At 35.6% G+C, this 113,383-nt stretch overlaps 11 protein-coding genes and 1 non-coding gene across 14 annotated transcripts; 6 read left to right on the forward strand and 6 right to left on the reverse strand.

Moving 5' to 3' along the window:
- The first annotated feature begins 3,262 nt into the window (after nt 1–3,262).
- LOC125207813 (aquaporin PIP2-4-like) lies at nt 3,263–4,544 on the forward strand. The gene is made up of 3 exons (XM_048107312.2): nt 3,263–3,915; nt 4,008–4,148; nt 4,264–4,544. The coding sequence occupies exons 1-3, from the start codon at nt 3,328–3,330 to the stop codon at nt 4,381–4,383; spliced, it is 849 nt and encodes a 282-aa protein (XP_047963269.1). The 5' UTR covers nt 3,263–3,327; the 3' UTR covers nt 4,384–4,544.
- A 15,509-nt stretch (nt 4,545–20,053) lies between these two features.
- CCR1 (CRINKLY4 related 1) lies at nt 20,054–22,767 on the forward strand. The gene has a single exon (XM_048107677.2). The coding sequence runs from the start codon at nt 20,341–20,343 to the stop codon at nt 22,612–22,614; it is 2,274 nt and encodes a 757-aa protein (XP_047963634.1). The 5' UTR covers nt 20,054–20,340; the 3' UTR covers nt 22,615–22,767.
- Nucleotides 22,768–22,864: 97 nt separating this feature from the next.
- LOC125208121 (putative serine/threonine-protein kinase) lies at nt 22,865–24,734 on the reverse strand. Its single transcript, XM_048107678.2, has 6 exons — nt 24,543–24,734; nt 24,328–24,443; nt 24,000–24,216; nt 23,680–23,917; nt 23,382–23,532; nt 22,865–23,313 (listed from the first exon to the last, which is right to left on the reverse strand). The coding sequence occupies exons 1-6, from the start codon at nt 24,706–24,708 to the stop codon at nt 23,002–23,004; spliced, it is 1,200 nt and encodes a 399-aa protein (XP_047963635.1). The 5' UTR covers nt 24,709–24,734; the 3' UTR covers nt 22,865–23,001.
- A 23,014-nt stretch (nt 24,735–47,748) lies between these two features.
- Nucleotides 47,749–51,146, forward strand: LOC125205042 (uncharacterized). Of its 2 annotated transcripts, none has more exons than XM_048103840.2 (8): nt 47,749–48,082; nt 48,616–49,119; nt 49,349–49,526; nt 49,896–50,184; nt 50,279–50,351; nt 50,461–50,551; nt 50,637–50,716; nt 50,800–51,146. In XM_048103840.2, exons 1-8 carry the CDS (start codon nt 48,080–48,082, stop codon nt 51,004–51,006), a joined length of 1,425 nt encoding a protein of 474 aa, XP_047959797.1. In that variant the 5' UTR covers nt 47,749–48,079; the 3' UTR covers nt 51,007–51,146. The 2 variants fall into 2 exon arrangements, with proteins under 2 accessions (XP_047959797.1, XP_047959796.1); XM_048103839.2 differs by having other exon boundaries at nt 47,749–48,015.
- A 105-nt stretch (nt 51,147–51,251) lies between these two features.
- On the reverse strand, nt 51,252–57,536 carry LOC125205040 (uncharacterized). The gene is made up of 11 exons (XM_048103838.2): nt 57,172–57,536; nt 56,489–56,791; nt 56,298–56,406; nt 56,115–56,208; nt 54,607–54,694; nt 54,429–54,512; nt 53,384–53,477; nt 53,184–53,271; nt 52,904–53,009; nt 52,525–52,617; nt 51,252–51,987 (listed from the first exon to the last, which is right to left on the reverse strand). Exons 1-11 carry the CDS (start codon nt 57,349–57,351, stop codon nt 51,604–51,606), a joined length of 1,623 nt encoding a protein of 540 aa, XP_047959795.1. The 5' UTR covers nt 57,352–57,536; the 3' UTR covers nt 51,252–51,603.
- A 3,639-nt stretch (nt 57,537–61,175) lies between these two features.
- Nucleotides 61,176–65,961, reverse strand: LOC125203952 (dnaJ protein P58IPK homolog). Its single transcript, XM_048102479.2, has 9 exons — nt 65,807–65,961; nt 64,778–64,940; nt 64,140–64,341; nt 63,884–64,044; nt 63,707–63,800; nt 63,405–63,617; nt 62,591–62,671; nt 61,880–62,098; nt 61,176–61,497 (listed from the first exon to the last, which is right to left on the reverse strand). The coding sequence occupies exons 1-9, from the start codon at nt 65,919–65,921 to the stop codon at nt 61,330–61,332; spliced, it is 1,416 nt and encodes a 471-aa protein (XP_047958436.1). The 5' UTR covers nt 65,922–65,961; the 3' UTR covers nt 61,176–61,329.
- A 2,942-nt stretch (nt 65,962–68,903) lies between these two features.
- Nucleotides 68,904–70,727, reverse strand: LOC125203214 (zinc finger protein JACKDAW-like). The gene is made up of 3 exons (XM_048101522.2): nt 70,303–70,727; nt 69,823–70,222; nt 68,904–69,738 (listed from the first exon to the last, which is right to left on the reverse strand). Exons 1-3 carry the CDS (start codon nt 70,391–70,393, stop codon nt 69,048–69,050), a joined length of 1,182 nt encoding a protein of 393 aa, XP_047957479.1. The 5' UTR covers nt 70,394–70,727; the 3' UTR covers nt 68,904–69,047.
- Nucleotides 70,728–80,359: 9,632 nt separating this feature from the next.
- Nucleotides 80,360–83,174, reverse strand: LOC125204625 (laccase-7-like). Its single transcript, XM_048103332.2, has 6 exons — nt 82,971–83,174; nt 82,672–82,823; nt 81,963–82,207; nt 81,751–81,879; nt 80,710–81,666; nt 80,360–80,630 (listed from the first exon to the last, which is right to left on the reverse strand). Exons 1-6 carry the CDS (start codon nt 83,064–83,066, stop codon nt 80,500–80,502), a joined length of 1,710 nt encoding a protein of 569 aa, XP_047959289.1. The 5' UTR covers nt 83,067–83,174; the 3' UTR covers nt 80,360–80,499.
- A 5,762-nt stretch (nt 83,175–88,936) lies between these two features.
- LOC125207824 (ubiquitin-ribosomal protein eS31B fusion protein-like) lies at nt 88,937–89,708 on the forward strand. The gene has a single exon (XM_048107322.2). The coding sequence runs from the start codon at nt 88,961–88,963 to the stop codon at nt 89,474–89,476; it is 516 nt and encodes a 171-aa protein (XP_047963279.2). The 5' UTR covers nt 88,937–88,960; the 3' UTR covers nt 89,477–89,708.
- Nucleotides 89,709–91,360: 1,652 nt separating this feature from the next.
- On the reverse strand, nt 91,361–91,432 carry TRNAP-AGG (transfer RNA proline (anticodon AGG)). The gene has a single exon. It is a non-coding gene; the product is annotated as a tRNA-Pro (tRNA).
- Nucleotides 91,433–91,781: 349 nt separating this feature from the next.
- Nucleotides 91,782–95,329, forward strand: LOC125208018 (MLO-like protein 3). Of its 2 annotated transcripts, none has more exons than XM_089060319.1 (15): nt 91,782–92,252; nt 92,351–92,408; nt 92,495–92,826; nt 92,901–93,017; nt 93,093–93,153; nt 93,485–93,570; nt 93,648–93,722; nt 93,794–93,885; nt 93,971–94,020; nt 94,113–94,153; nt 94,224–94,397; nt 94,470–94,505; nt 94,597–94,635; nt 94,740–94,800; nt 94,890–95,048. In XM_089060319.1, exons 1-15 carry the CDS (start codon nt 92,127–92,129, stop codon nt 94,910–94,912), a joined length of 1,371 nt encoding a protein of 456 aa, XP_088916445.1. In that variant the 5' UTR covers nt 91,782–92,126; the 3' UTR covers nt 94,913–95,048. The 2 variants fall into 2 exon arrangements, with proteins under 2 accessions (XP_088916445.1, XP_088916444.1); XM_089060318.1 differs by having other exon boundaries at nt 91,828–92,252; nt 94,597–94,664; nt 94,890–95,329.
- Nucleotides 95,330–103,444: 8,115 nt separating this feature from the next.
- On the forward strand, nt 103,445–105,144 carry LOC125204121 (peroxidase 21-like). The gene is made up of 5 exons (XM_048102681.2): nt 103,445–103,594; nt 103,776–103,924; nt 104,006–104,194; nt 104,267–104,432; nt 104,675–105,144. Exons 1-5 carry the CDS (start codon nt 103,531–103,533, stop codon nt 105,079–105,081), a joined length of 975 nt encoding a protein of 324 aa, XP_047958638.1. The 5' UTR covers nt 103,445–103,530; the 3' UTR covers nt 105,082–105,144.
- Nucleotides 105,145–113,383: the final 8,239 nt, after the last annotated feature.

Below are 113,383 nucleotides of genomic sequence, written 5' to 3' on the forward strand. Positions count from 1 at the left end.
AAAAGTGATCAAATTCGAGTGAAGAAAACTAGCCTATCAATTAGTTTTAAAATATAATGTGAGTGGGAATGAGTTAGTGGAATGTGTGGTCTACTACCAAAAATGGTAAAAGTGAAAGGTGGCAAATTTTTAGGGACGAAGAAAATGGAAATAAGTGATAAATTTTCAGGGATGGAGAGAGTAATATTTATCATTCTCTGCATCGGTTCTCCCTCTTGGAGAAAGAGCCAGTTATCTCAAATTCACGCTATTTCATTTAATTTCTTCAGATAGGAATTAATTTCATATTAATTTCTATCCGATTGGTGCTTTCATTAGGTTCTCATCCTCCAATTGATTTCTTTTTTACCACCACATGTGTTTTGCTGTCAGACTCCCATCCTACTGCTCCTCGATTTCTGGTGTTAACCCTGTGAGATGAATTTTTGATATTCAAGAATATTTTGATTATCACTTGTTCTCTGATATTTATCGTCTGTTTTTTGTGAGGTTATTTTTTGACCATCCAGCATCTGTAAGGCTTCACGAGTATCGGCGCTCGAATCCTAATTCCTCATGGAAAGAATTTTTGGAAGCTGTTTATCATAACTTTGATGAGGATGTCATCTACTCCACTGAGACGAATAAATTTCTCAACAAAATTATGGAGGCAACATATTTAGCTAAAAAGGAGGCCACATCTGATTCTATCATCGAGCCTGTTGCAAAAAACGATGATGAGCCAACAACAAAGGTCAAGTCAGATCCCTTCATCAAAGAGACGGTAAAAAATGATGATGAATTGTCTGAAAAGCTAGATGAGCCAATGGATTTGGTGGAAACCAAATTTCCTCCAAAATCTCATAGCCCAAAAATCACTGTTGTCATCATTGGTTAAGTCATTGAAGTCCTTGAAGAGATTACATGCCCAAAGACAATTTCTCCATCACTCGTTGCGGTCCCAACCGATATATTTTTGTTTGGAAACGAAGACAAACAAAGATACTTAGATGAAAGATTATTTTTCTGGCTTCCACCTTGAGGGCAAGGTGGTTTTCAACCGTGGGGGAGTTAATAGGGATCTGATATTCTATTTTATTCCGGAAGAGAGCTGATATTCTCTCGTATATTTATTTAATTTATTTATGTTTTAGTACTCCCTCCGTCCCATAGTAGATGTCAGACTTGGGAGATGACACATGATTTTAGGAGATGTTATTTTGTGTGTTAAGTGGTGAGAGAAAATATAAGTTTATAATTGATGTGAGAGAGAATTTTTCCAAAAGAGGAAATATGACATCTTTTGTGTGACAAACTAAAAAGAAAAGTGTGACATCTACTGTGAGACGGAGGGAGATATTTTTTCCATAGTGGTTAGGATTTGATTTACTTTCCTAGTTTATAGGAGATATTTTTGTACCACACATATTATAATTATGTGTGGAGTTTTTATTATTATCAATCAAAATGAATTAAATTAATATTTTCTTGGAGAAATGCCAGTTATCTCAAATTCACGCTATTTCATTTAATTTATTCAGATAGGAATTAATATGATAAATTAATATGATATTAATTCCTATGTATCATACTCCCTCCGTACCATAATAGATGTCACACATTCTTTTTAGTTTGTCCCCAAAAGATGCCACATTTTTTTATATGAAAAAAAGTTCTATCTCACATTAATATAAATATATTATTTTCTCTCTCCATCAAATATAGAAAATAATACTCCCTCCGGCCGTGAATAGGAGTCCCGTTTTTCCATTTTAGTCCGTCCACGAATAAGAGTCCCGGTTCACTTTTACCATAAATGGGAATAAGGTCTCACCTTCCACTAACTCATTCCACTCACATTTAATTTAAAACTAATATATACAAGTGGAACCCCTATTCCACTAACTATTTTCCATCTACTTTTCTTAACATTTCTTAAAACCCGTGCCATTGAGAAATGAGACTCCTAATAGTGGACGGAGGGAGTATCTCGTAAAATCTTATGCCAATCCTCAAACATGTCATCTATTATGAAATGAAGGAAGTAATAAAATAGGACAACTTTTTAGCACGAGGGAGTAAGTTACAACGGGCATTTAGTTTCGAGAAAAATAAACATGGGGAAATCATGTGTGGCAGTAGAAGGTTCATCCTCCCAAAGTCGCAGGATAACCGATAATGGTTTTTTATTACTCTCGTCGACCGTCCAAATAAGCTAGTCCACAATTCCACATCCATAAATTAGTACAGTGAATATTTAGATATACCATTATTCTCACGACACGTGGCATGAGCAACAACATTATAAAAAGTGTACAGTCTAATTGATTAAATTAGTTTAGCACAAATGATTGTTGGAGTAAGGTGGCGGGAATCTAGAGGTTGAGATGATAGAGTGGGTCCAAGGGCGGTGGTGCTGACTCTCCTATGCCATATTTTCCCGGTCGGTTTTGTCACACTACCACCGTGATTTGATATGTCTCCATTTTTATACAGAAAATGTTCCGTTCATTTTTGCCTAGTTATTTTTACTCCGTACTAAGAATGAATTGCGCCCAAATGTGATACTTCATCCTTTCTCGCTATAAACGAGCCATTAAGTATAGAGTAAAATATAAGAAAGAAAAAAATAGATGAATGGAAAGAATAAAATAGATGGGAAAATAAATTAAGAAATTTTTTTTTACTTTAAAGAAAAATGACTCACTTATATATGTTACCGGAGTTAGAATAGTATCTATTCATACGAGAATGATTGTTGCAATTTATACTTGTGAATTATTTGTACTTAGGGAATTTTATACTCCCTCTATTTCAATATAATTAAGTTATAGTACTTCTTTATGAGTTTGAGCAAATATAGTTAAGTTATTTCCCTTTTGCAAACATTTCTTTACGTGAACATGAAAAAAAGATATAAATAAGATAGGTCCAGTTAACACACTAAAAAGTTAGGTGGAGAAAGAAGAGCATAACAATATTCCTGTGAAAAAGAAAGGGACGAATTAATGTAACAAAATCTCGAAGCTTCAACTCCAAAGTCACCACACAGAATAGTCCACAATTTAGTAGTGGTTATTCCATAATTAAGAGAGCATTAGCGTATAGTAAAGATTAAAGATTAAAGAATGAGTAAATGTTATTAAGTCATAAAAATATTAAGACGGGTTGGAATGAATGATTTACAATAGAAAAAAATTAGCTAAATGGGGCGGCGAAAATAAGTCCAATCAGACATTCCAGAAAGCAGTATCTCCTCATATAAATAGCAATGAGGCTCATCATATAGGTCACTCAACAAACCACAAATAATTCAAATAATTAAATTTCCTGATTCGATCAATCGAGATGACGAAAGATGTGGAGGTCGGCGGACATGACTATGGCGTGAAGGACTACCAAGATCCTCCACCGGCGCCGCTAATCGACATGGACGAGCTGGGCAAATGGTCATTATACAGAGCCGCCATCGCCGAATTCATCGCAACCCTCCTCTTCCTCTACGTCACCGTCCTCACCGTCATCGGCTACAAGTACCAGAGCGCCGCCGACCAGTGCGGCGGCGTCGGCATCCTCGGCATCGCCTGGGCCTTCGGCGGCATGATCTTCGTCCTCGTCTACTGCACCGCTGGCATTTCAGGGGGCCACATCAACCCGGCCGTCACTTTCGGGCTGCTCCTGGCCCGGAAGGTGTCCTTGGTTCGGGCCGTGCTCTACATTGTGGCGCAGTGCTTGGGAGCCATCTGCGGCTGCGGCCTCGTCAAGGCCTTCCAGAAGACATACTACCTCCAGTACGGCGGCGGCGCCAACGAGCTCAGCGACGGATACAGCGCCGGCACAGGAGTGGCAGCAGAGATCATTGGCACATTCGTTCTTGTCTACACCGTCTTCTCCGCCACTGACCCCAAGAGAAATGCCAGAGACTCCCACGTCCCTGTAAATGACTAATACTCCCTAATTAATTAATTATAAAATTAATATATAAAAATAGGAAGAATACTAATTGAATTATGTCACGGATGTTGTAGGTTTTGGCGCCACTTCCAATTGGATTTGCGGTGTTCATGGTTCACTTAGCCACAATCCCGATCACCGGCACCGGCATCAACCCAGCCCGGAGCTTTGGCGCCGCCGTCATTTACGGAAAAGATAAGGCATGGGATGACCAGGTACTAGATACATACTCACCTAATTCACCTAATTCTATTTTAGTAGTAACAGCTTCATTATTATGAGGAAATTAAGTGGATGGGGTTTTGTTTGATGTGTGAAATGTAACTACAGTGGATATTCTGGGTGGGACCAATTGTTGGAGCAGTGATTGCAGCGATCTACCACCAGTTTGTGTTGAGGGCAGGAGCAGTCAAAGCTCTGGGATCATTCCGGAGCTCTTCCTATAATTAAGGACTCTGTTTTTTTACTTGGCACTTATTTTTATAAATGTGCCAAAATATGCTCTTAATTTTTACTTTTGTTTATCGTTCCGGCTTAAGCACTAAATAAATATAGTGCTTTTTGTATCAAACTAGTAGTAATAAAGTTTATATTTCTCTGGTTTGTATTTACTTTCTTCTTTAAGAAAACAACTGTGGATCTTGTCAATGTTGAGTTGGACACACATGATAAATGCCAACATATAACATAAGGACTACTTTTACTCATGATCAGGTTATTGGGTCACAAGCACACTAAAAATCTACCAGAGTAACTCTTTTGCATTTCACAAATTCATAAATGTACATTAAAATAAATATATGTTCAACTTTCTTTTTTTTCACCGCATATTTTTGTCGTTATCACCTTCACATCTATGATCTGCGGAAGCATGCATATTAAGTAACCATGTTAAATTGTAAGGAGAATGGAGCGAATAAGTATATATACTCGTACTATAATATTGCTTTATTGGAATGGGCTGTAGTTAGAACTATAAAAATTAAGTCACATGCCTTTTAGGATTGATTACTACTATAAATTTGTAGAAGATGATAGGTTTTCTGGACAATAAGCCATATCAATCTATTGGACTTAAGCTGGAAATTATGGAGAAAAAAATCAAAATCGCAAGTGTTAATTGGGAGGGGAGTAGATTAAATTCTAATGCTATCAAATGGGCCATCCCGGATTATGATAGGCCTCTATATTTTGGTAGCCATTGTTCAGCCTGTGGGCCTACTTAGTATTAGATATATCATAGTACTAGAAATTGAAAATAATTAATTGGATCATGCAATTGGACAATATGGCCCTTTCTTTACGGGCATAATGTTCTCGGTATAATTCCAATGAAGTTGAACCAATTGTGTAATATTATATAATTATTAAAAAAATAATTTTCATTTAAATCATAATTTTTTCATTAATTTCTAGTCAGTTTCATAATTTTTAAAATTATGAGTATAATAATCATAAATTTTTAATTTTTCGCAATTGTCCTACAATATTAAGAAAATTGAAACAAATATGAAAAGATCAAATAATATGTGAATATTGTCCTACAATATTCATAAATTTCACATCAACTATGCAAGGAAGTTCATGTGTATTGTGCTAAACTAGCAAAGACTAAGGCCATGGTGAATGTTAAGCAAGATCAAGACAATTTATTGGATGAAGTCTACGTATTGAAGTCGAAAGGAGTTGTTATTGACGATGTCACTTGGTCAAAACCAAAACCTAGAAAGAGGGTGAAACGGAAAGCAAGTCAATTATAACTCGTGTGGTATGATAGTATTGAATTCGAAAAATATATGACAAATAGGTTGGAGAAACAATATGAAATATTGGAGGGCCGAAGATCTGGGTTCAAGATTCAAGGAGGCTAGATTGTCTGTACCAAAAATTGTTGAATCAAATCCATGTTTGGACCAACCTAGAGAAGAAACCATGTGCATTGAAAATGTATATACCTTTTGGATACTTAATTTGATACTTATGAATTGTATTAATACTTATTTTGAAATTATGTGCAAAAAGTGAAAAAGTGATTGACTGAAATGCCTTTCAGGGGGCCTTATGGTATTTTCAGGCAAGAAAAATATTCAAAAAATAAAAACTACTTCTAATGATAATAAATCGAAGTTCAAGGATCTCTAATGCTGTTTTTAAAGTTTTAATACATAATTTCATATAAATCCATAGTTGAAGACAAGGGAAAACTTAGTAATTTCATCCTACAATCTAGGTCTTACTCCCAAAACTGTTAGTGTAATCCACTGAAATGGTGAATTAATTTTCTAAGCTAAAACATGGGCTTTAAGACGGGCTTCCTCGAGCCATAAAAATCATATAATATAATACTATCCGTTTACTAAGACTAACATGCTCATCAAACGCACGATTGAGACCAGGTAAGAGATTTTATGTGCTAATACAGCTTCAAATGCCCTAATTACATAATTTTCTATTACCTAGGATTGTGATTGTAAATTTTTTTAACTTAGATGATATTTCAACTTGATTAGCTTGCATCCAATTACCCCGTAGCTCTACTAGAGATGACCTGAAATTCGCTGGGTGAGCACTATGTACATCTGGTGCCTATTCTTCAGTTTTTTTTGACAACTGATTTGACACTCCTATTAATAAATGATCATTTTGATATATGAATAACTAAAAAAATAAAACCACTCCACAAATTTACATTAATGTATTTATATATACTATTGCCTTTTTATTTATATAATACTAAATAAATAAATTAAAAATTATTTTTCAAAAAGAATATTTCGGAAATTTAAGGATGTTAGCATTATGTTTTAAATATGTCAAGATTCATCTAACCTATTTATATAAGTTAAATTGTTTAACAAATCAAGATTAATAAAATGTTATTCTTATTGATTATACTCTCTGTCCTTAGAAATAATGTTTCATTTTACCATTTCGGGATGTCCACGATTTAAAGTCCCATCTATCTTTTTATATTCTAAGTAAATGGATTCATCATTCACCTAACTCATTACATTCATATTCTATTATAAATTTAATATATAAAAATGGGTTCACATTCCATTAACTCATTGTTCTTTACAAAGTCAAACAATTTCTTAAAATTCGTGCCGAATTATGAGACTATAAATGACGGACGAAGGGAGTAATAGTTTTTATTTTTTTAAACTAATACCACTATATTTAATCATATTTGAGTGATGTATATATTTTAAAATTCTTTAAATTAAATATTTTACAATGTGCATATATGAGTAATTTTTCTTATCATAAATTTTGTATAAATCATGCATTTATTATTTATATAATTTAAACTTAAGATTCTTGAGAATAAAAATTGAAAATTTCAATAAGATTAATCCACATTCAATTAATTCAAAATTTAAATAGAGTTGATCCAAAACTCTGATTGACCAACGTGATTAATTTATTGACATAGATATATAATACTCACTCCATTTATTCCGCCATAAGTAAGACATTTTTTTAAGGTACAAAATTTAAGAAAATAAAGTTTAGAGAGTTAAATGGAAAGGGATAAAGTAAGAGATAAAGAATAAAGTATAAGAGTGAAGAGAGAATAAAACAAGAGACTCAAAATAAATTACTTATTTTGAATGACGTTCCAAAAACGAATACACGTCACTTATGACTGAATAGATGGGGCAGTACTTGAAAGCATGTGAAAATGTAAATCCTTAATTTATTAAATTCTCCATGCCGTTTGAATTCTATCTAGTGGCCATAGCACTCCCTTTGTAGCCAAATTGGTTACTGATTACCTTTGTTCACATTAATATGTGGCCAAACCCAACACGACATTTCGACCTGTCATAAATATATGATATACACATATCATATTATATACATACAAATATGCAATAGTATAGATAATCTAATCTGTTATTACTATGAAGTGTACATTCTTTATCCATGTAACCATTCTTTCTTGTATTAATTTCTAAGGATATTTTAATAGTTTAACATATATTTAAATACACCAGTGAAATGCACAACATTAATCACTAAAAGCTTAAGCCTGAAATAGGTAACAAGTTTATTAAAGCATTAGTAATGGAATCAAGCTCAATCTTTTGTTCCTGCATACTCCTTGTAATTAAGCAAAGATTTCACTCTTGAAAGTTACTTAAAAATAAAGCATGTCTCTCTCTCTCTCTCACTCTCATAATAGTTTAATAAGAGTACTAATGGTGTAGTATATAGTACAAATAGAGAAAGGGATTGCTAAATGATAGAAGAAGACAATATCTGCAGTTTTCCCCATCTCCATAAGATCTGTTTGCTTATCTGTCTTCTATATTATAATGCTCTGTTACTACTCATTGCTTTCCCATATGCCTTGTAGTTGTACCATACTCTCAACTTGCATCACCACTTACCTACATTTATTCATCATCCGCACTACAGTCATTTTTAATAATTGTGACTATTTAACTTTAAAAATTCAACTTAAATTGAGCATCACTCCTTAATTAATTTAGTGAAACATTCAGAATTAATTGACTTTGCCCTTCACATGATGGATCTGATATGCGTTTGCTTTTCTAATTGAAGCGGATCTTAACTTAACCTTAATTTTGTTTATTTAATTAGTTAATGGCCAATTGCGATGATGGAGTAGAAGTCAATATCATAGAAATATTTGACCAAGCTAGCGCATGCAATGCATACTTTAATGGCCCAATATATAATTAGAGAATAGTATTATGCATGTCCGTACGTAAATATGGTCTGAGTTTTTTATATTAGATTTTCCCATTACAAATGTAATCATTTTTCATTACTGTAGTACTTATTATTGGGTAATGATTTACTAGTCACCTGATGCACTTCACATTATACTTTCTTCTAAATGTATATAATAGTATCAAATTATTATGCACCAAAAAATTAAATTAAAAAACTTATTTATTCCAATTAGCTCATAAATGTTAATTGAAATCTCTTGGATATGTAATAAAAAAAACTGCAAACACACGTCAACAATATATAATTATAAACATATTCTCCTACAATTCAATATTGAAACGCCATCACCAAGAATTGAAAGAAATATAATTAAATAGAACTTTGAATGAAAATTAAAAAATAATAATTCATAAGTTTTTAGAAAATATATGTCCGAAGAGAAGCATATTTTAATTTCAGCTCGAAGTTGTATTTATATTTTTAAACATAAGTTCAATTTCAAAATATTAACATGAAATAATTATCACACAAATTATACTAAAAATATGTAAAAAAAAAATCATCAATGATATCAAAATATTATGAAGCCAATTGCCCAAATGTATGTTTTAAAAATGCAATTAAGTGATTTACGAACAACCCAACAAATTTAGACATCAAATAAACTCAAGAACTCTTCTCAATCTAAAATAAAATTAAATAAAAACTAGACTCCATTAGCAATTTATTAAAAATAGAACACATTATTATAATAGAACAACTGTAAGTCAAAACTCATTTGATTTTGGGCTCTAAAATTAAACTGAAGGTCCGAGAACCTTATTCAATCTTCCTGACGAATACAACCAATAATATTACTCCTAATATAAACAACAACAAATACAGCCAATAATATTACTCCTAATATATTGTTTGTGTTGAGGAGGAAGAATAAGGAGAAAGTGAGGTGACTAATATGGTGAAGAAGCAGTGGTGCGAATGTCTCTACAATCTTTGAGTGAGTAGTCTGTTTTTGTGTTGATGTTGATTTGTTTGTCCGCTTTTTTAGTTGTTAGGAACTTTTTCTTGGGCTGCCTTGTTTTTGTTTTTGGCTTGGTTTTGCTTTAGTTGCTTGGTTGTCTGTTTTTGTTTCACTTTGTTCTTTATTTTAGTATTAGGCTCGCCTCCCTTTCAGGGTTGAGCATTTTTATTTATTAAAAAAATAATATTAATACAATCTCATTTTAAGGTTAGTAGAATATAGACATCTGCATCATTGCTTCTTCACAATATTACTCAACTTTTATAGCCTTGTCCATACAATGTTTTGGCGTTAATATAAAGCTCACGTAAGTTCCTCTTTCGTATGTGGACTATGATCCCATTCCTCCGACATCTACAACACCGATTAATAAAGAAATTTTAAGTACTATCATTTACTAATAAATGTGTCACAATTTATAACAAATGTACCACAATTTATTGTTGAATATTGGCAGACAAAACTCAACAATGAAACTGCCACCATGAATTACATCTATATCTCATGTACAAATTCATTAATAAAAAACAATTTTAATGAAATTATAAATTTTCACCTAAAATAGTCATTTCTCTATTGCATATTTGTATGCATGCACATTACATATACATTAAATATGAAACTGCCGCCACTAATGACATTTACAAATTTATTAATACGAAATAATTTTATATAAATTATAAATTTTCACCTTATATGATATTATGATAAATAGGTTTGTGTTAAAATGACAATACCTCTTAAAGTGACACTGTGATACCACGTATCCAGCAATATAATAACGCTACACAACAATAGTATAAACGCTAGACAGCAATCTATAGATTGCTGTCTAGCGTATTGGATATTGCTGGCCGAAAAAATTTACCCTTGAGCATTTTTTTATGATTGCCACATGGCAGCTGATTATTCGTTGATGTATACAAATGATTGACTATGAATGGTGGTATGGTATTACTTTAAGAGGCGTTGTCATTTTAACGCATCACATGATAAATATCTTCAAAATTATCTTTGTCTATATGTATAAATAGATTTCATCAAATGTATTGTAGTTTAGCTTGAGACGTAAATTGCATTTATATACTCCCATATAATTATGAAATTCTTTTCTCCTTTATCTCTTATTTTATTATTCATGTGCCTTCACTGTACTTGAAAGGATAAATTCAAAATTATAATCACCTGACCTTAATACAATGTTTTAGTAAAAAAAGACATTATTATTACTACTACTAATTTTCAAATATTGTACTCCCTCCGTCCCACAAAGATAGTCTCACTTTGACCCGGCACGGGTTTTAAAAAATGTAATGAAAAGTGAGTTAAAAAAGTTAATGGAATGTGGGTCCTACTTTTATATATTAGTTTTATAATAAAGTGTGAGTAAGAATGAGTTAGTGGAATATGAGGTCCACTACAAAAAATGGTAAAAAGTGAAATGGGACAAACTTTGTGGGACGGACGGAAATGAAAAAGTAGGACAATCTTTGTGGGACGGAGGGAGTACTTCATTAACTTACTATTATATTCCCATGTTCCATAAAAATAAGGACACTTTCCTTTTTCGCCAGTCCCATAAAAATATCTCCTTTCAATTTATAGAAAGTTCTCCTAATCTCATTACTCATATACATCAATTTATTTACAATTTATACCACTAGAGTTCACCATTAAACACTAATAATAATGTGAGTTCCATTATCCACTATCACTATTTTAACTATCATTCTCTTCATCTCTCTTACTTTACCAATTATGCATTAATTCCCGTGTCATCTCAAATATCCTTATCTTTTGGGACGGAATCGTACTACTTCGTTAGCTTATTTTTGTTATTAGCAACATTATTTCTTATCATTATTATTGTAATTAATACGTTCGAAAAAATCATTTGAATCATAGTTTAACACAAGAAATAATATTTCAACACAACAAATATAGTTGTGTTAAAATAATTATTGAAAATGTATTTTAACAAATAAAAATGTGGGTCCCACTATCCACTAACACTATTATAACTATTCTCCTCATTTCTCTTATTTTTTCAATTATGCATTAATTTATGCGCCAAAAGCTGGGTCAGTACGGTGTATTGTACTGAAAATGTTGTACCGTATACCATTACAGTATTGAAAGTTTTGGTATGCAAAATTACGCACCAAACTTTCGGTATGAATGATATCACTACCGTTACCGTATCAATATTTCGGAATATCGTACCGAACTTCAGTATTCCTTACCGGGACGGTATACTGAACTTCAGTGCACTATACCGTTTGATATAATATACCGTTTGGTGCCTTATTATAAAAAAATCCAATACATCCTTTTAGTGAGATTCTAGCTTGTTGTTACAGTGACGATATTTGATGATGAGGTGGCTCGTGTTAGATCTTCAGTGCTAAAATCTATACAAGAGTTCATGGATTATGTCCACCTGTCTAGACGCCATAAACAAACAAATTTTAGCATACTATCACACTACAATATACAGAGCAAATACAGAGCGCATGTTTTAGTATGGATATTTCAAAGTAATTTGCAAAGTAAATGGCCAGAAAATTAATCATTAATGAATTTATAATAAAACAGGATTAATTAAGGGTAAATAAGTGAGAACAAACCTTGACAGTATTTCGAAAAGTAGGCTTGAGAGTGTGGCCCCAATCTCGCCAGATCCCACCTCTGAATGACAAGTGAGGTCCAAATAAACGAACTCCGTCGGCGAGAAGCGTGAAGACAATCTGCGTGTAGAAGGGTTCGAGGTGTTCCATGCTCTCTGATTTCAGATATTTGCGGCTGGGCGCGCGTGGAGCCGCCCGACGTGATGGCGCATTGGCACAGTGGGACATGGATAGAGGGAGGCGAGACGACGACATTTTTGGTTTGGTTGTCGTCGGAGGCGATCACGTGCTTTACAATAGTAAGGTAATCGTCTCTGGCTATCTTCGCCGATGGTGTTTGTTTGTTATGAGAAAGTGTCGCCAACCGCTTCAAGCCAATTTTGAGAGACATTGATGGCTTCGACTTCGATAACAAGGGAATGCGGCCAATTTGGAGAGACATTGAGCATCAAGATCCTATAGATAGATAGACAGATACAATCATCAATTTTATCAACATTATTATTAAAGAGGATTTGCGAAGCTAGGGTCTCATCGTCATTCTAAAATTAAAATTACAAGAATTATGAAAAAAGGAAAATGAGAAACAATATTGATCTTAATGAGAAAATTCGTTTAGCTGACTATGAAAAACTATACACCGAGGAGCAAGTTCTACATGCGCTAAACTGGTGCCATTTATAGATTGATAACTTTGAACAATGGAAAACTAAGGACATTTTGTTAGTTAGTGGCAAAATGGATGCATAACTTGATGCCTTCACTATCACTATCGTAGGCTATGGAAGTGAAGTAAAAAAGAATGTTCGTGAACGAGAAGAAAAAATGAATTACTACATCTGTCAGAACTCATACGACGATGAATGGGGATATAGGGGAGGTGTTGAGACATTTGGTTAAATCCCACTATATTCCTTTAGACACTCGTAGTCCTATAGATATTTAGAACGGATGTGGAAGAAACTATTATTATATAAGGAATTTTCTACCATAATATTAGATATATCAATTAGTATATATGTTGAATTGAAGTTATGTTTGAACAAGTTATAGTTATGTGTGGTTCTGTAAATATGGTTTAAAGTGGATGTCATAAATTGAAAATATATACCGGTAATATTTTAAAGTGGATATGTAACATATACCGGTAAAATTTTAAAGTGGATATGTAACTAACAAACTCATAGTTTAGAGAGTGCTTTTGATGATTTAAGGTGTTTAATATAGGTTTTTCACCACATATACACTAATTAGGTGAGTTAATGGGTTTGTCGTAGTTTTATGATGAAATCAGGTTGAAACGAGCTGAAGCTGAATTTTGAGGAGGATTCCAGAGAGAAAACCAGACTGGGTATTTCCTATTTCCCGGAAAACCTGGTCGGGTGTTTTGCAGAAACTGTGCGGGCTCCAGAAGAAAAACCCGACCGGGTGTTTCCCAATTTTCCGGAAAACCCGGTCGGGTGTTTTGAAGAAGAAGTCGAGCTTCAGGGAGAAAACCCGGTCGGGTGTTTCGTCACTTACAGATCACCCGACCGGGTGTTTTGAATAATTGCTCACTTAATCCTGATTTTCACTCCAAGTATAAAAGGGTTCTCACTCATTTTCGAATCCTAACTTCCCCCACTGCAAAATTGAGAGAGAGATCGAGAGATTCAAGAGGATTGAAGGCAAGAAGGCTTCCATCTTCAAGAGATTGAAGAAGAAGATTCTCCCCAACATCAAGTCCACCTTAGGTAGTTCTATTCTCCATACCTACTATGTTTTCCTTTGTTTTTCTCGTATTTACTTTTGTTTTAGCTTCCACTGTGAGTCGCTAAGACTTTATTAGGGATATTGGTGAAGTTTGTATGGAATCCATGGGTTAAACCTTGATTTTTGCTTATCTATCTCTTTTGTGATGGTTTTGTTGATTATTGGGCTTTTTCATTATCTAATTGCTTAGCTAACAATTAGATATGTCTTGTTCTAATTATTGTCATTGAGAAATGCTTGATTAGATTGTTAAATAATCAACAACTCCGTGCGTTTTATGTTATCGAGAGATGCATAGCTAGAGAGGGGGCTTGGGTCCGTAGGTCTTAGGAGTCGGTCTTGAAGTGTAGGGAGGAGACTCCGACATTAGAGATGCACCCGAGAGGGGATCTAACCAATTAATCCGACTTTCCTAGCCACACATGAGACCCAATAGATGAGCATGATCCCTAGGTGAACACCCGTGGTCCATACCAACGGATCCATATCCCTACCTTCCCAATTTGTGTGAAAACTACCTTTTATTTGCTTTACTTTCCTAATTTGATCTTATTTGCTTACTTGATCTTTGTTCTTAGCTCGTAGTTTAAGAAAAACCAAAAACCCGTTTTATTAGTCTAGATAGTGTTCAAAGTTGGATCGTAGTACTCAAGCCGCCATTTAGTCTTCGAGGATCGATAATTTCAACTTGCCACATGCTACATACCCCATACACTTGTGGGTGACATATTGATTGCAAATTTAGCATGAGTCAGTAACATATACTGGTAATATTCGTTATGCAATATATATCAGTAATATTTTAAAGTGGATATGTAACAGATACTAGTAATATTGGTTATGTGTGATTTTCGCCATCAAGATTATCGAAAATATACTTCAGGACATCTTTCAATTTATTTCAACACAATAATGAATTTAATTCTACCCAAAATAATTGAATGATATTTATTTTTTCGTTCGTCTGATAGTAGTTATCTCATTTACATTGGATTTCATATTCCACTAACTCTCATAATAATATTTTATTAAAATTAATACTATATATAAAAGTATGATTCAAATTCCACTAAATATTTCCATCCATTTTTTATACAGTTCCTTAAACCCCAAGCAGAATTAAAAGAGTAAAGATAATTAAAATAACGAATCATGGATGGATAAAATACTTAGTAGTACATATGAAAAAATATATTATGCAAAATATGAAAATTCTAGAAAATAAATTAAATTTTTATCTTGCAATAGTTGTAAAAGAGAGATATATTACTAATGAATACAACTTCAACTTATTCACCTGAACACATCAAAATTAGTAAACTCGCAAAACTTGAAACTATCACTTTATAAAAATAAACTTCCATTATATAATTGGGAGTACTATTTATTAGTACGTGTTTACTTTTTTTGGAATTGGGTCATCTTCGTCCCCAAAACCATGACGACCATTTATTTTTCTCCATTTGCGTCTGCAGATTTACAATGCCGAGCCCTTTTACCATTTAATTTTTAGGAATTTTGTCTTCAATAGCGTTAATTTAGGAAGGCTAAAGATTGTATTTTAAAAATTTAAAAATATTTAACAATTGACAAAAAGAAAAAAAAATTGAACGCATGAGCTTAAGCCCCTCTTCAACTCTACCTATGTCCGCCAATGAACATTACTGAGAAACATGTACGATATCTTTGAATCTGATTTGTGTGTTAAATTATTGAATTTATATATTAGATTCTAGGCCCACACATTGACACAATATCACACTTCCAAACGTCTCCAACCATTTATACTAATCTCAAACTCGTTTTAATGTAAATGTCACATCTAATAGTGATTTTACTCCGGTCATTTAGGGTTTACTCCGGTCATTTACATTAAACTCAAACTTAAAATAATATTCTCTAACCACTATCTATTTTTACTCACAAATTTTGAAAAATTAATTTGGATTTATTTTAGTGCATGCACAAATATATGTACTACTACTATTTTACTCAAAACTGAAAACTAAATTGGTTTTAGAGTATCATTAGAACTAATTATCTGCTCTAGTTTAGGTTTTAAAGCATCGAAAATGGTCTAACTTTCATCTTTCTCATCCAATAACTGAAATTAGACCTCGATCAAGTTATTATATCTATACATACATATATACCAAAATCTGAATCATTATTAGAATAACAAAATACTCCATTCGCCCGCCCACGAATAGCTGTCCCATTTTTCCATTTTAGTCCATCTACGAATAGGAGTCCCGGTTTATTTTAACTATAAATAGTAATGGGGTCTTACATTCCACCAATTCATTTCACTCACATACTCCATCAGTCCTACAAGAATATGCGCTCTTTCCTTTTTAGTCCATTCCACAAGAATATGCACTTTTTAATTTTAGACACTCTTTTCTCTTTATTGAGGTGAGACCAATGCTCCACTAAAAATATTTTAATTTCTTTTTCCTTCTACATCTCTCTTAATTTATCAATTGTGCGTGATAAACACGGATTTTGCATGTTTTTAAGGCCTAGATTTGACTTGTTTTAAATTTCAATCATGTAAATTATGTTTTAAAATTGCATATGTTATACATTTTGGTATTTTGATGTGTTTGTTGAGAAATGACATAAAATGATAGAAAATGTGCAAAAATGTCAAGGTGCAACAGTTATAGTTCAAGCCTATTCGGTCAGCAATTTTGATGTGCAATCAGTGCCTACTATATACCATTCTCTTCTTTTTCGAAAGTGCTTCGTGTGCGTACCTTGAACATTTGAATCGGAGTTATGTGGAGAAAGTTATGTCATCCTACGAACGTCGTGCAGTGCAGTAAAGAACTTATGGAAATTAGGCAGGAATTCAATGAAGGAAAGAAATTGTTGTCTTGTGAAGCCAAATCTCTCCTATTTTTTGAAGGACACGAAAATACCATATTTTCTATTACTTGGGGGACACTTTTTACCATGTCTAAACCTTTTTCAAGCATACTTCATAACCTAATTCATAATATTCATCTAAGAGCCTCCAATTCTTTTGCCTCTTTATACTTCTTCCATCTCATATTCCACACACAATTCATCCATCTTCCATCGTAACGGATATATCTGCAGATCCAGGCAAGAGAAGACTAAGGACTGCATAATTCAACCTTGGGTTTTGTTTTGTTTAATTTCATGTTTAGTACATTAATTGTTGTTTTTCCTACTTGTCTATGAGTAGGAAACGTCTTTTGTGGAAATTTTGGTAAACATGCTATGTTATGAGTTATTTATTCAATTGATTTTTCTCGTTAGCTCTTGTAGTTATTTCAATTTCTCTTGTGCTTATATGTTTGTTTGATTGACCATCTTATAAATACATGTAGATTCTACTACAATAATCGAGAGATGAGTAGTTTAATTTGAAAGAGGAGAAATTGACGTCTTTATTGCCAATAAAATTGAGAGATTGAGCCTTTGAATGAAGCAAATTATCTTGTGAGCTTGTAGGAGTTGTTACACTAATGCAACTTCGGTTTTAGGTAGCAATCTACAAATTGTGTACTTCGAGAGAAGATGTGATTTTACATCTGTGATAGCTTAATAACTCTCTAGAGATTGTAATTCAAGGAAGTTGAATGGATATTAGCTCGTGATTGTAGACCATAAAATTCTACATTCTTTAGTCTGCTTTGTATTATTTATTTTTATGCTTTCTATATTTGTTTATATATTTCTGTCTAGTTTATAAACCAAACCGAAAATTTCGTGTCTCTAAATAGTATATGACGTTTAGTACATAAATCAAACCGAAAATCCCGTGTCTCTAAATGGTATATGACGCTTAGTATATAATAGTCAGTTGCAATCTTATTTCTTGTATTCGATATCTCAGTACTGGCCTTTAGCTATACTAGATCTACCTTGTATATATGCAAGTATTTTTAGTGTTAACAAATAGTGTATCAGTGGATTAAAACTAGTGTCCAACTAAAAGTCCATATTCTTGTGAGACGGTTTTCCACTTACTTTTTTAACGGTTCTTAAAATTTGTATCATCAAGAAATGAGACTCGTAATAACGATGGAGTAGCTGGGAAATGCTTCCATATCATAAATGCGATAAAGAAGCATTAAATGTTTGAATGCATAATAAATTTCTACATGCATGACACATGAATATTCATTCGTGCAAATAGGTTTAATTGAATCGAGTCAAACATTACATACTCCATATTTTATCAACTGGAATTTCATTTGTTTATTTATATCGAGTGAGTTAAATTTACACATTTAAATCTTGCATAAGGCAAATCCATTCACATTGATTGCATTAATTTATGCGAGTCATAAATATTATTTTTAATTATAAGGCTTCACAAATATAAATTTAAATTGGATATACATCCTTTCATTGTTAAATTAATTTTACTACATTTATTTTTACATCTGTTTATGAATGATAAAGTATTGTCTTACTAGTATGAGACATTTTTTTAGCACAAAAATTAATAAATACTCCATATTTGATGAGCTAAGTGGGGTGAAAATAAAGTTAAAGGAAAAGTAAAATAAAAGAAAGAGAGAGAAAGAGAAAGAGAAATAATAGAGAGAATAATTATATTGTACTTTGATAAAAATTGAAATGAATCAATTGTAATAGGACGACCCAAAAGAAATATATATGATCTGACATTACTAGGGCGACGGGAGTATGAAACTACATACATTACATTATTTACATCACAAGCCATATATTTAGTGAGATCTCTCGTGAGTTATTTGATATCATCTGTTGCATTAGTACATGATCATTTATAAGTAAAGATCATATGCTACATCACCAGGTGGTCTAATTCATATTTTCATATTTTATCAATTACCTTAATTAATGAGGTACGAAACAACATGCAACTTGAGCTTGATTCAAATTTTCTTTTAAATTGAGTTTTATAAACCAATTGAAATTCTAGTATATAGTATTAATAGGTGGATTGATTTCACAACCTCCGAATCTAAAATCATGTTAATATGATCTCAAGATTCTAGTTTATATATTCAGAAAAATCTATGAGGAAATATGTCTGTCTTTTCTACGCAGACAAATCACATGACGCCTAAAATTAATTTAGCACAAGTGGGATATAATTATTAATATCCAAAAGGTGCCAATTGCAACAAAATTATTATACTCCATATAGATTAAAAAAAATCTGTGAGTATATATATGCATATTATGATGATAACGAAAATAATTGCAAAAGGGAATGGGGCCTCTTTCTCGAAATTCCGTTGATGCATTGAACCTTTTCATTTTGTGGTAATATGACTCAACGACATCTTGGACTACAACATGTAAAATTGTACATCTCTAATGATAGACTAGAAAATTTCATATTTCTCTATCTTTTGGACTGGTTTTTGGTTGATCTTTGACCAAGAATGATGCATACATTTTTACATACACGATCATCGATTGACCCATTAAACTTCTTCGCTTCTCTAGTCACATGGTCTTCAATATGTCCCTACTCGAACATTGACTATTTTTGTAAGTTGGGTTATTTTAAGTTACATTTGCAATTATTGACTGTTACTTTTGAAAGATGACTGGATTCGTTGATATTAAAAATAGAACAAATAAGTGCTGTTGCAAGAAAAGGACAAGTTCTTCATATGGAAAGTGTAAGGTCAAAAACTGGAAATTTATGGAGACAAAGTGAAATGCATGTGCGGAAAGGATGACAAGAATGTACTCGCACTGATCTTCTATGGTGTGTGTATACATCCCATCCCACCATCATTTTATTTTATTATTATTAGTAGTATTTGTTTAGTTTGCCAGCTACAAATCTATATAAATATTCATATATGCTAGATGGTAACTCCATCAACTAGCCCACTGCCCACATCAATTAAGCCTTCATCATTATACTAATATTTCATTATTGGTAGCTCTCAAATCTCAAAAAAAGAAAAAATTAGGTTTAAAATAATTGTGTCAAGTTCAAACCATTTTGCAAATTAATCACTGCATGTGAGCGGAATCTTAGAAAGAAAACAAACTATACATGTCATTAATCTTGTTAATAAATAAAATTATAGTGGTGATTATTAATAAATCATAGTACTAATTGGTAGTAATTTGGTAGATCTAGTAGCTTTTGATCCAGTTTTGAGTGTGTGAGTAAAAGAAAGAAAGGAAGAAAAGTGTAAATATGGGAAGAGCCGCAACACCCACGTTCTGTCCTCCTCATCATCAGTACTCACTCCATGTCCTCCATCCCAATCCTCTCTACTCTTCTTCTTCTTCTGGTGGATCACAATCATGAAAGTCCCTCTTCAACTCCTCTATCTCTTCATTCTCGCCGCCTCCGCATATGGCTTCGGCTCCATGGGCCCCATCTCTGCCTCCTTCGGAGATTACCCTCTCTTCTGCGCCATTGACGCCAGCGGCAAGCAGGCCGTCATTTGCTGGGACGCCAACAACAGCTCCTCATCCGCCTCCAGCTCCTCTCGCTTCTCCACCGCTCTGCCCCCCATGGCCGCCCTCTCCGGCGGCGATGGCTTTCTCTGCGGCATCATGGCGGACAATTCACAGCCACTATGCTGGGGATTCAACAAAACCTCCGATCTCGTTCCGGATGCCTTGAAACTCAATGCCTATTCCCACATTGCTTCCGGCAAGGATCACGTCTGCGCCATCCGGGGATCCTACTTCTCTGAGAACGTCTCCGGCAACGTGGATTGCTGGGATATTGTCAGAGTCTCCAACACCTCGCTTATCTCAAAACAGAGCATCCGTTTCTACGATCAGAACGCTAGCTCCCTCGTCTTCACTCGGCTTGTCTCCGGAGATGGCTTCAGCTGCGGCGTTGTTTTAGACGGAGGCATCGCCTGCTGGGGCCCTAACTCCTCTTCTCTCGCCGTCTCCGCTGAATCGGACAATTTTGTCGCGCTGGCTTCCAATGTGGACTCAATCTGCGGCGTCTCTCAGAGGTCCGGCGAGATTAAATGCTGGGGCAATACAGGCATTACTCCTCCATCCGGAATAAGACTAGTGGCGCTGGCGGCGGGGGCGCAGCATTTCTGCGGCATCAGGGAGGATAATCACGGGATCGAGTGCTGGGGGAGTTTCAACGCCTCCTTGATCCCCAAAGGCGCCGGATTCCTCTCCATCGCTTCTTCGGAGTGGCTCAACTGCGGAATCAGAGAGGGCGATCTGGTTCTGGATTGCTGGTTCGCTAATGTCTCCTCTCAAGTCAACTTCGATCCGCCGTTGCAGCTCTGCAGCCCGGGATTGTGCAGAGCCGGCGGCTGCGGCGAGGGGATGTTCGGCTTCAACGCCAGCCTTCTCAACGAGCCTGATTTGACGAGCTTGTGCGTCCGGAAGGATCTCAGCATTTGCTCCCCGTGTGGCTTCAACTGCACACAGGGCTTCTTCCCTTCGAGCCTCTGCAGTTCCAACGCGGATAGAGTCTGCACGCCGTGCTCTCTCTGCCAGAACAGCACCTGCGAGGATGTCTGCAAGCTCAAGTCATCACCTCAGTCGCAGTCGCAATCACACGGGGAACAGCTCCGTCAGCTGCTCCTCATCATCGGCTCCTCTGCTTCGGGATTCCTGCTCATCCTGATCGCCTGGTGCCTTCTCCCCCGTGTCGCGAGGGACGAGCAAGGGAAGAAGACGAGGCAGTGCCTTTCCTGCTTCGGGAAGCCTGATCTCGAAGCAGATGGAAGCGTGGATCAGCACGCTCCAGCTACAGTCGCCCCGTGCCCCGGGGTGGCTCAGGTTTTCCGCCTCTCTGAGCTGAAAGACGCAACCAACGGTTTCAAGGAGTTCAACGAGCTCGGAAGGGGAAGCTATGGCTTTGTCTACAAAGCAGTTCTCACAGATGGAAGACATTTAGCTGTGAAGAGAGCCAATGCGGCTACCATAATCCACAGCAATAGCAGAGACTTCGAGACTGAGCTCGAGATCCTCTGCAATCTCAGGCATGCCAACATAGTAAACTTGCTGGGCTATTGCGCGGAGATGGGAGAGCGACTTCTGGTCTACGAGTTCATGCCACACGGGACCCTCCACGACCACCTCCATGGCGGCCTCTCGACTTTGAACTGGACCCTCAGGCTCAAGATTGCAATGCAGGCAGCCAAAGGGCTCGAATACCTGCATAAGGAAGCCGTGCCTCCTATAGTCCATCGCGACATTAGGACCTCGAAGATCCTCTTGGATGCTGATTGGGGAGCCCGGATATCAGACTTCGGACTCCTCACACCCAAGGAAGTGGATTCGGAAGCAGAGATGAAAAAGGATGTTTATAGCTTCGGAGTTGTGCTTCTTGAGATACTGAGTGGGAGAAAAGCGTACGACGAGGAGTGTTCCCCTCCGGGCATAGTAGATTGGGCACTGCCTCAGATCAAACAGGGGAGAGCTGCTGCCATAATTGATCGCTACGTGGCTCTACCGAGAAACGTGGAGCCTCTGCTGAAACTTGCAGACATAGCAGAGCTTGCTTTGAGAGAAGATCCTAATCAGAGGGCGTCCATGTCGGATTTGGCTCTTTTACTCGACCAGTTAGGCAAGGAAGGATTGGTTTTGTAGTTTCGGATTCTGTTTTCTATCATTTTTTGGGTGTAATTCTTTTTTCTTCCTAAAAATGCTTTTGTGTAATAATAATCCTGCAATTGTACATTTTTTGTTGTAAATCTCATTCCTTACCAAGCTCAATCCAGATTATCTTCAGGTTTACAGAAATGAATTCCTACACATTCAGTTATTACTAATATCTCAAATTTGGTAATGAACAATTCTGTTTCTTTGGAACGTTAGAGATGTAACTTAGGGATTCTAATTAAAAAAAAAATTGAACTGTAATTTGTACTAAACCAGAGTAATACAAGCGAAGAGAAGACAAAAGTGATACACATCTCTTTCTGTACAAAAATGTACTGTATTTGCAACTGAATTCCTATTTTTCGATGACTTGTGTTATCGCGCTTGGAAACTGCTGTTACTGCTGGATGCCGGGGAAGAAGTAAAGTTTGATGAAACACGTCGTCGTATTTTAACTTCCATCAAATCAGAAACAAGGCCAGGCTGGGAAATGTCAACATCTTCTGTACTCATCTCACCCTTGAGCATTTTCAAGGCCGCAGACATAGCAGGACGGAGCCGGGCAATCTCCTGCACACACAGCAGCCCGACTCTCAAAAATCGAAGGGCTTCTTCTTCGGGGAAGTCTCCATTGAGCTGAGAATCCACCAACATCAAAAGGCTTTTGGCATTGTACAGTTCCCATGCCTGCCATGTCACTATCAAAAATATGGTCTCATAAATTTTTATCACACAAATATATTTATGCATATTACCTTGTCAACGAGGAACTGTTCTCCGTGTTGAACGTGGTACTCAACGACTTGGCGGCCGCTGACTATCTCTAGCAGCAGCACTCCGAAGCTGTAGACATCCGATTTGCGGGTGAGGTGGCCACTGTAGGCATATTCCGGAGACAGATAGCCTCTGAAAGTAAAAATGGGTTACAAGTTACAAACAGAATGAATAGTCTTCATTTGCCATTTTGGTCGGTCTCATAAAATTAGTCCACTTTTAATATTTTACTCTCTCTTTTTATCTCTGACATACTTTACCAATTTTGCATATGCTTACAGTGTTCCAGCAACGCGGGTGCTGATGTAGGAAACATTGTCCGTGAAGAGTTTGGCGAGGCCAAAGTCGGCCAGCTTGGGAGTGAAGTCGGCATCAAGAAGAATGTTGCTGGCCTTGATGTCGCGGTGGATGATGTGAGGATTGACTTGTTCATGGAGGTACCAAAGCCCCCTCGCGACGCCTAAAGCCACCCCCTTCCGCAGCTCCCAACTGAACCTCTCCCTCTTTTGCTCCGCCCCTGTTACAAAACCTCGTCAACAACAACAACAAAATCATTTACAAATGCACCAACATAAAGTTTTTGTATCTCAAATTAATACCTAGAAATGTTTGCGCGAGGCTGTTGTTTTCCATGTAATCGTAGACCAGAAGTCTTTGTGCTCCATCTACGCAGCAACCTTTGAGAGTCACGAGGTTGTCATGCTTGATGTCGGATAATGCTGCGATCTCAGATATGAACTCCCTCTCACCGCGCATCGATTCAACCTCCACAGATACAACTTTCACAGCTATGAATCTGTCACCAATCAGCCTCCCCTGTAATATTATTGATAGTTGACCAACAAAAATGTTTTTCAATAAAAAAAAAAAAAAAAGTGTCACCAAACAAAAAAAAAATAACAAGAAGAAAGTGGAGATTGGTGAAACCTTGTAAACAGTACCAAATCCACCCTCTCCGATCTTGTTCTTGAATCCTTGAGTCGCGACTCTGAGTTCGTCGTAGGAGAATACACGAAAATTTGGATGCGGAACGTTTGTCACACCTGATCGAAACATCCCACAAAAGATCATGTAATCATAATCATAATCATAATCATAATGAAGAAGCTGAAAAAAACAATTGTGAATATGATCATACGCACCTACTTCTTCTTCTTTAACATAGTCATTATCAGTTTCTTCAGTAAACTTAGGCGTGGAGGGATTGAAACATCCCAAAAAGGAAGGTGTAAATTTCATGTTTGAGTCAATAATGTTTTGGTTTCTGTAGTTGGACAAGTTGGGAGGGAGGAAAAGGAATTCACTCATAAGCGTGTTAGGCACCAAGTTTGATCACTATAAAAAGGATATATATAAATAATAGGAGTAATACTTAAAGGCAGCGCCCGTTGAAAGTTTAATACTAGTATATTAATAATGTCGATCTTTAATGTGAAAAGGACTGCTGCTAATTGATATTTTTAATAAACTGTAGTAATAGTAGAAAGCACACATTTAATCCATGGGTTGGTAATTCTTTCAAAGGAGCAGACATTCTACATGAAATTTTGGACCTGGTTAATATGCTAACACGCTAAAAAAAAATTCTAAAAATTCTAACAAAAAATTCCGACTTAACTTTGATAAATAAAAATAAATCACATATGCAGACATCATGCATGATTTTGAGGGTTATATATATTGATGAGAATCACATTTACATAGTTCCTGTATAAAGTACTATGTGATAGGATAAAAATAATTGATATAATATTAGTTGAATGTAAATCAATAGTAGAAGTAGAAAATGTAGAAAAGAATAGTGGGTTGTGTTATCCAATGAGGTGAAGAATTAACGTGACTTACAAAATGAAAAGAAGTGTGACTATTGAATGTGAACGGATGGAATATAAGGTTTAATTTATGTTTTAATGATTGGTATTCATTTAAGTATTTTAATTAGCAGGCATTCTTAATTATGGTTGTATACAACTTCTCTTTGTTTATTGTTAGAAGAAGAAAAAACGAATTCAAATGCTTCCATTTAAGCAATTAGAGCATTCTCAACCCAAAGGGAAAGAGTAGGCCGCGACGGAACCATGCTGTGGTTGGGGGCGCGATGCGCCGATGGAGACGAGCGAGCGTCGGAGGGGCGTTCGTCGCAGTTGCGGAATGGACGCTCGTGGCGCCCACTGCGGAGTCCGGCGACGCGACGAGAAAAGGGGTGGGGGTGGTTTTCGGGGGGTTGGGGCGAATGTTTTCTTTTTTAAAAAAATTGTGGAAATTGTAATGGGAATTTTTTTCATATATTTTTGCATGCATGAAATTGGTTAATGGGAATTTTTCATATATTTCCATATTTTCTTGCATTAAAATTGATTAATTGGAATTTTCCATATATTTCCATATTTTGAATTTGTCGTATTTTCCATATTTCAATACACGAATTTTCCATAATTTTCATATTTTCATACATGAAAATTGATTAATTGAAATTTTTCATAAATTTCCATATTTTAAAATTATCATATTTTCCATGCATGAAAATCGGGAATTATTGGAATTGACTCATAATTATTGGAATAATTGTGTTAATTATTTAATGAGATTATTGATTGGCTGTTGCTGTTGCTGTTGCTGTTGTTGTTGTTGTTATTATTATTATTATTATTATTATTATTATTATTTATTTGGATTGAATAGTGTAAATTAATGTGAGAATGTGGGGAGAGCATGGAGAGAAGCACCTTCATTATGAAAGTTGTGGTCTAACGCAGAAAATGGGGGGAATGATGATGTAGCGGGAGTCGTGTGCTGGGAATGCTCTTAACAAATGTCTAGTATTCCCTCCGTCTCACCTCAAGCAATCAAATTCTTTTCAGTATACGATTTAAGGAAATAATATTTATAGAGCTAAGTAAAGAGACAATGCAGTAGAAAAATAAAAAAAGAATAAAATGATGAGAGAGAATAAAGTAAAAGAAAGTAAAATAGTTCATTTTTTTTACCGTGGGACGATCAAAATTTGAAAGTCAATCACTTATTCACTTATAATGGAACTACATCGGGAGAATTTAAACAGAAAAGTCCATAACTTGTAAAATGGAACATTGGGAATGAATACAAATTTAGATAAGATTAATTAGATTAGATAGGGCAAACTAAGCACCCCAAAACATAAAATAAGATTTTTTGGAACACATTTTCTTAGAAAATAAGATTTCATGATAATGATACATATTTATGTTTGACTTTGTCGAAAGAATTCATTACATGACACTAATTAACGGTCGAGCGGGCAAGTCGTTTTACCGATTTGAAATATTCTAAAATACTTATCTGAACAAATTTTGGTAAATTCGATTCAATTTTGAACGGCAGCCGTCAACCATCTTTCCTCTTGTCAAGTCTAATATAGTTAATTAAATTGAACACGATTTTGTTTAATCCTGCAATTGGTCACCAATTTGATAAAGAAATGATTATGTTTGATAATATTGTTCCAATGATATTCATCAAATTTATATTTATATTTTTCATTACTCCAATTATACTTATTACTTAATAACAACGATTAAAATAAATACTCCAGTATAAGAAATATATTTGAAATAAAAGAACAAATGATTCATACTTATATAGCTGTGCCATGTGTATCATAATTAATGGATTTATGTGAGCACATTAACACGCTCATTTAAGATATAAATGCAATAATTAGTGATATGACATCTTAATTTAAGAACTCAGATTGGTCCGGCAACTAATTAAAAATACCTAGTATCAAAAAACAAGAGAAAGGGTCGCGAGAGAGAAAGGAAAAATAGATTTGTATTGGCTTTAGCTTCCAGAGATTTATTTGTGAAATAGCCAAAGTCTTCTTCTATATAGTCGAATTTGGGGTTGATAACTTTTAGGCGGCGCATATATGTACACAAGCCTATCATTATATACGTGAGTATAAATTTAATTACAAAAAAAAATATATAGTGCACAATTACTACTTAAAGTCGATTTTGATATTCACATAATATCAAAAAATCATTATCCTTATTTTAGATAAGAAAATTTTCAGTTTATCTGTTGAAAATCACGTAATTTATATTCATATTCACATATCCGTGTATTCTTTCCGTTAATCCTGATAACAATTATGTATTGAATTAACCTCTTTCATGGTAGAAATTATATTTTAATTTAATATATCCGATTCTTATAAATAAATGTAATATTACATGACAAAGAGTCATATTCCAATGCTTATAGCATCCTAATTCAAAATCAAGACCAAATCTCCACTCTTAGATTTTAAAATTAGTGGATGAGATTAAATCTTACGAATCTCAATAAATAGTAGACAAAATATCAACAAAAGGGTAATATTGTCATTATGTTATCATATGATAATTTTCGTGAATGTTTTTTTATATCAACATAGTGTATTACAAATATCAACAATATGACATAAGAATATCAACACTAGTACAAGAAAATATCAACACATATTTATTAAGATTTTTCCTTGGTTTTATTGAGATTTTTACATGTATTTGTTGATAAAAATCTGTTTATCAACATTTACGAAAACTAAGATAAAAAAATATCAAATTTCATCATACGAACGTCGTCGAAACATATGCAATTGATATCTCATTGGAGTCCTTATAAAATTATCTTTAATTTGATATATTTTTTGCAAAAAATTAATTTAAATCAAGAGAGTTGCATAAATTTAAAGTTTTAAGATGATTTTAATGAGAGGGAATTGACAGTAATACCCTCTAATTTTATTTATTAATTTTCTTAATTAAAAATATAATCCATGTGACATTATTTCAATCACTAGATCTTCTAATCTAATGGCTAAGATTTAGATCGCTAATTAGTTAACAATTGATCACTCCCCACGTAACATATTATCATGAAACATAATTATATCAATATTAAATTATGTTCCAACTTCCAACGTAAATACGGTCTCCCTCAATCTGAAACTGCAGAATAAAATTACACAATACTGTTGGTTTTGTTTTTAGACCAATAGTATGTATTGGTTGATCGATTGACAATTTCCGTGATAATCCATAGGCACTCAAAAATTGGGACAATTGGTTTAATGATTTAAAACTACTCCATACTTAAAGGCACAAATCGATCTCTGACCATTTGATTAAGAATGAATGAGTCTCATGCCATTTGAGTTTGACCATACTCCTTGGGTTACAATACTGTAGTTTTAATTTTGTGACCATAGTAAATTTGTAATCCCTTCATTTCTTCAGAGCAGGTCGTTTTTCTATTTCGAGAATTTCCTATATAGTTGGGTCATTTTTATATAGGGTTGATAGCTATTTAAATGATGAAGTTTTGTCAAATTCTAGTATGTCCCACAAAGTTTATTATTTGAATATTAAATTATAAGTTACAATTTTTCTCAATTGTCTCATCTTCAGAATTTGGCCAAACTTCCAGATTTAAATGATAAACCCTTTTATACTCCCTGCGTCCTATAAAAATATGTGCAATGTTGAAATAACACGTTAGTTAATGTCCAATTGGTAAAGTAAGAGAGATGAAGAGAACAATAGTGAGAGTACTGTTAATAGATAGTGGACCCACATTTTTATTAGTGTTTAATGAGTTGTAATGGTAGGCCGTAGTGACAAAAGTTGTAAATAAATTTTTATATATGAGTAATGTGATGGGGACAACTTTTCATAAATGGAAATATCCATATTTTTATGGGATGAACGAAAATAGAAAGCGCACATATATTTATGGGACGGAAGGAGTATATAATAACTAACTCACTTTTTCTTTCGTACTTCATCTTCTTTTACTTTATTTTATTCATTTTTCTATTTTATTCTCTTTTTTTTTTCTTTTAGCTAAATTTTCATTTCTTTTAACGGGTTTAGGGTTTCGCATCTACTTCCTTCGTTCCATAGTAGTGGAAGTATTTTTTTTCGGCACGCAGATTAAAAAAATTTGTGTTAAATGAGTTAAGTAAAATAAGAATAAAGTAGGAAATGAAAAAGATAGAGAGATGAAGAGAAAATAATTTAAGAGAGAGGGTAAAGTAAATGAGAAGAAATGAATTGACTTTTACTAAAAAGGAAAATAATTCCACTACTATGGAACATGCTAAAATGACAAAATGACTCCACTACTGTGGAATGGAAGGAGTATGAGAAACGAACGTAATATTTTGATGGCATGGAAATAATAAAAAAAGATTTAGAAGCATTGATTAATAAAATAGTCAGCTCTAAGTTGTTGATTGTTGAAGTCATGTTCCACTTGCTATGACATTAATGTGCACTTCATTTGCGCGTATGCCTGGATCACCATATCTTGCTTTTGCAAATTGAAGATAGCCAAATGTCTTCGCCTGTTTTGTCGCCAACCCAAAAAACATGAAATTAATTATGCATGTATTATTAGTACGATAACAAAATTATATAATTGCCACATACAGACACGGTAGTGGGTTACATTTTCTCTATAATCTCTTCAAAGGGTTTAAATTCCATTGGACTAGAAAGTAATAATACGAACTGGTCCAATCACCGAAATTCCATGTGGGCTAGAAAGTACTCTGTACGAATTGGTCTAATCAACGAAACGTATAAGGCAATCCACAATTCTATTACTAAATCCATTTCTTTGCAATAATTAGCGCGGACAATTTAGATATCGGGTCCCGGATAATCTAGACTTGAATCAAAAACTTTTAGATAGTAGATATCCTATATTTAATTTTCCAGATATCAAATACAGGTTATATATCGGCTATTATCCGATTATCTGAGATTTTTAATTTAATTTTACCAAATTTTGATTTAATTTAAGTCACTTATATTATAATCGAAACATAAGTAAACTAAAATGACCTTAAAAACTTTTTAAATTTCTCTTCTTCGAAATTCAAACTTGATAATACAAAAGTAAATAATTGTACTTCAAATTCTTCAATATAGGGGTGAGCAAAACAACTGGACACTAAATATTAGAGCTGAACTAAACCCAAATTTTAGAATTTGATTAAGTTTTTTCGGTTTTTTAGTTTAGTTTGATTTTTTGAAATTTTGACAAATTTAAATTTTTCGGTTCAGTTCAAACCGGATCGAAAACCTAATAACAAAATAGCCAATTTTTTTTATTTAAATTATATACTCATCCATCTGTCCCTTTGTAGCAGAGCATATTCTTTTTTTGTGTCTCACTGTAGCCGAGTTATTTTCATTTATTTTTTGATAAAAAGTAACATATTTCTTCTCTCTTATTTTATTTTTCTATCAATTTTTTCTCCTTCCTACTTTATTCTCATTTCACTTAACTCAATTAACACAATTTTCTTAAATCTCGTGTCGAAAAAAAATGATTCTACTACAGAGGGACGGAGAGAGTATATTATAGTACCTAAAAATAATTTATATTTTTGTTGATTTATATTAATAAATATAAAAATATTGATATTTTATAAAGATTGTACTTAATTGTTTGAATAAGTTAAGTGGCTGATACAATATACTCCCTCCGTTCCATTTAAGTTGGACACTTTTCCTTTTTTATTTATCCCAATCAAGATGCCTATTTTTTCATTAAAATATTCAACTACATTTTTTCTCTCTACTTTATTCCACCTAACAACATTTCTTAAAATCACGTACCACTCAAGAATGTGGTCATCTTGAGTGGGACGGAGGGAGTACTAATTTTCTTCACAAATATACTAATGAATTAATATCGTGGATTTAAAAATAAATAATACTCCTTCCGTCCCACAATAGGAGCTACTCTTATGTGGGCACGAGTTTTAAGAAAAGGTAAAAAATTGTGGATTGAAAAAGTTAGTGGAATATGAGACCCACTTTTTATATTGGTTTTATAATAAAATGTGAGTGAAGTGAGTTAGAGCATCCACAATGGATGCCCGATCTCACACCCGATCACCCGAGATTGGGCTCGGGCGTCGTCGGGCGCGCCCGAGGACGACCGAACGTTCGGTCGCGACCGATCTCTCGCCCGATCCATCGGGCGTGAGATCGGGCGCCCATTGCGACAAAACGCCCAAGCCCGATCTCGAAATTTTTTTTATAAAAAATTGATTTTTAATTATAAAAACCCATTTTTAATTCTAAAAAATCATTTTTTAACTTAAAATAAAAACTATAATTTCACAACGGTCCATACTAAAAGACGGATCCGTGAATTAGTGAAAGAATATATTTTGTAGAATTTAATTCTTCACACTAAATGAGCAAGTTTTGCATTACTTGAGTAAACCTTTTATAGACAGGTTTTCAACTCCATCTTTCATTGTGACTTCGATATGGGACAAATGGCAGTTTTATAGATATGTTTTCAACTCCAAATTTCTTTGTCATTTCAATGTGGGACAATTAGTTTTTTTTTTTTTTTTTTTTTTTTTGCACTTAAAAGAGAGTTTTTTGTTGCTTTATGTGAAAATTTGTTTGATTTTAATACATAATCTATGTTTAGCCTAATGGTAAATGTATCTTGAAAACTTATAGAGGCTGTGTGTTCAAGCACCAATCTCAACATATTTTTTTTTATTTTTGACCTTTACTATACTTTTCTCCTTTTATTCAATTAATTTAAGTGTTTATTTAAATTTATTGTGTTCTATAATAGTGTATTTATATTTTGCTATTTTTTATTTGATTAAAATTAAATATGAAATTTATAAATTCTTTTTTTTAAATTAAGTAATGCATGATTTTTATTTAATTTAGTATTTAATTTTGTATTTATAATATGTGAAAATATAAAAAAATAACATTAAAATTGAAATGAAAAATGGATAAGAGATAGGGCATCCACCAGGGCTCCACCATTGCAGAAAGATAGGACATGCTGATGTGGCAACCACTAGGGCTTTCACTAGGGCATCCATTGTGGATGCTCTTAGTGGAATGTGAAACCTACTTACCATTTATGGTAAAAATGAAGTGTGACTTTTATTGTGGGACAAACCAAAATGGCAAAGTGTAATTTTTATTGTGGGACGAGAGAGTAATAGAAAACTAAAAGTCATTCAGATTGAGAAGAATACCAAAAGTTATTACATTTGTTGAAATCTTATGAGATACTCCCTCAATCCCACATGAAGTGATCAGAACATGATTTTGTGTAGTGTTGTTTGTGAGTTGAGTGAACAAAGAATAAGGTAAGGGATATAATAAAATAGAGATGATGATAATTCATTTTATGAAATGTGTTATTTTGAATGGGATGTCCCCAAAAGAAAAATAAGTTGTTTTAAAAGGGATAGATAGATAGAGTATTGGTAAGGCTCGTTTCATGCATTGGTTTTAGGTGATATTATACACTAACCGGGTTGATAATGTGCGAAAAAGTGGTGAATTTAAGTGTGTAGGGGCTAAAAATGAAAAAGCGGCAAATGCAAGATTAACTTGATCAACTCGGAAAAGGAGCAAAAAAATAGCCAAATCTAAAGACAAATTAATCAGTTGGAGACAAGCTGATCAAGAGGAGCACTGAGCTGATCAGGCCACCACATGAAGGCACAAGCCGATCAAGAGGAGCACTGAGTTGATCAGGCTACCACATGAAGACATGAGGTGATCAAGTTGATCAAGAGGAATTCACACATGAAGACGTATCTGCTGAATCATCCTAAATTACTACAAGGGTAAAATGGTCAACTCAGATGAGAACTTGCCTTAGGGTTGAAGATTGAAGCCGCTCTATAAATAGAAGTTTTCCACAATAAAGTAGAGCGCTTAACATTGCGGTAGTTTAGGTAGGAAGCTTTCTTAGCTTAGTTTAGTTTAGTTACTACTTTCTTAGCTTAGCTTTGTAGCCTCGACGAGGAATCGACGACTTCGACGTCGGGATTACATTTCATTCCATGTATTTCAAGACATTAGTGTAGATTTACGGTGTGTTGGTCGTTTCGACGGTGGAATTGACGCCTCCATCTTAGAAGCTCCTTCACACCTCGCTTTTCTAGTTAGATTTAATGGGTTCGATAAAGGAATTGACGACTCCGGCGTTGGATCTCGCTTATTTCCAGTTTATTGAAGCTTTGGTTTATTTCATTTCATGTTTGCATTTAATTTTGTGTTTGCAAGACTTCAGTGCAGGTTTGCAGTGTGTTGGTTGATTCGACGATGGAATTGACGCCTCCATCTTAGAAGCTCTTTCACATCTCGCTTTCTAGTTAGATTTAATGGGTTCGGCAGATGAATTGACGACTCCGATGTTGGATCTTTGCTTTCTTTACTGCTTTTGAGATGTTGTAGTATAGATTTACAGTGTGTAGGCCGTTTCAACGGTGGAATTGACGCCTCCATCTTAGAAGCTCCTTCACACCATGCTTTCTAGTTAGATTTAATGGTTTCGGCAGAGGAATTGACGACTCTGATGTTGGATCCTTGCTTTGTTTACCGTTTTGATTTACTTTCATGTTGATGTTATTTACTCGTGTTTCTTGGATGGTTTTCGCAATTGGTAGTTTAGATGTTTAATTGGTAGTTTAGATGTTTAGATCCATGTAGCTTAGCTATGTAGCCTCGACGGAGGAATTGACAACTCCGACGTCGGGATTACATTTCATTTCATGCTCCCTTAGTTTAGTTTAAGCTCCCAATCTATGTTCTCATGCTTTAAAGTTCAAGTTTCCCACTCTAGTTTTTAAGTCTATTCTCCAATGCTCAAGGCGTGGTGGCTAACACCAACCTCGTGTCCTAGAAACAATCTCGAGTAGGTTCATGGTCTCTATGGTTCGATCCCTCTCTTGCCGCTTATACTCAATATTCAATAATATTTTTTACAAAAGTGAAAAACTATAAATTTTGTTGAAAGGAGAGACACGTGCACACGACACATGTGCAAAACCCTATCCCTTCAAGTATGAGTAGTTTTTGTTACATTAGATTTCGATTTCTCTCATTTTTACTAATATATTTCTAATGGAACTTACATTTAAGTTTATTGTTTTAGTTTAATTGCTTTTCCCTCTCAAATTGCCTGCAATTTAGTCAACTTGTCTCTTCGTCGGTTTCACTCCTAATTGTTATTCTTGACGTCTATCTATTGATCATATATATTTATACTTCAAATTTAAGCCAACAATTATTCAATTGTGTCTTTATTATTGAGGCTCAGATTGGTCTGTTTGACTGATTTTAATTGGGCTGTGTTAGCGTAAATTCTATTGTCAGTATGCATGTAAATGGACTCGAATTGAGATTTATAAATCTCTGTCCAAAAAAATTGTTTGATCATTTGTGAACTAAAATTTTTGGATAAAAGACAATAATACCCCGTCCCTTTATGGGCTCTTCCAGTGATGGGCTGAATGGTATTGGGACTAATTCAGTCAATCATAATTAATGATTATAACGAAAGACTTAACAATTAATTATTCCATCCAAACATTCTGATAAAGTCGTTATTTTTAATTATTCATATGAAAGATAATTAATTACTCTCTCCGTCCACGATTAACTGTCTCAAGTTTCCTTTTTCGTCTCTCCACAATTAACTGTCTCATTTACTTTTTACTACTTTTTTAATAGACAACACATTCCACTTACTCATTTCATTCACATTTTTTTAAAAGTAGTAATATAGTATACTATAAAAATAGAACTCACAATCCACTGACTTTTTCTACGCAATTTCCGTTATATCTTAATACTTGTGCCAAGTCAACTTAAGAACACTTAATTGTAGACGGATGAAGTATTTTCTTACGTATTTATATTATATCGTTGTAGAAATCCAATTTTTTTGAAGACTAAATAAGATTTCATTATAATAAATTCTTAATAGTTATAAACTTTACTGAAGTAATATTAAATTGGTAGCTCCGTGGCCCATTCATATTTTGTTTGTCATATAAGTTATCCATAATATTTTTTTGTGTTCGGTGCATCATCTTCTATAGTTTTCTTCTTGATTACTAACAATTGTAAAATATATTATAATGACCCTGATTGTGACTAATTTATACACTATATTAGTCATTTGGTGGGATTCGTATCTTGGATTTTGTCTACGTTTCCATGATGACAAATGAAATCTCAGCAAATAAGGTTTTGTTGTTAAGATATTGGTGGCTACAATTTCTGGCCACAATTTCTCCCTATATCATCATGCCCTTCTTTTTATGCGTTAGTCATAAACTCCCACAACTCAACATATTTCCCCAAATGACAAACATTAATTTAGATTATTCACTATTTTAGTTGTAAAATTAAAAAACGATGGAGAAATATATAATGAAAAATTCATTAATTCATTACTAAATTGAAAAATTACAAATCCAAAATAATAAAAATTTTGGAATTAATATAGAGTTTGTAATTGTGAAGAAGATGTGTGAATGATAAATTATGAATGGGTAGAGTTATATAAATAAATAAATTTTGGAATTTAAAAAAAAAAAAGGAAAAAGACGTGTCTCCAAGCACCGCACCAGGGATGCTGGCCATCCCACCTGGCCCCGACCACCCACAATGCACGTGGGTTGTGTATGCTCGGATGCGCGAATGTATCACGACGGACTATAATTAATGCAATTATCTTATTTTTTTTATTTTCTTTAAATTGTAAAATAATCAGTGTGACTGCGTGATTATTATGTAAAAGCTTTCATTTATTACATCGAAGAAAATGAATTCTCAGATTTCAAATTCGAAATTTTTGCTACATCCGCCGTTGTATTGCAGATGAATTGATGGCTAAGCAAGAATTTACATGACATGTCTTCCACTAGTCTTCAAGTCAATGGTAGTATACATTACTATTATGACATTTTTCGGAACATTATCAGCTGACAGAGACTAGTAGTAGTTTATATTGCCCCAAAACCAATTAGAGTCTAACTCAATAATTCAAAAAATATTGAGTTTGTCTCATGATTGCACAAGAGTTAAAGTGGCCTTTAAGTGCTTCGTACTCTTGAGTCAGTCAGCACACACGATTTTTTAAGTATTACTGTAGTAATCAGTGAATAAGTTTGATAAAAATTTGTGTTGTTTCCAATCAGGTTAAAGATGAAGTGATAAGAAAAGAAATCATATTGAAGGTGAGGTGATAAGAAAAGAAATCATAAGATTTGATTAGAATTTGAAACCAGAAATTTTATTAGATAGGAATTTTCAAGTAACTTCTTAAACTTTTATTAAATCTGATCATGTTGCATACAAGCTAACAATATATATGTATATTATTAAATTACTGATTTATTCTATTTTACAATTAAATTATTAATTTGTTCAGATTTTGTAACTAATTAAGATTTTAGCACTGAAATAATTTTATGGTTTATTCACGTGGCACTATCGAACTTTAATTTAGAGAATGAAACAATATTTTATTATACATAAAATAATTTCATTTGTTGAGTAAAAGTTTATATTAATCCGTTTTATAAAATTTAAACAAATTAATAGTTTAATAATTTATAAGTGGATAATAAAATTGATATGTAATGTTAAAATTTGGCAAAAATGTAGGAATATATATAAATCCCATTATTAAATGATAAGTTGCAAGTTGTCATTTAAAAAAACGGAACATATATTTTATTGATCTCTTATGGGTTATGTGCCAAATAGAGTTTTTAATGTATCATGACTAATTAGGATTGTATTAGATCTTTGCAAGGATCCAAATTAAAATATTTAGTTTTATTTAATTAAGGCTTAACTTGGCTAGGGCAAGACGGTTGACTCCAAGATAGTTTGACATTCGTATGATGATTGTCCACATAATTATTAGTACAAATATTTTCTTATTAAAGAACACCAAAATTAACATATATGACTTGGCCTTTGTAAGTTTCAAAAGACGACTCATCATAAAATGTGCGACGTATCCTGCAGAATATATTTGCTTAAGATGGCTATTTGTTCCGATTGAGTTACCGAGAGAATCGAAATTAAAAAAAAAAAAACCTATGTGATTGGTAAGTAGTGGATTAATTGATCTCATATTTACCGAGTATCTATCTGCTCAGACAAATAATTTTTCCGCAAGACCGACTCCGGTGGCGCCCCTCCCACTAGGACTTCCCACAAAATTGTCTGTCACATCACTACTAGCCCTTTCCATTCCACTGCCACATCACTAGGATTTTTCACTGCACTAGGACTTCCACTAGGACTTCCCGCAGTAAAATTAAATTCATAATTAAAATTAAAATTAAAATTTACGGAATTAAAATTCGACACGAATACGAACGGGGAAATGCGAATATTTCATTAAAAAAAACATACATCATTCGAAAAAAAAATTACATAGTAGATAGAAAAAAAAGCAACCACATCAACGTCCACCCCTCCGCGTCCAAACCTCTTTGATGATATCCTCCTGAAGTCGAATATGGGCATCTCTTTGCCGCATGTCGGCAAATGCGCGCAACCGCTCAACCTCTCCATACCCCCCATGTTCACATTCGCACTGGCCACGCCGTGGCTTGGACCAGCACCCGTATCATCTTCGTTGGTCCACTGAGTCAGTTCGTCCCCTTCACTTTCGACAATCATGTTGTGCAAAATGATACATGCGTACATGATGTCGCTGATGTTGAATATTCCACTGTCGTGCCAGACCCCTCACCATCCCCCATCGACTCTGGAGCACACCAAATGCGCGCTGCCTCCTGACGGCTCGCAAAGTAGGACTTCGTTGGTCCGACCGCATGCTTGATCGTCTTCACAAAGACGGGCAAGTTTGGGTATATCCCATCCGCCAAATAGTATCCCATATTGTGCTGGTTGCCGTTGGCGACGAAACTAATGGCGGGACCAACGCCATTGCACTGATCGTTGAACAGGGGCGACAACTGGAGGACGTTGAGGTCGTTGTTCGACCCGGCGACTCCAAAATAAGTATGCCATATCCACAACCGGTAGTCAGCTACAGCTTCAAGGATCATCGTGGGATGCTTGACTTTGAAGCCGAAAGTTGGTATCCCCTTCCAGGCGTTGGGGTAGTCCTCCACTCCCAGTGCATACAATCTATGCTGTCCAACAATCCCAGGGAACCCGTGCACCTACCCGTGCATATTTATCAGCCGCTCGCAATCTTCGGGGCTCGGACGCCGAAGATACTGATCCCCGAATATCGATCTAACGCCCGCGCAAAAATTCAGCAGACACTCGACGGCTGAAGACTCGCCAATGTGGAGGTACTCGTCGAACATGTCGGTCGGGCCTCCGTACGCCAGTTGCCTGATTGCGGTAGTGCACTTTTGTATTGCCGTGTGTCCGGTTTTGTCAGCCGCATCCTCCCTGATCCTGAAAAACTCGTACCTTCTCTCTAAAGCACCCACAATATGAATAAACAGAGGACCATGCATCCTAAAACATCGCCGGAATAAGGCATCCCCAAAACGCGGCTGCGGAGCAAAGCAGTCCTCATTAGGACTGGCAAATCGTGCGGATTGGGTCGTTATCGGGTCAACCCGATAACGACCCAACTCAATAAGGCCAAACCCGAACCCAACCTGTTAAGGAAACCCCAAACCCGAACACGAACCCAACCCGCCACCATCAAACCCGGACACGACCTGGACACGACCCGAACACGATAATGACACGAACCACTTTGGGTTGACCCGACACGATAAGAACACGATATCGACCTGGACACGATACCGACACGAACCACTTTGGGTTGACCCGACACGATAACAACACGACAACAACCTAAGCACGATAACAACACGATTACATATTGTTCCATTTTAAAAAGCCATATAGCATGAAGATGTTCCATTTTAAACAACAAAACTCCAACAGAATCCAAAAAAACCCAACAAAATACATAACTTATGTTCCAAAACCCAACAAAAAAATTTGAAACAAGATAAAAGAACTAAAGAAGTAAAAAGAACAAAACAAAAAAGAGTGAAAATACTAATAATTAAATTAAATTTATTAAATCAAAATAAAAAGAATATAATAGTAATAAATTATATTATAAAATTATTTGTTGATTAGTTTTGCTAGTACATAATATCTGAATTAACGTTTTGTATCTATAAGTATAAACTTACTTTTCATAAATTTATTCAAATTATCCTTTTATTCTAAACACTAATTGATTTAGTTTTACTTTTCACTTGGATCTCTCACGTACATTGTATTATTTCATTTCTTTCGACTACTTTAATTTTTGTAATTTGAAATATAATTTGAAGCTTGTAATTTCAAATATTTTCTATATATTATAACATGAAGGAATATGCAAAGTAGGGTCATTACATGGTCATTTAATATTATTATCCAAAATTACATGAATGAAGACATAATTATATATTTTGAATATATTAACTAATATACTTGAAGTGTCACACGCCTAGACGTTGATAGCAACAACCTTCTATCGTCGAACTAGCTCTTATGTATCATTTGATACACTATAATATATAACAGATTATTAATCATAAATTAATTTTTATAATATGGGTCTAAAATTTGTTGTGGTTTATCATAATATTTAAATATATCAATTTATATAGTAGTCATATAATTAAAGGATATGTTAAAACTTACATGTTGGGTTCCACATGTTATCATCATACCATCTCTATTATGATATTATTACGCACTATGAAAATAATTATAAAAGTAATATTAAAATAATACAGTAAATGAAATATTGAAAATATTGTGATTTATAATATAGTAATACTAATAATTTTTCATGATCTTATCAATTTATGGAGCAAGTGCTATACATTTGAATGTTGTATTACTATTATATGTGTCGAGTCCAACAATGTTTCATCATTGAATGACCCATATTATAATGTTAATAATTTTAGATAGAATAATCAACCAATATGTATAATATTATTTTCAAAATTAAAAGTTAGAAATTAATGATAAAATATCAATGGTTTCAAAAATAATATGAGAGAATTTCCTAACAAAAGAGCGTTTTCCTAATTTATACTTTGTAAAAAAAAAGCAATTTATTTATCTTTATATCATTGTGATAGTTTAAATAAAATGAATAAAAAATTATTCCATTATTATTCCATTAAAATACTATGGATGATTATTCTCTCTAAAATTTTATCTTTTAATAAGGGTCTTGGTACATATTGTACAACAATACAAATGAGAAATGAAAAATGAAAAATTATAAATAAGGTCAAATTAGTCACAAAAATATGTAATTAATGATGCTATCTAATCAAAATAAATTAATATTATCCTTTTTAAAATTTGAAGAGCATTTTGTGTATAAAATTTTTGCAAATTTATCTTTACTCAAAATAAAAATAATAATATTAATTTTTAACAGGTTACCCGACCCGACCCGCATCCGACCCGATTTTTTCGTGTTCTTAGTGGGTCGACCCAATAATGACCCGCATCCAATAAGACCCAATAATTTCGTGCGGATTCGTGTCGGATTATCGTGTCGTGTCAAAAATTGCCAGCCCTAGTCCTCATACAACCGAATATGTGCAGCAATGTGGTCCCGGGGTACATGACGTCGGTGATGGATCGGCCGAGGTACTGCCGCCGCCACCTGCTGTTGTCGTTGCTGCCTCTGCCGGAGCAATCGATCAATTGCCTCTTGCACAACGAGATCCAATTCATTATCACTATCACTAGCGCCTCCGCCACTATCACATGCACGACTACTCGCCATTCTGGATATACTTGAAAAAAGAGGTTAGAGAGAGAAACTTGTCAACACAAGTGGTGTGAATGAAATGAAGTTCAATGAGCCCTATTTACAGAGTTTCAAAAAAAAAAAAAAAAAATTAAAACGCGGACGTCCGACCTTCGCCACAGTGGCGGACGTCCGGTCGGACGTGGGGGTGAGGGGCGAGGCCATCCGACGGGCACATGGGACGGGCATGGACGGACGTCCCGTTCACTACGGCGGACGTCCGCCATTGGAGAAACTCTAAAGCTAGTTACTCGGTACATAGGCACTGATTAACACTTTTTAAATTTTATATTCTATATATAAGTAGCTTCTAGATTCTTGAGCAGTGTTTCTTCAGTAATTTTAATAGGTACTATATATTTAGAAAATTTATTAAAAATATTCTTATAATTTATTTAGTACTCTCTTCGCCGTAGATAATTTGTCTCATTTTTTCATTTCGATCCGTCCAACATAGTTTGTCTCATTTCACCTTTTATCATTTTTGGTAGTGGACTTCTTGTTCCACTAACTCATTCATACTCATATTTAATTATAAAACTAATATATAAAAGTAGGACCCGCATTCCATTAACTTTTTCAACTCACTTTTCATTACATTTCTTAAAACTCGTGGCTAGTCAAAGTGAGACAAACTATCTGGGATAGAAGGAGTAATAATTATTTCTCCTACGAACTTTGAACTTGTCATATAATATCACAAACTTAAGTTGTTAAATTTTTTTCCAATGACGACAAAATCCAACTGTATTAAAATGAGATGGATAATCATATCTGGCTTCTAGGGACTTTGTAATCACATCATCATCATTTTTTGTGGTGATAATATCTAATGTGATGTAATAATAAATGAAACGTAGCCGGATTTTTTCACCAGTTGGAAAATTCAACAACTATTTATGTTCGTAATATTTTATGCCAAGTTTAAAGTTTGTGAGAAAAAAATAAATTTTTGAAAAGTTTTGGGATATTAGGCGCTAATAACCCGTCTTTTAAAAGACAACTAGCAAATGAATTCTTTTGACCAATTACTTCTACCAACTAACAACTATTCCCTCCGTCCCGACTAAGATATACACATTTCTTAGTCGGCACGGAATTTTAAGAATTGGTGGTTAATATGTTTAATTGGAGAAAGAAAAGGTAGCTGTAAGTATTAAATTGAGAGGGAAAGAGAGTTGAATATTTTAATTGGAGTGAGAAAAAGGGTTGAGTGTATTAATTGAAGAGAAAAAGTTTTCAAAAATAAAAATGTGTCATTTTAGTTGGGACGGAGGGAATAGTATTTTTGGCAACTGTGGGATTAGATGCATTAATTACTAGAACACTTTTCTTCTTCACTAACACAATTAAACACATCAGTGAATAACAAGAAATACATGGAAAACTAATTGTTGATGATTAAACTAAAAAATAAGCTGAATTTGGCTATGGTGGACTTGGGAAGCGACTATATCTCGGCAATTCTTAACTATTTAGTGATTTGCGAGAACAACAAGACTAACAATGCAAGAAGAGCTAAACATATAAACTACTGCGTCATCGACATGCGCGTGGGAAAACTACGAGAACTTCGAAACATTAAACGATATATTTCACATAAACATGTAACTAGAACAGGATTATATTAACTACTAGGAATTCAAAGTGGAGCTATAGTTGCTTAACAAAAGATAGTACTTCCTCCATTCCATTATAAGCGAAACATTTCTTTTGGGTATGAGATTTAAGAAAATGGTACTCAGTCCCTCCCTGCAATAGGACATATTTGATTATTGCACGAGTTTTAAGAAATGTAAAAATAATTGAGTTGGATAAGTTAGTGGAATAGGGTCCTCACTTATATGTATTAGTTTTATAATAAAATGTGAGTGAAATAAGTTGATTAAATTTATGGCCTATTTACCATTTATGGTAAAAGTGAAAAAGATTCTTATTGTGTGACGGATCGAAATTGCAAAATATGACTCTTATTTTGAAAGGGAGTAATATTTAAAGAGTTAAGTAAAAATAGAATAAAGTATAAGAGACAATAAGTATAGTAGCGTAGAGAGAGAAAAAAAACATATTAATTGTATTATGATTTGCTTAAAAAATGGAATGACTTACTCTAGGTACGATGTCCCAAAATAATTACGAATTGCTTATTGTAGGAGGAGAGAATACTATTTGAATATGAACATTCAATACGCGAAATATAAATTATTTGAGACACTACAATAATACAAAATACTGTGAAATAAAAAAATGGTTAAATAAATATCAGAATAAGTAAAGAGAAAACTTTAACTAGGTACTCCCTCCGTTCAATAGTAGTAAAGTCATTCTGTCATTTTGGTACGTTTTATAGTTGTGGAGTCATTTCTTTTTTTAATAAAAATCAACATATTTATTATCACTTACTTTTCTCTCTATCTTACTTTCTTCTCTCTACTTTTTCCCTTCTCATACTTTATTATATTTTTATTTAATACATTACACACCTTTCTTTTTTCTCAATCTCTGTGTCAAAAAAAAAAAAATGATTGCACTACTATGAAACGGAGAGAGTAAGATTCATCCATCCAGAATATTGGCTTATATCATAATTTATGTCCAATCAATCACAATTGCAAAAATATCATGTCTCCTCATTCGCTTTCTCCTAGAGTGAACTACAAAAATAGTCTCTGGACTATAGGTTTATCTCGCCCATAGTCCGTAGACTTTAAAAATATCGTCAGACATCCCTGGACTAAGGGTTTATCTTGAAAATGGTCCTTTTCACTGTTTTCGGTCGAAAATACCCTTTTGCGAGGTTTGGGCAATTTGGTCTTTTTACACTTTTAACATTTTAAATCTGATATTATTTCAGTTTTGCACTAAATTTGATATTATTTCAAAATTATCATTCTTCTTCCCTTTTGTCATCCTTCTCTTTGTTTCTTTATTTCAATATTAGATTTAATTTTACAAAATTAAATTTCAAGTTTCAATTTTTAAATATCAATAAATTTTTTTAATTATAAAAATTATTAAATAACAAAAATTAATAGTCATAATCAATATTTGATAGTGTCTAATATTTAATCAATAAGGTATGACAACGTCTTAGTTTTAATCAATATTTAATAGCTTTAATCATAAATAGATCATATAACACGATTTATTCCGAAATAAATATGCATCTAATGTAAAACTAATATAATTTTCATTTATTAATTTGAAAACGATCAAATTTACTAGAAAATTTCAACAAAAAATACTCCTATATAAAATTTTTGGTAGGATCAAATTTTTAGTCAACTTCATAATATTCAATCACAAGCAATTATAACAATCGAACGAAGGCTAAATAGAATAGCTCTTATTTTTCCATCATGATTAATATTATTTTTCTATATTTCTTAAATTCAGCTGAATATTAGTTTTAATCAATATTTATAGTGTCTATGAATTAATAGTTTTTAAAAAAATTATTGATATTTAAAAATCAATTTTTTAAAATTTAATTTTATAAAATTAAATCTAATATTGAAATAAAGAAACAAAGTGAAGGATGACAAAAGGGAAGAATAATGATAATTTTGAAATAATATCAGATTTAGTACATATACGAAATAATATCAGATTTAAAATGTTAAAAGTGTAAAAAGACCAAATCGCCCAAACCCACCGAAACCCCCCAAAAGGGTATTTTCGACCGAAAATAGTAAAAAATGATCATTTTCGAGATAAACCCTTAGTCCAGGAATGTCTGGCGATATTTTTAAAGTCCAGGTTTTAGTACTATGGGTAGGTACGGTATACCTTACCGAAACGACCATACCGTATACCTTACCGTAAATACAGTATGCGAAAAAGTCATACATTTACCTTGCCAAAGTTTTTGGGATACCGAACTTCGGTATACCTTATTTTCGGTATGACGAATTTCCATACCGATATCGTGCCTCATTTTCGGTATACCGTACCGAAGTTTGGTATACCTTACTTTTGCGGTATACCTTACTTTTGCGGTATACCTGACTTTCAACATCAATTAAAATAGAAAATTAGAGTTTTTAGAATATTATTTATATTTTATAATTTTAAAAATAAATTAAATAAAATTTACTCATAATTATATTTATATTTCACAATAGATTTTATAATTTAAAAATATATAAAATAAATTTTACATATAATTGGTTTATATATTTGTGGTATATACCTTAGTTTACGGTATATATCGAATTTCAGTATGCAGCGGTATACCGCGGTATTTGAAAATTCATACCGTTACCTTACCGGTATCTTTCGATAAGATATCATACCGTACCGAAAGTATACCAAAAATTCAGTATTTTCGATATTTTTTCGATACGATAAGGCCGGTATTTCGGTATTTCAATATTTTTCCCAAACCCTAGGCGAGATAAACTTTACTGGCAAATTGCAGCGGCGGATAATATGCAATTAGAGCATCTCCAATGGTCGGCTAGCGACTGGCTAGCCGATTCTTCGCGCTGGCCGATCGGCTAGCCGAACCATTGGAGGCGGCCAGCGCGAAATCGGCGAGCGGACCGGCGTGGGCTGGCCGATCGGCTAGCCGCCATTGTGGCGGCCCGATCGGCCAACGCCGACTTTTGTTTTTTTAAAAAAAAAAAAAAAAACCTATATAAACGCGATTTTAGTTTCATTTTCATTTGCACCACTTGTTTTAACGAGTTTTCTCTCTCTCTAACTTTCTGTACAAGAGCATCATCGAGCGATGGATCACAACAACGAGTCCAGTCCAGCGACGAGTGGATCTCAGACTCCCACGGTACCTGTGGGATCTGGATGGGGGCAGATGGGCCCGGGGTTTAACATCCCTTGGAATCAGATGATGGGGATGATGGCCGGTGCGCCGGGGGGATGCAGGGGGGGAACCAGGGGGTATGCCGGGCGGGGGGCAGGGGAGCGGCGGACAGTCAGCGCCCGGGTGGGGGGGTATGCCCCAGATGCAGCAGCAGATGATGAGGATGATGTAGCAGGGATGGATGCAGGGGGGGATGCAGCACGGTATGCATCCCGGGATGCAGGGGTCACCGGGAGGGGACACGGTATACACGGTATATATTCCCTTGGCTTGGAAGTATAAGGAGTTCACCTTCTGGGAGTGCTTCTTGTTGCTGAAGGACTCCGAGAAGTTCCGGGCGGGGTGCGACGCTGGGTGGCCGAAGAAGCAGAGGCTGAACTATACCGGCGACTACAGCGGCGGATCCCACGACCTCCCCCCGGATGCTGAGGAGTTTCCATCCCCTCCTTCATTTGCTGGTCGCCCTCGCCCGGTTGGACAGAAGCGGGCGCAACGGGCTGCGAGGGGCGGATCCCCCCTATCGCCCCGCGAGGTCCAGTCCTCCACCCTCCCACCCGCCCCACTCGAGTACACTCTCCATTCGCGTAACCATACGCGGGATCAGATGTACAAGGTCTTCCAAGATTGGAGGACCGCCACTGACTCCACGGAGAAGATGTTTCTTCACTCGGTGCTCGAGAGCACGCGGGTTGATTTGGAAATCGCGAGGGCACGGCTAGCGGGTTCCGACGTGGGCTCAGATAACACGGGTGGCGGCAGCGGCAGCGGCGGCGGCGACGGCGACGGCGATGAGGAGTAGAGAGTGGCGGGGCTCGTGTGTGGAAGCCCTTTTTTTAAAAAAAAAATCATGTACTTTTTTTTTAAATCTTTGTACTTTTTTTTAATGGAATGGATTAATTTTTCCGTATATGTGTCGTAAATTTAGTTCCGTAATTTAATCATAATTTTAATTCCGTAAATGTAGTATATTTTGAATTATTTTTATTGCGGCTGGCCTAAATCTGATGTGGCAGGTAGATTTTTTAGTGATGCTAACGTGGTAAGGGAGAGAATGACTAGCCTATTGCTGGCCTATGTAGCATTGGAGATGCTCTTATTGAATTCTTCACAACGCCCTTCCACTATTTTATCATTCTCACATAGCTTTTCAATACTTTACAGCCATTTATTTTCTTATTTCCTTTTTTCCATTTAGCTAACAACTATAGATTTGTCTTTATTATTCCCGTAATTATAATTTATATTTTGTTTTTACTTCAATTTACCGTTTCCTTTTCTTTTTAATTGAGATTCATGTTTTTCAAAGATTGATTAAGAGTCTTTGTTAATTAATAGGAACTTTTTTTATGAATAAATGGATTTAAATTTAAAGATCGTGCTATGAAGGATTTAAATTTTTCTTTTTATAAGGCATTTTAAAGAGGGCGAATGACTTATTTCTACTAAGGTAGAACCATCATCGATATAGACCAAAATAAACATCGGACTTCCGCCTCTACAACATGCTCTAGAAAATTAAGAAATCCATAATTTTAAGAAATTTTAACATGCTTCGAACTTGATCTATCATTTTAGCAAATATAAAACCTCATCTGTTGCTAATTTCGTAACTAAATCTGAAAAGCCTAACCAAATTACACTCCCCAGTAAAGTGCCGTTGACAAAATTTCTCAACTTCAGTTTTTTTTTTATTTCGCGCGTGACATGAAAGAGATCAATAGTTTTAATTAAGGAATATTACAAATTTATAGTGTCACAAATGAGGACTAAATCAAGAAAGTCGAATTTTGATAGAGCGTCCAAAAATAGGAAAATATAATAGAAATAAATAGTTGCAGAACGCACCTCTACTGAGGCAGGCAAAAACAGCAACATAAATTGTCTCTTCTCAGATATTAAGGTTTCAGTTAGTAACACGAATTGTAGTACTACTACTTTTACTTCCACCTCTCTCTCTCTCTCTGGTATTTTTTCTGTTGTAATGGCATAGTTTATCACTTGGAATAACTTTATGCTCAATCATGGATTCTGCTGAAGAAAATCCTTTACCCAAACAAAGTGAAGAGGGTTGCTTTACAAACGAAAAGCTTGCCAGTATATCACCTCCTCTAATCCCAATGGTATCTCTTTCTGTTATTCCCATCGTTCCCTCAAATAAATTGCGTTTCTCTACTCCTAATTATCATGGTATATCTCTCTTTCTGCTCTGGGATTTATTCTTGGATTATTGATACGGTGTAAAGATTGTAGCTTTTTATCAATTTTTGAACTGTAACAATGATTTCAATTCTTGGAGTTAGTCAAGAGAAATTGAGTTTCAAATTCTTGGAACAAGATTTGAAGAATTATGTATATTGATGTATTTTGTGATGGGACTATGTTCGTGGTCTGGGATTGTATTTGTATCCATTTATTTGTGCAAATGTTTATTTGATTGTGATAATATTGAGTTCGTTTGTGATATAAAGCTACAATCTTTAGTCTTGGTACCTTTGAATTTTGAGTTCGTTTATTTCTTGGTTTTGGATGGTGAAAACTATCTGTTTTTGTCTTTGTTTAGAGAAATTCACCTTGATATAAGCAGCGTTTATGTGGTCTTTGTATGAAACCTATGCTTTTTCACATCTGATACAGAACTAAAAACTGAATTCACTATAGGATGAGCTTATACTGCTACTTGAAAAGGTTAGATGAATAAGGTTTATCTTTATTACTACTAGGTTGGGAAATCGAGTGAAATAGTCGTTGAGGAGCCGGTGTGTAGTCAGCCGCATCATGGGCATGACTTCATTCTGCACATACCAGCCAATGCAACAGCTGAGGGATATGTGGAGGACTCTGAGTCTGTGGCAATAAACATGCCTCCTTCGCCGGTTCCAACTCCCAAAAGAGTAAACTTTTCGCCGTTACCTAGTCCTAGTAGTGTAAGGCTTAATGGTTCTCCAGGTCCCTCAACCAAAGGAAAATCATCCATGAAAAATTTGCTTCCTAGACTAAGCTTCAAATTTCGGAATACAAACTCAGAGACTGAAAAGGCTGCCATGTTAGCACTTGGAGTTTCCCCTGAGTTGCGGGGAAAGACATCAATTCCTCGGACTTTCTCTCTTACCAAGATTTTTATACCCAAGATGAAGAGGACCTCATCTCTACCAACCTCTCCGATTTTCCACTCAAATCCGGAGTCTGCTCATGGAGGATTCACCAGCGCTGCAGCTGACTTATCTGTGAGTACTTCTCTTTTCATCTTGAGATAGGTATGACTTGTTATTTATTTGTAAAATGTGAGTGAAGATATAAGAACTTGTCATTTTTCATTTATAGCCTCAATTTCCATACCTTGTGTAACCCCCTTATTGCATCATGCATAATTCCATCTGATAGATGGAGAAAATATTCACAATAACAATTCCTGCTCATTTCTGACTGGATCTTACAGATATAATCATTATGCAGAAAGGTGTGTGCCAGCTACCAATGCATCGGTCACGATCTGTACCCGTTCTATATAAAGAGGAAAGTATAAAACAGATGGACAACTTAGGTAGTGCATATCGCGTGGTGCCTACTACCCTGAGTGTTACAGAACAGAGTGCTGCAGCATCTGTGCCTGTTGGAACAATTTCTGGTGCAGGTATATATATTACGTCGCCTTCAAAATTGTGGCGAGACATTTGAATAAACTAATATGCTCTTTACCTTGAGGATAACTGTCCATACATTTAAGATTCCAACAACCAAATTGTGTAGAAGTGTCTTAATAACTTGCTCCATCTTCAGCTAAGAAGTCTTTAAAGTTGTTTACTTTAATCCGGGAACTCTCATGGGGCAATTTGATGTTCTTTGTTGAGAAGGCCTCGAAAGAAATGAGAAGAAACGTTACTTGTTAAGTTACACTGAATTTGGGACCAAATTTTGTCCCATGATGCTTATCTACGGATTGGTCCTACGTTTTCAGACTTATGATTTCCAACTCACTACTTATCTTAGTAACTATGTTCAGATGAGAAGAATGATTATGCTGAGGACATCCCTCTAGAAGAAGCTGTTTGTAGAATCTGCTTTGTTGAGCTCGGTGAGGGCTCAGACACGCTGAAGATGGAATGCAGCTGCAAAGGTGAACTTGCTCTGGCCCACCATGAATGTGCGATTAAATGGTTTAGCATAAAAGGCAACAAGACTTGTGATATCTGCAAGCAGGAGGTCAAAAACTTATCTGTCACACTTTTACGCATCCAAACCAATCAGACTCGAGGGCACGGACCTCTTCCACCTGAAATAACTCAATACAGGCAAGTATATAAATTGGAAGAGCTCCAATGATAAAGTGAAAAGTGCCGTTTTACTCTCAAATCCAAGTTAACTAACTATTGCAACCATATATAGGGTGTGGCAGGATGTTCCGGTTCTTGTGATAGTCAGCATGCTTGCATATTTTTGTTTCCTGGAGCAACTTTTGGTGAGTGAAATTACCATACTAGGGAAATGATCTGCCTCTCTCTCTCTCTTGTTTAATTTGCGTATTCTGTATAAATGTAGGTCATGATTCTGTATCTTTTCACACACAGGTTAACAAAATGGGATCTAGTGCAATTGCCATATCTTTGCCCTTTTCTTGTATATTAGGTCTTCTCGCATCAATGACCTCGACTACCATGGGTACACCATTTTACTAGTCAAACTTATGCATGGGTTTGAACTTTTCTTTTCTGACTCATTCTTCTGCGCTGTGTTCTTTTGGTAGTGAGGAGGAGATATGCTTGGATATATGCTACTATTCAGTTTACAATGGTGGTTCTTTTCGCGCATATCTTTTACTCATTGGTAAGTAGTATTGCAGACTTTATGTTACTACTAGATGATTCTTCTTACTGCTTCCATTCGTTGACTATCATGATGCTACACAGCTTCATGTGCAAGCGGTTCTGTCTGTTCTGCTCGCGACATTTGTTGGTTTTGGAGGTGCTATGTGTGGCACTTCCATCCTTATCGAGATACTCAAATGGAGAAGAATGCGGAGCAATTGGTCGGCTTCCCAACAAGATGCTGCTCAAGCTTCGGAGAGTAGTGATGCACCACAAAACAGAGTGGATGGAAATGGCCAACACAGCTGACAAATTTATTCAATCTAGCCCAAAATATGGCAATGAAGCCATCATATTAATGAGTAGAGTTACCCAGTTGTGCTCAAATCTTTGTAAATATTACTCTATATACCTTTGGTATTCATTCTTAATTGGTTGTTTTCGTTTAATCTTGGTTAAGAGTTGTCAAAATCAAATGTATAAAACTGCACATTTAGTGAAGCAATTGCAATCGAGATATGATTCACTTTGTAGACATGAAAAGGAGAGAAACATTATATAGCAAAAATATGTAAAAATAACATTAATTGATCAGCATTATGGTGTGGCAAAATCGACCACCAAATGAAAAAAAAGGAGAGAGAAATTTCCAAGGGCGCAACTTGAATTATTTCAATGGCTCTCTCCTAATTACAAACTTGGCTGCGCTTTTCTATCTAAACAATGTCATCCAAAGCCCTCTCTGCCTATACATTGCTCTTTGTCAGTAAATCTTACAGCATCTGACTTCTATCATATGCTTTGTCATTTCAGTTAAAATAAAACTGTGCAAATGGCAAAACCAGCATCACCTTTTCTTCCAACTCGCAGGAAAAGCTTTATGCACAACACCACCTCGGTCTTGAATCATTGTTTGCCTCCCTTCCCGGCTATTGCAGGTTTTTCTTTCAGGCCCGTGCTCATGAAAGAGTCCGAATTGGCTGATTGGGTGTCGGCAAAGCCTGGCCTCATCCAGATTTTTATGTGGCCCTCCCGGCAAACTGTTAGGACAGACTCCTGTGTGAAGAGCAGACCGGAGAGAGGCTCTGTGTGGACACGATGAGCTACCAGTGGGGAGAGCTTTGGAACATCTCGCATACTTGGAGATGGCTGCAAGGTACCCACAGGGCAGGCGCTGTCCCAGTGGGATGACTGGCTTCCGTTATTGAAAGTCGGAGATCCACCTGGGGGACGGCGAACTGGCACTACAAGCTCGTCCATTTCTAGATCCCATAAGAGCAATTGTGTATCCTGCATGACATTTGACTCATTTTTAGTCTAACTCAAATTATTTAATTATTTTTCTTACTCAAAAATCGAAATCTCGGTATGCAGTTTCATTGAATTGTTAATTTAGGCATATACAATGCAACCATATCTACTAAAATTATAAGAAAAAATGATATTTCAATACATTCTCATTCCATAGGATCTTACGAATGTCCTTGAAAAATTCCCTACCAATCGTCATTCCATTCTTAAATCCATCCACTGCCTACTTGAATTCATTGCTTCACATCAATCAATAATATCCGAAGGTCAATAGAATTAGTTCATAAAGTGTGAAACAGGAGGTGTGTCTAAGTCGAGAAAATCAATGAGCATGTCTGTGGGTAAGTGCATTGAAATTCCTATACGTGGAGAGAATAGGGATACAACCTAGTATAAGCTGTTTGGTCTTGAACAATAAAAATAAACCAGAAGTCTAAGATTGGCCAGAAGATAAAGTGTCATTACTCAGTTTTATATAAGCAAAATTATTGATAAATAGATGAATATACTAGGTACCTGACCAACAGAACCAAATCGATAGACTATGTTTTCCCCAACGCCGTCTGAATTTGGAGAAAGCCAATATGAATCGAATGCCACTCCACTAACCTGCCAGGTTGCATGAAATAAATCAGCCACAGACAGCAACATGAGAAACTTAATAGGTACACTAATTTAGAGTTGTTTCAGTAGCATCTGTGTTCCTATGCAAAGTTAGTGTCCAGAAGTTAATTTTTGAACTGTCACCCAGGAAACATATAACACTTGATCTAAAATGGTGCAAAGTTTGTTATAGAAAGAAAAACATATACATTCTGATATTATCCACAGAAACAAGTGTCATGAACTTGTTAGTTATATCAAGGAATTCTTAAGCAACAATATTGAAGCTCACCCATGAGTTGTGTCCTTCTCCCCATGCTACAATCTTTCGATCCTCCATACTCCAAACTTGCACGAGGTCATCCTCGCCTCCAGTCAAAATGTATTTTCCATCCATGCTGTTATTTGACTAGACATTAGCTAATATTCATATGACATAGACAGAAACTAATTTAATTCTGGAGACTGACTTCTATGATAGTGGGGAAGAAAGCAAAAACAAATTTGCAACTTTTGAATTGAATTAAGTAAACACATCTCCAACTCTAAAAGAGGGGAGAAAGGAAACACACCTCCAAGCACAACATAAAAGAGCGCCATAATAGCTTTTTCCACCACATATAAGCTGTTCGTTTTTATAGTCAAAGACTCGCAAGTAACCTGTAGTCAAAGTTTGTCCTCATCCAAATAAATACAGATGGAGAAACAGGGGCAACATGAAAATGGAAAAGGGAACCTAGACACTGAAAGGATAAATGGAAAATGACAATACCATCCCTCCCTATGGTTGCTATATAAGTACCATCAGCTGAGAAGGCAATGTCATTTACTGGACCATGACATATATGCCACCTAGCAACTGGATTCTGCAAAGAATTGAATAAGATTAGTAAAAGCAATTTAGACTGGATTTTTACTAAGAGCATTAGAGGAAAAATTATTAGTTAAAAAATGTAACAAAACTCTGGCTAGTCCATGGGTTGCAATTTCTTCCATGAGATAACTCTCCATTGGTGATAAAAGAAAATCGATATACACATTGTCATTGACATGAAATAAACAGATCGTTCGCCTAGAGCTATAGAGTCTTAAATCATCCACGAATGAAATCAGCTAAAAGTCATCATGTTAGCAGACTGAAATCTTCACCGAACCTTTACACTATTAGTTAGTACTTGTTCCAATTCCAGTTACTGAAGTTTCACCGATCACCAGATGATACGCAACATCATTGCAATATTTAATAATGAAAAAATGGATACTGAAAGAAAGTATGTAGCAGAAAATATGTAAAATTTATAGTGAACTTTTTATGGTCAATATAGATGTAGAGTGGATAACCACGCTGTGGTATTGGATATAGAAAAGATGATAATGTAAACATGCAGACAATAAAATAATAACCTTACATAAAATATAAACGACATCATGACAGACATCCATCTGCACTTCATGGTTCATTGCTCATAACAAGCATAAGGAATCAAAGATATGAAACTGAAAACAAAGGACCAATATATGAAGAGATTTAGAGACCAACTACCTAGCAAGATAAAGAATTTATGATTCTGCTCAATCTTCACATTCTAATCTTCCCAATGTAGTTGAGAACAAACTCTGGTATGTTCAGAAATATATTTGGTCCAAACCCTTAACAAGTTCAAGACAAATAGTACTAGCTCATTCTCTCCTGGCTAGTATCTATATGTATGAACCATCATGCTATGAAAGAAGGTATATAAGAAATGAACATAATAGGTTGACAATGAATACAGTTTGATAATTGAATTAAAAATGATATAAAAACACATGAATACCTTACTATAACGTGCATGTGATACAGAAAATTGAGTCTGATCCTTGATTATAGGAAACGAAGGATCACCAGAGCTATCTTTGTTCTAAAAAAAGAGATGCAGATGTATTAATTTTTACAGAAAGCAACAAAAAAATTACATACATTCATATTCATTCAAAATAAAGTCCAAAACTTGCCTTTTCATATACGTACATATTTCCATCTGCATGAGATACCACAAATGAGCCATCACTATTGGGGATCCACGCAATACAAGTGCAGCGACTGTTAAAAGAAAATAAAGCAATTGAAGACAAGTATACAACAAATTTACAGATCTTTAGTCAGTAAATAAGGAGTTTTCATGGGCATCTTGAGTTCGTTAAGAAAATGGAAATTGGTTCAAACAAATTATACCACTAACTCTGTAACTCATGGTAATACATATAACCATTACAAACAAAATGCAACCAGATTGTCTGGTTTACCAAACACCTCCCTCTGGATAGACATTTCTTGCAAGTAGAAATGATAAGATTCATTGGCCCTTTCCAATCCTTTTTCTTACTCCCTCCGTCCCCAAAGAGTATAAAATATTTTGAGTTCGTTAAGCAAATGGAAATTGGTTCAAACAAATTATACCACTAACTCTGTAACTCATGGTAATACATATAACCATTACAAACAAAATGCAACCAGATTGTCTGGTCTACCAAACACCTCCCTCTGGATAGACATTTCTTGCAAATAGAAATGATAAGATTCATTGGCCCTTTCCAATCCTTTTTCTTACCCCCTCCGTCTCCAAAGAGTATGAAATATTTCCTTTTTCGTCCGTCCCTGAAAAGTACTCCCTCCGTCTCCCCCAAAGAGTATGAAATATTTCCTTTTTCGTCCGTCCCTGAAAAGTACTCCCTCCGTCCCATAATAGATGTCACACTTTACTTTTTCCCATAATAGATGTCACACTTTACTTTTTAGTTTGTCCCACAAAAGATGTCACATTTCTTTTTATGGAAAAAGTTCTCTCTCACATTAATATAAATATACTATTTTCTCTCTCCACTCAACACACAAAACATCTCCTAAAATCCCGTGTCATTACCCAAGTGTGCCATCTATTATGGAACGGAGGGAGTATGAACTTTCTAATTTTGAAAATTTCAAACAGCACATTGCCCTTACACATCATTTTATCTACAACTTATACCATTACCATTAACAACTTATAACATTACAATAATGTGGACCCCATTCTCCACTAACATTATTTCCACTACCTTTTCTCTCTCTCTCTCTCTTACTTTTCCCCTTATTTATTAAAACCCGTGCCCAAACCCATTGTTCATACTCTTTGGGGACGGAGGGAGTATTAAATTCCTATTTTTGACATATTCCAAGTACTGCACACAAAATCTTCATTCATATTGTCAGGTTTTACAAAGATTCAGACAATCACAATACATTTCTGCAAAGATTGAGTTTCAAGCTTCAAAGAATTTGGCCACTTTAATAACTACCAAGGATTAGAAAATAATCAAGGACTTGTGATTGTAAACTTAAAAAAGGGATCAAAGTGATAATCTTCATAGAGCAAGAAGGCAAAGTTTTTACAATTATGGGAACAAGAAATTACTTGAAAGATAAATACAAATATAACAAGAGCAAAACAAAAGGGAAGTAAAGAAAATAGTTAATTTCTTGCCTATTATTAACAGAACCATCTTTATTATAGTGCTGAGCCCCCACAAGCTTCTTCCCAACGTCTTGTAATTGTTGTCTAAGAGATACAGAATAAACTACAAAAAACAAAAACATAATATATTGAATAAAGCCTGTTAAGACCTAAATACTAATTTTAATTAAAATTCTGAGAATAAAAGCATACCATCTCCTGAGGTTAAACCAATAAGCAAATCATGGCCATCTTTAGCATCAGGATCATATGCGTGGCAAACAGGATTTGAATTACTAAAATGTATGGACTTTAGAGGATCCTATTCAGCACAAAAAACCTCTTGATATCAATCCAATTATGAAACAAAATAAAAGGCTAAGTGCAGAAAACCAGATAAGTACCTTATCTTGAGAATTTAAGTCGCTCACAAAAATTGCATCTCCGACATTGAACACCAAGTAAGTCCCTTTCCCATCAAAGTTGGGATTACCGACCACGTTACTAGAACTTGAGGCCCCTAATGATCCTATTCTGGTACTGCTGCTACCCACAGGCTTGCTTCCACCATTTCCCCCAACAAAACTAAGCGTCCGGCCCCCATTACCACCACCTAAGAGCCTAGCTGCAGCGGACCTCACACCTAAAGCAGATGACGATTGTGACAGTGCCTGCATTGGCTTTTCCTTGAGATGAGCTAGCGTTACCTGGTTACAAATTAGGAAATTACACTATGATCTAGGAGTATAAAAGTCTGCTCTCCTAAGGAAAAGTAACATATTCCAGATGCTTCTGTAACAGTTTCACAAAGCACAAACATATATGTATAGAAAACACAATTCCCTATCCATCCTCATTCAACTACCTCTACATTGTCAAATAACCTATTGAAAGACTTGCAACTGTTTACAGAAAATCATCAGAACCAGATTGACAAAACCCAAAATCCAACTCTCCAAAATTCACTACGTATGTAGCAGAAAACCCCAATCAACAAACGATGCAAAACTCGAAGAAAGAAGAAATTTTTATTAAAAAATTGGGGATAGTTAAGCCCTAGAAAAAAAAAAGAAATTGAGATAGATACCCGAGTGAGTGTTTTGGCATGGGCATAGTGAAGTAGAGCGGCGGGATGAGTCTTCTCGTAGTGGAGCTTATATTTACCTTCTGGCGTCTTGAAATAGGTCTTCAAAGCAGGGCCCGGCGCGTTGTTCCCAGACGCCGACGACGACATCGTATTGTTAGCGGTGGTGCCACTGTTCATCATCCCTAGAGTTCCGAATAAGTCGAAAATTCAACGAGATCATCAACTCGGAAAAGGGTTCGTCTATTTTTTCCCCTTTTTTAATTCAAAAAATAAATATTAATGCTGCAGCGTTGAGTAGCGCCTCCGTGTACGTATCAATTTATTTTCATATGCTTGAGTTTTCCATTTGTGTTTACTGAAGAAAAGCATTAAGATGGAGGTTTTAGGAATTAATTGTGTATTGACTTGTTAAAGCTACAGTACAGATATGCATTTTCTTTCTTGTTGCTCTCGCTTCTTCTAGCACTACTTTACCGTATGTACAATGAGGGAGTAATTTTTTTTATTTTTTTATAAAAATTTAAAATATTTATTATTAAATTAATTATATTAAAACTTGTCTCTTCATTTGATAAAAATTCAAATTGTTTAATTCTTTGTAGATGTAAACGCTATTTTTACATTTTTATGTTTCACTAATGTTATTCTTTTATTACCATAAAATAAATATATTTTATATTTTATAAATTTGATTCCAACTTTTATAGGCCAATAACTCGATTCTATTGAGTTCCTCTCCATTGTTGAGTGATGTAACTTCCATAGGCCATAGCAATGGGTTTAGGTACTTTTTGCAGAGTATGTTCCTAATTTTCTGTTAGCTAGGAATGAAGTACATAGTTTTTCATCGTGAGAGTTGGCATCCTCTTTTATTAGGAGATTATTTAGTTGCACTGAACTTTATTTATTCAAATGCTTTTTTTTTTCTCTTTTATTGACTTCCATTATTTTTATGATTGTTTCATTTTTTGTTTTTAAAAATCTATCATTTATGTTGTTATTTGTTGTCTCTTATAAGAACAAGTCTTCGGCTCTATATGTCATACAAGGATTCGTATCACTTTATGTCTTGGTCTGCTCTATACTTTTATTGCACGACACTTAAACCCTTTTATAAGAATGACATGTTTTATGACTACTTTGTGAAAGATTTTTCCGTCTATGCCTCTCTTTTGGATTATGCTATTACTCCCATGTTTATGCCAGTCCAGAATCACTGGAGTAAATTTGTGAGTTCTTTCTTGATAACCATGTTATAATGTTTGATTACTTTTGAAAAGTTTGTTGTGATTTCTGCTGAACTTAGCCTATATGTGTTGCATATGAAATTTTGATTTTGAGGACGAAGGGTTATTATATAGTAGGAAGGATTAAATTGCATGAGATTTCCATTTGTGACATTGATGGTATGATGAACTTTTGTGAAGGTATATCTTGAAACAAATGTTTTACGATGTTTTGTATTGTAAAACTTAATTTTCTATGTTATGAAAATAATTTTATTTATCATATAGATTGTAATGTATTGCTATTATTTATTAAATTCATGAAAAATAATGGATAATGAAATAAACCGTCATTCTTCTATTTTGAATTTAATTGGTAGACTTATAAATACAGAAGATCTTTCAGTCGGTAGCATATAGTAGAAGTCAGCAATCGATATTCTTAACCTAGATAGATGTGGACAATATACTGTGAAAGGTTGCTAGTGTTGAACTAAAGTCACTCTCGATCTTGGATTATTGATGATACTAGAGTTTGACATAGCATTGAATGAATTGCATTGAGATATGTACTTTTCGTTAACATGGAGCATACAATGTTGGTCATATGCTACTTTGAGTTGTCAATATGTGCGGATTTTTCGTAACCTAGTATCATGACATCTTGGATAGCAGTGATCAATATACAAGGAATATTTTAAAGAATTATGTCTCGGTACGCCAGAGTTGATATTGTCTTCAAAATATGTTATATCAAGGTTTTATCATACAAATATAGTTAATGGAATTTGTTCTAGTATAATGAATAAAGGTTATCAGAACTCTTAGCAATATTTGGGAAAAAATTAATTAAATTAAGTTGTTCAACATGCTTAATTAATTAATTTGCATAGAAAATCTTAAACACGATAAATGAATTAAACTAAAAAGAACTCAGATCAATAATTCAATAAAAATCATGATAGAAAAATTAATTATTATTCCCTCCGTCCCAGTAAAGAAGACACACTTTCATTTTTAGTTTGTTTCAAATAAGATAACACATTTCTATTTTCGGTAATTTTTATCTCTTCAATTAATACACCTTCTGCTATCCTCAATTAAATATTAAGTGAATTACGCAGATGGTCCATGAACTATGTGTTTTGCACGCAAACAGTCCTGAACTTTAAAATATCATGGGTAGTCCCTGAACTAAGGTGTAATCACATTTATAGTACTTTTTCACTATTCATCACAATTTTACACAAAAAATGCCCTCAAGGAATGGTGGGTATTTTTAGACTTTTATATCTAGATATTGGATATGATATTTTCTCTATCTCTCTCTTGAGTATTGAGTATGATATTTTCTTATAGTTTGAGTACTTGAAATAATATTTTCCATTACACTTTTTCAATCATTTTATGTTAGACCATCTTTCTCTCTCTTTTTTCTAAAACTTTTAAAAAGTAAAAAATTTAAATAAAAATACTATAAAATTTTAAATAAATTAATTATAAAAGTTAAAATTATAAATATAATTTTAAAATAACTTGTAGCTAACTTTATTTTTAATTGTAATTCAATTATTTGTCAATATTAAAAATTAAAAATTTTGGATGAATTAAAAATTAAAAATTTAGGATAATTTAAAATTTTAATTTTTAATATTAAAAAAATAATCAAAGCACAATCAAAATTAAATTTAGTTACAAATTATTTTGACAGCTAAATTTATTATTTTAATTTTATAATCAATATATTTAAGAATTTCATTGTATTTTTTATTTTAAATTTTTACTTGATAATGGTTTAAGAGAAAGAGAGTGAAAGAGGATTTGACATAATGTGATTGAAAAAGTGAAGTGAAAAATATCATTTTAGGTATTCAAACTATAAAAAAATATCATATCTGATACTAGAGAGAGATAGAAAAAATATCACATTAGTACCTAGATATGAACGTCCAAAAATTCCTTTCATGCCTTGGGGGCATTTTTTGTTCAAAATTGTGATGAAGAGTGAAAAAGTACCATGAATGTGATTACACCTTAATTTACGAACTACTCATGATATTTTTAAAGTTCAGGTAACGTTTGTGTGCAAAATGCATAATGTGCCGACTAAGAAATGTGTCATCTTAACAGGGACGGAGAGAATAATATATAATAACAATAATAATATTATTATTACTATAATAGTTTTTTAAAATAATAGAAGTTACAGTAAATATGTAAGAATCCTAAACTTAAATATGTAAGAATCGTAAAATGGAAGAAAAAAAAAAACAAAAAAAAACTAAAAAAAGCTAGGAACCACAATCATGAATACTACTTTCCTTGATTACTTTACCAATTTCACTAAAAATTAAATCAAACACTAAATTCTACTGAAGATTAAAAAATTAAATTACTTTCTCAAATAAAATCCTAACAAACAAACATGACATTGGCAATAAATTTGGGACATTGAGATACTAGATGATTATTGCATGACAATTACGTTTTCCAATGGTCTCTTGCTATATTTCTGGATTGTTGCAAAGAATTTTTCGACTAGTGCATATTTTGTGTCTTACCAAATTTCGGGCAAACAATTATAGATCTATCTACGAAGATTCACAAGCCAATCATTTTAGTACTTCAAATATAACGATCACTTGAAAATAGGGACTTCAGCATCTAGCTATTGTATAATTAAATACCAATATTCTGTATCTGCAAATACTTTCATATTGTGTGCACTATTAAAGACTTCCTCTAGTGGATCCTCTCAAACTCCAGATGCAGAAGAAATTCATAGTATTCGAGCAATTTCCCATATTTCACCCAATTTAATTTGTACATAATTAAAGAAATGAACTGCTCCTACAAGCGTTTAGTCAAAAATTGATAATCCAAAGAAAATCAACGGTCAATGTCATTCTTGGTAAAACACAATGTTAAATGTTTAGAAATGAAATCCTCCCCCTCCAGGAAATCCTCCTTCGAAGTGGAACGTAAATTGCTGCCCCCCTCCACCAAAAGGATTAAATCCCCCTTCACCCATTCCCATACCATTATCATCGATATCTTCTCCTCTGTCAAATCTGGTACGTTTATCTTCGTCCCCCAGAATCTGTCGAGAAAGCACACACATCACCAGTAAAATAACAGTCAGAGCAAGAGTTGCACAAAGATTAGCATCAAATATCAGAGATACAGAAATTTTTATCAAACATAAAGAGTAGATGAATGCAGACTTATGTTAAATAGGAAATTTTCCAACCTATTTGACCTATAAATGGCATCTTGTCAGCTCAATAAGCAATATAAGCCTAAAATCCAATAACCTTCATTGCTGAAGTTTATCACACATTAATTTCATCATTAGACTAAGATACTATAAATCCAGTCGTCTAGGCTGGCAGTGGCTTCTAAAATCTGGTACAGTGGAATAACAAGAAGCGCAGCTACAGATCTGTAGAACGGTGTGGCAGAAAATATAAAGAAGCTAGTACCTCATATGCAGATGCTATTTCACGAAATTTAGCTTCAGCTTCTTCTCTGTTGTCGACATTCTTATCTGGATGCCATTGCAATGCAAGCTTCTTGTAGGCCTTCTTAATCTCTGATATTGATGCAGTTTTTGAAACTCCTAGGATTTTGTACCAGTCTTTTCGTTGGCTCAACTTCAGTGATCTTTCGGCTCTCATTAACACTTCACGTATGTTCATATCCTATCAAAGGTGGTCATTTATATGAACATGTCATTTAGATGAAACTACAATATTGTCATTCACAAAAATTATAGAGATACATAATCTAAAACAGCATGTCCTCCATTCTTGCCGAAGTTGCAATCATTAGAGTTGAAGAAGTAGTTAGGATATTTTGTTTTTATATGCAACTCAATGCAGTAACAGAACTTATCTCAAAGATACAAATCGCAACTACTTATCTCTTTGGGGACAAGATCGGAGAGGTCCCCTCAAACACATAATAAAGTTTCAATGAAATTGTGAACTGCGTATAAAAGCATCTCCAGAATTCAATGGAACTCCAAATTAGTCTTTCCAACAACCAATTATTCCAACAATTTCGAAGATACCTGTATTTGTTTATTTTGCAGACACCTTTACTGGTTAAGCAAGTATGCCTATTATCTTGTGGATGGAAATAGTGTCCTTATAAATCAAGCAGAAAACAGAGCATCTCAGTAAGTATCTAACCTGAGGTGACTTTTCAGCAGCTGATTTTAAATCAGCCACAGCTCCTTCCCAATCTTCAACTAAAAGCTTCGCTTCACCTCTCTGTAGATTATTGTTAGAAATTAGAATATATATATGTAGGTTTGTGTTAAAATGACAACCCCTCTTAAAGTGACACCGTGACACCACTTATACAGCAATATTATAAACGCTACACAACAATATTACAAACACTACACAGCAATCTATAGATTGCTGTATAGTGTGTCGGATATTGCTGGACAAGAAAAATTGCTGTATAAAGACCAACAAATTGCTGGCCGTCTTTTTCAGATTTTTTTTGCCACATGGCAGCTTATTATTCGTCCACGTGTACAAATGATTGGCTAGGAATGGTGTTATTTTAAGGGGTGGTGGCACCATAACATGTCCCTATATATGTATACAATATAAATATGTAATATAATTAAATACTCCCTCCGTCCCGCTTTAGCAGTCTCATTGACTTTTCTGCCCTCTTTTTGTAAAAATGATAAAAAATAGTTAAAGTGGAGAAACGGTAAAGTAAGAGAGACAATAATGTAGATAAGACTCTTCTCTATATTATTCTCTCTCTTAATTTACCATTTCTCATTTTTAACTATTTTTTATCATTTTTACAAAAAGAGGGCAGAAAAGTCAATGGGACTGCTAAAGCGGGACGGATGGAGTATATATTAAAAAGTAGAAATCTTGAGTTACTCCACTAGACCCAGGTTAAAAAACATTCAAGTTTAAACTTCCCAAACCCATTTCCATTTTCAGGACAATATGCCCAGCGGTTGAAGATAATTACCTGGACTAGAGCTTCAACTTGATCTCCATCAATTTCTAGTACTTCTGTGCAGCTCTTTACCGCATCAGTCCCCCTACCAAGCTTCACGTATACCTTACACAGTCCAAGATGAAGGTGTATATTGTGTGCAGTATGGTTTGGGTCAAAAGCAAGGGCAGCCTTGTAATCCTCCACTGCTAGGCGGAGTTTACCCTTGCCGGCATTATCTTCTGCCTGCAAGTATATGAATCAAATTTAGATTGACCGTAGTACTGCTGCAATAGTGCAGATTACTAAGACAAAATGAAAGAACAAGCCATTACACTTTTTGTCTTTTTTAGGAGGTTTTTCAATCCAAAATACGCCTTCTTCAGCTCACCATGCTCAGGGTCCAAACGAAGACCTTTCTGGTAATGCCTGGGAATATATTCAAAACAATTTAAAAACAAAAATAAATCAAAGGCAACGCTACATAATTTATAGTAAGATTTTCGACAGACCTAGTGGCTATGTCATGATCAGCCAAATAATAGTAGGCACGACCACGCAATAGCAAAGCCTCTAAATTAGTTTCATCTTCTTTAAGAATGAATCCTGTCTCAGATATGGCTTTTGAATAATCTTTAGCTGCTATCAATAGCCTCACTTTAAGAAATTTAGCCTGAAATAAAGTGACAGGAAACTTACACTGAATGCTTTTACAAAAAACAAAACAATTGGTACTTTGTTCATATAGGACAAAGTAAATAGGCAAACCTTATAGCATTCTGGAGAAAAAACAAGTACAACTTTATAAATATACTCCAATGCTTTGGTATAATCTCCTGAATCAAAAAGGTCGTTAGCTGAATTTAAGGCATTCTGAGCTTGATACAACTGCGAAAGCTCCTTTTCTGCTGCCGAATTGCCAGGATTCATCTCCAGAACACTTTTGTAACTTCCCTCTGATTCCTCGTATCTACATCAGCGAAAAACTTCCTAAATCATATGATTTATCAATCAGATGCAAAAGAATGAAGAATGACTTGAGTCCAATTATCCAACAGTAAGTGACATGGAGTATGTGAAGTTATTAACTATACTCTAGCAAACGTAAAAAAAAACCGTAACAATCACATAAAATTATCAGGTTAAATAAAGCCAAACAATATAATTACTCTGACCAAATCAAATCCTGGCTAAAGATTCATTTTGTAGACGCTCAGAGAAGAAGCAGATTTAGGTTTTCGGGAGTATGAAGTGAGAGATGCAACCAAGAAGCAATGGAGAATCAGATGTCATCCTCAAGCTACTAATGAATTACAAGTGCAAAAACAAGTAAGAACAGCACAAAATTTGTTCATCTGCCCATATACAAGTACAGTTATTGAGTTTAGCATAGATGCTAAAAAGACCTGCATAGTTGACGAAGAATGGATGCTCTATGCCAATATGCTTCTGAAAGTGCTGGATCTGCCTCTATAGCAGCATTTAGGTCTCTGAGAGCCTCACTATATTTCTTCACTTTGATACTCTGTGAAACTCTCTCAAAGAGAGAAGCACCACCTGCTTGGTCATCTGCTCATTAAATAAAAAAGTATACGCTTAGAGTATGAGGTACTTTAACCAATATCGTAATCGTAGAACAATCAAGTAATCTATGTGTTACCAATCTTCATGTAATTGAAGGGCAAGTAACTTTGGCACTCAATCCAACATACCACTTATCTTCCAAAACTAGTTAAAAACAATACTATTCCTAAAGAAGGAATCTTGAAGATTGGCAAACAAGGTTCCACTTTCCATTTTCATAGAACTCTGGGGTGAACAGAACTCTAGGTGAACCCAACATACATTTATGCTATATTTGTACTGAAAAGCAGAAAGAGAGCATGAAGATGATGAAAGATGAAAGGATAAATGCAGTCTTTGATATAACTAATTCCTAATTCCTAACCAACTGCTGAAACAGTTGATGATGTGCCATTCTTAATAATTTGAAGGGGATTTGGACATGTTCTAATCTCATTCATCTAACTTCACATGAACCAACAACCAATATACTACAAAGGATCAACCTTATTTCCAGGAATGACTACTTCCGCAGACTAAAAACCATGAGGCACTATTACAGGGTTTAGACTCTGAAACATAGAAAGCTGATGGTATTGGTATCCAAGTAGTAGGTTATTGATATCATATACAGACCACCCCTCACTTCATGTGACTAAATGTAGGCCTAACGATCAAATCATTCCGAGAATAAGATCTTTACAACAATGTGAAAACAGAGAACATTCATACATACCTAATTCTAACATAAACAGCAGAAATTAAGGCTAATCAGTTGTTTAAGTAGAACAGGTCAGCAACTGAATCAGATATGCATGCTAAAAGCTGATCAAAAGGACTAGTTAATCCAATTATAAAAAAAATTATTAAACCTGCAGCAACGAGCGGTTGGAGAAGCTGGCAGCAAAACACGAAGTTTACAATCAATGCTGCGTAGAGAAAGCCTGTTGGCGCCATTGAATCAAAACCAAAGAGCTTCATCCCCATCGCAGCCTCCTATTTTGAGGCAAAGAACAAACAGAAATAACTATAGGCTAATCTTATGCGAAGCTCTAATTAATATATGAAGTTCGGTGATTGGGCCTGCGTGTACAGACGCAAGATTCGATAGAGCCATTCCACGTTGAACAACCCTATAATAGTTTGCCACGTGTGATACAACTTGCCTTTTAACATTAGCCACGTGGAGGAACTTTTTTCTTCTTTATGAACCTATCAAGTTTGGGCTTGCATAACCGAAAATAAATGGGCCTAGATTCGGAAAAAGCCTTGTCGGTCTAATTAATTTGAATTTCATTTAACGGCCCAACAAAGGCTGATTTTTTTTTAAACGGTTGGTTAAGAGTGTGAATTTTGCATTTCTGGTTTCTTGGATGCATTTTGACAATTTTTGTGAATTACTAGTAAATCTTACTATAATAAAACAATAATATTCAGACATACTCCCTTCTTTTTCCAAAAATAAAAACTTCTAGAACAATACGTATTTTAATGCAAAATTGGTAAAGTATGAAATAGATAAAAGGAAAGAATGTGTTAATGGAAAATGTCACTCATGACTCATCTTAGAGAAAGAACTTTCCTAAAATAGAGTGTTTCTATTCATACGAATGGATTAGTAAAAAATGAAAAGAGGCAGTAAATAAATTGTTGTTTTAAATCTTAATTGCTGCAGCCTGCAGTCAAATAACCGACGTAAATATGATGTCCACTATTTTTTTTATTTCACCAATTTTTGTGTTTAAAACGATGAAAATGCACATAATTAGCCTATGGAGGAGATATATAGATAGATGTTCGTTTTAGACCAAAATCATTAACATTTATTTGTCGATCATATGAACATTTTTATATCGTGGAAATTTGCCGCATAAGTGGAAAATTTACTTAGGCTATGCTCATGTCTAAGCATGAAGAAAATAATACCCAAACCAAATAATTGGAGGATGAGAGTTCACATAATAAAGTGAAAAGATTCGGTTATGCCCAAAAGAAAGTGTGATAAGGGTAGTCAACGTCTGCTACAGAAATTCAACCTGTGACCCAATGTAAAAAAAGTGATATAAAAAATGTTTTAAAAATCAAGTCGTAGATGATCGGCCATCTCAAGATTGAAGTCTCTATCTTGGTGCTTTCATTTTCTTTTGCTGCATTTTAAGAAAAGTGGTTTAAGGTAAAACATATGCATAAGACAAGTATGTCTGCTTTCGAGAATCTTTTTTTCATATATACTTCCCATAACCTTTCTAATTGGATCACCTTACATTCGACATCTTAGGAATATTACTAAAATAATATGGTAAGTCAAGGTCCAACATTTTCAAATTCTTGATTTAATTTGCTGTGCGTGTTTTGGGAATCAATTTTGTGTTTTTGTTCTCCCCACTCCTTAGCTACACATTATTTGAGTGATCAATTAATTAATTAAGATGGGTCGCTTTGGTTGTATTTACCTATAATTAAATTCAACATTATGAAATCATGTAGTACTAGTATTTATTCTATTACTTGTTGGTTGTATTATTTATTAAGAGAAATCATATCAGTCTGTGACCGTTATACGTAACTTTCTAATGTGTGATTGATTTCTCATAATAGAAAAGTAGAATAAAAATAGATTCAATCTCATCGGGAAAGAAATAGAATAGAATGATAATGTGTATTCGTCTATAGCACAATTATTACTTGTAGGAGGAAGAAAAAGGGAAAATGAAAACGGCCCATATGATGTTCACTAGTCGAAGACAACTACTTTATCGAAAATGATATAATAAATGTGCAAAAGTAATGCTCTAATTAAGCTAGTTAATTACTTACTAGTTTAAGGAAAATTCTTTAAATAAGAGCATGTCCGCATGTTTATTTGTTAGATCACATACTGAAGCTTAATATTGTAAATTCAAGGCTGTTAATGGCAAATAAAAATTACTACTTTTAAAGAGATTGTGGTTTAGAGTCTAAAATATCTTTATTGCTATTAACAGAATAGTAGTAGGAGTGGTACAATTTTTTTCTGGTATGATCTCGATCTAATCCTTTTCCCATTTCAACAAACAAAACAAGGCCACCAAAGTTGACGAGGTCGCTCGGAGACTTCAACTGGCAGTCAATCAAGGGCGCAACAATTAATAACTACGCTAACATCGGTTTCAATGAAATATAATCAAGAATCAAAATTTTGAAAGCAAAATTCCAATTACTATTCAAAATGAATATGACACCGGACAACAACTTATCGTTCATGCAACAATATAAATTCCAGGTAATATACCTACTTTTCAAGTTTGATCAACGCAAGTGCTCCGGAGGCCGGAGATGTCAATCGGACCAACTCATTCGAGTTTGATCTAATATGCTCGGGTTATTAAGATACGGGTCATTTGAGTTAAAAAAATTTTAACCCTAATTCTTAATTTTTGGATTTTAAGATAATCCATTAAACTTATAATAAATGAACACACACACACATGATGTTATTCTACTCGAAACTAAAATTTTAGCTCGTAAAATTTATTTATTATGATAAATATAAAAGTAAAAATTAAAAATATAACTTTCAAATGATGAATCAAAATATATTTTTACGTACAGTTGAAAAAAATATTTGACTACTTATTAGTACAAATTAAACGTGATGCATCTGATTAAGGGAGTAGTATATATAAAAAAATCCAACAACAAAATTCTCTTTCTTTTATTTTCACCCTCAAGTGCGACAAGTCAGGTGGAGTTATGTCTGTGACATACTACACCTTAATAATTTCCAGTAATATAAGGGAATTTTTGTTCTATCAGAAATCTAAAAATAAATAAAACATTAAATGATATGCTTTTGTATGGAGTACATGAAATGCTTTACTCTTAGAAGAAGAAAAAAACTTATACTAGTACTATGCGTTATCTGAAATTATGAATCACGGTGAGCTGAATTTCTTGTTTGTTTTTATTGAGGAATGTTAGATTCAAAGGTAGACGGAAGAAAGAATGTATGATAAGGTTTGCATTTTAGGCCTCCAACAATATGCTTATTTTATATATGCCACAAACAAAAAAATGAAAAAAAAAAACGAAAAACAAAAAGAAGGAAGAGAAGAAGAAAAGAAAAAGAAAAGGCTAGTGATTGGCAGTGAAGTGAGTGATCGAAGCGAACTTAGCCAGCTCCTGTGGCAGAAACGGCCCTGCGCCGTCTCCGCCCATGCCGAGAAAATCCCTCGTGAAACCATGCAAGCTCACCGAATTAGCGGCGCCACCGAGACTGTTGCTGAAATTCATGATATTATTAGCGGCCGGATTCTCAAACACCTGATGCAGCTCGCTTCTGTTGGCGGTCATCAGCCCGGCCGTGTTGCCAAAGAAGGCCGGGCTGCTCTTTGTGGACCCCATCTGCGCTGCTTTCTGCAGTAGCGCCGTGGCGGAGTTGTGGCTGTGGGAGTAGAGTGAAGCCATGGAATCCGGCATCGTGGTCGCGGTCTCGGCCTCCTCCTTCATCATCCCTTGCAGCGGGGATGAGGATAGATTTGCGTAGTTAACCATGGGTGGATTGGAGGCGAAGAGGTTGTTGGACGCCATCTGAACGATGTCGTTTGATGAAGGCATGAACATGTTTGAATTGTGATCGGAGTTGGCCTGATCCAACCAAAGCGACAGCCTCGGCTTCTGCTGATTCGGATTTCCAAAATTCTGAATTCCGCCGTTCATCAGATTTCCACACAAATCATTCAAATTGTTGGGGGTTACAACGACCCTGGCGCTCTCCTCCGCCAGGGCGTCGCAGAAAGCGCGGTGCGTGATGAAACTGTCCTTTCTGCGCAATAAATGATTTATAAATTATTAATGGATAACGCATTAATTGAAATGGAAATGGAAATAGTAATAGTAATAGTAATACCTGGAAAAGAGAGTTCCGCAGTCGCATTTGTACTCTCTGGTGCCGCAGGTCTTGGAGTGAGCCTTCCAATCCGACTGCACTGCGTATTTCTTAGAGCATTTCTCGCACTTCCACTTCTTCTCGCCGTGCTTGCGGCTGAAGTGCTTCTTGATCCCGGTGAGGTCGCCCAGGGCCCGGCCCGGCTCGTGGTGTACGCAGCTCTTCTCCGGACAGATGTACACCTTCTTCTTGATTTGGTCCTTGTTAGCTCTTTGCTTCAGCTTCCATGGCAGATTGTGGCCTCTCCTGTGCAGTTGCAGATTCTGGTCTCGCTGGAAGCCTTTGTTGCAGATTTCGCAGATGAATCTGTTGGTCGCCATAAGCGTCTTTGGCGAGAGCGCGATGACTTCCGCATCTGGATCTATGTATGTATGTATGTATAAAATCATCAATATGTATTTATATAGGTATGAATTGAATTGAACTGAATTGAATTAATACCTGGTGTGCCGGGGAGATTTCTTCGCTTTTTAGCAGAAGGGGGTTTGGAGTTAGGGTTTATTTGGGGAGAAAATACATCAGCAGACATCATTTGATTAAGTGTAAGAGTAAAACAAACAAGCTCTCCAAATACAAACAGATGGATGCTTTCGTGTTATTCCAAACTAAGGATAGACGAAAACACACAGGAACAAGACCACAAATTATAGTATACTAGTTTGTAATAAGGTTTTGAAACACACCACAAGAATACAACACAAGAATGACTTAATTTCGACGTCTTGCTCACAGAGATCTGTTGGAGCCTTTGTTTGATTTCAACATAAAAACACCAAAAAATACCACTCAAAGCTAAAGAGAATATTTCCGAACAATCCCCTCTCTCTCTCTCTCTGGCAATTAAGCTTCCCCTTCTACTTCCTATCTCTTTATCTCTTAAATTCAAAATTGGTCAGCCATACAAATAGCAGATGGGGCCATCTCTCTCTCTCTCTCTCTCTAGATAGATAGATACACTTGTTTGTACGTACACATTGGCTGTATGCTGCTTGTAACCAGAATGTGTAGAGCTGTGTGTCATCCGTAGTTTTTCGAGCTGATTTATTAATTTATTATATTATCGACACCCTATAAATATTACAATATATGTATTTCCCTTTATACTAGTAGTAGTATAAAAGTATTGGACGTTACTAGTAGTTTGTTTAAATTTTTCAATAGTTTCTATAGGTATGACAATTGACCATATGCTGCATGCATATATTTCTTTTTCGTTTTACTCTAATTTTTTGAATCGTTCCAAATTGGACAATAAGTAATTTTTCACTTACATGTAAATTTTTTCAGTCATAAAATTAGCACGTATTTCATATTGAACTCCAATGCAGTCCCCTCTTTATATACCTATGATTAATAACTACGTACATTTGATATTTTAAATACTAGAAGTATATATACATGTCGATAAGGGTAAATATATGGAACCAAAAATTGGAAAAGGCGTGCCTAAAAGAGAGTGAGAAAGGTCAAACGGGGAATGGTTTTAAGTTTCAACTTTTTGAAAAACATAGGGCTCTGTGACATGTAGGCTAATATATTTCTTATTTCAATACTTTTGGGTTCACACTTATAGATCTCAAAGAAACAATATAGTAGTGAAAAAGGCAGTAATATGTAAAAAGTGTGTTAGCTTTTCTTGCTCGTGTGTTCGCGAATAAAATCATTACGACATAATTAAAGGTTTGAATTTTTATTCGATAATTGCAGTATTTCCTATTGTTTGTGATAAAGTAATTTACAAGTGCATCAACACTGTCAGAATGAGTTTTCGCAATTCCCGATGATATTTCAGCCACCCGTGACCTAAGGGACCCATTTTTAATCTCAAGTATGAGACGAGTATGATCATTTATGCCATGTAATGTAAGTATATTTGAATCACTTGGAGTATTTGTTCAGAGAAATGACGAATTATACTACTGTCTACTCATAGCATAAAAATAGTCAGCTTTAACAAATTTATAACATATATAAACTTATTGAACATTCAATTTGTTAGGAGAAATGGAGAATTATACTACTCATAGCATCAAAATTGTCAGGTAATTTAATTTTAGTATTCCAGCTAAAATTAAGGGACTTAAACGAAAGCTTCCCAAAAAATAAAATATTAAGTACTAGGACAGCTGTGTTCTTAACTTAAAATTATTTCTCTTTGTACCCTCAATTTTGATATTTAAAAAAATTTCTAATACAATTATGTGAATAATTGCGTCTCTAATTTTGTATTCTTATAACATAAGTTTCTTGTAGTTAATGAAGTTGAATTACCACACTCGTAACACATAAGTTCAATGTGCTATATTAAAACAACATAATTTTAGATTGGTAAAGCATATGAGAGCATCCACAATTCGTACCCCTTTCTATATCCCAATTCAAACATCTCTTTTATTGCATCACAATGCCTCTCAATTTCTACATCATCTCTTGTAACAATTATCAAAGGAATGTCAAACCATTATCAAAGGTAGACTTGTTGTAAGGAAAGATGATACACGATTAGTGGAAAGATTATATGTAGTTGAAAATGAAATTGATAGGATTCAGAATAAAATGATGCCTTTCCATAAGTACATTGTAATACCTCGTAGACGTGGCAATTGGGGGAAATGATTGACACATCTCACATTGATAGAGTTCATAAATCCCCAATGACATACGCGAGTTATCGTGTGTTAAACAACATTGAAGCATACCAGTCAACAAGACATCCTAATATACAACGGCATGAGAACTATGGGATTGTTCGCCGTCCCAATAGTGCAATGGAACAAGATAAAAATTAGGTCACGTCCATTTATATTTCAATTTGTTAAGTTTCGTTTACAAATTTATTTTTGAGATTAACTTGATTGTTAGTTATACCAAATTTGGACCATTGAATATCTTGACGCTTGAGTAGCTTGAAAATACTTACTTATTTTACTTTTTATAAGTTGAACTTGAACCGCTTTTTAAAGCCTATTGAACCATAAATATTCCTAACTTGATTTTATGCATAAAAATTATAAAACTATAGGCTTGATTTTAATATGATAAGAGGATACATGCATGTTCCTGAATCCCGATCGTGTCATGATTTTACCAGTGGTTTATTCATTTTCAACACAAGCTTGAATTTTCTTCATAAATTTTGTGGTTCACAATATATTGAACTTAATCAAGAGGAATCATATATATCCATATAGTGATATTGATGTGGTCCATCAATCTCTATTCTCTCACTCAATAACATATAGTAGTATTTTTTAATGGTGAAAAGAATATTAGTATTATCTACAATATAGAGGTTTGAAATATATACTATCAAGATATGCCTATAATAAAGAATTAGATAAGCAATATATAAATTTAACTGCTTTTGGCTGCAAGCACTTGGATCTTACTACAAAACGAATTATTCTCCTCTCACATGTCCCACTACCATACCCATATCTAAATCACACTAATTCTATTCTCTCTCTATGTATCATGATTCTATGCCTAATTTGTATACTTTGACTAATTGTTTGTAAGTTCACTGCAAATAACGCTAATTTAATTTGTGTTTATAATTATACTACCGACGTTTCAAAAAGTATTTTTATTGTTGGTGTTCCAAATAAAATAATGAAATACAAACGGAAACGTTTTAAAAGAACAAAAAATTAAAATAATTTGTCTCAACTTATGGATGTTTTCTTTTGCATCCTAAATTGTATAGTTATTTTTAAAAAAAAATTCAACGCATATAATTGTGTCTCTATTTTGAGTTCTCAAAAGATACGTTTTTTAATGGTTCTTGGTTTGATTAATAATTTGGTTGTCAATATAAATGTCTTGAGATATATTAATATACTGATCAGTGATTATCGAATGCTAATGTTAATCATCATCAAATTCTTACTAGGCCAAAAGTTTGGAATAAATTGCATGAAAATAATAAAATACAAGCACTTGTTGCTTAATTATACTATGTCTATATGTAAATTAGTAGGTGATGAATAATTAATTAATTAGACATGCACATGCATATGTACGTAGGGACATATTGGACCTAAAAATTTGCCTACAAAAATCAAAATAAGCCCTGATTTCGAGGGTGAAATTATAATTGACGGATTAAGATTTGATTTGCTGTCGTCCGACCACATACGACATTACTTCCATCCATAACTTTCCTATTCCCTATATATAACTCTTCTACGTAACACAATATTTATTCTTTAATTTGATGTGCTGCAAATTTTTAATTGATGATGAGAATTATTAGTTGAAAATTTGCAGCCTAAAAACGCGTTCTAATGTTGCATTTTCAAGGCGCCTATAGAAATTAGTAAAACCCTACTACCAAGAAATTTGGGTCCATCATCAAACCCTATGCAATTCCTTATACGAATTAATATATTACGACCTTTAATTTCGGGTTTATGCATACACATAAACAAGTTTGGTATTTAGATCTTCTAACATTATTTGATCGAGAGAACCCTAGAATGGAGAGAGCAAAGTTAAATATCTAAGAATTAAATATAATTTAATAAATAAATAAATAATATATTACTAATATTCAAATTGCACTAGCATTTGTTAGGCACGATGATCACAATTGAACTACAATAGTATAACATAACATTGAAAGTCAAATTATGTTTAAAAAATACGACAAAAATACATAATAAAAATATGATACTACGCAGATAATTGCTAATGTTCATATATTTAAATATAAAGTGAACTACGAATTCAATCATGTTTTAATTCATCAGTTAAATTCGTAAAGAATAATAAGTGAGAGAAACAAATTTAGTTTTATTGTAAGTTTTATACAAATATATTTACTAGTATAAAAGATAAGATTTTTAAATAAAATATAATATCTCCCTCCTTTAAAATAGAAACTATTTCTATTTTAATTAGTCTCTTAAAATTAAAATTTTCTATTTTAGAAAAAAAAAATCACTGGAAGAGTGGTAACACAAAAAGTGGCAACACAAATGGTGATCATTTAAATGGAAACTGGTCAAATAGAAAGAGACATTTAAGATTGGTAATAATAACAATATTATGTTCATATAGTAATGAAAGAAAAATAACACAAATAATGGTCATTGAAAACCAGTAAAGTAGAAAGAGACATTTAAGATTGGTAATAATAACAATAATATGTCCATATGGTAATGAAAGAAAAATGAAACACAACAGTGAAGTTTATGATTATTTTTTGTGACAATGTGAAAAAATATAAAAAAGTATTAATCTCAACACAAGTTGCACGTTTGCCCATGACAAACAATTCCATTTGATTACACATGGGGTTGTCTAATATTAATAAGTTTAGAAAAAAAATAAAGATGAGTATCCAATGCTCAATTTCTCTACTCAACCTACACGTCCACATCATCCCCCCTTCCCCCTCAACAAAATCCCATTCAAATTTATATTTTTAATACCCTCAAGACTCGAGGTTTATGATATATTTGATGGAAAAAAAAATTACTCCATTAGATAAGAATGTCAATTAACCCAATTTATACTCCAAACCCACTGACTAATGATATTATAATCTTTTAAAATAGATCCTACATATACAACAAGTTTATTTGTAATACTAGTACCCAAAATACAGAAATAAGTAAATAGGTCAACTTTCTGGAGATGCACTAAAATTTATGGAACAATAAAATGAGTTCGGACCTAAAGAAGTGGGGTTCATTTTTCAGGTTAATTGAACATTTTCATCAAGCAATCCAAACAAGATATGAGAAGAGATGCAAAAACATGGCCGCTCAAAAGCATCCTCTCTCTCCACATGATTAAACACTGGCCCATGTCAGAATTATTAAAATCAAGATATTATATTTTTAAATTTGTTTCAATTTTATTATCTCAAAAATTTATTATTGACGTTACTAATTTTATAATTTACATAAATATCAAAACTTAGATCTATTTTTTAGCTTTATAATTTTAAATAAATGAACAAAAGAATAAATCAAGCTATGATTTATATGTAATTTAAAATTTAATGATTTCAATAACTATTATTTAGTTATATATTTATTTTAAAAAATATTATTGACTTAATTATTTTATAAATTATATAAACATTAAAATTAGTTTTTTTTTATATAACTTCGAATAGTAAATAAATAAATTCAAGTTTTGATTTTTATGTAATTTGTAGATCAATGACATCCATAACAATTTTTAAAGTATTAGAATTCATACTAATTAAATGCATAAAATAAAATAAATAGTGCCAACACCGACTAAATTAGAGCGATGTTCAGTGATGTTGTACTCGGATAAGTTGTACAGCATAATAGGTATTTCTCCGTGTGTGTTAAGCGATCAGATTTTGGAAAATAAAGGTGTTGGGATAATCTTTTATTAGATCTGTATATTTAAAATACACGAAATCCTGAAATTCATCAAACAAATATACCAAGTAACATGGGTATGACTATCTTGGCCTGAAGCTGTTGGCATATAATAAAATTATGGACTCTGTATAATGGTGGGTGATCAATCCCAATCTTGCTAATCAATTATTTATTACAAATTCTGTATTAACAATCTTGGTTAAATTGCCCCCTAGTTATGATTTAGGGGGCCAATATTAACAAGAAGTAAAATATCACCACCTATTATTATTGTTTAATCACCCAGCTGACTCTGGTGATAACTAATTAAACAGTATCTTACTCCATTTATTATATCGGATTTACCAACATACAACACCAATTACAATTTTCAAACTTCAGTTCTAAATAGAATTATAGAATCTAAGTCAATATTATTGCGAGGAGAATTCTCTGAAACAATCTCACAGGCGATCAAGACTTGTTCAACATAAAAGCTTAAACCTTGACCAACAACAAGTTTTATCTAAAGCACACTGCAACAAAAACACTCATTACGACATTTTTTAATGCAATTAATGACATTAATAGTACGTGTTTCTAAATATATCACCAATGCTTCAAAAAGTGTCATTATTATTAGTGTCCCAACTAAAATTAGAGGACACAAATGGAAGTGTCCTAAAAAAGCAAATATTTTAAGTTAACCTGTCCTTCATTTAGGAACCCTTTGATTTGCGTCATAAATTATTGTTATTTTTTAAAAATTACAACACAAGTAATTGCGTTTCAATCTTTGTGCCCCTAAACAATGGAGTAAGTTTTTTGTAGTGGCATATCAATACAAAGTACTACGATCCCTATAGTTTACCTTTCCATTTTTTCTTAAAGTTAAGTTTCATTACATCTAGTCAGCAAATAATGAGAGTTGTGTGTAAAATTCACAACTGAAGAACATTGAATGTGATGCGCAAACAATAAACAGCAACACAACAAAACAAAACAAATTGTTGACAACGAAAAAGCAAAAAAAAGAGACATGCAAACAAGGAGAAAATTAGCTGGAAACAAGTTAAGTCACCATTGTTTGATACTTTGATGTTCCCTTGAACGGTTGCATGTATGCATAAAGAAAGGCACATCACAAGAATATATATATATATATATATATATTAACAGTATATTTCAAAAATTGAAATTTGCCTTCTTCATTTTTTCAGCCTACTTATAATTATAATCTACGTTATATATATATCTCCATCAAATGTCTATAAGCATGCACATTGCATGGTAAATCTTTGCAGTCTTGAAAAGCACATCTCAATTCATTGATTGGTCTTACACTGCTTCGTTTCCCCCATCTTAAGTTATTTTGTTTGCATAAGTTTACTATAAAATCATCTTATTAGTTCACTACTATATGTTTAATATATTTTAATTTATTTAAAATTGATAGAGATTATTTTATGCTTAATTGGTGCATACTGTACATTGATAAGGTACTACACTCCTCTTTTACTTATTTATGGATTCATATATAAATCTATAATCATGGGGTTAGACAAGACAATAACTATGGGTCTCTTTAAAAAAATTTATTCATGGAACTAAAAGTATATAGGTACCACGATTAATATTTTTAACGAAAATCACTTGAAAATTAAATCCATAATCAAACAAATAAAAGGTTATTGTCAAAACATATGTTTGCTTTAATAGAATGAACGTACAAAAATTTGTATTCAATACAAGTAGCCTAGTATTCCCTCCATCCCGAAAAAGATGACACATTTTTAGTTGGGATGTGATTTTAGGAGTTATTGGTTTATGTGTTTAATTGGAGAGGAAAAAAAAGAAGATAGGGGTGAGTATTAAATAGAGAGAGAAAGAGAGTTGAATATTTTAATTGTAGTGTGAAAAAAGTGGTTGAATGTATTAATTCGAAATGAATTTTCAAAACATAAATGTGTCATCTTATCTGGGACAAACCAAAAAGAAAATTGTGTCATCTTAATTGAGACGAAAGGAGTAGTAGTTTTTCTCCATTTAACTGTCGTACCAACTAAATTGCGCTTCATTAATATACGCAAGTAAGTAGTGCTTGTCAAACAAATATGTATACATTTTAGCATAGCAAAAATTTTTGTGGATTATCCACCTGAAAATTATACTCCTATAATTTATTAATTATAATTAGAGTTTATCAACTACCATCATAATTTAACTAGCGCATGAGAATCACAAAATGCAATTTCGACTGCAAATAAGAATACCCTATAGAGGCTTAAAATTGATGCAAGATATTAAAAAAGTTAACACTTTCTTTAATTTGGAATGAGCTACTGAGTGATTAGAGAACATGGGCTTTCATAAATAAAATAGGAGTAGTAAATAAGCCCAATAAATAACAAACCCAAATTATTGCTCCATTGGGATCGGATGAATAAACACCTTACGAAAAAGTCCTACATTTCATCACAACTGTCCATCAATATTTATTTCCAAGGATGTGTGGGTAATAGTAAATACTTACTACAGTAAAAAATTTCCAGAGAGGGGAAAGCAAGCAAAAATCTTATAATAACCCATGACCACTCCAATTATTTCACACTCAGATTGTTACACTCGGATTGCCCAAAACTTAGGAAATCTCATTATGTGATTATGATATACTATTCTTGTAGCAAATAGAAATATCACTATGCTAATATAGTGGAAATTGACAAGGAATAAACTTTTTTATTTTGCTGGTAGAAATGATGAGACATCTCCTGCCTTGAACCATTACTAGATGGATTTTCCATTATGACTTTACTTCATATGAATGTTACCTTGGATCATACTACAAGGTATGGCAAACTCAGGTACGATAGTGCTATTTATAAATTTTGTTCCCATTATTATCAACTAAAAACATGAGCACAAAATTGGTGGTAGCCTTTAACTTACTCTCTAATTTTTTTTAACTGCGTATATGAGTTCTGACTTCTAAATTTAAATATCATATTTCTTTATAAGCAAGTTTTTGGAATTCACCTGTTATGTGTAGCATGCATGGTACTATTTTACTAGGTTTGTTTGACCCAAATTATTTGATCTGTACATTTACAATTTTACATGGTCTAATAGTGTTATCTTTATACAAGTATATTAGGATGTGGATTTGTAAAGTTTGTCATTTCCAAATGTGTGCTTAAATTTATATCCTATGCTATCATCACATGCTCAGATTGTTGAGACTGATAATGAAGTGGGTTGGTATAAAGTTTGAGCACCTCTATATTTTGATCTAATTAGCTTTGTAGTATTATAATTATTAGTATGGAATATATATAGCTAGGATTCTTAATCTATTTTGATTAATCAAATCTTCACTGGCATTGTAATCTCTCCCTGTTAATGGATCAGATAAAGAAGCCATTTCCGCGAGGCTGATCTCTTGGATCATCCTTGAGCCTGTTGAGTAGCATTTTGTTTTACGACGCACTGATGCCATATAAAGAAATTGTATTTATGATTCATTGTACAACCACCCGCACTAAGCATTTGCAATTAATGTCATGACTTGATTGCTCAAGAGTATTTATCTTTTCTCTTTTAATTAATGTCCCGTGTCCATTAGTCAAAATCCCGACTCCAAAATCAAATAATAATAATAAAAGATTATGTTTACTAATGTTGTACAAGGATTTAATATGATGTCGTAATAGGTTGCTTCACACGCAATACGTGTGGCCACCACGAAAATCACAATATATAATATCCTTTTAGACTAATTCATTTGATAGAGAATAGACCTAGTCTCATTCATTTTATTGAGTTGATTTTCCTGGTACACTTTTACTAAAAAATTCCTTAATATGTCACCACTAACGATATCCAATATTAAACAAATTAAATATTACCGACCTTGGCGCACAATATTTATATACACGTTGTTTCTACTTAATATTGAATGAGTACGATATAAAATTAAGTTTAGGTTCGACCAACCAATTTCATATATTGTTTAAGAAGACTAAACACCAAACTATTGCATACTTGGGTTCTAGTGGATGTTAGATTTGATTATATTCATTAATTTCAAATTGTGAGCAAGAATCTTACTTATTCGTAAATAAAGTACTAGAATGGTCATACAAGTTGTATAGTTATTTCTCTTTATACAATGAATTTATTACGAAATAGATCAACATAGAAAAAAAATTCACACCAATTAATACAAATACATTTCGTGGACTGAAATTCAAAAATAAAATATATGGTAGTAGTAGGTAGTGCAAGTTTGGAACTAGCATTGTGGAAGATCGGCTGGCGGTGGAGGCAACGTTGTGTCCGGCGTGGGCCCATTCTCGATGATAAAAGCATTAGCCAGACCCCACGGCACGTGTCCATCTATGTGACAATGCACGAACCATACACCTGAAAATGAAAATAAAATACGCCTCAATTAATTTTGTATATTTAGATAACTCATCCCTAGTGTAAAATAAATAATTACCTGGATTATTAGCCCGGAACCTGATGACCACCCATCCTAAGCTAGGAACGACAACGGTATTCCGCTCCTGCGGATTGACCAAGTTCAAATTGGCACCATCAGTTTGGGGATTGTAGTTCCCCAGCCCTTGTCCAACCACGTAAAAATTAAGGCCGTGCAGATGCATCGGATGATCATCTGACGACAGCACCGCCGTATTATGAAGTACCATCTCCACCGTCGCGTTGTACTTGAACTGCTTCACTCTCGTCCCCTTCTCCGTCGCAAACAACGCCGGGTTCTGCGTGTTGTTCGGGTTATTGTAGTCGAACGTCACCGGTGGGTTGTCCGGGAAGTCGGCGGTGTAGACCCCACTCACGTTGTTCACGTAGGCCTCCATGATCGAAATCCCCTGTGGCAGCTCGAACGATACGTTGTTCATCGACGCCGCTACTTCCTGCCCGCCCGGCCCGACACAGACCCCGCTCGGGTTGCGGCACGCGACCAGGCCTAGCCCGGTAGTCACAAACATGCGCTCGTCTATCTCCAGTGGGACCGGGGTCCAGTGCGGGCTGCTGGTCAAACCGGTCAAGCTGCTCAAAAACCTGTTCGCTATCTCCGTGTCGTTTCTGCTGGGCATTACGGGCAATAGTGGTGTCGAATTCACCGGGGCCCCCACGTACGACATGATGGCGGTGGTCGATATGTTGACGTAGGGAGCGAGCAGTGGGATCACGAACGCGCTTGCTGCCATGTAGTAGCGATTTACCGGTTGATCGGCCGTCATAAGCGCGTCCACGGTCTGCCCCGGTGCTAAAACCAACACGTCGGTGTTGTAGGGGTCGGTGTAGGACGCGTCCACGGCCACCACTGTGAAATTGTGGTTGGCGATCTTGAAGAATAGCGGAGTGTTGAGTGCAGCGTTGATTACTCGGAGAAGATAGGTTCTTCCTTGTACCAACGTAAACCTAACAGTGTCTGTAAAAAAACAGAGTCAAATAATCGCGGGCAGAAGGAGTACTATTTATTAAAATAGTAAATTTGATATATATGTGCACTTACTATTTGAGGAGCATGGGTAGAGATCACCGGGCTGACCGTTAATAGTAAAAGCATTAGAAACATTAGGCGCACCCCCTGTTGAGACAGCTTCCTCTTCCACATCCATGATATCAGCATTCCACCATTCACCTGCACCCACAAATATACGATCAATATTCACCTAGTATTACATAATTTTAATTAATGAATTGAATATGAAATATTATACTGACCAAGAACAATTGGGATTTCACGGAATGGCGTTGGGAATGGGTATGTGCGACCGGGTGCGGGTCGGATTATTATGGCTCCATGAACCGTGGCTCGGAGTGCTTTGAAATGTGCATGCCACAAGAGACTTCCTTCTTGGCGGGTCACGTTGAATCTGTAGGTGAAGCTTTGACCGGGCCGGATCGGGCATTGCGTAACGTATTCGGGCCCATCGGCCCATGCGCTCAGTAGCTGGAACACCCCATGCCTGTGCCATTACACAATTATTTACCCAAAATATATAATTATTACAAATGCTAGCCTCTAATTTTAGCGATTAAGATTGTTTGAAAATATCGTTTATTGGTCGATTAGTTAATCAATAAGGAACGACGGCCAGACCTAGTCCATGTGTATACGCACGATTCCTATATAAAGATTGTAGTTTGACGTAAGAAATTTTGTAGTATACATGTGGATCATCAGTTCATTTTAATATATCATGATTGTATAGACTATATTAAATTAACCAACAACTAGATGGGTGGTAGGTTTTGCAAAATCCATAATAAGTATTGCATTGAAATTTCATTTTTTTAATTTATTTTTATTTATTTATGATATAAAAATCAAGTCGTGTGTCAGTGTCTAAAAATAATACTCCACTAAATCTTTCACTTTATATATAATCAAAATAAAAAAGATTATATAAGTATAGATGAAATGACATACCAATGAATTGTGACATTATATGGTGATACGTTATTAACACGAACAACAAGTGTATCACCATCTTCAGCTACAATAGTTGGTCCAGGAAGACCGCCATTGACCGCAGTGATCACTTGATCTCGGCATAACCGATTCACAGTAACATTTCCCACCTGCAATTTAGCTTGTTAAATTTGTTCACTCCCAATAATCAAATTGTAACTCAATCAATTATGGTTACTCAGGTTTTGACTGCATGCACAATATATGTTGCATAATAGAAATTGAAAAGGAACACACTGAATAAATAAATCAATTACATTAAAAGTATGTCGAACAATTCGAGCAGAGGCAAATGATGAAGAGCAAGCCAAAAGAGCTAAAGCCAAAGCTAAAAGCAATAAGGAGCGACGCATTGCTACGTATAGTAATAAAGATATGAATGAATAAATGAAAGGTATAAAAATCTCAAATATGAAGGAGGTGGATTGATTTTGAAGAGATGGATTGGTGAAGAAAGTTAAGCAGATGAGTGCCTATTTATACCAAAAAAAATATGATGGACTTGGTCGTCGATTGATAATTGTTCAAAGTCTGGTTTTGTGAAGAGTGTATATATGTAATTTTATACACTAGAGATGAGAATTAATGTGTATAAAATAATGGTAAAATGTTAGATTTTCCATTGATTATGTGATGTAGCGTGTGGAAGAACAAATATCCTAAGTTGTTAATTATGGCCGAAGCTAATAGAGAATTTGGTTGCAACAGAAGCTTCATATCATCATCAAATGAATTGAATACACTTTTTAAATGCATAATGTCAAAGTGGTTACGATTTTCATTCAGAACCGTGTTCTCTTGTCATTGTTTTGACCAGCTCTTTCTTTTTACTATTATTACTAGTACTATTTTTGGTCTTGGTTATTCGTTTTCCAATTACTTCAAAATACTAGTAACATTTTTTTCGTGTAAACACAATTTATGATCAAATGAACTGTAATTACAATGCATATGTTTGTAATTAATTAGGTCTATTTTTGCTAACGAGGAAGTTGCAATTTTGATGATTGTATTGGAAGATTGATGTCAAAATCTTCAAATCATTATTTATTCTAGTATGTCAACGCCCAATCTTCTTTTCTTATCCGCGTTTTCGGATGGATAATCATTATTTTTATTGTTTAAGTTTGACTGCACATCATATAATACCAGAGACCATGATTGCAATATTAAAATTTAAAACTCATCTAAATATTTCGTGTAACCCGCTGTCTCGTACTGATTATGGAATATAACAGCTTTTGAAATTAAATATTTAAATGCATTAAAATGGAGTAAGTACTCCCCCTCCGTCTCATTAAATATGCAACATTTGTTTTTCGGCACATGATTTTATGTAGTGTTGTTTTGTGAATTAATGAAGAGAGAGTAAAGTAAGAGAGAAGAAAAAGTAGAGAGAGTATTGTTTGCATTATTAGAAACGTTTCATTTTTAATAGGACAGACTAAAAAGGAAAACGTTTCATTTCTAATAGGACAGAGGGAGTATTTGTTTTACCAACTTCGAGATTTGAGCGACTTAAGTTTTTCCGAAATTTGAGCGAATTAAGTTAGATGCAGATTGGAAGCAATAGCTTATCATTACCAAACTGTATAATAAAAACTTAAAAAGAAAAATACGGATATTGAATCACCGGAATCAATAATAATCTAACTATTATACCCTTCCTCCTTTAAAAATATGAAATAGTATTTCCTATTTAATTTGTTTTTCGAAATTATAAATTTTTTCTTTTTAGATATTTTTCTATCTAATAAGGTACTCATTCTCAATTAATAATATTTTAGTTACATTCTTCTCATCTCTCTCACTTTATTAATTGTGAATTAAAACTCATGCTTCTTTAAAAGTTTATAATTTAAGAGATGGATCGAAGTATAATTTCTAATTTTATAGGACGAAAGGAGTATAGTGGATCAAAGGAGAAATAATAAAGTACTGGATTGTAAGCATGTAGGAATTTACTAGGGGTGGCAAATCGTGCGTGTCGGGTCGTTATCGTGTCGACACAATAACGACACGAATACGATAACAACAGACACGAACACGACCCGTTAAGAAAACCTCAAACACGAACACGAACACGACCCGCTACCCTCAGACACGAACACGACACGAACCCATTAACGACACAAACCGTTTCGGGTAGGGCTGGGGAAAAATACCGAAAAAATGATATATCGCTCGTATCGTATTGAAAAATATCGAAAAATTATCGAATTTTCGATATATCGTAATTTTCGATACGATACGATATCGTATCGTAAGTTTTCGATACGATAACGATATGAATTTCCTTATATCGCGATATATCGTTTTATATCGAAAATACGATATATATCGAAAATTTTCGATATATCGATATTTTATTTTCGATATATATCGATATATATCGAAATTTTCGATATATATCGATATTTAACGATATATCGAAATATCGATACGATAACGATATGAAATTTTTTTATATCGAAAGTTCGATATATCGAAATTTTCGATACGATAACGATATGAAATTCTTTCATATCGATATTTTCGATACGATACACGATACAACGTTTTCGATACGATATATCGTATCGACCCACCCCTAGTTTCGGGTCAACACGACACGAACACGACACGAACCCATTAATGACATGAAAATAAGTATTGAAAAATGAAAATAATAAGAATAATAATATTAAAATATTATGTGTTAATAAGAATAATAATATTAAAATATTATGTGTTAACGGATAACACGAACACGACACGAAATTTTCGTGTCCTTAATGGGTCGACCCGATAAGGACACAAACACGATAAGCTCTGACCCAAACCCATTAATTTCGTGACGGTTCGTGTCGTGTTATCATGTCGTGTCAAAAATTGTCAGCCCTAGAATTTACTTGCTCAAGGCTAATGTCAAAAGGGTTATTATAACTAAAGGATTGCTTCACGATTATATATAAAGGGTTGAAAATGACAGTAATAAAAATGAGTATTTTGTGATTTGAATTCCTCCATCTAGAATATGAATATCAATGTTTGGTAATTTTCCAAGGATGTCAAATCTACGGAGCCACCAAGTGATCACCTACTATCCTTAATTTATACTCCGAGTTGAAATTTAAATCACCATCCAAATTGGACGACTTATTTAATCTTTATGGTTCTAGAATTTGAATTCGTAGACTTATTAATTTCTTGACAATTCAGATATTTAATAAAAAGTATTTGGATTAAATATATTTCTTTAACTGTAATGGGACTTATATAAGAATGGTGACAAAATACATCTTGTAAAAGAGAGTAGTTGTGTACTTCCTATGAAAATTTCTTCCTATCGGTTTGACTTTTGTGTTTGACGTTGCTCCTAGTCTTATAATTATAGAGCACACACTCTATTTCACTTTTATTTAAAATATTCCTTTCATATTCTGAATTTTCGGGTACATTGAAATTAATTTATTGTCAATATATATGTTGTTAATATATAGTATTATACTATAATTAAGTGATTATGATTAAAAATCAATTCATCCCAGAAAATAATTCTCTATATATTTTTTTATAGGATATCATAATTAAAATATAGTTCAGACTTCTTTTTATTTAGAGTGAACTACAAAAACAGTCTGACTATGGATTTATGACAATAGTCCATGGACTTTAAAAATATCTCTAGTGACTACTGGTTTATTTCAAAATTGGTCATTTTGCACTGTTTTCTTCCGAAAATGCCCTTTTGGACTGTTGGACAATTTCGTCTTTTCACATTTTAACTGTTTCAATATTATATTATTTCAATGATGTACTAAATCCGATATTATTTCAAATTTTCTTCTTCTTCTTCTTCTTCTTCTTCTTCTTCTTCTTCTTCTTCTTCTTCCCTTTGCCATCCTTCACTTTATTTTTGTATTTCAGTATAGATTTAATTTATAAAATTAAATTTAATATTTAAAATTTTAAATATCAATAAACAATTTTAATTAAAATTATTAATTTATATATTCTTTCTCGTCTCACAGCTATATATATATAAATAAAACTATGCAGCCAACTTACACAAAACTTTGTACTCCCTCCGTCCCGGCTAAGATGACACATTGCTTAGCCGACACGAGATTTTACGAATTATTGGTTAAAGTGTTTAATTGGAGAGAGAGAAGGTGGGTGTAAGTATTAAAGTAGAGAGATAAAGAAAGATAGATATTTTAATAGGAGTGAGAAAAAGTGGTTGAGTGTATTAATTGGAGAGAGAAAGTTACCAAAAAAGGAAATGTGTCATCTTAGTTGGAACAAACTAAAAAGGGAAACGTGTCATCTTAAGCGGGACGGAGGGAGTAATAAATACATATATTAATATTTTAATTAAAAATAATTTATTGATATTTAAAAATTTAAATTTTAAATTTAATTTTGAAATAAAAAATAAAGTGAAGGATGACAAAGGGAAGAAGAAAATAATTAAAATAATATCGGATTTAGTACATCATTGAAATAATATCATATTGAAACAGTTAAAATGTGAAAAGACGAAATTGCCCAGCAGCCCAAGAGGACATTTTTGGAAGAAAACAGTGCAAAATGATCAATTTTGAAATAAACCCTTAGTCCACGGACTACTAAAAATATTTTTAAAATCCAGAGACTATTGGCAAGATAAACCCATGATCCAGAGACTTTTTTTTAGCTCACTCTTTTATTTATTGAGTTAAATACATATTCGTGGTTCTTACACTGCAAATCCCTAAAAAAAAAAAATATCGCCATTGACCCCTATCATTTAACTTAATCATGAATAAGGTTTTTTTTCTCTAAAACATCCTCATCCTCTGAAGGGCAATTTCTGACCATCACTATATTTATTGTTTTAGCGTTTGCTTCTATTTTTCTTTTGCTTAGATACTTTGTTTGTGAGTCCAAGTATATTCCTTGTGAGTCCAAGTAGTACTAGTATATTCCTTTACTCCTATTTAAATTCATTGTGAAATACTCTATATGTAAGAAATAGAAGATTAGATTAGTTAGTTGCTTTAATAAAAAGTTATACTATCACTTACTTTAATTAATAATACTTCTAATAGACTTCCATATGCCAGAAGTTAGAATGTTAAATATTATAAAAACTCTAACATTTTATAAATCTTAGAATTCATAACATAGTCCTATTTAATTTAACCTTATTATACTTATGGTTGTGTTTACTTTTTTATTTTGTGTATATGATTGCCTATAGTATTCTCATATTTAAAACAGAGTATATTAATTTTTAAATAAATTGAAGTCGAAATAAATATAGGCTAGTACGATGGAATGAACTGAAGAATGAAATAGTATTTCTACTTCTATTCTTTTTTTCTTTGGTTGGTACTTTTTCCGTTCCACAAAAGCAAGCACGTTTGGTTGGTCAAGAGTTTTAATACTATATAATTAGTAAAGTAAGAGAGAGAGGTAAATTAAAAAAAGTAATTAAAATATTGTTAATGTAGAATGACCCCCACCTCTTTAGTGAGAAAATAGTTTCAAAAATTAGAAAATGTTAATTCTTGTGATATGGACTTAAAAAAAAGTGCATACTCTTGTGGGATGGTGGAAATATATATATATATATATATTTTTTAGGAATCACCATTCAATGGAGATAGTGATCCATGAACCTCTTAGTTAAAAGAGCAACAACTCAACCACTAGGCTATTAACTTTAATAAGACAATTATTGAAAACTCTTATATTTCTATGCACGGATGGGGTGATTTGGCTATTTTTGGCTCGACGCTAAGGAATATTTAGGCTCTCCAAATGGTCGGGAGGAGGAGGCGTCTGCCCCCTCCCACTCCTGAATCCGCCAGTGTACACCAAAACACACTCTTTAACCACACACCAACACGCACACACTACACACAATAAATTAAACTTGAAATTAAACTCTAAAATAATTAATTGTTCATATATTATTTCATTTCATTCCATTCCATTCCTATATTATATATAATATCAAAAATAAAAATGAAATCAGTCAAGTACTAATAACAATTCAATTCCTTTAGTATTTTTTTTACTTGCTAAACCCAAAAATGAATTGGAAATGTCGTTCCATTCGATCTTCATTTCATTCTCATTCCTGGACTTAGTGCAATGGTTGTTGGAAAATAATGAGTTGGATCTAAGCCCAGAGGAAATACTGGGTCGTAACTGATAGGCCCATTTAGTTCGGAAGTAAAAACCAATGAATCTCATCGATTCGGCCGAAAACAGAGAAATGCAAATCTTCGTGAAAACCCTAACCGGCAAAACCATCACTCTCGAAGTCGAGAGCTCAGACACAATCGACAATGTGAAGGCCAAGATCCAGGACAAGGAAGGAATCCCGCCGGATCAGCAGCGCCTGATCTTCGCCGGGAAGCAGTTGGAGGACGGCCGAACCCTCGCCGATTACAACATTCAGAAGGAATCCACGCTCCACCTCGTCCTCCGCCTTCGCGGCGGCTCCGGTAGCACCTGGCGGATTCCTTTCGTGGCCAATCACTTGTTGAAGAAGATCACCCAGCTAAACGAGACCTCTAAGAAGGAGTTGATCAAGACCTGGTCTAGGGCTTCCACCATCATTCCGGAAATGGTCGGGCACCGCGTTGCCGTCTACGATGGGAGGAAACACGTGCCGTTTCGTATTTCTGAGAATATGGTGGGGCATAAATTGGGGGAATTGAAGCCGCGGCGCCACAACCGGAAGGAGGTTCATGCGCGCGCCAAGGCTGCCACCAAGAAGAAGAAGTAAGCCACTCTTGGTGAACAGATTTGTTGGTTCAATGGTGTGAGGGTTTATAGGTTTAAAAGTTCGTTTTATGGTTTAGCCTGCTCTTTGAATTTTATCGTGCATTAGCATTAGGGATTTTGAACTGATATCACTGGACATTAGCCTTGGTTCTATCTTGAATAACAAACATTGTCTTTTCCAGTGTAATTTGGATCGTAATGATATGCAATTCACCCCTGTATTCTGATGACTATGCAATGGTCCTGGTTTTTTGTGACATGTGTACTCTTAGATGATAATCGTGATATGCAATTTCATGCTTAATTTTGCATTATCCCCTTATTAAAATGCTAGAATTTGCTTCTTTATGCTTGAACTTGGCGAAGCTAGTGTTCTATTTAGAATCTCCCTTAGGATTCAAGTTTCATCTGCAGCTTGAAAAGAGGGTAAAAATTATGGCTAGAATACTAGATAAGGAGAAAGTGGCTAGTTAGTAGGTGTCACTTGAGGTAGAGGGGTCCGTGGCTTCTGTCAAAGTTGAATCAAAATGAGAATTTTAGAACTCTATCGAAAGATATCTTCCAGGTTTCTTGCCAGCTTGTTATCTCATGGAACTTTTCATTTCATCATCGAAACGAATTTTGGTTGGGTAATGTTGTCACTGAGTCATCTCATGGAACTTTTGATGTCATCTAGAATCATCACATGGTAGTTAGTATACATGGGTGGCGAACGTTGTATTTGCTGTGCAATTATTGAATTAGAGGCTATGAAAATGCAAAAATAAATCATCCCATTTTTATGGGAAAATGTTAATACCCATCATTTGATATTTGCTACACCATATGGCTCTTATTGCAAACATTAGTTTTTCCTATATCTGGGTGGTGTTGATATAGCCACTTGAGCATTTGTGATAGGATGAGAGGTTACATTTTCCTAATCTTGCAAACCAATCAACTTGTGAGTTTTCTCAAATGAGATATCTGCTGAATTGGTTTCACAATGTAGAAGAAGGATGATAAAGTTAGATGGTTCTGATGTTGTTGTCTCCATCTCCATCTCCTTCTCCTCTCCGATCTAATATAATACTCCTGGTAAGATGATTGGATGTCTTCCTTCTGTAGTTAGTGGGTGGAATTGGAATTTTGTTAGATAGAGGTGGGACAGTTTTTCTTTATCTGCTTCCTTTCATTTTGGTGTCAGGTGTTCGTTCATCCAAAATGGTTTCAGTTTTATGCTTGATCTCATCTGTTTGATACAGATACATGCATAATTTTACCACTGTGACTTGAGTAATGGAAAGGTAGTTTAATGCAGCTGCAGAGCAGTTGTAATATACATCGATGTATTAGTATTATTTATGAATACATCTAACTTATGTAGCAAAAGCAGATGTTATTCGAGGCTAAAGACAGAAGTGATGTTCGTTAGCATGTAATTTATTTATTTGTGTTACCAACTTGATTTAAATATCAATTTGCTGTAGAAGAAAGCATGTTTATTATCTGATCTCCAACCATAATACTGCTCTTGATTGTTAATTTATGCTCAATTTATAGGCATTCTTCTGGATGATTAGAATCTTTCAACGTTGGTGGGCAACGTAATAATCAATACAAGTTGGACCGTTATTTATGGCCTCTTGGTCTGGAAATCAACATCGTTTTCTGAACATATTATATACAGATTAGAATGTCAAAATAAACATACATATATGTACACATTAATCTTAGTAGTTGTGTATAAAAGAAGATTAAATATCTTATGGATATTATAATAGTCTCACACTTTAAAACCGTTGCGGAGAACAACTTAACATAAGGCCACAAATGATAAGGAATAATGAACTGAAAAAAAATAAAGCCCAATAATTTGTGAATTAGTATAAAAATAGAAAAGGATGGGGCATTCCGAGAATTGAACTCGGGACCTCTCGCACCCTAAGCGAGAATCATACCACTAGACCAAATGCCCATTTATTATCAATCTTTCTTAATTTTATACATAATATGTCAAGCATGTAGACAGGAAAAAGAAACAGAGTTTAGAAAATTTCCCTAATTTAAACCATTTTTGCATGATTTAACACGTTGTCCGTTTTAGGTTTTCAAAGGAAATTATTGTATCTGTTATTTTAATCACATAATATAATACCTAAATTGAGAGTAAATGCAAAATGATACTCGAAACTTACTAAATTAGATGCAAACTTATCCCATCATTGATTCATTATGATACAAAGCGTTCATAAATAGGTAGTCGAGATAAAATATCAATTGACTTCATGTTCCCATTGAAAATAAATCCAAAAGTCAGATTACGAGTATAACTGAGAATCGGAATCTGCTTCAGTCTTTTTCATTCCTTCATTTTCAGTAGTTAATAAAAATCTTATTTTTTTCCAAACCAATGTGAATTCAAGAATGTTTAAATTATGTTGTTTTCAGTTTACAGTGTTGGACAAAGTGTGTGTGCGTTTGTGTGAATTCATGAACTTATAAGCCATTCTGTTTCTGCTCTTTTTTCTCTTCTTTTAAGGCCTCATATGTCACAAAAGTCACATTTCACAAGTGAAACATACATAAAAAAACTCTCTTGATATTACCTAATTGACCATAAAAATCAAGAAAAAAAAAAAGGAATCCTTTCATCTTGCTTTGGTGGAGCAATGGTGGCCGGAGACTCGACTTCTATCTCTCTGGAGCAAACTCCAACATGGGCCATCGCCACTTTGTGCTTCGTCATCGTCTCCATTTCTATTATACTCGAGCATATCTTCCAACTTCTTACAAATGTGAGCTATCTCTTCTACTTAGCTTTCAGCATCATCATGTGTTGGTACAATTTAACAAATTCAGTTATGTTAAAAGAACATGTTGTAAATCACTGCAGTGGCTCAAGGGACGTCGAGAAACTGCGTTATACGATGCTATGGGGAGGCTTAAATCAGGTCTTCAACCACTTCTTCTTGTATAATGGACTAAACATCTATTTGCTGCTTTTTCTTGGTCTTCATTTTGTTTTCGGTTGGTGCAGAGCTTATGCTTCTCGGTTTCATGTCACTGTTGCTAGCAGTAACTCAACAGTACATTTCCAAAATCTGTGTGCCCTCTGAGGTGGCAGACACTATGCTTCCATGTCGAAAACAAGTTGTTATAGCCGAGACTCAATCTTTATCGGCTTACACACACTTTGTTGATGGACCGAGTGCTTATGGTTTGATATGGGATGATGCGAAGAAGAAATTCGACAATGATCCAAACTTACAGAAATCAATTAATAGGAGATTGGCTGAAGATGTTGGAGATGGAGGTCAAGTTAACAAGACAGAGAAGAGTGATAATGCCACAGACTCTTGCAGCTCCAAAGTATGTGCACGCTTTTGTTATAATCGCGCTTTCTTTCCTTGAGTGTGTTCAAATATAATTTTAGAGTGTTTCAGGGAAAGGTTTCATTGGTGACAGAGAAAGGGATTCAACAGCTGCAGCACTTCATCTTTGTGCTAGCAGTTATGCAGATTGTGTATAGTGTCCTCACCCTTGCATTAGGAAGGGCTAAGGTAACGGTTAATTGTTGCAATACATAACACACTTTCTATATATGATGCCTAAGCCATTTGTCTCTTATTTGATAGATGAGGCGTTGGAAGGCTTGGGAGAAAGAAACTCAAACTACTGATTACCAGGTTGCTAATGGTATGTTTGAATTTTCAAATCTCCGAGCTGTTCTTAGCATGATCATCTACTTTTCGTCAACGAATTTGACTTAACAAATGCTTGGAGCTCTCAAGGAAGTGGTTATGAAGTTGTCTTTGTTAGTAATATGTTTACCTTACTGTCAGTTTTTGACATTGTAAAGTTCTAAGTAAAGGATGCATAAAGTTGTCCGGACCTTTTGGTTTGGTTTAAACGATTTTGTGTAGAGGCGAATGCGATAATGCCAAAAATATAAATTGAGATTTTTTAAGTACTGCGTTGACACTTGATTTCCTCGTAACAAGATGAATATTTGTTTCATGTGATGCAGATCCAAATAGATTTAGACTCACGAGACAGACTACATTTGGCAGACGCCATTCAAATTGCACAGACACGTCGATTCAGCTCTGGATAGTAAGTATTTCTGCTGGCATATACTATGGTTACCTAAATTTGTGACTCCTAACTGTATATATGATCTGCTGGAACAGAAATGTTTTTTCAGGCAGTTCTTCCATTCAGTGGCGAAAGTCGATTACTTCACCATAAGACATGGCTTTATCATGGTAATGAGAGAGTGAGAGAGAGTACATATACACACATGTGTAGCAAGATTCTTATTATTGGGAATTTGCAGGCTCATTTCTCCTCCAGCCAGAGTAACTTCGATTTTCAGAAGTATATAGAGCGTTCTCTCGATGAAGATTTCACAGTTATGGTCAGCATCAGGTTCTTATTTGTCTCAACCACATTCCATTTCTATCTGATAAGATTAAAAAAAGGGAAATCTGAGTTCTATATATGTGTTTTGCAGCCCTATGATGTGGTTTTTAGTTGTCATCTTCATGCTTCTCGATGTTCGTGGTGAATCCCACAACCAATTCTCTCTGTTTAATCGTCCTATGCCTTTCCCTTGTATCTATATTGCATAAACTTGAAATTTACTTTTTAATCAGGTTGGCATTCATATCTTTGGATATCATGTGTTCCATTATTGGTAGGTTTGTGATTGAAATAATATGAGATATAAACCAGACACTAACATTTACAAAATTTGGGATGTGAAGATAGTCTTAACACTGGGCACTAAACTGGAGGTTATCGTTACAAAAATGGCCGTACAACTCAGAGACAAGAACAACGTCGTCATAGGCGTGCCACTTGTGAAACCCAACGACGAACTCTTCTGGTTTAAGAGGCCGGGGTTTGTGTTGAGCCTCTTGCACCTAACACTTTTTGTGGTACATGTTCATCTTCATCTACTCTCTCAAATTTCTGCAAAGTCACGTTTTAACTTAACATGGTTGTTGCAGAATGCATTTGAGCTGGCCTTCTTCATTTGGGTCACTGTAAGAAAGCATTTCATCACAATCTATCTTTCCAAACCTCAACCAGATTTTTTTTTATATGAGGCCTTTTGTTGCTTTTGTGTGTCAACAGATACAATTCGGGTTTAGTTCTTGCTACCACGAGCACACGGTGATTATAGTGACTAGAATAGTGTTAGCGTAAGCATTTACATATCTTAACTTCATCCCATTCTTGAATCATCACTAAGTTTTATGGAATGGATGGTGCTGCAGAGTTGCTGTGCAAGTTATTTGCAGCTACATTACTCTGCCCCTTTATGCTCTGGTGACACAGGTTTTTTATCACAAACATGTGAAGTTGCATAGATGAATAGTATCTTGATGAAGAAAATGGAGCTAATATGTGGCTGGTTTTGGTGACAGATGGGTTCCGAATTCAGAGGTAAGGTGCTCGGGGAAAGAACTGCGCTAGTTCTAAAGCAATGGCATGCTCAAGTAAGGGGTAGAAGGAAGCAGCAACAGCAACAGCAACGTAGTGATATGATGCAATCTTCGCCTCCTATTATGTCGTCTGGTCCTACCGATCTCAACTATACTCCAGATTCAGAGCTGACCGTGGTTAATAGTGTATCAAGGATCGATGAAATCACAGAGGAGCAAGATGAGGAGAGATCATCTTAGGCTCAAGCCAACATCTTATGTGTTTTTCATGCATTATTGTTACTTAATTTGACTGTGTGTGTAATAGTTTTACTTGAAGTGTTTTTTATTATGTAAATCAATTGTGTTTCACAGTTTCAGAGTGAGTAGTATATGTTTTCAATTCCAGCAGTTATGAAGAAACATTTTAAGTATTAGGCTCACACAGACACAATTGCATCAGCCATACACCAATATTAATTCATGTCCATCGATTATAGTAAGATTTTATTTTTATCTTTGGTTTAGTATGTTTTGTTTGATTACGTCCTCTTTAATTCAGCTTCTTTAATGCATCATTAATGAGATTTTAGTCTTCTCTCAGGGGCCACTTTTCTTTATATCTTACTCATCTATGAAACCCCACATACTTTCTTTTCATGAGAGATCAATTATTCATTTAATTATTTTTAAATTATTCTATATATTTAAATTGAATTAAATACTGAATGAAACTAAAAGTTAAAAAAAAATTCTTTAAATAATTAAATGAATTAAAGACTTTTTGTATTTTAAAGATTCTTTTTAAATTTTTATTTGCATTTAACTCAATTAAAATACTCCCTCCGTCCCCGATTAGGAGTCACACTTTGACCGGGCACGGATTTTAATAAATGTAAAGAAAAGTTGGTTGAAAAAGTTAGTGGAATGTGAGATCCATTTTTTTATATTGGTTTTATAATAAAATGTGAGTAGGTTGAGTTAGTGGAATGTGAGACCTATTTACTATTTATGGTCTAAATGAAGTGTGACTCTTAATTGGGGGCGGACCGAAATGGAAAAATGTGACTCCTAATCGGGGACGGAGGGAGTATATAGAACCCACAGTTGGCCGTGTGCGAGCAAACCAGCTTCGCACAGTCACTTCCTGTCTAGGAGATAAAATATTTATTTATTTCTGCAAGGAGGTAAGAGTAAGAGAACTTTTTAAATTATCTTGATTACTAAGTACCCATAATACATATTACTATGATAATCTCTCCATGCCATTGAAGATGACTCACTTTTCTTTTTAATTTGTCTCAACCAAGATGACTCATTATGAAAAATGAAAATATTTTTCTTTTTACTTTGTTCCTTCTCTTTTATTTTAGTATCTCCATTTTTCACATAAAATAAAGTTGCATAAAATTCCGCCCAAGAAAAGGATCATCTTTCTTAAGACGGACGGAGTAGTTTTGTTTAAATTAAATAAAGGACAAAAATCATATAACAAAATTTATTTCTTCTCATAATACTAAATGCATTTCAAACTTGTCACAATAGTATGTACTTTCGGTCGTGGAGTAGCACTTCCAACCGTTATATTATTAATATCGAATGATGGTTTACAAAGAGTCAGTGGCGGAGCCAGGATTTTAATCATGAGGGGGCCTAAATTACTACTTAAATTTTGTTAATTTGTCTCGGTGTCAAGTTGTTTCAGTATCTACAATATGAAATTAACTCGAATATAAGTAATAGAGAGATATACGCAAGAGATGGATAATGAGATAATTAGAGGATGGTAATAAAAATAGAGATACAGTGACGACGTCAACATCGATATAATTAAAGAATATAGTATTTATTTTATAATATAGAGCATAGTATTAACATTAATTTTGCTAATATTATATACTTATTTATGTAATGAAAGAGTTATTTTCTATTCATAAATACCATAACATTAAAATAATATTATACTATGGCTGGCATATTTACATATTTATGTTCTTAAATTATGAAAATAATTCTTAACAGTTACAAAAGAAAATATTTATACAAGATTACTAGCTAAGATTATAGTTACTAGAGAAAATAAACAAAATTATTAACATTAGAAAATCTAATAGAACATAAACATATTCAAGAGAAAATCTAAAGATATATAGAAAAATATTAACACAATATTCAATAGAAATCTAAGGAGATAATGATAAAAAAATATACACGCTGCAGGATCAAGAATCGAACCTGAGATCAATTAGTTAAAAGTGTACCATCGTAACCAATTGCACCACTACGAACTTAGATAATTGTTTCGTACATATATAATATATAGGCAAAGTTCGAAAGGGTGAGGGGCCCAAGGGCCCCCCTGGCCCCACCCTAGCTCCGCCCTTGCTAAGAGTCTAAGGCAGTATTCTTTGGGAAACAACTGTGAAATTAATTGTTTGTTGAAAAGACGAAAATGACTTCAAGTCTATAAATCTCGATTTGAGTCTGTCTACGTCTACACGGGCACGGCCAACGTTTTTTGGTCCGGCCCTAATATTTTATATTTTTATTGCTTAATGTCTCAAACCCTTCCTTTGCACCCCTAAAACCCCAAGAAAAGTAGGCCGGAAAAAAAAATATTTATGATCAATAAAGTTGTAGTGTAAGTGAGTTAACGATTCATCTATAACACACTTTCTACTTTTCTTTTTCGCTTTTCTTTCTATTATTTATTTATAAAGTATAAAAATCTTTAGTTTCTAGTATATAAAGTATAAACATTTTTAGCCTTTAGGGATCCCTCTTTTTTCCGTTTCTTTTTAGAGAAGGGTCTGTCCATTGTAAACTTACTGTTTTTTAGTGTAAACTTACTGTTTTTTACTAATAGGTGGGATGCTCTTATACCAACACTTTAGTCTCTAAGAGCATCCACAATGGCAGCTAGCGCACCGGCTAGCCGATTCGCACCGCTAGCCGGTGGGCTAGCCGAACCATTGGAATTGGCCAGCGCCTTTTCGGCGAGAAAATAGGCGAGCGCTCGCCGATGCGCTCGCCGATGAGCTGGCCGTCATTGCAGGCTCGCGATCGGCGAGCGATCGGCCAGTGCAATTTTTAATTTTTTAATTTTTTTTGAAATACTATATATACGCGATTTTAGTTTCATTTTCATTTGCACCACTTGTATTAACGAGTTTTCTCTCTCTCTAAATTTCTGTACAAGAGTAACATCGAGCGATGGACAACAACAACGAGTCCAGTCTGGCGACGAGCGGATCTCAGACTCCCACAGTACCCGTGGGGTCTGGATGGGGGCAAATGGGCGGGCAGATGGGCCAAGGGTACAACATGTACCCTTGGCAACAGTTGATGGGGTTGACGGCGGGCGCGCAGGGGGGGATGTCGAGCGGGGGACAGGCCAACGGCGGGCAGGCAACGCCGGAGTGGGGAGGTATGCCCCAGATGCCGCAGCAGATGCTACAACAGTTGATGGGGATGATGCCGGTATGGCAGGGAGGGATGCAGCCTGGGATGCAGGAGTCACCGGGGGGGGGGGGGGGGGGGAACAAACACGGTCTATCGTCCCACTCTTGATTTTTTGACAGCTTCGTCTCACACGTCGACCCAGTGGAGACGCAGTTCACTGGGGATGACCGTTTCTCATTACATGAGTTGGGGATCGATATCGAGGTGGCAGACACTCCCGTTCCAGCGGGAGGGGGGGGAGGCGTAGTCGGGCCGCGCCGAAGAAGAAGAAGACCAAGGGGAAGAGCAAGGTGGTCGGCGAGTCGTCGCAGCCGGCTGTTGACGACACCACCACACGGAGGAAGTGGACGGAGGAGGAGAACGTCGCCCTGGCCAAGACGTGGGTGTCGGTTTGCGACGATCCCCTGGTTGCGAACAACCAGAGGATCGTCAACATGTGGGCTAAGATTAGAGCAGCCTACAGGAGGAACTGTCCGCACGGAAAGGACTACACCGGGGAGGAGTGCCGGAAGGCGTGGGACCGCATCAGGGCCGCAGTCGGCCGATTTTCGGGGTTGTACGCCAACGTCCTCAGCATGCAGACTAGTGGGCAGACCGAGGAAGACTGTCGGAGGATAGCGGAGAGTCTAATCCCCATGCCGGGGCTTTACAAGGAATTCACCTACTGGAACTGCTATCTGGTGCTGAAGGACTCCGAGAAGTTCCGGGCGGGGGTCGACGCTGGGTGGCCGAAGAAGCAGAGGCTGAACTATTCCGGCGATTACAGCGGCAGCAGCGGCGGTTCCCACAACCTCCCCCTGGATGCTGAGGAGTGTCCGTCCCCTCCATCGTTTGCTCGCCGCACTCGCCCGGTAGGCCAAAGGCGGGCGCAACGGGCAGCGAGGGGATCCTCCCCCCTATCGCCCCAGGAGGTCTAGTCGGCAGCCCCCCCACCCGCGTATACCTTCTTCTCGCATCAAAAAATGTGGGAGTAGATATACAAGGTCTTCACTCGAAGCTCGAGAGCATGCGTGTCGATTTGGATGCCGCGAGGGCACAGATGGAGGGCTCGGGCTCACATGCCACAGATGTGGAGGTCCCGGGTGGCAGCGGCAACGGTGGCGAGGACGGCGACGTCGACGAGGAGTAGAGAGAGGCGGGGTTCGTGTTTGGAAGCCCGGTTTTTTTTATTATGTAATTTTTTTTTAATTAATGTAATTTTTTTTAATCAATGTACCTTTTTTTTATTTAAATGAAATTAATGAATTTTCCCGTATATGTCTCGTAAATTTAATTCTATAATTTTGTCATAAATTTAATTCCGTAAATTGAATTATTTTTATTGAGGCTAGCCTGTGACTAGCCTTAGGCTAGCCTATTTGCTTAAAATGATGATGTGGCAGGTGAAATTTTAGTGCTGATGACGTGGCAGGGAGAGAGAGTGGCTAGCCTGTGGCTAGCTTATAGCTGGCCTAAAGCCATTGTGGATGCTCTAAGAGCATCTCCAATGGTAGGCTAGCCACCGGCTAGCCGATTGACGTGGCTAGCCGGTCGGCTAGCCGAACCATTGGAGTAGGCTAGCCGAATTTCGGCGGAAAAACCGGTCAAGGCTAGCCGATTGTGTGTGGCTGGCCGATGCGCTGGCCGCCATTGTGGCGGCCCGATCGGCCAGCGCCGATTTTTAATTTTTAATTTTTTTTAAAACCTATATAAACGCGATTTTAGTTTCATTTTCATTTGCACCGCTTGTTTTAATGAGTTTTCTCTCTCTCTAACTTTCTGTACAAGAGCATCATCGAGCGATGAGTAACGCGAGTGGTAGCAGTGGTGGTAGTGGTGGGGATACCGAGGAGTACGAACAGAGGATGAACGAGGCTATGGAGGCCTACATGAACCGCGAGATGGAGCGGTACATGCGTAGGGTGGAACAGCAGGCGATACCTCGCCCTCCACGGGTTATCCACCATCGAGCAGTGATTGATCGGGATCACGCCGCTGCACATCAGCGGTTGTACGACGACTACTTTTCGGAGAACCCGCGGTTTCCCGCACACATGTTCCAGCGGCGTTTTAGAATGCGCAGGGAGTTATTTATGCGTATCGTTGGCGCATTAGAGCGTCGATATCTGTGTTTTCGCTTCAGGCACGATGCGGTTGGCAGACCTGGCCACACCCCTATTCAAAAGTGCACGACGGCAATCAGGTAGTTGGCCTACGGAGGCGCGGCAGACATGTGGGATGAGTACCTCCACATCGGTGAGTCGACAGCCCTGGAATATCTGAAGTATTTCTGTGAGGGCGTGATGAACGTTTTCGGTGAGCAGTACCTTCGAAGCCCTACTCCCGAAGATTGTCAGAATTTGATGCAGATGCACGGGGAGAAGCATGGGTTCCCCGGGATGTTAGGCAGCATAGACTGTATGCATTGGGAGTGGAAGAACTGCCCGACTGCCTGGAAGGGGGCCTACACGACCGGCTACAAGTCAAAGAATCCCACGATGATCCTCGAGGCCGTAGCTGATTACCAGCTGTGGATCTGGCACGCGTATTTTGGGGTAGCCGGGTCGAACAACGACCTCAACGTCATGAACTCGTCTCCCCTCTTCAACGAGAAGTGCCAGGGCGTCAGTCCAGCCGTCTCGTTTGTGGCCAACGGCAACCGGCATGATATGGGCTACTACTTGGCGAATGGGATATCCCTAGGTGGCCTGTCTTTGTGAAGACGATCAGGCACGCAAGTGATGAAAGGAAGGCCTACTTTGCGGAATGACAGGAGTCGGCGCGCAAGGACGTGGAGCGCGCATTTGGTGTGCTCCAGTCTCGATGGGCGGCAATTAAGGGTCCAACGCGTTTGTGGGATGTCACATGCGTATCCCAAATAATGTACGCCTGCATTATCCTGCACAACATGATCGTCAAAGACGAAGGCGTACAACTGACTAGTTGGGCCAATGACGATGAAGCCGGTCCAAGCTACGGAACGACCACCCCTAACGTACGACGTGGGGTACCTCTCGATAAAGCCGGCCGCCTTAAGGAATTTGCCGATATGCGCCAAGTGGATGCTCATATTCAACTCCAAAAGGATATAATTGAAGAGTTGTGGGCACTGAGGACTGCACGACGATAGTTTTTTTTCTTTATTATGTACCTTTTTAAATGTATTTTTTTTTATCTATGTACCTTTTTAAATGCAATTAATGAATTTTCCCGTATATGTCTCGTAAATTTAATTCCGTAATTTAATCGTAATTTTAATTCCGTAAATGTAGTATATTTTGAATTATTTTTATTGCGGCTGGCCTAAATATGATGTAGCAGGTAGATTTTTTAGTGCTGCTGACGTGGCAGGGGAGAGAATGGCTAGCCTATTGGTGGCCTATTGCAGGCCTATGTAGCATTGGAGATGCTCTAATGCTACTTTAAAACTAAAATGGAATAGACAATTAGATTCAATTTTACTCTAGAATTAATTTCATTTTAAGGTTTTCGAGGAAAAAATATCTATTTTTAGGATTATACTACAAGACATTCATATCACTTTTTTAAAATTTTGTGTGTAAATAAAGGTAAGTGATAGAAAATATTCTTTTAATTTGAGTTTAATATAAATGATTAAAGGAAAATCATATTTAGTGTTATATTTATACTAAAATGAGTTTTAAGCTTAGGTAAATTAATGGTTAGTGAACCCAAAACTGTAATGAGTTTATACATACTTAATACTTTTGAGCTTTACCTTTCCCACTTGAGCAAGGTGGAGAAGTGAAGGTTGAATATGCTGCTTCAACCACTAATTAATGCTACTAATGAACCAACCATGACATCTTTTTTAATCTATTATTACAACTCCCCTCCACAAATTATTCCACTTAACACTGATTTTGGGCGACTGCGCATGGCCAAGGAATCAACACTTGCTAATGATTACCATTTTCCACTATCATTGTTTTTCTTAATTTTATTTTTCCATATAAGCCAATTTTTAATGGACTTAGATTTTGTAAGTGCCCGCCTTCTTACTTAAATTCACGTGCATTCCAGTGAAGTCTTGAAAGCTCATCATGCAAAACTCTCCACTTTTAAATGGAGAGATTTAAGGATTAAATAAATTTTGATCTCTGTAATTAACAATTAACAAGATAATTCATCAAACAATTTGTCGATCCTTTTAAATAAATGTCTCTAACGTCCATGCAACTATTATCACTTAGAATCTTAAATTGCAAGGATATTAAACTAATGGTGTTTTAGTTCAACAAATTGACGTGTACATCTTTTATTAATTTAAGATTAGCTTTTTTTGTCTTCTCCTGGTTTCAATATGTTCCTACTCCGTCCGAAGCAAAAGTATCTTTTCATTTCGATGATTTTAAATTTGTAGTGCATAAAATGAATAACTTATAAACTGCTCAAAATAAATAATTTAATAATAGTAATATAATACAAGAATAGTACAAAGGGTTGGATAGTTATTCGCTACCCGAGGCCCGCCTTGTGCATTATTATGATCACCTAATTCGAATATAAATATATTTCTTAGAAACAAAATTCATTGAGTTTCTTCGATTACGCTAAGTTGGAAATGTTGTAGTGCCTAGTTGGGCAGCGGTGTGACCCACAAATAATGCCCATAATTCAACAGTCAACTCAGCAGCCAGCTTGTCTTTTTCTTTTGTTAGTTTTTTTTATATATTATCTTTATGAACAGTTTAATTAATCCGTGAATAATGTCCCAGCTAATTAATACTATAACTTTATATTATTGAGTTTATTTAGTCTGAGTAAAGAGACTAGTGATGTAGCTTAGTCCTAGTGGGGAACTTTGAGTATATTAAGTAGTACTAGGAAATTGAGTTTAGTGTAATCAAAATTAATGAAATTTGTCAGTGAATATGGATTTTCAGTGGATTTTTTCTACTCCATTATAGTAACTAGAATGAAATTATAAAATCAAGATTTGTATGAATTAAAAAAAAGTTATAGTGGATAGAATTGGTGGAGCATGCAGCCAAATTGTAAGCGTGGTGTGAAGTGGCCGAAAGGTCAATTTATTGCGGCTAAGTGGATCAGCCTCTTAATTCCCACCTAATTGCTTGTGTGTGTGTGTGTGTGTGCTGCCCCTATATATACAATACACCCTAATTATAAGAAGAGTGTAAGTAATCCCTTCATTTCTGTGTATTCCCCAAACAAACAAAAGATGGCTAGTTTTGCATCAGCTTTCATCTTTCTGTTAATACCGTTGCTCCTCCATTTCCCTTATGGTAACTTGGTTTTCTCCTTTATTACACACTTTTTATTACCACTTGCACATCATGCCATACATGAAATGTGTGTACTTAATTAATAATAATGTCATAAAAGAGTTTGCATAGGAGTATACCTTTCAATTTATTTAGTATATAGCAATAGGTAAATAATATGTGTGTGAATACATATTTGAAGGGGAAAGTGAGATACAGAGCAATTACTACTCAGAGAGTTGCCCGAGAGCAGAAGAGATCATAAAGGAGCAAGTGACCGCCCTTTACCACAAGCACGGAAACACCGCCATTTCCTGGATCAGAAATCTCTTCCATGACTGCGTTGTTAAGGTCTCTTCTACACTATATATTCATTTCCATTAATGTAAACTTTGATATATTGATCATATAATTGTACATAATAAAACACAGTCATGCGATGCATCCCTGCTATTGGAGAGTGCTAATGGCGTGGAATCGGAGAAGGCCACGTCGAGGAGCTTCGGGATGAGAAACTTCAAGTATATCCAAACAATCAAACACGCTCTCGAGAAGGAGTGCCCCTCCACCGTCTCTTGTGCTGACATCGTTGCTCTCTCAGCCAGAGACGGAGCAGTCATGGTATGTAATAATCATATCTAATCCATCTTTTCTATTTATATTAATTAATGAATATGAGTTTGGTGGATGAAGTTGGGAGGGCCATATATAGAGATGAAGACCGGCAGAAAAGACAGCAAGGTAAGCTATGCCGCACAAGTTGAGAGCTCCATCCCCAATCACAACGACACCGTTTCTGCAGTCCTTTCCACCTTCCAATCTATCGGCATTGATACCCTAGGAACAGTTGCTCTATTAGGTACAATTACTATTTCAATTTCATAACTATACATGATGTTAATTAAGGGATGTAGTCAACTGTTAACTGCTAACTACTAAGTACTAACTATGTCAACAACCTATGTTATAGATGTCAACACGAAGATATTTGTATGCCAATTCTTTATGTTGACACTTATAACACGGGCTGTTGACATAATTAGCAGTTAGCAATTTAAGATAGTTAACAACCTAACAGGATCCTGTTAATTAATTAAATAGGGGCGCACTCAGTGGGGCGAGTCCACTGCATCAACCTGGTGCAGAGGCTGTACCCGACGGTTGACCCGACCCTGGACCCAGACTACGCAGAGTATCTGAAAAAGAGATGCCCGTCCCCGAACCCGGATCCGAACGCGGTGCTGTACTCAAGAAACGACCGGGAGACGCCGATGGTGCTGGACAACATGTACTACAACAACATACTGAAGCACAAGGGGCTGTTGGCGGTGGATCAGCAGTTGGTTTCGGATCCGAATACTTACCCTTTCGTCCAAAAGATGGCTGCGGACAATGGATACTTCCACGATCAGTTCGCCAAGGCTCTCCTCATCTTGTCAGAGAACAATCCTCTGACTGGGGATGAAGGAGAGATTAGAAAGGATTGTCGATTTGTCAACATAAATTGATGTGTATTACCTGAATCAATGGCCATCATGTAATAATCTATTTCTCCTCTTGGATCCTTTTCATTTTGTTTTTCTAAATAATTTACTACCTACTAAGTTTTATGGAAATTATTATGAATGATTAGGGGAGTGGGTAATTAACAAAGTATTACCAATAACTCATTAATTCATTAATTATTCTTGAGTCTTTCACAAACTCATTAAGAAAATATACCAAAAGTTTTTCACAAACTTTTGACAAATTAATAGGAGTAGTACATAATTCTTTAATACTCTCCGTCCGTGAAAAATATCGTATTTTATTATTCCAGTATGTATACAATCTAAAATCTCATTTGTTTTTTTTTACTTTTATTAAATGAACATCGCATTCTATTAGTCATCAAACTTCATTATAAAATTAATACTCTCTTTGTCACAACTAAATTGAGTCGTATTCTTTTTATTCATTAATGATAAATTAATGTGAAAAGAAAAAGTTATGTACTATATGAGAAAAATAGATAATATTATACTCCACTAAGGAGTAGTACAATTTATTTTGTGTTATGATCTATACTCTTCCTTTCACTAATAATGGTTCTATTTTGCTATTTTTGTCCGTCTATTAATTAATGTTATATTTATTTATTTTTTATTAATTTTAGTAAAGACTACTTATTCTAATATTTTTTTACATTTATTTTTCATTATATTTCTTAAAATTCGTACGAAGTTAAATTGAGTCTCCTATTAAGGAATGGAAGGATCATTAATATCAGGTATATCGCCAGCTTTTTCTATTACTAATTGTCTAATTCTTTCTCTCATTATCTATCTCTCTTATCTCTCTTATGTAATGACAAAAAAAATACTCTTACTCCAATATTAATCATGAGCCCCCAATATAAAAATATGGCACCGTTTGTTAAGAATTTGTCTTTGCTCTCCTCTTCTAATTATTGTGTAGTTACCCACAATCAAACATTTAAATTGTATATTTTGAACGGCAGAATCATAGATCAATCATCTATGACATAATCTGATTAATCAATTAGACTGCGATAGGTAGTATCGTAATCATTCTTAATTAATCAACCGTAACCTACTCCACTGATGGATAATAGCATTGTATGTAAAAATATAAATAAACAACATACATCCTTCGTTTCCAAAAATAGGAATTTTAAAAACAGCATATATTTAAATGTAAAATCAGTAAAATAAAAAAGGAGATAGAAAAAAAATAGATAAAATCAGATAGGAGAGTAGAAAAAATAGTGGAATTGGTGTTAGTGTATTGCATAATTCATTTCCCAAAATAGAGAATTTCTATCTGTAAAACGGATAAAAAGCAAATAATTTATGGAGTATTCTTTCATGAAACGGAAGGATTAGTACTTAGAAGTATAAACATAGTAACAGACAGCTATAATCGAGTGTTCAGTCACATGCATCAGCTGCACACCGGTTTAAACGACTTCTCCCTTTTCCAGTTTTCCCATTACTATCTTCATTTATTTTATTATTGAATAGAACAATAGACGGATACAATTTTTTTTCAATTACTGGTATGTGAAATTTGATTCCATATAAAAAGATATTCTAAATTATGGACACGTTGGGCAGAGATATAACATAATCTAACTCTGTTGCAACTTGCATGACCTGAACAAAGAGCCTTAACGTTTTCAATAAAAGAAAATTTGCTCAATCTTTTTAGCAACTACTACTACTTTACTTCTGATGTGTCACTCAATCTCTTATTACTAGTTTATCAGATTATTCTGTACTGATACTTCAAAATATATTATTAATGAATCCCATTATATTATGTTAAGATTTCTGTTCTCTTAACGAAGCGTCTCTGTCACGAAACCAACAACACACGAATCCGGCGTCCCTAAGCTTGGGATCGGCGGCTGATAAACGATAGGCTGGCGCGAAAGAGGTTTCCGTCGGCAGCGTGTAGGGTTTGTTGTGTATTGCACAAGTTTTGTGGTCAAAAATATTACTTCATTAATTGAGTATCGAAATTAATGAATGCCCTATTTATAAATTCTAGGACCCTAGGGTTGGTTCGACCTAAACCTACATCGGGAAAGAACCAACAAAGAAAACCCGACGGAGCTTATAAATCGCTCAATTTAAATAACAAGACAAATACTTAAATAAAGAAAAAACAGAATGTTCGACTCTTAACAAAAATAAGCAAAAATAAAATAGAGGCTCCTGCCTATTTGGTGACACAATCATGAAGACGATTTGGAGGCTTCAATTGCTCCCTCGGACGTAGCCTCCTTCCCTCCACGATCAGCTTCGGTGTCTCTTCCTTCTCCAGTTCCTCCGACTCGCCTCCCCCTGACTCTGCTGCCGTTTCCTCTGTTGGCGTCACCAACTCCTTCGTTGGTGGCGTCTGCTCTGATATTGACTTTGACGGTGAATCGCATTCCTCTCCATCTGGTGTGTTCGTAACAACTCCCCCCTCCTTAGCAACCACCTTGCCCTCAAGGGGGATATTGGGAAAACGTTTCTGTATTTCCGCCAAAGGTTCCCACGAAGGCGACTCCGACCCATCGGACCAACGAACCAACACATGCTCCATCGCCGCCCCCTTATGCCACATAATCTGAGAATCCAGGATTGAAATAGGGTGGGCAATGGGTCGATTCCCGTTGAACTTATCCGGGAGCGGAACCACTGGATCATCTGCTACAAAAGCCCGCAATAGGCTCACGTGGAAGACGTTATGGATCCGACTGCCTTCCGGAAGGCGCAGCTTGTATGCTACCGGCCCAATGCGCTGCAATATCTCGTACGGCCCATAGAAACGCCTGGCCAGCTTAGCCGAAAGAGGCTTCGCGACGGAATGCTGTCGGTAAGGTTGCAACTTCAGCCATACAAATGCTCCCACCTTGAATTCCACATGTCTTCTATGTTTGTTTGCTGCACTGCTCATGCGCTGTTGCGCTTTCAACAAATTATCGCGAAGCTCTATCAAAAGCTCCCCTCGTTGCCTGATCAATTCCGCCACATTCGGTGGGGTTTTAGCCGATGGCGCGGCTGCTACTAACAGCGGAGGCTCACGTCCATAGAGAGCTCGAAACGGGGAAGTCCCCAAAGCCGCATGATGGAAGCAATTCAAGGCGAGTTCCGCCCATGGCAAAAAATTAGACCATGTAGAAGGTCTGTCCGCCGTAAAAGCACGAAGGTACTGTTCCAAGCCCTTGTTCCGAATCTCTGTCTGGCCATCCGACTGCGGATGATAGGCCGTAGTGAAGTTGAGCTTGGTTCCACTAAGGCGGAGAATCTCCTCCCATACCGCATTCAAAAAAACCGAGTCCCGGTCAGACACCAGAGTTTTCGGGAAGCCGTGGTGACGAACAACGGTATTGACGAAGAGATGGGCAACCCTCAAGGCATCAAACCGGGTAGGCAGGGCAGCAAAATGAGCGTATTTAGATAGACGGTCGACCACTACGACGACGGTGGTGTAGCCCCTTGATTGAGGTAGACCCGTCACGAAATCCATTGAAACATCATCCCACACTTGCGAAGGGACCGGTAATGGTTGGAGTAACCCTGCCGGTTTCTGTGTTGAATATTTTGTCGACTGACAAATGGCGCACGCATCTACGAAGTCACGGACCTCCTTTCTCATCTTCATCCAGTAAAATCCAGCGGCCAATAAACGGAAGGTCCGCTCATGGCCCGGATGACCTGCCATCGGAGTACTATGGTGTTCCTTCAACAATAATCTCTTTAAAGCTGATGCCGGACTCACGACGATCCTGCGATTGAAATAAATTAATCCATTCGTGAACGAGAAATGCGGCGGCACCTCTCCAGATTCAATTTTGGTCTTCAGTTCCACCATATCGGGCAGTGAAGCCGTCTCCTCTCGTAATGAATCCAACACCTTCGGGATCGGGTGTGCGACCGCTGTCAGCACAGCGCCATCTGCCACCGGATCTGCCTGAACCAACTCCTCTCCTGCTGTGTCTGCCCGAGTCAGCACTGAATCATTTCCTCCTCGTTCAACTAGGGCTGCCCCCTCCGGCGCTGTGGTTGCCATGGTCAGCGGCTCCAGTTCCTGCACCGCTGCAGACGGCGAGTTAGGATCCTCTCGACGCGAGAGCGCGTCTGCCGCTTTATTTGTGATTCCCTTTTTATACTCAATAAGGAATTTATAGCCCATCAATTTCCGCACGTAGAGCTGTTGATCCGGGGTCTGCACCACCTGCTGCAGCAGCTCTTTTAAACTTTTTTGGTCGGTGCGGATGATAAACTCCCGCCCCAACAAGTACTGTCGCCATTTCTGCACCGCTTCGACAATAGCGAATAGTTCTTTGTGGTATGTTGATGCAACACGACGTCGTGGGCCCAACTTGCGACTGAAAAATGCAATTGGGTGGCTATCTTGAATCAGCACCGCGCCTATCCCCACGTCGGAGGCGTCTGTCTCCACACAGAAAGGTTTATTAAAATCTGGCAGTCTCAACACCGGAGCCGATGTCATGGCTAGTTTCAGCGCCTCGAATGCCGCACCTGCTTCGTCAGACCAGTCAAAGGAATCTTTCTTCAACAAGTTCGTCAGGGGAGCCGCTATGACTGCATAGTTTGCCACGAAGCGGCGGTAGTATCCCGTCAAACCCAGAAACCCTCGAAGCTGTTTTACATTGAGTGGCAAAGGCCACGCCGTCATTGCCTCGATCTTCGCTGGGTCGGCCATTAAATTACCATCTGAAATCAAATGACCCAAGTACTCAACAGTAGTGCTGCAGAATGAACACTTTGCCAATTTCACAAAAAATTGATTCTCAAGTAGGAGCGATAGTACCTTAGCCAAGTGTTCGCAGTGTGTGTCCATGGTCGGGCTGTACACCAATATATCGTCGAAGAAGACGATCACAAATTTACGCAGAAAGGGCTGAAAAATGCTATTCATAGCCGCCTGGAATGTGGACGGGGCATTCGTCAAGCCGAACGGCATTACCAAAAATTCGAAATGACCGTCATGTGTGCGGAATGCCGTCTTAAAAATATCCGCCTCGTGCATTCTTATTTGATGATATCCCGATCGGAGATCTAACTTGGTGAAGAACTTTGCCTGCCCCAGCTCATCAAATAATTCGTCCGCCGTAGGTATCGGAAAATGGTCAGGTACGGTTGCCAAGTTCAAGGCCCTGTAGTCTATACAAAATCGAAAAGTTCCATCCTTTTTTCGAATGAGTAAGACAGGAGACGAAAAAGGACTCTGACTCCGTTGTATAATTCCTTGTTCCATCATTTCTTTGACCTGCTTTTCGATCTCGTTCTTCTGAAAGTATGGGTAGCGATAGGGCCTCACATTGACCGGTTTCGAGTTGGGCAACAAATGAATTCTGTGATCAAACGGTCGGGCTGGCGGTATTCCTTCCGGAAGGTCGAATACACGCCTGTGGTCATCCAGGACCCGGCGAAAATCTGGTGGCAATTCCTCTGGAAAGGCGGACTCTGTTGACAGTAGCAGACCCACCTCCTCGTTGGGGTCCCATGGCACCAATTCATAAAATTCATGAGCCGTTGAGAACGAGGCCAATAAGGCCAGTGAATGTAGTGTGATCTGCCGCGGCCCCGGGACCATCCCTTGTATAACAATGCGCGTACCGTCACGTTGAAATTCCAACGTTTTTCCTACAAAATCCGCTGAAATTTTCCCAAGGGACTCTAGCCAAGGTGTTCCAAGAATCAAATCAGGTCCGTGAATGTCCAATATATGCAAATCAATCAAAAATTGGGCTCCTTGCATTTTCAACTTCGTGCGCCGCGAGACATGGGAGCACACCAAAGATCCTCCGTTCCCCACATACACCCGAAAAGGACGGATTGGTGTGAGGCTCAGCTGCAAACGCTCGGCGATACGTGGGTGCAGGAAGTCGTGTGAGCTTCCTGTATCAATCAATATAGAAACTTCTGTGGATCCAATCTCCCCTGCTACCTGAAACGGTTTAGAGCGTGCGTTGCCATGTATTGCGTGTAAGTGTGAGATATCTGCAGTTATCACATCATCAGTCTGCTGGAACAAATCAAGGTGACCCTCCTCCTCCTCCTCGTCGTCTTCGCCAATATAACAAAGGAGTTTAACCGCGCAAACATGCCCCGGTACATACTTCTCTGGGCAGTGCCAACATAAACCTTTCCTCGATCGTTCCGACTTCTCGGCATTAGACACTAGGATTGGAACTACCTTCGGTCGATCTTGATTTCGCGGCGGGGGAGCCGTGGTGACTGCCGCGGCCGTAGCCTGAGGTGGTTGTCGATTCTCCTTGCTGTTCCAATGTTTCTTCGAGAAGGACGAAGATTGTTGATATTTCTGCTCTTGCGTAGCTGCCAATCGCAGGGCGATTGCCATAGCTTCAGCCAAGGATTCAGGCTGCTGTAGCTCTACCTTCTCCTGTATTGGCTGCTTAAGGCCCTCAATAAAAATCGGGATCAAGGCGTAATCCGGTAAACCTTGTACCCGGTTTAGGTACTTCTCAAATGTGTCGTGATATTCCACCACTGATCCAGTCTGTACTAACTTCGCGAGGGGACCAATATAATTACGAAAACTCTGCGGATCAAACCGATGTCGCACGTCCTCCAAAAAATCAGCCCACTCGACAAAACGGTTGTTATTCCGATAATTAAATACCCATTCGGCGGCCGGCGGATCAAAAAGCATTACCGCGTAGTGAAGCCGGTCCTCCTCCGGCATTCGCACATGGTCAAAATAGTACTCCACCCTAGAAATCCAATTAGTCGCGTCAGAGCCATCAAAGTGCGGGGCTCGCATTTTCACACCGCGACGATGATCGTCCTCCTGATCCCAATAGTGCTGACGATGTCTAGGTGGGTCCCAGCATGAAGGCCGACGACGATCACGGCCCCCTCTGCGACGAGCCGCCGGCGGATCCCAACCGGACGTCCGACGTTGCCTGCTGCCAGAAAACCTGTTGTCCGGCGACAACTCCCGCTCCCAATCATCATCTCGACGGCCAACCTCGCGGCCGGCATACCTGCCTCCGCGTCCCCGGCGGCCCCCTCGCCTATCACGAAACCCCAAATTTTGGTTGCGAGGGTTTGCGTCGCGGAGTGCAGCATAGTCTGCGTCATCTGAATCATAATCTTCGTCCAGCGGATCCCAATCCTTCTGTGGTTGATTCTCCAAGTTCTCTACCCTCCGATCAGACCCGTCCATGCGAACCTCCAATTGATCAAATCGAGCCATAATTCTGTCAAAGCCTTGGGCGAAAGGGTCGGTAGATGTACCCTCGCTCACGTTACGGTCTGCACGCGGTGGAGGTCGTGGTGGACCGTTTCGATTTACCCCTTGTTGGCGGCGACCCGATCCAAGACCCAATCCTTGAGCGTTGCCGCCCGTCAGGAACGGCGGTGATCCGCTCAAATTCTCCGTTAACTCCATTCGTTCGGGATGAAAGCACCAATTTGTTAAGATTTCTGTTCTCTTAACGAAGCGTCTCTGTCACGAAACCAACAACACACGAATCCGGCGTCCCTAAGCTTGAATCGGCGGCTGATAAACGATAGGCTGGCGCGGAAGAGGTTTCCGTCGGCAGCGTGTAGGGTTTGTTGTGTATTGCACAAGTTTTGTGGTCAAAAATATTACTTCATTAATTGAGTATCGAAATTAATGAATGCCCTATTTATAAATTCTAGGACCCTAGGGTTGGTTCGACCTAAACCTACATCGGGAAAGAACCAACAAAGAAAACCCGACGGAGCTTATAAATCGCTCAATTTAAATAACAAGACAAATACTTAAATAAAGAAAAAACAGAATATTCGACTCTTAACAAAAATAAGCAAAAATAAAATAGAGGCTCCTGCCTATTTGGTGACACAATCATGAAGACGATTTGGAGGCTTCAATTGCTCCCTCGGACGTAGCCTCCTTCCCTCCACGATCAGCTTCGGTGTCTCTTCCTTCTCTAGTTCCTCCGACTCGCCTCCCCCTGACTCTGCTGCCGTTTCCTCTGTTGGCGTCACCAACTCCTTCGTTGGTGGCGTCTGCTCTGATATTGACTTTGACGGTGAATCGCATTCCTCTCCATCTGGTGTGTTCGTAACATATTACTAATGTTTTTCTATGATTTACAATATGTAAATTTTATAACATTACAATTTTTAAATTGCTAACCATAAAGTGATTCCGTAAAGCTTTCAAGTCAAAATGATACTACTAGTATTTCTTCAGTTTACGCCATATCTTAGTGAAAGATTAAATTGCATCTCGCGACTCTATTTCGAGTTACAATATTTTCAGTATGATATCAATTAG

The sequence above is a fragment of the Salvia hispanica genome, chromosome 6 (genome assembly GCF_029641045.1).
Source record: "Salvia hispanica isolate PSC_SH4W2 chromosome 6, Shi_PSC_v1, whole genome shotgun sequence".
Lineage (NCBI taxonomy): Eukaryota > Viridiplantae > Streptophyta > Magnoliopsida > Lamiales > Lamiaceae > Salvia > Salvia hispanica.

Coding starts and splice junctions, on each gene's coding strand:
- LOC125207813 (XM_048107312.2), top strand. CDS start 3,328: ATGACGAAAGATGTGGAGGTCGGCGGACATGACTATGGCGTGAAGGAC. Junction 3,916..4,007: donor CCAGAGACTCCCACGTCCCT/GTAAATGACTAA, acceptor CGGATGTTGTAG/GTTTTGGCGCCACTTCCAAT. Junction 4,149..4,263: donor ATAAGGCATGGGATGACCAG/GTACTAGATACA, acceptor ATGTAACTACAG/TGGATATTCTGGGTGGGACC.
- CCR1 (XM_048107677.2), top strand. CDS start 20,341: ATGAAAGTCCCTCTTCAACTCCTCTATCTCTTCATTCTCGCCGCCTCC.
- LOC125208121 (XM_048107678.2), bottom strand. CDS start 24,708: ATGAGTGAATTCCTTTTCCTCCCTCCCAACTTGTCCAACTACAGAAAC. Junction 24,217..24,327: donor GATTTGGTACTGTTTACAAG/GTTTCACCAATC, acceptor ATAATATTACAG/GGGAGGCTGATTGGTGACAG. Junction 23,314..23,381: donor AACAGTTCCTCGTTGACAAG/GTAATATGCATA, acceptor GTGACATGGCAG/GCATGGGAACTGTACAATGC.
- LOC125205042 (XM_048103839.2), top strand. CDS start 47,917: ATGGATTCTGCTGAAGAAAATCCTTTACCCAAACAAAGTGAAGAGGGT. Junction 50,185..50,278: donor CCTGAAATAACTCAATACAG/GCAAGTATATAA, acceptor AACCATATATAG/GGTGTGGCAGGATGTTCCGG. Junction 50,552..50,636: donor AATGACCTCGACTACCATGG/GTACACCATTTT, acceptor TTCTTTTGGTAG/TGAGGAGGAGATATGCTTGG.
- LOC125205040 (XM_048103838.2), bottom strand. CDS start 57,351: ATGATGAACAGTGGCACCACCGCTAACAATACGATGTCGTCGTCGGCG. Junction 54,513..54,606: donor ATATGTACGTATATGAAAAG/GCAAGTTTTGGA, acceptor CTCTTTTTTTAG/AACAAAGATAGCTCTGGTGA. Junction 52,618..52,903: donor GAGAAGGACACAACTCATGG/GTGAGCTTCAAT, acceptor GCAACCTGGCAG/GTTAGTGGAGTGGCATTCGA.
- LOC125203952 (XM_048102479.2), bottom strand. CDS start 65,921: ATGGGGATGAAGCTCTTTGGTTTTGATTCAATGGCGCCAACAGGCTTT. Junction 64,045..64,139: donor TTTCTCCAGAATGCTATAAG/GTTTGCCTATTT, acceptor ACTTTATTTCAG/GCTAAATTTCTTAAAGTGAG. Junction 63,618..63,706: donor TCCTAAAAAAGACAAAAAGT/GTAATGGCTTGT, acceptor ATATACTTGCAG/GCAGAAGATAATGCCGGCAA.
- LOC125203214 (XM_048101522.2), bottom strand. CDS start 70,393: ATGATGTCTGCTGATGTATTTTCTCCCCAAATAAACCCTAACTCCAAA. Junction 70,223..70,302: donor AAATCTCCCCGGCACACCAG/GTATTAATTCAA, acceptor ATACATACATAG/ATCCAGATGCGGAAGTCATC. Junction 69,739..69,822: donor TGCGGAACTCTCTTTTCCAG/GTATTACTATTA, acceptor TTTATTGCGCAG/AAAGGACAGTTTCATCACGC.
- LOC125204625 (XM_048103332.2), bottom strand. CDS start 83,066: ATGCGTCGCTCCTTATTGCTTTTAGCTTTGGCTTTAGCTCTTTTGGCT. Junction 81,880..81,962: donor TGAAATCCCAATTGTTCTTG/GTCAGTATAATA, acceptor TTGTGGGTGCAG/GTGAATGGTGGAATGCTGAT. Junction 80,631..80,709: donor GTTCCGGGCTAATAATCCAG/GTAATTATTTAT, acceptor TTTCATTTTCAG/GTGTATGGTTCGTGCATTGT.
- LOC125207824 (XM_048107322.2), top strand. CDS start 88,961: ATGCAAATCTTCGTGAAAACCCTAACCGGCAAAACCATCACTCTCGAA.
- LOC125208018 (XM_089060318.1), top strand. CDS start 92,127: ATGGTGGCCGGAGACTCGACTTCTATCTCTCTGGAGCAAACTCCAACA. Junction 93,154..93,484: donor TGATTACCAGGTTGCTAATG/GTATGTTTGAAT, acceptor CATGTGATGCAG/ATCCAAATAGATTTAGACTC. Junction 94,801..94,889: donor TTTATGCTCTGGTGACACAG/GTTTTTTATCAC, acceptor TTTTGGTGACAG/ATGGGTTCCGAATTCAGAGG.
- LOC125204121 (XM_048102681.2), top strand. CDS start 103,531: ATGGCTAGTTTTGCATCAGCTTTCATCTTTCTGTTAATACCGTTGCTC. Junction 104,195..104,266: donor CCAGAGACGGAGCAGTCATG/GTATGTAATAAT, acceptor TGGTGGATGAAG/TTGGGAGGGCCATATATAGA. Junction 104,433..104,674: donor AGGAACAGTTGCTCTATTAG/GTACAATTACTA, acceptor TTAATTAAATAG/GGGCGCACTCAGTGGGGCGA.